This window comes from Quercus robur, chromosome 3, assembly GCF_932294415.1.
Source record: "Quercus robur chromosome 3, dhQueRobu3.1, whole genome shotgun sequence".
In the NCBI taxonomy this organism is placed as follows: Eukaryota; Viridiplantae; Streptophyta; class Magnoliopsida; order Fagales; family Fagaceae; genus Quercus; species Quercus robur.
In genome coordinates this window covers 168,127-312,305 of record NC_065536.1, presented here as the reverse complement: position 1 = coordinate 312,305, position 144,179 = coordinate 168,127, and the positions used below count along the sequence as shown (strand labels likewise).

Sequence of the window (144,179 nt, the reverse complement as noted above, 5' to 3'; positions counted from 1 at the left end):
TTTGATTTTTCGCATATGTTTGTGATTTAGAAATGGGTTTGTATTTCGGATTTTGCTCCTTGTTCATGCTTAGCTTGCGAATGCTGCTGCTAGAATTTGATTTGATCTTAGTTGTTTCCTTATTGCTCTTCATCCTGTGCTTAGCTAAGTGATTCTTTTATTTTATCTGAACTTTGAGCTGTTGAGTTGTTTCAAATTGTTCCTTTTGAGGCTGTGAGTTTTACTGTGCTAAATATGCATGCTCTATTGTGTAAATCTTTTGGGAGCATATGTGAGCTTCACAATGCTGTTTATGAGCCATATCATTTTTCATTATCTGTCTCATTGACATATATCTGCCTTTAGGATAGTTTCTATATCTGTTGCTTTTATATGTGTTTCCTATCTTAGGCTTGTTTATCCATGTGTTTGATCTAAGTAGCTTGTGTTTAAATGTTCCAAGTTCATTTGTATGGATGAAATCTCATTGTTAATTACATGGTACTGACTAGTTCTACACATATATTGCTCTATACTGTTGTGGCCTCTTCTGATTGTTCACAGATGGCTCCCTCACCTCCTAAGAAGAAAACTCCTGCAAAGTAGGCTGACAAAAGATTGAAAATGGATTCTAAACTATTTAGGTCAGTTCATCATTTTGAGAGATACAGGGATAACTTCATGAAAGCAGGAATTATTCAAGAACGATTTGTAGATTTGGAGGATTTGAGACAAACCTTTATCCCCAGCTGTTTTGAAGGAAGAGGATGGGAAAAGCTTCTGAGTGATTTCCCTGTAGTGTGTGAACCCCTGATTAGGGAATTTTACTCAAATGCTGTGATAAAGGAGAATGAGTTAAGTTGCTGGGTTAGAGGTAAAGAATTCATTTTGGATGCACATGTCATAGATGATGCATTAGGGCTTGAAGGATTAGAAGATGAGGAATTTATCAACTACAAGGATAGGAGTGTCTCTATTGAAACAGTTCAACAAAGGATAGGTGGGCAGAGAGAAGGAAAATGTTTGAATACCACTGCCTTTCCAGTGGACATGAGGTGTCTAACAATCATCATGATGTTTAACCTCTATCCCATTAAGAAGTTGACTACAATCAATTGTGCTAGAACAATCTTTCTGATGGATCTCAAAGAAAAGAATTTCATAGACATAAGTTCCCACATATATGACACCATTGTGGATGAGACAAGAACAACCTCTAGGCCAAAATTGATCTTTCCCAGTTTGCTGATGAGGATCTTTAGAAGGAAGGGGGTTCCAATCCCTCAAGACATCAGTCCCATGTCCACACCTTCTGCAATTAACAAGCTTACCTGCAAAAGGATAAGTGTTAGGCTTCCAGGAGAAGAAGATGAAGGTGATGAAGGAAAAGGTGTCCCAATGGAGACTAAAGCAGAGGCAGCAGGGCATGCATCAACCTCAACACCCAGGAGGAGTGGCAAAAGACCCAGAGCATCAACTTCTTCAGATACACCTCCAGATGCTTTCCAAATCATTCTGGAAAGACTTGATGGGATCAGAGAAGTCCAGACTGAGCACTCTGAGAGGATGAGAGCCATGCAGGATCAGATTGATGTTTTGTCTGCAAAACTTGATAGCTTCACCACTCAGCCTGAACACTGACCCTTTGGCCATTCCTGTCAAAAAGGGGGAGAAGTTTTTGTCTGTTGATAATGTCATTGATGATTGAGAAGCAGAAAAGCAGCTCTTAAGGGGGAGTATTGTGTTGAGGGGGAGTTGTCAAAATCAGAGACTTTGTTTATATATGTTTATGTTTTGGGTACTTTTAGTGTTTTTATGGTTTTGATACACTGTGTTTTGGTGTATAGTTGTTTCTAACTCATTACTTATACTCTTGGTTTAAACTTTAATATATTTTGATGATGTTATTCAGGATGTTTTTGTGTTTGTACCCATGTGCTTTTGTAAGCTTTTAGGGTTATTGTTTTATGCATAGTTTGTAGGCTATATGGTTTGTACCTTGCTTAGTGCAGCCTTTATGCTATGTTGAAATCAGTACTTTAATCTAAATGTTCTGCATTTTGGTTTATGTACTGTCACTCTTGTGCCCTTGTAGGATTGTTCCTAGATGCATATGCCTTGTGTGTTATGCATTGGTTGAGTGTTGAGCATACAAGTGTCTTGCCTTGTGCTTGTTAACTTGTATGTCCTTGTGTTCATTCCAAGTGTGAATGAGCACTGTGATCACTACCTTGTGGTGTTCACTTGGTTGATCAAGCCATGGTTTGTTTCTTAACTCCATCTTTGCTTGATCACATATTGCCTGTTTCATATGCATTTATAATTTTCCGCTTACAATGATCATGGTGTATTGTTGTGTTTCAGGAGTATTATGTTCATATGATTCAAGTGCTTCACAGCTTCTAAAGTTAGGTGTGAGTGAGTTTTGTTCAACTGTTCCCAACTCACATGTTAAGTCTAGAGTCTGTTTTAGGGTTTTGTCACGGAATAGCCAAAGGGGGAGATTGTAAGGTTGAATTTATTCAACCATCTAATTGGCTTTATTCCATGCCAAATTTGCTTGTAATTCAGCATTTAGTAACCCTGTATTTAGGTGGGTTTGTTGTAAGGGTAGTGAGTGAGATAGAGTGAAGATTGCTCAAGAGTGTGCAAGAAAACAGAGACTCGCGGCTGGGACTCGCGGGTGACTCGCGGCTGCAAGCCGCCAGAAGCAGCACACATGCCAAGCATGCTGGAAGATGAACAGTCATGCTAGCTGGAGCACTACAGGACAAAACAGGACAACTGGCCATACAGTTAACTCGCGACTGGATCTCACGACTTAGTCAAGCCACGAGGTCAAGCCGCGAGCCACCCCTGTTTTTTAAAACCTGACGTTTCACATTCCTCTCCCACTCCAGTATAAATACCCCTTTTACCCATGATTGAAAGGGAGCTTCCAGAGAGAATTTTGAGAGAGAAACCCTAAAAAAAAACAAGATTGTTTCACCCACAATCTATACCTTAGAGTCTCTTCAAATTCCTCTACTCTCTTCCTCTCCATTGTCAAATCCTTGAGAGGCATTATACCAAACCTGGTTCTCACCATCATCATCACTGTGAGACAGTTGTTTGGATTTCTGGGAAGCAGTTAGGAAGGAACCAATCTTCATTGGTTGATGCTACGGTCTAGTAGCGGAATTCGGGAACCTAGAAAAGAAAAAGGTTCGGTGCAACCTCGTTGGAGCAAGAAGCTTGGAGGGCTTAGGTGCACTGGGTAGATTAGGCTTGGAGGGTCTATTGCTGTCCTTGTATCCCAACTGTATTTTCTAGTGGATTGTTTACCGCTTGGAGGGCGGCGGAGAGGTTTTTCGCCGAGGAGTTCGGTTTCCTCTTCGATAACACATCGCGTGTTGTCTTTGTGTTTGCATCTTCCTTCCTCTCTATCTTTGCCTTTTTATTATCTGCTGTGGTTTTATTTTGTTATGGCTTAGATAGTCTTTAACCAAATTCGTATTATAGCATGTGTTAAGTTTCCGCACACTAGTTGTTTGACATATTGCTTGTATTGGTTAAGTTGTAATTTGAGGGTCTAAACGTTCAAAGGTGTTTTGTACACGTTTTTGAACTTTCAGATTCCTAGGATTATATATAAATATGGCGAAATAATCAGTTTATGCAAGATTATAGAAGAGATAAGACAAATTAACACATAGACTTTAATAGGGAGAAGAATAGTGTTTTTTTTATAAAAAAAAAAAAAAAAAAAAAAAAAAAATAGAATATGGAGAAGAAAAGTTTAAAAAAAGAAGGAAGAGGTTGAAAATAGGCAAATGATGTGGCACAATAATAGAGTAGTACAATAATAGAGTAGTATATTTATTGCTGCATCTCCGTGTGTGTGTGTGTGTTATTAAATTTGATTTTTGTATTTGGGTTATTTTTGTTTCAATTGTTACCAAAACAACTAATTAAACACTAGGAAGAATGTTATAAATAGTGAAAAGTGATGGTTTCATCATGACTGGTAAGTTACAATTAGTTTTGAAAATGCGTAAAGGCATAACGCATTATTGCATATATTAATATTTATATAAATATATTTTTAAAATGATAGAAAGAAAATGATAATTACATGGCCGCTGATGAGGCTTAATAGAAGTATATCAACAATAAATGCTATTGTAGTAGACAAAAAATTAGTTAAGCCAATTACAATATGCCACAATAATTATCTACAAGTAACAAATCATAGTAGGACTTTTTGTTGATTATTATTTTTATCAAAATTTTTCTAAAGATAAAGATAATTATCAATAAGCAACAAGTCCTAGCAGGACTCTCTGACTTTAAGCCAATCAAAATCCACGACTTATCTTCAAGGATATCAAATTGAAGTGAAATTCATCATTTGAAACCATTATAAATAGAGGGCACCTCTCTCATTTTGCACCAACCTCAGGACGTCAAAAGAGAAATTGAAAGCTTTTGGGTGGAAGTTCTTAGGACTTTCCGAAGTTTATGGAGGCTAGCTTGAAGAACATCATTTTAAATGTCATTCGATTGATTCGTTGTAAATACCATTCGATCCATCTCCAAACCAAAGTGAAGAAGAATTTGTGTTCGAGTTAAAACTACAAGAAGATAGAATTAGAGGGTTACTTTTTTGTAAAGGTGAAAATCACATTTTCATCCCTACATTTTCACGCGATTCCACTTTGGTACCTAACTTTTTTTTCCACCGCTTTTAGTCCCTATCCTGGAAAATGCGTCTCGTTTTTGTCCCTACCATTACATCGAAGACGGAAATTGCACATGTAGCAAATGGAGTGCATTGTTGGCACACTAAAAATTGACGTGGCCATTAAAATAATAATAAAAATGTTATTTGGCATTAAAAAATGCCACGTCAGCATCTAAATTAAAAAAATTAATTTTAACTAAATAAAAAAATAAAAACAGAATGAAAAACTAAAAATCATATGGATTAAGATCTAAGTGTGTCTTGAACAAGAACAACAAAAACACAAACCCAGAAATTTATAAATAAACAAAAAATAATAATAACACTGTGAAAGCTGAATTTTCAGCACTCCCTCATCCTCACTCGCTCCCTCACAACAAAACCCTCACTTTCTCCTTTTCTCTCTTTTTCTCTCTCTCACGGTCCAACCACCGTCGCCACCGCCTAGCCTAGTCTAGCCATTGTCGCCACCCCTTCTCCCTCTGCCGTTGCCTCACTACCTCCCTCACTCCTTCACAATCATTTCCCCTTCTCTCTCTCTCTCTCTCTCTCTCATGATCTCCTTCACCCCGTTTTACCCTCCTCTCTCTTTCCCTCACTGTAAGTTTTGACTTTTGTGAAATTTGGGTTTGGAATTGGTGAAAGTTATATGGGTTTTGTGGCTTTTTTCTTCGAAGTGTAAATATGGGTTTATTATATTTAATGAATTGTTATGGTTTTTTGTGTGATTTTAGAATTATTTGTTCAATTTAGTAAATTTCAGTTCTTGATTGTTGATTTTGTCAGGTTTGGATGATGATGATGAGCGGTTTGTTGTTGGGGATTCTTTGATTCTAAAAGATCTTGGTCGGGTTCAGCAAAAGAAAATAAATTTTGGAGTTTTCCTCTTTATGAATTTTTCCGTTGTTTTTGTTTATTCGGATAGTAGAAAGGTTTCACCTAAACTTAAACAGAAACGATCCTTCACGGTTGTTTGGTCCTGAGAGTTTGGAGGTTTTATTTATTTATTTATTTTTAATTTTTTTATGGGTTTGTGTTCTTATATCTGAGTTTGTGTTTGTGTTCATATTATTCTTGTTCAAGACACACTTAAATCTCAATTCATATGATTTTTGGTTTTTAATTCTATTTTTATTTTTTATTTTTAATTTAGATGCTGATGTGACATTTTTTAATACCAAATAACATTTTTTATTATTATTTTAATGGTCACGCCAACTTTTAGTGTGCCAATAGTATACTCCTTCTCTGATGTAACGGTAAGGACAAAAACGAGACGCATTTTTCAGGATATGGACTAAAAGTGGTGGAAAAAAAAGTTAGGGACCAAAGTGGAAATCGCGTGAAAATGTAGGGATGAAAATGTGGTTTTCGCTTTTTGTAAAATGATTAAAAAAAAAAAAAACAAAGAATTGCACTCATTATTCAATTAATACAAATTTATTACTTTTGTGAAACTATCTCAAATTTTTTATATTTACAGCTATGCTTTAGCATTTAAATTTTATATAAATGAAGAATATTTATATTCTTCTCAAGAAATGCATCACTTGGCACAGTAGTCTTAAACAAATTCCCGTTTATAACGCAATCTTTCTTCGGATAACAAATTGTTAGTTTAGTTTAGCAAATGGCCAATTAGTCAAAAATATATTACTGCCCACAGTGGTTAACAAAGTAACAATCCATTGATACTGATCTGTAAGTGAAAATGACGTAGAAACTACGTAGATGACACGTTACAGTATGGAGTATTGAGAAGGAGAGTGGACTCCTAGCTAGCTAGCTTTAAATTTGCAGTGTTAATACTATTGGATAATGATTAATGTTAGATTAGAGAAACATTAAAAGTATGTATAAATAAGAGCAGCCATGTGGGTCAGATCTGGAAGGCATGCAAGGTACGCAATATTATGGGGTCAAGAAGCCCAAAATAAAGGCAAGCATTGGGCCTTGTGAGTTGTAAGCGATGACTTTGCTTTTAATTGGTGGAATAAGAAGAATAAGGCATGTTTCGTGTTTTGCAATTGCATTCACAGCCTCTCTCTGTCTCTCTCTCTCTCTCAACCAACGTCTCTTCAGTCTTTTTGACTTAATTAGTGTCTGCTTTAAGTACAACCACCCACCGCTTCTCTCTTCTTACTCTTACTCTTACTCTTACTCTTCTCCAGCAAACTTTTTCTTCTATACATATATACAATATATATATATATATATCCCATCTAGCTAGCATATTTTTCCACACGCCCGGTTTTTCTTATCTATTAATTCCGATTCCAATAGTTAGTTGTATTGGGAGCTATGGCGGCTATTCTCGCACTGTTTGTCATGACTTTTGCTGTAGTCTTGGGCCCTGCTGCCGCAGATCCTGACTTGCTTCAAGATGTTTGTGTTGCTGATCTCACTTCCGGTACACCCATCATCCTTTTTCTTTTTAAAGTACTATCATTATTTTCTCCTACTGTCAATAGGGAACATTCTAGTTTCTTCTTATAAGAGAAAGCAACAGGGCCACTTTCCTTATACTCAAGAGGTTTACTTCCCCTACCCCTCTTCCCTACCTTCTCTTCTTCTTCTTTTCTTGGGAGGATTTTAGTTCCATATTTGTGATTACATTTCTTCAACTTCAATTGATTTTAAGGAGATCGATTAAAGTTTTTATTCTTTTTTATTTTTTATTTTTGCTTTTTATTAACTTCAGTTCTAGTTATAGCAAAAGAAAAACTTGATAACTTTAATGTCAACTGTATTAATGCTTATTGGTTGCCGAAAAAGAAGATGTCAATCATATAGGCCCACAATATTCTTGGCTTGAATGATTAAGGGGTTTTTTTTTATTTTTTTGGTTTCTTAATTTGCTGTAGATATCTGCTCAACAGGACTTTTGTTTTTTTTTTTTCTTCACATGTTGGGGTTCCTTATTAAGTATTGTAATCATGATAACTTCTTAATCAGTCAAGTGTGAAGTAGACGGAACAACTAAAAACTTTATATTAGACGATTAAGACAAAAGTAAATGATTTCTAGGAAAACAATAGTGTAGGTGAGATGGGTTCATGACAAAGTTATTTTTGAGATGTACAAAATTGGTAGCAATATCAAGTATTCATGAATACAAGTTGTGATGAACAGGTGTGAAAGTCAATGGGTTCACCTGCAAGGCCATAGCAAACATTTCTGCTGCAGACTTCTCCTTTAATGGCTTGGCCAAACCAGGCCTCACCAACAACACTTTTGGTTCTCTAGTCACTGCAGCCAATGTTGAAAAAATTCCAGGCCTTAACACCCTTGGTGTCTCACTGTCACGCATTGACTATGCTGTCGGTGGCCTTAACCCACCTCACACGCATCCACGTGCCACAGAGATGGTGTTTGTGCTGGAAGGTGAATTGGATGTGGGGTTCATAACCACTGCAAATGTGCTCATTTCCAAGTCCATCAAGAAGGGTGAGATATTTGTGTTTCCAAAAGGGTTGGTGCATTTTCAGAAGAATAATGGTAAGGTGCCTGCAGCTGTGATTTCCGCATTTAACAGCCAGTTGCCAGGCACACAGTCCATTGCTACCACATTGTTTGCAGCCACACCACCTGTGCCAGACCATGTATTGACTAAGGCATTCCAGGTGGGTACTAAGGAGGTTGAGAAAATCAAGTCTAGGTTTGCTTCCAAGAAGAAGTAGATGTTTGAAAGCACACGTGTACTGGGACCTCTTTTTTGTTGTTATTTAACTGAACAAATTGTTGGGATTTGTCCTTGTGATTCATAAAGAACTGTGGGGGGGCATTTTAATTTCCTTTCTTTTCCTTGAGAACCAAAATTGATTTGTGTCTGTTAGGCAAAGACGCTTTAGTGTCATAGTTCTTCCACTAAATAAAAGTAAAATAAAATAATAAAAACTTCTCAAATACAAAGTACCAACAAAAACAGAATTTCTTGGTTTAGAGCTCTTTCATTTTCTAATTCTATAGTTGGGGAGGGGGAAATTAAACCATGGATGTTTCCATTGCAAACACCGAAAGCTACCAAGGCTGTTGGGCTAGAGCTCTTCATTTTCTAACCAAGGAAGTACATGAAAATGCAATTGAGTAACATCTTCTATTTTTAGAAGCCCGTCGGTGGCTAGATTTTTTCAAATGTAGAAGACTAGTCCACGCGTAGGTGACTTTTCTTTTACGTCACCAATTCAATCAAGTGCCCCATATGTCTATTAGGTAGCTGGGTATAGCTTTTTGCTATAAATCATTGCTCACTTTGTGGTTCAATCAGTTATTAATGGATGGATGGAACACCAATCTTTGCTGGCCCAGTTAATCATTTCAATTCAAACTTTCTACATACGTTAGCAGCAATTTTCGTATGTGTTTTTAAGGTCATTTTGACAATCATCAATAACATGTGCATGTTGCAAAGAGTAGGGAATTGAAGCACTTGCAGCGAAAGTTGACATAGACCAGGTTAAGGTTACCAAATGGATATTCAGCACACAAAAATACAGGTTACCATATGGATGATGTTAAATCCTTAATTAGCATGGATGGTACTTTCGTATTTTATCATATCCTTACCATATGGATAATGTTAAATCCTTAGATTGGATGACTTCATTTATACAAAGCTTAGGATATGATAAAATACGAAAAGTATCATCGTTAATGTTCCTTATAAAGCTGTCTTATGCCATTTTTAATGTATGTGACAAAAGATCAGTTAGAAGCCGTCTATAAAATTAACACACACAAAGCTGGTAAGCATGGGCCTTACATTTTATAATAGTCCCCAAGTTATGTCATGTGATCAGCAATTAACAAAAAATCCTTTATGCTATATTTTTTCTATTTGGTACTAGCATGCCCACGAGGCTGCCTTGGCCTTGGATGCGTGCCCACGGGGACTGCTTCCCAATTGAAACATCTAAACCACAAAGCTGATACCCAATATTTAAGCTGATAGTGGCATCCCAATGTGGCCAATAAATGAAAATTATATTATTTTTCTCATAAACAACAGAATGAAAAATAATTTAAGCAGGCAGAATGTTATGGGCAGAATGGAAGATTCAGTATGACCACTGAGTGTATAATTATGATTTACTCCCATATTCTTCCACAATCTAGCAAATGCAAGTTAAACAAGTCTATAATCTATATGACAAGTAATTGCCAATTATAACAAATACGAGAATACCACAGCAACTCAAAGACAAAAAAGCACGCTTTGTTTTATAAAGATTAAAGAAAAATACAAAGATGTAAAGGAAAAAAGATTTACAAAGTAAAAGAAAGATGCATCAGTATTTCCTATAAATGAGAGAGAGATCCAATCAAAAAAAAAAAAAAATGAGAGAGAGAGAGAGAGAGAGAGAGAGTAATTCTCATCTGATAAAAGCATATCAAGTCAACAATGATGTTTGATAAAGGTAGACAAATCTTAGAACACTGATTAAATTATTCAAATGGAGAGGTTTTTACTTCAAAGAGGTCTGCTGCCTGCCATCTGGGATTGCATATAAAACTATAGGCTTTGAAGGCCTAATAAAGGGAACATCACATCTAAAGTATCCTTTTCTCTCCAGTTGCAATACCTCTCCCCGCTGCAAATTCCGCATGTTGGAATCCCCTATGGCTGCAGTCTCCCTTTTTGTACATGGGTTAAGCACATCAAGGAAATCCTCTCCTTCCTCAAGCTGCAATCAAAAGTTACAAACACAATTATTTTAAAATCACACACCAACCTTCAAGCAGCAATCACAACTTACAGACTAAAATGTGGCATTCTTTTCCATATGTTAATCAATACACTTAGACAAGGCAGCCATGTCAAAAGTCTGTAACTGTTTGAAAACCACACAAACCCATATCCAATTTCTAAGAAATGAGAGCATGTGTATATTTATGGAACCTATTTATATGTTCACGATCTACAATGCACCTCCACTCAAGATGCATGTTATCATATCATATCGATGATCATTAAAAACAAGCCTATCATTTTTGCCACAAGTGCCTAACTAGGTTCCAGTCAAATAGTCTACAGGTTTATAAATGAAGGCCCTCATGTTAAGCTTTTCAAAACTTTGAATACAAATATGTCATACTGTGACATCTATGTTGTCCACGTCAGCAGATTATAACCAATAAATCTCTTAGTGCAAGATAATTCCCAGAAGAGAATAACAACAACAAATAGTCCATCTTGTTGTTAACTGATTGATATTTTATGGAAGATAAAGCACGGAAGTGATAATCTAGAATTAAGCACTATATGAAATTTACATTTTTTTCATAGAAAAAGCTGATCTTATCAGTTGACTAGCACGTACCTTCTTCTTTGTAATCAGATAGTCAAAATCCACCAGAGTAAGGTTAACTAGCTCACTTGTTTCAGGAAGCCAAGTAAGCTTCAACTTTGTGGTCTTGACAGATCCTTCAAGATGCAACATCCCACTCAGCTGGGTGATGTTTCCATCATGGTCCTTCTCTATGTGCTTCACAATAGCATTGCCCCAATCCATCAAAGTTATCTCCTCATCCGCTGAGATAGATTCTGCATCAGCCTTGTCAATCCATATCCTCCTCGTGAAAGTAGTACACTTATCCCCAGCTCCTTCGTATTTCTTATGCCTTGGTATGATGCGGGCAAATGGTTTCTCAGGACCATTTGTCAGGGTAATTAGCACACGTCCTTCCTCAATGACAGCAGTATGCCTGGGGCACACAGGATCAATGATCTTCTTATTAATGGTCCATAGTTTATCCCATTCCATTAGATTGAGATTTTTTGATGCCCCCTGAAACAGAATAACACTAAGATAATTGATAACCTTTTCATGAAGACCAATCTAAGAATAACTGTCTTGTACAATAAGAGTGCAAATCAATAAACAAAAAGTTTCATGATCAGGAACTAATGACAATTTCAAGTAGCTAGAGACCATTATGCAAGGTTTTGAATCTGAATTTGACACAAACATTTTTTTTTTTTTTTCATATCAGTAGTGAAATTGTACCAATAAATTACCTGTTCAAGAATAAACTGTATCAATGCTTCAACCTTTAGTCCTCTACGAATGATTCCTTGTACTGTTGGAAATCGAGCATCATCCCACCCATCCACCTTTCCCTTCTCAACAAACCATAGAAGTTTGCGCTTGCTGAGAAGTGTATAAACCATATTCAGACGGCTAAATTCATAAAGGTGGACCTTTCTCAATCCCATATCCATTTGAATCCGGTGATACTGAGCATTTCGATCATGGTATTCACTAGATCTTAAAGCATGTGTTATACCTTCTATGGCATCAACAAATGGACATGCAAAATCATAAGTTGGGTATATCTTATACTTGGAGCCAATCCGATGATGGGGAATTGGATTGCAACGGTAATATACTGGATCTCGAAGTGATTTATTTGGGTCTTGCATATCCAGCTTCCCACGGAGACAGCACTGCAAACCCCTTTCAGATCCTGAAATCATTTCCTTCCATAATTTCAGATTCTCCTCCACACTGTTGTTTCTACATCTTGATTCAATCCCATCCATTCTTTCTTTCTGCATTTGCTCACGTGGTGTATCATCAACATACGCTTGACCCTGGCGAATCAAATTCTCAGCCATTTCCATCATCTGAGGAAAGTAATCTGAGGTGTATGTAACAGCAACATACTTGATACCCAAAGTCTCTATATCCTTCAGAAGATTTTCCACAAACTCATTGCTCTCTTTGGCAGGATTTGTGTCATCAAACCGCACAATAACTACGCCTTGGTACCGTTGAGCAAAATACTGGTTCAACAGGGCTGCTTTTGCGTGCCCAATGTGAAGATAACCGCTGGGTTCTGGTGCAAACCGTAAACGTACCTTTCCGACCTCAGCTTCTGGAAGATCTATTTCATATGAACTCTTCGATTGATTACTGGCACCCTGTTGCTCCTTCAATTTGGAAGCAATTGGCTTTCCTGATCCTCTTTTGCCAACATATAGAGCTGTGACTTCATTCAAGGCATCATTATATTCTGCCAATATAGAATTGAACCACCGAGCGAGATTTTGGTACTTTGTTGACTTCCTCAAACTTTCCCATCTCTGTCCACTTCCTGCAAAGCAAAGACTATTAAGAATCCATAGAACACACTCATTTGATCATCTAATAGGGAACATTTTAATTGTCATCTACCCAAAAAAAAAAGATCTTGTTACACCATGGCAAGGAACTGGATCCATCATGCTGAAAGAAATTCCCTGGTATGAGGGTATATATTATGAAAATGCCAAAAGCATCATTATAATCCATCTAATCTGCCATAACTATCAGAAAGAATGCAATAAAACATGTGACTTTAATATATATATATATATATATATATATAAAGTGGTAATTTATGGATGAAATGTCATAACCCTATCCACGAAAATGGGTTATGGAGAAGTAATCAGATGATCCCTCCAATGGTATGTGAAGGAAATTTTTGGTAAGGATATCTTTAGATGATAAAACACGAAAATTCATGTATAATAAGGGGAATATAGACATTGATTATTCACCATGAGGTGGCTTAAAAATGTCTGAATAAAAAAGATATAAATAGGCAGTCTCCGAAGGTTGTACCTGCAAGAGCAGACCAGATTGCAACATCTGCAATTGAGAAGCAGGAACCAACCAGAAAGGTACGACTCTGCAAAAAATCATCAACGTACTTGCACGCATTCTCAAATGCAGGACCCAATGAAAAGACGGGGGCATATTCCAGCCACTCATCAATCTGAGAAGAAGCAACAGCAGGATTAGAATGAAGTAAAACATTAACAGAAAACAACTTAAGAAAAGATTCCAATGAAAATAACCTGGCCAGATTCATATGCATTCTGTCCATAGAAATTGGGAAGGCTAGCAACACGAGCAATATAGCGAAGAAGCACATATGTTCCATGTAATTTAAGCCTACAATGCAGAGGTTGAGTATGAGTACTGTAGAATCTCTAAAATCTCTCACAGTGATTACATATGGATAAAAGACAACATCTTTGGGTTTTAACTTGAGAACCCATAAAAGGGGTACACTGATTGAATAAAGAACATAGATAGATGGAAGTGGAATCCCTATAAGTCGTGGAAGCAGCAGAAACATATAATTACATCAAAGACGACAAAAAAGAGAGAAACAAAACCCAATACTAAAAAGTCCCATATAAGTAAATATAAAAACAGATACACAAAATCTAAGCTTTAGGAAGAAAAAACAAATCTTTATCGAAAAAGAAGAAGAACGAATACCCATTAGAGAAGAGAAGCGTGGGAGCAGAATTAGGAGGTAGGGATGTATCGATTGGAAGAGCAAGGCCGGCAAGCTTGGCAGCCACAATCACCGGTAGAGGCGGCGGACTATCGGCAGGGAAAGACAATGTCCGAATCTCATTCTCCATAGTAGCGTTGTTTTGCTTTGCAGCTGTGTCTGTGTGTCTGTCTATTAGACTACTCTCTCTCTCTCTCTCTCTTATTATAAAACCGGGTGCGGCTTGTGTCCAGGGTTTCTTTCTAATTTCTACTTTCTCTATTTATGCTTAAACCCTGCTTCTTTTCCCATTTACATACAATTACCCTCGTATCTTACTACTATTATATTACCCTTTTTTTTTTAATTGCTAATTACATCCATATATTTTATTTTTCGTGGGTATTTATAATGAACTAATGAAATTGAATTATACTGGCTCTAATCAAGGGCCATGTTTAATATACATCAATAAATTTTGACATTTTTTTCTGCTTCAAATTAATAAAATTTTCTCAAAAAATTAATAGATAAATTTTAACATTAATCTTATTTTCATGTGGAATAATAAGTATTTAGTCTTTTTTTTTTTTTTTTAGGGAAATGTAAAACCTGTGACATGATTAGCATGTTTAGCAAGGTTATGAGTTATAGATTTATCCTGACTACAAGTATGTGAAAAATTAATAGAATGGAAAGACCTTGCAAACACTTTTGCATCAAAAATTAAATGACCATAAGCAACTAAAGATCCTTCATTGCTCTTTAACGAGTTAGTAATCAACTCTAAGAGCATATTTGGTATACTGTAATCACTAGCCACATTTTTGGTTATGCAGCAGCCGCCAAGCTTGTTGGGCTAGGAGAGTTTCATTGAAAAGGGCAAGATCTTTGAACCCCATCTCACCATCAAACTTTGGTTTACACATATCTTTCTAGATTACCCAATGAATCTTTCGACGATCACCCCATTGTCTCCACTAAATTTTTCGAATAAAACTTTCAATCTTATTACATAGACCCACTGGGAGCTTAAAGCAACATATATCATATGTAAGGATGGCCTATGCTACAGCTTTTATTAGAATCTCTCTGCCTACTTGTGATAGTAACTTGGTCTCCCACCCTTGTAATTTCCGCCACACCCTCTCTTTAATATAGTTAAAGCTTGCTTTCTTTTGCCTCCCCGCAAGAGAAGGCAGCCCCAAGTACTTCTCAAATTGCTGAATCTCGACCACACCTAAGGTATCTTTGATTACTTGTCGCAAGGTTGACGAGGTGGACTTACTAAAAAAGACATTTGTTTTCTCTCTATTAATCTTTTGGCCTGAAATTTTCTTACAAGTGGACAACAACTCCAAGACTGTATTACATTCATCACAAGTAGCTTTACAAAAAAGAAGGCTGTCATTCACAAAGAGTAGATGGGATAGTCTTGGGTTTCGCCTGCATAGAGAGTAACCTCTAATAGCTTCATCGGTAGCTGCTTGTGAAATAATGTTATGGAATCCTTCAGTACATAAAAGGAAGGGGAAAGGCAAGAGGAGGTCTCCTTGATGGATTCCCCTAGTTGGAGAAATCATACCTTTGGATTTACCATTGACAAGGAAGGAATTAAAAAACAGAGTGAACACACACCAGCATAAAAGCAATCCATTTTCTTGGAAATCGAGCTTCCTCATCATAACCTCCAAGAAAGTTCATCCTACTCTATTAAACGCCTTACTCATGTTGAGTTTGAGAGCCATGTACCCTTCTTTTTCAGACTTGTGATTCTACATACCACAAAGAGTTTCAAAAGTTATCAATATATTATCTGAAATTAACCTATTTTTGGTGAAAGCACTCTGATGTTCTGAAATAATATTTACAAAACTCTTTTTAATCTTTGTAAGGAACCAATCATTTAAAGCTAACACTTGATCAAGCCTTTCCCATATAGAATGACCCGATTTGAAATGTTTTTGCCAAGTAATTGGGGAACCCGAAAAGCCAAGGTCCAAGAATTCCACACTCATCAATAGCATCTTGGAAGAGCTACATTTGACCATTACCTATATTACTTCCACCAAGTTTTTCAGTAGATCATGAAATTTCATGTTTAGCTTGCAATGAGAGTTAAAACTTGATCCATGGTGTTTTATTTTAGTTTTATTATTTTTATACAATATGATTTAAATTTATGACATCCATTCTAAGATAATTAATTTTTACCCTAAGACCAAGACATTCATTGGTTTTTACTTGGAGCTTTTTTTTTCTTCCTGTGGTATTGTTAAAGGAGAAAATCCATTGCCTAACTTGACAATGTTACTCGTCCTATGAAGAATTTAAGAGCCAAATAAGGGCCAAGCACAACGATTTCAAGAATGGGACCAAAAAACTTCCTACCTTAGATTGGAGAAATGTGATGTTTTTTTTTGGATAGATATAATAGTATTTCAAACTATGACCACTATTCTGTGATGATTGCTTTTTATTATTAAGTCAAAAAAGCCAATTGATTTTCAGTGTAGATAGGTTTAAACCCTAGATCTCTTATTCGATGATGAGAGACTACACAGGTTGAGCCAACTAGAAACTATGACAAATGGGGTTTTTGTTTAATAAAAAAAAGTAATAAACCCCTTCACTCCACAAGTTGAGCTAATTAGAAAGAGTAAGTAATGAACAAAGGTTCTCTCCAAACTAGTTTGGAGAAAAACCTTACAAATTTCTCATATATATTTATATTGAATGTGAATTTTGAAAATCTAACCGTTGAATTGCATGTTCCTTATACTTGCAAAATTTCAAAAAGATCAAAGATCAATTGCTATGTCATCAAACAAATGTTAAAATTTCAAGTTTTTGTGATCTAAAATTATATATAAAAAATAATTTATTAATTGAATATTAAATAACATCTAATTTGAACAAAATTGGATATGCACGTTAAGAACATTAAGAATATAAAATTCAACGGATAGATTTTCAAAATTCACAAAAAATAAGAAATATATAAGAAGTTTGAAGAGTTTCTCTCCAAACTAGTTCAGAAAATTTGTTAATGAGAAATGGGGTTTTCGTTTAATAAAATAAAATAGAAAAAACCCCTTCACCCCATTGTTATCCGAGCTTAATCTAATGAGCTTCAAATGAACCAAAAGAAATATAGGAACCAAGAAATTATGTGAAAGGTTATTCTCGAAAGGGCTAAAATAGAAGTTTAATGTATGTTGATTATAGTCCTCATGATAAAAGTTTCATTAAAAAGAAAAGAGGGTGAAATCCAAGTATAAGGAGAATATAAGAAACAGCGCAAAAAACTTGTGAAATCCAAAAATACAGAGATCTAAAAGTTCCAACAACACAGATCTAAAAATTACTGATCAAAAAGCAATCTAAACAGAATACCAACAAGGAAAAAGGCATATGTTCACTTGGGAAGCTTGCTTTCCAAGATGGATTATTAGGCACATGAGTCTTTGTAACGTTTTTGCCATCATCATTTGAGAAACCCCAGCCAAAATCATTCTCAGCTGAATAGCCAGAACAGAAAGGACAAACAATCTCTGGTAATTGTTGTCCTTTTTGAGTTAGCTGCAAGCTTTTTCTTTCAATAGTCAGCCAAATGACTATAATCATCTATCTAGTCTATACCTCAATTCACTATCTGAAACCTTACGAAGAAGGTTTCCTTACCAGCTCCTTCAACCTTACACTACAATTGAAGCAACTAAAGGAGAGTTCTATCAGCTGTCCTCACTGCAAGATTGCTCGAGAGGGAACCATTATGGCATTCATCATAAAACAAATGCCACAAATCTAAGAGTTTCCTAGCAATGGGAAACTTGATTAGAAAACATTGCAAACTTGCTTATTTACAGGTTAAACCAACACAAAAATGTCAACAAGAGACATAAATAAAGGAAAATTACATTGCAAGTGAAATACAGCTTTGAGCTTCTGTTCCTCTCAAACGGTAATAAATAGATTGCGCAACATTTTTCTTTGAAAATCTTTTAGGCCTGCTACTTATGTGTGGCAGCAAGTTCAACAGATATGATGAAGGTTGATTTTCCTGCTTCCCTTAGATACCGTACATCTCCATTCATGAGCTTTAATAGCTTTCTGCTAATGAACAGGCTGATTCCCTCCTCAGATGGATCTCCATCAGTTCCAAACATCTGGTTCAGCAATGCTTCTGGCACCCCTCCACCTGAATGTGAAATCCTGATCCAAGAAATAAATTTAAAAGGTTAGGACTTTGGATGAAGATAAGTACTCCGTATGCTCGTAGAAGTCAGGAGCAAGTACAAGTTCCTTCTATTCACAAGGTCATGTATTTGTCTGAATAAATGGCTATATGCATCAGGTCCAAGAATTTTTTGTTCTTTTATGCACTCAAATTCATGTTAGGAGCAGACTCCACACAGCAGAAACAGATGTACTAATATTTTATATGGACTTGTGTGTCAATTTGTGCCCGAGTAGTTTGTACCTGAGCTCAAGACGTGCAAGATGAACAGATTGCCCCAGTTGATCCTTGGTCAAACTGGCTGCAACATTAAGCTGGCCTCCAGTTGCTGCATAATTTACTGATATCAACAAGAAATCAGCTAAGACCTGTTGAAGCCTAATACTATCACCATATAAGGTTTCATTCACAATCTCCTCTGCCACATCATTGACCATTAGGATTCCCTTGTCACTGCTCTTTGTCATGACTTGACTTATAGAGGCAACCAATATTTCATGCAGTGTAAATTCAACCATTTCGAGATCCAAGTAGCTGTAGAGAATTCATACAACAAAGGGAAAAGAAATTATTAGGTTATAATAAATCATGGTCAGAATTAAAACTGGAAAAATAGATTTACTCCCTTTGTTATCCTTATGTAATCCTGGTATTCTTAACACTTCATCATGTAAATTGACGCTACCATGTGCAATAGCAAATACCTCTTCTAAAAAATAGTATGGGCATTAAAATCAATAACCTTCTTATAGTTGTGTATAAAGATTACTATAGTGGATCAATTTTGACGAAAGTATTTTACCAGAAACTTCTTCACTATAGGCTTCATAATACTACTTAAGTAATGAATCAAAATGATCTGGTAGACTCTAAAAACCTAGGCCTGATCATCTTTTTCTACTCATCTAATTATTCCATCTATAGTCATGAAACCACATAGGATGAAGTGCAGCAGAGTATGGAAATTTCTTTTGATAAATGCATGGATTTGTAATAACATAAAAGGATAGGAAAGTCACTCGTTAGAGTTTGAATATATCATACCCATCAATGATGCTATCAAGATCTGAGTCATCAATAACCTTGCTGATCTGGTGCTGGCACTGGACACTAGTATGCAGAAGCTGTTTTTGTTCAACTCCTAACTCAGTACCTTCCATCATTTTCCGAGAAAATATAATCCCAGATAAAGGATTTCGTATCTGCCTTTTTATATAAGCCAATGCTTTCAATCTCTTCATGGCAGTTTGCTCAGATAAACGCTGTATATGAAGTGCTTGTTGCAGCTCCTGGCTAGCAAGCTGCAAGAAGCAAAAGACCCCAGTGACTGCACCCTCTCTGTCCAATTTCTTACTCACACATAGCAGGCACTCCACATACTTTCCACTCCGAGCAAAGAAACCGAAAGTGACCTTCTCAGATTCCTGACCAGTCATTACATTATTAAGTACAACTCCAAGATTTACAAAAGCTTCCTGATTCTTGAGACGACAGCAAGATGTGTGTGTCCCAAAAACCTCCCCCAAGAGCATTTTATCTATCACTTCCTCTCGTGTCCACCCACTTACCACTGTCATTGCTGGATTCCACTCACAGCACCACCCAAATTCATCCGTACCAAATATTGGAGGAATCAATGGATTTGGATTTTGTACAATAGCTTTGTAATCGCCTTCAATCCTGGTGAACTTATCCATGACTATCTTCTGACCAGTGATGTCCTGGGCCACAAAACAAACCCCCACAACATTATCTCGAAGATCCCTACTTGCACATGCATTCACAACTAAGCTGATGGGACCAGAATCACTCTTAGACCCATGTGTTTTGATCTCAAATTGGATGTTCTGCTCTTCTTTTCCTGATCAAACGAGAAGGTAAAAGAACATAAACAAATTATTATAAATTCTTAAAAAGCAAAAGAAAAAAAAGCACAAAAAAAAAATCAAATCCCTTTGTTTCAGGCATGGTGAACACATCCCAAGCCATTAACTCCAATCTCTCTTGTGCTTTCTCACACTTCTCAATTAATTTGATGCACAAGCATGGTATTGGATAAAATAATTTGGATACGCCTAAGTGTCACACACACTAACTCATGCTTATGCATATCTACATTACTAGTGTGAGTTAATAATTTTATGAAGTTAAAATAGAAAATTTGGATAACCAAAAGCCTTGTAGCTCAACTAACACCTCTTGGTGTTTCTAACAAAGATGTCTAGGGTTCAAATCCCCCAACCCCAGCTATCAAATTATAGGGGAAAAAAAAAAAAAAAAAAATTCTGGATGGAGCATACCCTGCAGTGCCAAGGACAACATCCTTTTGACCATATCAGTTGAAGAATCTTCTACAAGTGTGAGAAAAAGATTTCCAATTGCCTTATCAACAGCAAGACCAGTTAATTCTGCAATCTTTGTATTCCACCCATTTATCAGCCCATCAACATCTACTGCCAGAATTGGCACTGTGGCTGTTTCAATTAAACGGACCATCTCACTTGTCACTGCTTCCAGTTCTTGCATCCCTTCAATTTTGAGGTCACTAAGCTTCATGTTAATTGCATTGTTACTTGTACCCGTTGCTTCAACATCTTTAAATGCATTCCTCAAGATAAGCTGCAAAGAATGGATTGCATCCATTTCATAGTCCTTCCAGGGTAAACTCCTTGTCTTGACAACATCAAGGAAAGCCTTGAATGAAGATCTCGGGTGCATCCTCCTACCGTCATCCTTCTCACCAGGTTCATGCTTTGCACCACCCCATTGAATTTCAGCAGCAGTGTGGGAGCGAAACCAGAATATCATGTCCTTGGAAGTTATCCTCACAGCTGCCATTCCACATACTTCATCACCAAGCGCAAGAGCCCCTGGGAACCCCGCATCATACAGACTATCTGTACTCAAACCTGTAGAATCCATATGGTACTTCTCGAGCCATGATGCTATGTCATGCAGCTGGAAATCACTTGGAGTAACTCCCAGTCTCCATATCTTATTCTTGTATAATAGGACAGCACCATTACACTTCACGAGATCCATTATATTTGGGCTTTGTGAAACAATTCCCAAGGGTGCATCTCGCATCAGCAAATCGCACAAGAGTGTTTGGGTACGTAATATGTTCTTCTCAACAATTTGATTTTCCAACTCTAATTCCTTATTCACATGAATGGCAAATACTTGGGCTAGGAACTCACAAGCATACCTAAGAGGGAATGGAACAAACCTTGGAGTTGTGTTATGGCATACTACTAAACCCCAAAGTCTCTTTCTCTTTTGTGGCTGCACAGAGTTAGAGTTGTCCCCTTCTTCATCCCCCTCATTGACTACAACTGCCATAACCAGAGAAGCAATGGAATTCATATTCTCCATGTACTGTAAATGGCAACTGTGTGGAGCCCTTAAGGTTGAACCACACAATGTCAGATCAAATGGAAGCTTCTCATCTTGAAGCACCTTCACATTTCTGGCGTGACAATCAACAATCAGACGGACCTTATTCTTCATAAATAAGAAACGAGCAGCCTGAGGGATATCAGTGGCTGGATAATGCAAACCCAGATATGGCTCTAGTCCTGGCTTTGTAATCTCAGAGACCACTTCACCATGATCATCATCATGAAATTTATATGCCATCACCCTGTCATAACCTGTGAGCTCAAAAACCTCCTGAACCATTGTATCACAAAGCCTTTCCATGCTACCACTAGGCAAAGACTGCAATCGGGTAATTGCTTTGGCTGCAAGCTTGTATGATTGCAGGGCACCAGCAGCCGTCATGGGGACTTCATAAGGCTTCACTGGCTCAAAATCAATGATCAAGCCACCTGTTACCCGATGCACAATTGCGTAAAAGGGCTTCCCAGATGTCTTGCAATGGACTAAAATGGGATTCAAAAGAGAAACATCTGCAAACCCTAGGGCCTTCTGCAATGCAGAGGCACTGGGTGCAGTGAAAATAGTCCTTACATCTGTTCCAATGCCAAGAACTGGGTGGTCTCCAACACTTGGGACTGCATGACTGACCATGGTCAGCATTTCAGGGGCATTCTCACTGTATGCAATGACCTTGAAAGTTTTGTCATCTAAGGCTAGCAAGCAACCAAATGGCTGGATCAGCTTGCCTTTCTGTATGTGATGGAGGTAAGCTGTGGTTACTTTGTCAGACCTGGGTTGTTGATCCCCAGTAACTGCACTGGTAACACGCACTGAGCTAGAGTAATCAAAAGAATCACCTGATGACTCAAAATCTGCGTGAAGCTTTGCATCAACAGTGGTCTGAGCAATAATCCTGGCACTGTGTCTTGAGCGCCCTGAATTGCTGGATGAATGGCTAGGCCTTGAAGAAGACATTCTCACCCCAACTGAATTCCAAAAAAAAAAAAAAAAGAAAAAAAAAAAAAGAACCCATGAATGAGAACATATCAAAAGGGCTGCCAAAATTGATTCTAGTAAATAATTATATAGTTATTATTGTGATCATTGTCATTGTCATGATATCCATCATCATCATCGTCACAATAGTATTAGTATTACCAGTAAGAATAACAATAGTGTCTCACTAGCACAGGAAGTATTATGAATATGCTCTAAAAACATCAAAATTTTCTAAATATCTCCCTCAATCATTCAATATAAGGAAACTGTGTATACAGAGAAGGGAAAAATCTGTTCACAACTAAATCAATAGTACAAGTCTTTTTCCTTAAGATTAGTAAAACAAGGATGCCTTTTGATTGTATGAAGTATATTTCCATTAGTAACAGCAACATAATAAAGAGTAGAAACAACAAAGATTCCTTGTGATTATCTTTGATTCTTTTAAGCATATTTGCATCAGTGACAGCAACACAGTTAACACTTTACAGTATCAACAGATAACAATAGAATGTAATATTGCTTTTGTAAAGCACACCATATATTGATCAAGTATAAAGCCACATATATAAAACGTTAACAGACACTAATTTTTAAACCACACACTAAAGAGTAGTTGCAGTTCAGCAAAAACAAAAGCCAAGAAAGATAAGGGGTACTAGTACAACAACTGATAAATTAAATTGACAAAACGAAAACTTTAACTCATACATGGGCTATGACTGACAACAATTTCCAAAGTAGATGTTCAATCCGAGTAAAGAAGTAAGTTTTTACAGAAGATGTAAAAGAAAGAAATGGAAAAAACTCTTAACCTCGTTTTTTAAAGCTTCAGGAAACAAAACCCAGATGTCTGAGAATCAGTCTGGCTCAAACTGAGATACAAAGCAGGTTGGAGAAAGTTTTATTAGAGAATCCAAAGTGTGTCCAGTAAATCCCAACCCCATTTCATGGAAAAAACCACATCATCTCGATCACCACCTCCACTGTCTGTGCTTTGCCTTCAATCCCAGCACTTAGCAGGGACCACCTGTACTAATAGTAGTAGTATTTTTTTCATAGATAAACAAACTCACAGACAAACTTTCTTGATGGGTTCAGAATAATTTTTATGTAACACATCTCCAAGACATGGATCCAAAGGGAGTGAGAGAGTCACAAGCTGTGCCTGTGATACATATATTAAAATATTATAATAAGGAGGGCGGTTTGGTTTCCAAAGAAGGATTATAGAGGTCGTTGATGACACCCATAAATAGCATGATCTTGAATTTCTATTCGTCCCTGCCTCTTAACAGTGCTGAAATCACTTTCTATTTCAGCTAAGTGCTAAGTCGGTTCCCATTAAAAAATAGGAATAAATCCAACAAAAAGATGTACTATAAACATAAATATAGTAAGTGGGATCACACAGCCTTGGTGATTGTCAATTAGTCATATATGAGAAATTGATGTTAATAATAAACAAATGGAAAGGAGGGTGGGAGACAGAAAAAGAATTTGCTTTATGAGAAAGTTCCAAATTTGATATAATTTTGATGGAGATAATTAATTGTGAGTAGTGAATTCATATAAAAGGGTTTTTATTATTCATAATCGATCACTTCGTAAGTGTTTATTGATCACTTAAACAAATATAATGTGATTCAATTTGCTGTGTTTGTGTGAGGTTGAGTGGACAGTAACTCCACAAGGAGGGACTTCAGTTGTACAAGAACAAGTTACAAGTTGGGAATGGGGATGGGGATAACCCATACTCTTTGGACACATTCTACTAGAGTGGCAACAAAGTGAGTTATGGGGGAGTCACGTGTAGGCCTCAGTCCCCTGTGTCAGATTTAATAAACAGGATTATGGGTTTGTGTTTTGCCAATCACAATGTACTACGCTGTTGCTCTTGCTCTTGCTCTTGGCCTTGGTGGAGGTGGTGGGTCAGTTTTCCGGATCTACAGGGAATCTCACTCACAATCACATTACAGGATTTTTTGTTTTGATTTGCTTTGCTTTCCTTTCCTTTTCTCACTTATATTATATTATATTATATATACATACATATATATATATATATATATATATATTTTTTTTTTAATAGGTGGCAAATATTGTCCTGCACGTGCACGTGCTCACTTTTTATTCTTTCCCTTATCCGATGGGACTTAAGTACATCTCAAAAAATATGTTCTTGAAAAGGCTTGAAGATAAGGACTCCTTTTATGTTATCCCATTTTCGTATCTCAAACTGAAAACAAGTAGGACATGTTATGCATTCTTAAGAAAAACTGCCTCTTGTCTTTGTGGGTTGAATCAGGAGAAAGTGATTCAACAATGGCACCACCCATACGTCTTTGGATTTCCATCTTAAACTTAATTTGCAAGTGGTGTTTGACATTTCCATCATAATCCTGTTTTTGGTGTCACCACCTTGAAGAATTCTAGGAGTGACAGACCAATTAGCACAGCTGCACAACATTTTTTCATGCTATTGTTGCAAGATTATTTACAAAAATGAGGTTTTAAAAAGCTAAAAAGTTAAAAGAAAAAGATGATGTCAAACATAATAGGAATGTTTGATAAGACCATAAAATTGGTTTACAATTGTAATACAAAAACTATTCATATAATGATATACACACAAACTATTCATATACATATTTATAAAATTTGACAAACACAAAAACCTTGTTATACTATTCATAGTTATTCAATCTTGTGGTTTGATGTTATCTGTTTAAATACCCCATAATAAGGTTTGTCTGAATAACAATTGAACTAATTAAACTGTTTCAAATGGATGCATTTTACTACAAGAAATCTGCCCCCAGATACCCAGCAAGAAAACTATTTGCATGCTACATAATTTTTATTTTTATTTTTGGCTGAAGTACATGCTACATAATTAATATGTAGCTCTTACTTCTTGCTTAGATAGTACTGTTGAGATTAAATATATCTTTTCATGTGCTTTAAAATATTCCGAGCAGAAGTTCTTTGTGCTCCAATCACCGCTGCTTGCATAAAAGAATCAAATATGTACTTAACTCTCTAATATTTTCTTTTGCTCAAGGGTGTCCCAGGTTACAGTGGTCCATTCATTTGTGGTAGAAGACTTTTAAGATAAAGCTTCTAGCAAACATTTCCAAGCGAATAAATCTATCTATGGCAAAGCAAAAAGAAAAGAGAATATAAAAACACCTTTTCAAATAGGAGATGTCCAAAAATCGTCCATATATCATCTAGAATCTGTAACATGTGAACTTGTACGTGAATTATGCTTCAAAGTTTCCTTATGTGAACAGAAGACAAAGATACAACACAACAGTATATGTACACGACTTAAAAAGTTTGGGATCCTTTAAACCATTTATCAGTCATAATAGAGCATTTCCATTGGCAATTGTAAATGGTATATGTAGGAAAAATTTAGCATAAACGCACAAAAAGAGCCCAACAATCAGACTTGTAAAATCTTACAATTGTAAACTTTTTTGCAATTGTGCTACAATGCCATCCTAAATGTAGGATGACACTATAGCACTTTAGTAAAAATTATAGTATATTTTAATTGATAAAGTGGAAGAGAGATGAGGGAGAAGAAAGAGAGAGAGTTGTATTGGAATATATTATATTATTTTAGTGGGTAATATATATTATTTTAATAAGTAGAATAGGAAAATAAAAATTGGGATATTGGTTGTGTTGTAAAATGGTATGGTATAATTGACAAAGTAGCTTTTTGAGATAGTAAAATAGAATAGGATGGAAGTTGCGGATACGAATGCTCTAAGCTTTTTAATTTTTTTTTCTTAGGTAGTCATAAGCTACTTCTGCTGAAGAAACAAATTCATTATTTACCATGTGAACCTTTTCCCAACTAGCTTCCAAAATTTGGGGCCAAATGATAAGTTACATAATGTTTTCCCAAAATTTTAACTCACCTCCACATCCCCATTGATAAAAATCCTATCTTCCACAAATTCTACTGGTAAAAAAAATCTATTTAAGCTCAGGAATGATGTGGTTTTTTCTCTTTATCAGCTAGACAGCTAATGATCTGTACATGTAATTGGCTTAAAATAAATTTCGTTAACCACAAGCCATGGTCAGTTATTTTATAAGCCCCCAACTTATCTTAAACATCAGTCACAGTGAATTAAACCAGTTTGTGTTTCTAACCAAAGATAGCTTAAATTGCAAATTCAAGAATCTTCAATTCTTATGGAGCTTTTGTAGATTTGTAGCAATCCAGTCAATCTTGTGCTCAAAAAGTGCTATGGAAGGAAATGTTGTCCTTATATAAATTTTAAGATGGTCCCCCAAACTAGGAAGGTAGCTATCAGGACAGGGAAGAAGGTAGGTGCTTTAATTGATTCCAACATCATACTGATGTTCAAAGGTTTATAAAAGTATAAAGAGAAGGGAGAAGAATGGTATCTTCATTAAATAATCATGGTAGTCTAATTAGTAAAATGGGTCAACTGATTACTTAACTATTAAGTTGCAAGCTGAAACCATAGAGTTTTTGACAAAAACTAGTTATCAGAATATGCAAGGATTCCAAGAAACTAGCTAGACAAGGTCAGGGGAAAGAAACTATATGATTCTTAAAGGCCAGACTACAAAGATATTCATTTCTCATAAGGCTCTTCTAGAAATTTGAGAAATGCAAATCATATCATGCTTTAAACTAGATTATAGAAGAATTTCTGAATGAATCTTGTTGTTGCTTACTATAAATTAAGTTTACCAGCCTATAGGAAGATCCAAGTTCAATTCTTACCACTTAACTTACTTTGGGTTTAGGGATAATCAGACTTGCATGACAAGGTGATACTCTACCTCTGAGTTATATCGCTTATCCCCTTCTCCCAACCACAAAAAAATCGAAAAATAGCACTAAGGAATCCTAAAGTCAATGGGTTGAGAAACTCAAAGCTACTATTCCACTATTCTTGAACATTATTCATCCTATAGAAACTTTTATGTTTCTTTTTTTTACTTGGCATTAAAATTTCATTGCCATATGCTAGGAATAAAACTTCAGGAAGCAAAAAGAATATATACATTTCTTGGTTTCCAATATCAAACTGATGATCAAGTATAGGCAACAGGTAGAAATATGGTTTCTTCACCAAAAAATTATATTAAAACAATACGAAATAACTCAGCTGCTTGGTAAAATATTAGTAAGTTGTGCAGCTGAATACCACTGGGGTGCTAATAGATGCAAGCATATCAGAAGAATGAAAAATCCAGTAAACTACCAAGACTCTTTAAACAATACTGATTACAAAGACTCTATTGGAAGTTTAGAAAAGATCCCCTAGAAGCAAAGCCTAAGAGTTAAGACATTGTAATCATTATTGATTACCATTCCCCAATTTCCTCAACATGTAGTCTGACATAGAATGTCAACACCAAACTGGCAGCCTATTATCCATGGACTAGACATTCAAACACAGTGTATAATCAGAACTCTTCTAGCAGGAAATAAAAAAAATAAAAAAAATAAAATAAAAAGAAGAAGAAGGCATAATCAGAATTTATGCTATCTGACCCAAAATGCTATAGAATATTTCTGAAGAAAAATTTTTCCCCCAATTACAAACCAAGATACAATGACAGAAAAATCAGGGAAGAAAAGATAAAACACACGCATGTTGGATTTTAAAATGTATGCCAGAAGCCTATGTTAATAATAGTGGCATTCTTGAACAAATAATGAATAGATATAGGAAATTCTGCTAAAGCCAAAAGCCACAGCAGAGACACCAATGTAAGTAAAACTATAAAGAAGTGTGTGTTACCAGACCAACTCTCTCAAATATTAACTGATCTGAATTTGTTCTCATTAATTTGCAATCCATCTCCACATCCCCATCAAAAAGAATGATATACAAATTATAAGAATTCAATGGTTTCAACAACCTGTTCCACTCCGGCAATGGATCAATGTACTCTTCCTCAAAAAAAACATATTGATTCTTACTATACAGCATCTACTTACACCTTTACTTTGCACTGAATGTAACAACTTACTAACATGTTCAATAAAGAATTAAATTTCTTCAAGGAGCAATAAGGGATGATATGAGTTGACTAATGACTCGTAGGATAACAAAAATTGCATCCAAATTTCTAAACCAAAATGACAATTGGATGGATATAATCCCGGTTCTCACAATTCGTGCAAATGCATCCCCAGCTTATAGTTGCATACTTTTGGAAGCTAACATGGAAAATGACTGAAACATCTAGGACATACTGTCATACTTCCTCATTCTCACACAGAACATGAGAAAGTGCCCCAAACTCTTCCATAGGCAATTCATAATTTCATATGAAAATGCCTAGAATTGCATTATAACCCAGCCATCCTTGTCCTTAATCTGTATGTTCTGTAACCCCTTCAATTATTGATAACATTCTCAGCGATCACTACCAAACAACAGGAACATAATGATAAAGGAGGAATCAATTTCACACAAGTCCTTCACTCAGTAGCATGTGAGAAGAGATCAAAATCAAAGTGGGGATTGCATTCTTTGGAATAGAAATCATTATTCTCTATGAAAGCTTTCAGCATGTCATAGGTGAAATTTGGGTCATTTGGGTCACTTGTACGAGACCCAGAATTTGATTCCAAAGTCTGAGGTTGCCTTAAACAAAAGCAACAACCTTTACCACCATTATTAAGACAACCAAACCTCTTACCTGAAATCCTGGCACCAGTAGACCCAGAAGATGAAGAAGAAGTCCTTTTGTTCTTTCTTCTGAGGAATTGTTTCTTGGCTTTTGTAAATGGATTAAGGACCGCTTGCCTTGCTTTAGCAAAACTTCTCGTACACCCAATACCACATCCATATCCATACCCTCTTTGCTTCTTTCCATTGTCATCATCGTCAACAACATCACTGGCGTGGACCCCACCACCAACTCTGTTGTTGTCATCATCATCATCAGCAGCAGCACCACCACTGCCACCAACATTGGCGATCTCTTTATCAGACAAAGACATCAACTTTTGTTTGTCCAAATATACAGCAAAACTTCAAGAAACGACCACACAGTTGAAAGGAGTACTACTTACTAGTATAAATTTGATGAAGGAAAATGGGATTAGAGAAGAAAAAGGAGAAAACCCAGTTGAAAAGATTGGGACTTGGATTTGAATTTGAAGTTTCTGAGAGAAATAGTTTGAAATATTTGATTTCTTCGCCTCAGGATCAGGATTCAGGAGCCGGGGGGAACACATAGCAGCAACCGTAACGCTAATTATTTATTTATTTTGAAAGGAAGTTATGTACCAGAAGATCAAGATGTTTAGTTTAAATTTAATCAATCATACAAGCAGTGGTTACGTGTTTGATATCAGATGGGTAAGATGGTTTGCCAGTTATAATACGTGTTATATTTTCGAACTCAGTGTTGACCAGATTGTCTATTCTGTGTTCCTTGTAACCTTAAGAGTGGTTTTTTTTTTTTTTTTTTTTAATTTATTTATGAGAATGACCTTAAGAGTAGTTAATACAGTACATCTAGGCTCTAGCCTAGTAAGGTACTTTTAGTGGGACAATTTTTAGAATACATCATATTCATATTCATATTCTATGGTATTAGGTAGGTGGACAGGACAGCCCCCAGGCGAGTAGCGTAAGGTAAACTAGCCTATGGGTACGCCTGTGTTCAGATATTTTTCTAATTTTTAGAAAAAATTTAATAACTTACCTTTATTATAATTTAAGATTATTATATTTTTTAATCAAAAAATTTAAGAGTATGATGAGTTTCATCACACTTCTAGGTTTTTTTATGATTGAAAAATGGAATAATCTTAAATTATAATTGTAGGGACACGATTCCCAAGCGGCCCAACAGCGACGTTGAGCTCGCGCGTGAAAGATCCCCCACAATAATATTTGTAGAGAGTGGACTTGAAAGGCTAGCGTTGGGTCACGGGGCGTTAGTACAGGCCGGACCTTAGATAAACCTAGACTAGAAAAGGCTTTAGTCCGGATATCCAAGCCCAATAGCTTTATAAATTGAGGGATTGGACTCCCCGGATCATATCCGAGGAGCACTAGTGTTTTTCTCCGGTTACCCGTCGATGGGTTTTCCATGGTGGAGCGCATATATTATCCGGGCATTCTCATTCCTGGAGTTTTTTCCAGGAAGTGAGATGGGGGCCTTTCCGAATTAGTTTACCTTTCCTTTTATACTAGCCTACGTTTGTTGTCCCTCGTCCACGTGTAGGGTCAGTTTTTCCAGGACTGATATTTGTCCCGTCAATCCCATCCCAGCATTGTTGGGCATGGTTAATAAAGCCTAAGAATCCGGTTCTGTTAGGTGCAATGTCATATCAATGAGGGGTATTAAGGACAATTTCCCCGAGATATTTTCTGATCTTTTAAGTTTGCTTGTATGCCACTTTCATCAATGAGACTTTGGGTCTGCCGAGGACTAAGCTGTCCTTGGCCATATCTTCGGGCCCCTTTGGGCTTAATATTTTTGGGCTTGGGCCCCGGCCTCCTTCAGTTTGGGGTCTGTGGACTCCCCATAAGCGAGCGGGCCGAACCCACAAACTATTGGGCCCCACATTAGCCCCTCAAAACCCTGCTGTCCAACGTCTTGGTTGGAAAGGTGGGTTTTGATAATACCAAGCCTTTACTGCGGTTCATTTAATTCAGTCCTTGACCAACGTTGGCGACTCTTCACCTCCCCGAGGAATGCGCCGGTCTACAAGACGTTTCCCTCAATTTACGCGTGATGCGTTTATGCCGTTTGGTTATTCGAAGCACGCCTTTAATGTCTTCCTTTTACGAGACCTCCCAGATCTAACGGTTACTGACAGCGTGAGGAACGAAACGGATGTACATTTATCTGCAGATTTCCTTGGGGATTAGAACGTGTTACGTACCCTTGCCTTCCTCCCCTATATAAAGAGAGAAGACAAAAGGTGATTCTCTCATATTCGAACCCCTCAGGCTCTTCCCCAAGTTCACTTCTTTCCCCTGGTTATATCCTATCCAATAATATGTCCATCATAGCAGTCAGCCATGAATAAGCCCTTCCTTCCCCAGAAACGCCATGTCCTAACAAAACTTGAGATGGCTCGGTCGGGGCAAGGGTGGCGGAGACTCAAGATTTGCCTCCCCACTCTTTTAGCCAAAATCCGAAGCAGGGACTCGTCACATCTCACTTCCGGTGTGACTGAGTCAAAAACCTCTCTTATCATCTCCATCCGCTCTCTCATGAGCATACCTAATATGGCTCCAGTGTGCTAAGAGTTAGGATTGAGGCAGGGACTAAATGCCCTTGCTTCTTCTTCTCTTTGTTCACTGGCGCCATCCTTTGATTCCCCTTCTCTCTCTTTTGCTCCTTTCTATTTTCTTCATCTCTTCCCTCTTCTTCTCCTCCTTCCTGCTCATGTCCTCCATCTTCTTTTCCCTTTGCTCTCCTCAGCGACAAGAGCTTGCTGAAGTGTTTCCATGTGTTCCAATTCTTCTTCCTTCTCCTTCTCCTTTTCTATATAAGGCTCTTCTTCTGATATGAGCAGTACTGAGGCAGAGATTTTAGAGAGACTTTGAAGGCGAGTTTAAAGGACACCTGACGGTTTACTTATCTGTATTACGGATGTTATTACTGCTTCGGCAGTTCATTTTTTGTATAGGCTTGCTTAAGCCATTCCTTGTACGTTGTAATAATTTTTTATATTAATAAAAGTTACTGTTATTCTATTTCGCATATTCTGTTTATATGTTTTAATAAATTTGCAAGCTCTGCTCGGCACAGTAGTATAGCATTTGAACCAATGACAACTAAGGCCAAAATACTCGCTAATAAAAAGACGCCATAATAACTTTAACAAAATTATTATTCGACATAACAATCCGATCAGTGAAGAACGAGACTTACCTTAAAATTAGTCGAGGTGGGGACTAAGTGTTCGATAAGGTGTAAGAAGTAGTTATCCGAGGACATGTCACCTTCCCAATGAACAATTTCCTTAGGCTAACGATCATCAGTTCGTTTCGCCGTCTTCTTAACACACTGGCCTTAACTTTTTCCCGTATTTGAGCCGAGAAACTTCTCCATCCGAACAGTTGATTTCCCAAAAGGCCTGAGTCCGAGGACTTCGCAAAGCCTGGGTTTTATTTAAAACTTACGTTTTTTCTTTTATGTACTTGGCTTCCCTATAGACTTGAGTCCGAGGACCATGCAAGCCCTAAGTTCTGTCCAAAACTTTTATGTCCTTGGTTTCCCCATAGGCTTGAGTCCAAGGATCATACAAGTCCTATGTTCTTTCCAAGACTTATGTTTTTTCTTTTATGTACTTGGTTTTCCCATAGACTTGAGTCCGAGGACCATACAAGTCCTAGGTTCTGTCCAAAACTCTTCGAGTTCAGATTCTCCCTTTCATCAGGCATTTCATAAGGCGCCGAGCAGGGGTTGTCCTCGGCAACGGCTATTTCTCGGCGTGGGCCGCAGTCCCTGGGCCCTCACGCAGAGCGGGCCTGGGCCGCGAATCCACTTAACCCCTGAATTAAGAGATATTTCTGCAACCTCTGGCCACGCGGTACTCTCTGATGTCACAATGATCGAGGTGCGCCTTTACGAGGCTTCTTTAATCTTGTGGTTGCAGTTGATGTTGGAAGTTGAGCCAAAACTGTTTTGTCTGTAGCGTACCTTGGGATGCTGCGTGAGTTGACTGCCACCACCTTATCTTTTCAAATAAACAGGAGGGAGAGAAAGTTGCCTTATATACGCACAAATCCTTCAGTTTTCTCCCATATCATAACTCCCACATCCGGAGCTCTCCTCCCTTAGCACAACACGTTTAAGGCAAGGGTTGGGAAGAAAGAACTCTCTCCGCCGCAGAAGCACCGTGTCCTCATGAGACTCAAAGTAGTAAGGTATGGGCACAGGAAGCATAAGTTTAGGAGAACACTCCATTTCGTCCGAGGGGGAAGGGGATCTCTCCCTCTTTTAGTCAAAACCCGAAGCAGGTTCTGTTCATGCCAGAATTTTGGTATGTCAGAAGAAAGCTTTTCCGCCATCAGCGCCTCTGCTTTGTGGCAGGCGAATATTTAGAGAAAGCCCCTCAACTTCCAACTCCCTGCACGTTTCCTTCAGCGGTGTCAGGCTCAAGTTGGGTCTCTTTTGCTGTTTGAGTTGTGGGCATGTGAAAGCATTGAGGGAGAACAAGGTCGTGGAGCTGTAGCCAACCTCTCCTCTGATCTACTTCCTCAGCTTTATTTTATTCTCTTGTATCTTCCTTTCTTTTTGGTTATGTAGTGAGATTTGACACAAACTGATTCCAGCTTTTCATTGTATGCTGTACTATTTCTTTGTTTTAGTGAAAATTGAAATTTCTTTACTCGTTTTGGATACTGTTCCTTTGACAACACTACTTAGTGAATGGGTGTGCCCTATGTGTGTGTTTCCTCAGGAATATTTAGAGCAAAGTAGCTTGAAACATAATCTAACTAACTCCAATTTATCAATACTACCAGGCATTATATCGATAATTCAGAGTAAATCAAACTTAGGAAACTAACCGGGATAACAGTTGAATATTCTGTGATACGCGCGTGAACACCGTCCAAGGCTGATAATCTCTAAATGATCCATCCGAGCAATCGACTGGGAAGTAGGGTACTCCGATGATGCTTGTGTACTTGGTTTCCCCATAGGCTTGAGTCCGAGGACCATACAAGGCCTTGGTTCTGTCCAAAACTTGTAAGATTTCTTTTTTGTACTTGGTTTCCCCATAGGCTTGGGTCCGAGGACCATACAAGGCCTTGGTTCTGTCCAAAACTTGTAAGATCTCTTGTTTGTACTTGGTTTCCCCATAGGCTTGGGTCCGAGGACCATACAAGGCCTTGGTTTTGTCCAAAACTTGTAAGATATCTTGTTTGTACTTGGTTTCCCCATAGGCTTGGGTCCGAGGACCATACAAGGCCTTGGTTCTGTCCAAAACTTGTAAGATTTCTTGTTTGTACTTGGTTTCCCCATAGGCTTGGGTCCGAGGACCATACAAGGCCTTGGTTCTGTCCAAAACTTGTAAGATCTCTTTTTTGTACTTGGTTTCCCCATAGGCTTGGGTCCGAGGACCATACAAGGCCTTGGTTCTGTCCAAAACTTGTAAGATTTCTTGTTTGTACTTGGTTTCCCCATAGGCTTGAGTCCGAGGACCATACAAGGCCTTGGTTCTGTCCAAAACTTGTAAGATCTCTTTTTTGTACTTGGTTTCCTCATAGGCTTGGGTTCAAGGACCATACAAGGCCTTGGTTCTGTCCAAAACTTGTAAGATCTCTTGTTTGTACTTGGTTTCCCCATAGGCTTGGGTCCGAGGACCATACAAGGCCTTGGTTCTGTCCAAAACTTGTAAGATCTCTTGTTTGTACTTGGTTTCCCCATAGGCTTGGGTCCGAGGACCATACAAGGCCTTGGTTCTGTCCAAAACTTGTAAGATTTCTTGTTTGTACTTGGTTTCCCCATAGGCTTGGGTCCGAGGACCATACAAGGCCTTGGTTCTGTCCAAAACTTGTAAGATTTCTTGTTTGTACTTGGTTTCCCCATAGGCTTGGGTTCGAGGACCATACAAGGCCTTGGTTCTGTCCAAAACTTGTAAGATCTCTTTTTTGTACTTGGTTTCCCCATAGGCTTGGGTCCGAGGACCATACAAGGCCTTGGTTCTGTCCAAAACTTGTAAGATCTTTTTTTTTTTTTTTTTTTTTTTTTTTTTTTTTTTTTTTAATCATTTATTTTTCGCAGGTTAACCCCTAGGCCAGGGAGGGGAGAGTTGGCTCGAGGCCGGAAGCCCCTAAAGCTTCCCGCGCCGTTAGCAGTGCAAGGCGTAGCCCCTAGCAGAAGCTTATGGCGGAGCAACGACTGCACGTCGCCGGAGATGGGAAAAACTCGTGAATCTCTGCTTGCTAGAGAACTGACTCATGCGCCACCCGTGCCAACGCGCAAGCCTTCCCACAGACGGCGCCAATTGTAGGGACACGATTCCCAAGCGGCCCAACAGCGACGTTGAGCTCGCGCGTGAAAGATCCCCCACAATAATATTTGTAGAGAGTGGACTTGAAAGGCTAGCGTTGGGTCACGGGGCGTTAGTACAGGCCGAACCTTAGATAAACCTAGACTAGAAAAGGCTTTAGTCCGGATATCCATGCCCAATAGCTTTATAAATTGAGGGATTGGACTCCTCGGATCATGTCCGAGGAGCACTAGTGTTTTTCTCCGGTTACCCGTCGATGGGTTTTCCATGGTGGAGCGCATATATTATCCGGACATTCTCATTCCTGGAGTTTTTTCCAGGAATTGAGATGGGGGCCTTTCCGAATTAGTTTACCTTTCCTTTTATACTAGCCTACGTTTGTTGTCCCTCGTCCACGTGTAGGGTCAGTTTTTCCATGACTGATATTTGTCCCGTCAATCCCATCCCAGCATTGTTGGGCATGGTTAATAAAGCCTAAGAATCCGGTTCTGTTAGGTGCAATGTCATATCAATGAGGGGTATTAAGGACAATTTTCCCGAGATATTTTCTAATCTTTTAAGTTTGCTTGTATGCCACTTTCATCAATGAGACTTTGGGTCTGCCGAGGACTAAGCTGTCCTCGGCCATATCTTCGGGCCCCTTTGGGCTTAATATTTTTGGGCTTGGGCCCTGGCCTCCTTCAGTTTGGGATCTGTGGACTCCCCATAAGCGAGCGGGCCGAACCCACAAACTATTGGGCCCCACAATAATGGATGCAAATTATTAACTTTTTTTTTTTTCAAAAAATAGAAAAGTTTTTTAGCATTGTTTGGAGGCTAGTGTATTATAATTTAGGATTATTATATTTCTCAATCACCAAAAAAAAAAAAAAAATTAAGGGTGTGATGAGTCCTATAATGTAGTCACTAAATACACATCCATAACAAAAATTTTAATGCCTAAAAACATTTAAATAGGAAAATCTCTCACGTTATTTTGTTTTGCCATCAAGTTGTTCTTTTTTAATTTTTACTTAATGAGAGTTATCAAGTTTTTGTTTTGTTTTTTTTTTTTTTTTTTTTTTTTTTTTTTTAAGATAACCACTTAGTCCTATAATGTAGCCACTAAGTACATATTCATAACAAAAAAAAATTCAAATACGTAAAAATCAAAATAAATAAATAAAATAGAAAAGGCTTTCACAGTCCTGTTTTGTTTTTTTGTTTTTTTTTTAATGGGAGTTGTGAAGTTATATTTAATCCTTAAAAGAAAAAATTATAAGTAAGGAGAAATAGTCTCTTTTGCCTATTTTCAAGCACAAAAAACATGTCCACACTAAAGCCCAATGATCCAATCAGTTTTTTTATTTTTTTTATTTTTATTTTTATTATTAGTAATATGGTCGTCAATCACTCTTTTACGTATATATTTTATGTTTCGAAATAGAGTTAAATGCAATATAATTAATTAATGCGTGATTGGTATTTTTGCTGTGTTTCTATAATATCTAAGTTTCAAAATTTTTTTTGTCTCTCTCATGATTACCGAATTACATAAGAAGGAAATTTTTTTTTTTGATATCTTGTTATTTAAATTTAATATACCCTCTTAAAACAAAAAAATTAAGAAAATAAGAAGAATTTGCAAATTGCACGTGTTGAGCACCTCCTTCTAGATCGCGTGAAAGGAGGACCCTCACAAATTTGTTTACGGCAAAAACAGCCTCAGGGAAAAAGTGATGCTTTCGCAATTTTCAATTTACGATTTGATTTGAATATATTATTTTAAATTGAGTTCACAAACAGAGTTTGATTTTTTTTTTTTCTTTTTTCAAATTCAAAACAAAGATATTTGAAGAAAAAAAAAAACCAACGTAATTTGAGATTAAGGAGCAAAAAAACACTCATCAAACTGACCAAATAAAATATAAGATAAAATAATGATATAGAAAAGATAATGATAACAAAGTAAGGAAACCAAATATAGAAAAGTAAATATTGAATGGCAACTCATAAAAAGAAACGTAATTTATTGTAATAGAAAACCCAACACACATGAGACATTTAAATAGAGGTCATAAAAAATACTTACATTTTTGCCATTTACTGCACCTCAAGTCCAAAGTCCAAACAGTTAGCTGGAGTTGACAGAGCACACGGAAATCTTGAAGATCCGCACCCCAGTGCATGTTCCTTGAAGTTTAGATACAAAAATCTTGAAGATGGACATCCTAGTATGTGTTCCTTGAAGAAATATACCCCCGTGTGTGTTCCTTAAAGGAATATGTGAAAGAAATCACCCAATGCATGTTACTTGAAGAAATATGTGAAAGAAATTAAAGGTGAGGTTGAAATAGAAGGAATATTTTACACAAATATTTGATTTGTTTCTAGAATATAAGAAGTTGTTCATGAATTAGAAAACCAAAATAGAAAAGAAGAAAAGACCAATGTACATTGTCATGCACATACCGTTGAGCAGGAGCAAATTTCAGCTAAGCAAATAGAAAAAATGATGAAAAGAAGATTAACACAGAATTAAGAGAATGAGAGAATTGGAGAACGGAAGAAGAAGCAGTTTGATTTTGAAAACCAATGTGAGTGTACTAGGAGTGTGGTCCTATTTTGTAAATAGTGTTTTACGTGGGAGTTAACGAACCATTTTTACTAAGTTTTGCTCCTACTTAAATGTAGGCTATAAGGATATTTTGGAATCCAAAAAATGTCCAATTTAAACAGGAAAAACTCCTTAAATAGTAGTATAGATACTACTCTTCTTCTTCTTCTCCTCTCTCTCTCTCTCTCTCTCTCTCTCTCTCTCTCTCTCTCTCTCTCTCTCTCTCTAGAATAATTTTGAAGACCTTTTTGGTACACCATTTCAAGACTTTGGGATATGCTTTTTTAAGAGTGACTAAGAGATGATAAACCACAACCTTCTTTTTCTTCTTTTATTTATTTATTATTCTTTTAGAGAAGACTGTGAATATTTTATTAAAGCAAAACAACTATATCAGCTTGAAAAATGAGGCAAACTTATGGTGGAACATCCTCCATCTACACAATACTATGTGCTCGTTTGGGTAGCACTTATTAGTGCTGCGTCTGCATATCCTCAGTTTTTTTTTTTTTTTTCTTTTCAGCCGCAATGATTGACTCGTTCTTCTGTGAACAGTGCACTTGTGCACTGTTTACGGGTCGTACAAACTCCACTTTTTATCAACTTTTTCATTAAAAATAAGTCTCATAGCACTATTCACACATTTAAAAATTATTTTGCTACAGTGTTTTCAGTTTTTAGTTTTTAGTTTCAGCAAAATAAGTTTTATCCAAACAGACCCTATATTAACTACCAACCTAATCAAACTATGAACAATTTTATTACCTTCCCTCTTAGTGTGAGAGTAAAGCAACTTAGAATAAAACCCAGAAAAAACCTTCGCATCTTGAATCAAAACACCATACGATGTCATATTCCTTGACTTGTTAGCCAAAGCTTTCATAACCACAACCGAATCTCCTTCCACAATAGCTCGATCTATGCCAATTTCTAAGCCAAACTGAAGCGCTTGAGTTGCTACCAAAGCTACAATCTCCACGGGTTTGTAAGCTTGAGGAAACCATAGGGATACAGACATGATGAGTAAGCCATAATGATTGCATATAACCACTCCAATACTAGATTTATTAACTTCATCAAAGATGCCTCCATCAAAATTAATCTTCATCAAATCAGGTGGGGGGATGCCAGGAAGCACATGTTTGGTATGATCGATGTCTTAGGGGAGGCAGCACTACTTGATATTGCTCATATCGATCCTAGGAGACCTGGGAAATTTGGTCAATATTATAGCTCGGTAAGTGTAAGCAAGTTTGATTTCTTTGAGTCCATATCAACCAAACCATCGTAGAAAATAGTTTTTGATTTTTATTGTGTTGCATAATCCACGACACCAAGTCCTTTCTCTACAACTTTGAATCCATGAGAGGAAAAAAACAACAACAGTAATTGTTGGTGCAAACACAATAATAATGGAAATGGTGCAATCACAATAATAATGGAAATAATACAAAGAGAAATTGAATAATACTAAATAACATAAAGAGAAATGGAATAATACTTCTGAATATTATTAATTTGAGATTATAAAATACACACTGAGGCGCGTCACTTGCTATCTTTAAGGAGATTCGAGCTTTTGGTTGGCTAAACTTTGTAAATTTATTTTTGACACCTCCTCCCTTCACCTCCTCTTTGCGCACGTATTTAGCACAATATCTGAATCAATACATATTAGCCCCATTAATTATCACAATTAAAAAGTATAAAATAGTCTCTCTTTTTTTCAATGTGAAATTAAACATTTTCACTAACTCTTCATCTTCCATGTTAACTCCCACATCTTTACATTTATCTTGTAATATAAAACCATTTTAATTATATAATATTAAAATGTTCCAACAACAACAACTCAGAACCCAGCTAAAAAACCTCCCCGTCACAACTAACTTCGCAAGTCCTTTCTCTACTACTTTGGATGCATAGGATAAAAATGTTGAAAGTTGTCATAAGCAGGATTAAAACTTGCACTTAGTAGTGTTGATTTGCATGTCTTGAGTGGCAAACATTGGGTCACACACCTTTCATTGGTAAGTTATGAAAAAATATTATATATAACAACTTCTTATGAATTAAATTACTTAAAAAATTAAATGAAACAACACAATTGGACCCTAGTCCAATCTCAAAAATCTTTAACCCCTTCCTTTTCCAATTTTTTGAAAAGTTTGGGTTTCAAAACTATGAGCATTTGGCTATCAAATTTGCTCAATTTCTCTCAACCTTCATATTGGAAGTTAGGGTTTTAATTTTGTGAAAAATGGGGTATATAGATAAGGTGGGAACAACAAGAGATTTCATAACTGAATTCTCTCCAGTTTCGTCAATTTTGCTCTAGCCAACGTCCTACAAGTTTCTCGCAACTTGCTGCCCTAACAACTTTTCGAAGTGTAATCACGTGTCATTCTGCTAGACAACAACCAATTTTGCTTGACTGCAATGATGACTTGTATAGCTTCGATTTCAGCTTTTGAAACCATGGTTTTTAAACCTCAGTAAAATTAAAGAACCGAAAAAGGGTATGATTCCCCATTTTTATGGTTAAACCACCAATTTTTATAGTTTATACCGGACCAATTGAGGTCTAGTTTTAGGTTGAACCGGCCGGTCCGATATGGTTTTAAAGACCATGCTTGAAACCTCATCCCAATTAGAATTAGACCCACAAAATAAAAATTACATATTTTCACGGAATATGCTAATATACTAAGATCCTAACAAAAATTGTACCCTTTTTATTCTTCCCTTTCAATCAAACTAATGAATAGTGATGTGGGTGGAATTGTCATTTGTGATGATTATAAACTTAGAATTGGCTACTAGTAAATGAAGCATGAGAATCGAGAGAGAATCCTGCAGCATCTTGGTGAAAACTGAAAAGCAACCATCTAAGAGAAAAATGGTGAACCTTGCAATCTGCAAACTAATTAGTGGTAGCGGCAAGTAATTGCCCCTTTGCAACAGCCATCATAAATATAGAGATGTGCATTAGTCTGCAAATAGCAACAGGTAAAAGCCTTAAAAGACTGGTAATGGTCTAACACATAACCCTCAGAACTTGTGGCGGTTGTGCAGCACTCGATCCATATTTGGCAGCTCAGACATTTTGTGCCAAGTTTCACCCTGAATCCAGTATTAGTCCTCCCTCAAACCAGCCATTACATCTTTTTTTTGGGCTGAATCAAACCTACTATTATGTCCTAGAACTTCATGATGCTTAATCCTAAAGGAACAGACCTTAAAGCAAAGTCTAAGAACATTCTCACCAAATTATAGGATCAAGAGAAAGGGTTGTCTTTAAAGGTTGATTTGCGTTACTTAGTAGAATTTGATGCAAAATGGTTTCTTGGCTGAGGATTAGGCTATAATGTCTACCTTTGCCATTGATGCACTTCCGCACACAAAGATTCAAAATCAACCTTAGCCCTTCCTCACCACAGGAAAGAATAATTTCTTGTTATATTTCAGAAAGTCAAAACTGTCGGGGAGAGAGCAAAAAAATCGGTTAGAAGGGTCCGATGGTGTTCTATTGGTATAAGTGAATGGGACAATGTAAAACTAAACTGGATTCATGCACGCTCGTAACTGGATTCATGGGACAACGTAAGACAAGAAGTGTGTATGTGATATAGCTAAGGTTCAAGCTCCAAACCAGGTCGTGTAGCTAAATTAGCAAAGGAAGTCCATGATAGTTTATTAAGCCAAAGTGGAGTACACTCCTAACCAATGTAGGACTAAATGAAAAGGTCAAGTATTTGGAATACACACTAACATCAAGTATACGAGTCAAGTGTGGACCTGATTTCAATTTTCTAAACTACTCGTTCTCTATCCCCATGATATGCCTTAATTCAAATCTCCATGATTACCTCTTTCCATAAAGCTACATATTTTCAATCTTCCTTTTATACTTCCACAAAATAGAGTGGGAACCATAAAATTTGTAGCAGACATTTCTTAAATGCTTTCATTAAAAAGAAAAAACAAAAAATTGTGCTAGGGAAGGGAATCTGAGAAAGCTTATGAACTCGTGATTCCAAAGAGGAAAAAAAAAAAAAGAAAGAAGATTCCTGTAGACCTTATTCATGATGTCTTCTAATGAATATAGCTTTGGTTGGTGGATATAAAGGTCATCAAACAAGCTCAAGTATGAATGAAACATCGCTGTAAAGTAGGGAAGGCACTAGCTTTTATCAAGTCAGTCTCAGCCTCTCTGGCCCCCTGCTCCAGCTACTACTTTTCCAACTAACACAAACATATATCTATTTTCATGAATCCTTCCTCTCCCCTCTATAAATATATAAGGAGAAGAACGTTGGGAATGGTCCTAGTCCTACCCATTTACACTAGACTCCATCATTGCCAATAAGTCAAGTGTATTACACTAGATATAGTTGTGCAAATGTGTACTTGAGTTGAAGGCCAAGTTAATTATAGGGACATAAGTGTATAGTTTTCTCAGCAAAGATGAGGAGAGCATATCGCAAAATGTGGCGGGTGGTGCCTTGTGCGAGCAGGAAAAGTTTGCGGACAGACTCCCGGAAGGACATAGAGGAAATACTCAAAACCAAGCTTGCAACAATCAGGGAAGAGCCAGAGAACGAGCAGAACCTAACACCACCAAGACATCGTCGCATGGCTAAGAAGGGAAAGAAGATTCGATTCAAGGATAAGATGGGAGGTTCTTTCATGCCCCAGTTCAGCCTCAAAGATTCCTATGCCCTATTCATGACTGGCTTTGCATCTAAAGGTAGCTTTGGTGGACTTCTTCAATACTGACCTTCTTAAGCTTATGTATAAGCCTGTTTAAAATGCATTCACCTAGAAATATGTTTATTAGGACTACAATAAAGAGAATGCATGAGGGGCCAATTTGGTACTTGTAATTTAACATTTTTAATCTATTAAGCATATTGTATAAATTCCTGCAAGATCATAGTCCACTGGGCCTTCAACGTGTAATTGTTATATTGGCTCCTGTTTTCATTTCCCCAATTACTGCTGGAAAATATAGAGTGAAAAACTTGAAATATCTCTATGAAAGCGTGTGTGACATGTGATTGATTCAATTGAAGTATGTTCTCTCAGTTTTCATGGATTAAATTCCGCCTTTTGACGGAAGCATAGGTTAATTTTTGCACAATATATGCTTTTGAATTTTTACTGTTTATGCAATATATGTTTTTGATTTTTTACAAATTCATGTAGCTACATGTTGTGCTAAGGGAGGCGTTTACTTGCTTACATGGTGATTGTACAAATTTTGCAGCTAGATACGTTTCATGGTTTCATTTTTTCCATAATGCTTCTACTGGAAGTTATGAGGTTTGCTAGAGTTCTGATTCGGTGGTTGTATCAATATACCTGCCTAAGAGAAAATCACACCTTCTAAACAACTAGACAATAGGAATTTTTTTTTTAATACTTTTTCAAAATGATTAACCTGAGGACATGTGAGACAGTGATAACAGGAACCATATGCATTGGGTTACCTTCACACAAGGGTACACATCATTTCAAAAATAAGAAAATTGACAGTTTAGTTCATAAAAATAAATAATAAAAAAATAAAAAAGAGGAAATTTGCACTTTGGTAAATCACCTTTTTAAAGTCGTTAGGGACTGATGATCTAAGAAGATAGGAACATGAATCTAAGAAGATAGGAACTAAGGGAAATTGCACTGTCAATGAACGTATATTTCATTTTGCTTGCTATTTATGAAGAGTATTTCTCCACAAAGACAGATTTTTTTTTTTTTTTTTTTCTTTTTCCGGCTATATATGGAGAGAACTGCTCATTTTACAGAGTGGTGTATCTTCTATGGGGGCATTCTGTCTTTTTTGTTAAAATTAAATGATTAAATGATGATTAAACTATAAGATTAATGAGCAGAAAAATAATTATAAAATTAAATTAAATTAATGAGCTGCAAAATAGGGCCCAAGATCCTAGCTAGAAATACCAGCAATTTCTTAAATGTGGTGCGCTGAATGCACAATTTGGAAGTCCCAATTACTCTTGCTTATTGAAACTCGGGGAAGTATTGAGGCTTGGTGAACTTCAAATTATGTTCATAGATGAATAACATGTCACCCAAGTTGAAAATTTGGGAGAATAATTGAGGAAACCTCAGAGAAATATGCAATTTCTCAATGGTCCACTCACATGTTGCTAAAATGTTAGTGGATTAATTGGCTGATGCACAGGGTTGATTGGTTAGGCTCAAGTTCAATGCTAATATTACTCACCAAAACTGTTGGAGGATTGGTAAAATATTAAGTATTTTTACTTATTTTGGTTGCAAATGTTAATTGTAGGGAAAAAAAAAATATAAGACAAGCAATTACATGTTTCTAAAGAAAAAGATATGATATGGTAAATCGTTCAACATGATATGGAATACACTCTCTTTTCTATAAATGAAAACCTATTTGGTCCTGCAGTTCCTAAAATTTCAACTTAATCTATGTAGCCATAATGTGAAACTAAGACTGGTGTAGTGGAGAATGGGTAGTGTTTATTTTATTTTTGCCAAAAAAAAAAAAAGTGTGCAGTGAGGAGAGCTGGAATAGTTAGTGAATAGACACCAAAATTATTAGTTTCTGTCATAACAGAAGGATGCTACTGAATGTAGGTCAAATCTCTATTAAGAGAAATGACACTCTTTCTACATACAGAGGGATGAGATAGAACTGGAAACCCCCACTGAGTGGGGTAGATGATAGCTGGGCACACACCATCAATGTTAATTCTTTTTGAAATATCAGCATACATCTTTGCAATCCTGGCAGGCAATACCATCGTAGAAAACGCCTTCAGAGTAAGCTTCCTAGACCGGGATAAGCGAAGACCCTTTAGCCTTCCATTCATTTTCTTCACCCAATGCCTTCTAGGCCTTGCCACCTTTTCATCAGCATTGGTTAGCTTTTTGTACCGACATTTCAAGCGTCCACCAACTAAGTCTTGGAAACCCATCAGCAGAAATGAGGACTAATGGGTGGCAAGAGATGAAAATTGAGTTAATTCAAGGGAGCTTTCTGTGTGGCTATGATTCAATGAATGCCGTCAGTCATATGAAAATTTATGTGTATATAAAGAGGAAGAGCAAGTTAAGAATGGGAGGCAATGAATGTGCATAATACACATGGAGAATCTGGTTTTAATGAACCTTCAAACACAAACTAGTAACAGGAAGAGATGGAGAGCACCTACATTTGGATTCTTTATAACACATGGCTGCCATTATATTTTAACCCAATATACTCTGCTGAAAGAGATGGAGATGCCATTAATTTCTACTTTTTAACACATGGCTAGCATCATTTAACATAACCAGCTCGGTGGTTGGCTGATTGCAAGCGCCTCTCTCTCATTTCCTTAAATGTAAGAGTGTAGTTAGTTAATCATGAAAGGAATATAGGAGGCATGTGCAATGATTGAAATCCATATTAGAATACAAATAGAGGCCAATCATTTGGTAAAGAAAGGAATGTATGTGGTTGTGATCTTTAATCAAAAGCAGATCTACTTGTTTGTTTATTTAAATGACAGAGATTAGTCGCAGTCAAGTCAAGCGAATGAACTGTTGGTCTAATTTGTCCCGTACAGAGAGGCTTATATTTATTTACTTTGTCTATCTTTGTGCCTTGACTGGTTGAACAAATGCTCATGTTCATAGTGCACACTTCAGGTCCCATTATTGGATGGGCCCTGCTCTTTTATAAGGCTATGGTTTAAAAGGCCGCCATTATTAACTGGCAGTGTCTGTTGCAAAGGAGTCCAAGAACAATGTAAGTTGGATTTTCAAGAGGAAAAAAATGCTTCAGGAAGTTGTGGTTTTCCCCAGGGAAATTAAACTTAAAATTTTAATAAGCACTAACTGAGGCCTGAGGGGGCTTCTTTCCACCCAAGAAGGAAGCATAATCAACTTGATCAATGACTAGGCTAAACTGCTAGAGCCACTCTTTGTAGAATTCTTAGTTCAATAGGACTCACATACACGTGGTACTCAATTGGTCATGTTTTTGTTCTCATGCACCCTTCATAAAAATTTTCAGCCCTTCTCAAGACTCAAGATAAAGTGTCAAGCTCTCACTTCTCAACCTATAAGTATATGGTAATTGGTCAATCCATGTCTGCATATATTATTGCACTTCAATAAAACAGGCGTAGGCGTGACCACCACCCTACTTTTGAGCATGAATCGTAAGCCATGAAAAGGATCAAGAAATATGGCAGATGAGCAAAAAAACTAATGCTTGATCTTTGAATCTCAAGCATGGTTTTAAGAATTCAATTTAAGATTATTGGTTTGATATTTTTGGTTGTATTGTATGCCCTTGTAGTTGTATGATATTAAACCTACTTTGTCATTTTATGAGAAGTTATGCTTGTCAGGGATGGTGACTATTATGCTTTATTACTTTTCATTCCTTTATAATTTATTTATTCTAGTGCATTTCATTTATATCCATATATATTACTAAAAGCTGAACATAGCAATTAATGTTGCTACACTTCCGTTGAGCTACATCAGCAATTATGTCATTACTAAATTTTTTTTCCTGAATTTCTCCTATAATTTTAAAATACTTTCACTAAAATTTTCCTTTAATTTTAAAATACTATTAAAATGAAAATGATTTCCAGCCTTATCTCTACCATAAAACTCAAATCTTTATAGCTTTAATTATGTCCACCATAAAGCCCAAATCTATATGGGTGTATATTACATTAATGTTGTCCATAAAGCCCAAACCCAACTCTTTCTCTTCCGTAGATAGTTACAAAACTTCAGACCTTCGGTTTTCTAACGCCAACCTCTCTCTCTCTTCCCTCCTTTGTCTCTTCCTCTCCTTATTTAAGTGAATCACTCCTTCATACCTCATATTTGTCTCCCCTCCTTTTTTGACTAATGATTTGAACTCTCAAAAGCAAGTCCCCCAAATCTGACCATGGTGACCAAAATTTGTATTGCAATTCACGACTGTTGGTATGTTGATGTTAAGTTTAGTAGTTTGATGGTTATGTTGGTGTGATATTTTGAGTGTTGTGTGGAACTTTGTGGAGCTTAGAAACCCTATATTTATGTAAGATTTTGGGTACAAAACTTTATGCTCTGTTTATATTAATATGAGACCCTTTTTTTTTTTTGTGTTTGGATTTAATTTAAGTTTCTAGGTTATGTCAAGCTTGGTTTTTATATTTAGTTTAATTGTTCCATATCTTGGTATATATTAGTGGAGAGAAAATCCATCTGGGATTTTAGAGTTGTTATTTTTTTTTGGGGGTGGGGGAGTCCAATAATAGTGGCATGTTTCATTGTTAATAACTTTGTTATGTGTTGTGTAAGGAGTTTTGCACCAAAGAAAAAGGCGATGGCTGGAATGAATAATACAAGTTAAGGTTTCTACTGTACTTGACACTCTTCTTAGGGACAGTAATATTTCTTGTCCTTTTATTAGACGAGCATCCTTAGCATGCAGTTGATGTGTTTGTGAGATTTCCTGGATGTTGTTTCAAAAAAAAAAAAAAAAAAAAAGGACCTGATCATGTTGCTCAATAGTGTTATAACTTAACAGCCAAAAACACTATTTTTTTTATTTTTTAATTTTTTACCTTGGTTTATTTGGAAATATCTCATGTCTCATTTTTTTAATGTGTTGTGGCTTATTAGAGAAGAGGCAGGAGAAGTTTGTTGATTCTATGTTGAAGAAAGCTAAGGTAATAATTCCTTAATGATTGTCTTCAGCATAATTTGTCATACTGATTGGTTATCAATCATAGAGTTCAACTACTACCACCTGAGTTGTTATTAGGTTTTCATTTTTCGGGTTTTGTTTTATAGTTCTCAAGTTTCCTTTGTGGCAAGAGGAAAAGGTGGCTTAACATCAAAGAGATTTTTGGTATTCTTTCATGGACTAACAAATTGATTGGTTTTGATAACAAACCAGATTCCAAAATCCTATGTTTTTTCGGGATCACATGCATTTCATAGATTTTGACCTAACTTTTGGCCTTTTTGAAAAATTTTTGGGGTTTTTCAAAATTAATGAAGTTTTTGTGAAATTTTTGGGATGGGTGTTACTTCAATGAGTTTAAAACTTCATGCATTACATCACACTTGCATTATAACTATATTTCATGCATTTTAGATGTGTGCTATATATGTTGAACTGTTTGTGTGCCGTTAGGATTGGATTGGGTTGAGCTCATGATGCGTTTAAATTTGCATGTCACATGTTCATGCATTTTCATGCATACGTACCTTACTGTTTTTATCTTTTGATATTAAATATGTTTGGTGCTTTTCCCTCTCTCTCTCTCTCTCTTTTTTACGTTAGTTGCATCATGGCACCTAAATATAAATCCATTCAGTCCCAGAACCCTCTTCATTCTGGGGCATCTTCTTCTTCTTCTCCTTCTGACCCCATTCCATCTCATGTACAGTTCTGTGATGAGAAGGCCAAATCGAACTTCTCGAAGAACTTTTCACGACGAGGCATTCATTCGGAATGTCAAGTCGTTCTATCAGATTTTTCTAACATTGACCTACCCACTGTCATCTACAGTAGGAGTTAGGAGTCACTATGTGGCGTCCCGGTCACGTGCCCTTCCGTGATCATACAAGAGTTCTACTCCAATATGCATGGATTTGATTATTCTATACCCCAGTTTGTCACTCGCGTTCAGGGAATACGTATGGTAGTTACTTCGGATATTGTATCCAAGGTACCATACATTCCTAGGGTAGCGCATCTTGACTACCCTGGCTGTAAGTGTCCGAGGATAGTGCCCAAATATAAACTCGCGTCTCTCTTTTGTGAGACACCATCATCTTAGGGTGAGCGTCAAAACACCCTTTGCTCAGCCTTTGCAAAAGGTTTAAGATTCCTTAATATGGTGATGACATTTATTTTTCATCCTTTGTCACACTATAACACTATCACAAAGCCTCGTGCTCGCTTTTTGTTATCCCTCATTGAGGATCTTTCAATTGACTTCTCACTTTATACCCTCCCTTATAGATGTCTATAAGGATACAACGACCCGTGATAAGCTCATTTTTCCTTCACCTATCACGCGACTCCTTCGCCATTTTTCTGTCTCCTATCCTGAGTCTCCTCACTTCATTTTCATGTGTGCCATTGATGTAGCTATCGTTCGACGGAGTGTAGCACAGCTTCGACTGAGGCAACCCCGGACAAAGACGGCAGCTCCTTTAGCTTCTACCGCTCCATCCACCTTTGCTCCTTCGTCTTCAGCGGGTGGAGTGACACTTGAGGCCATCATGGCACAGCTTGTGCACATGGATGCTTGCCTTGACACTCTCAACGATGAATTGTGTCAACACCCGTGTTGGTCGTATCGCGTGACGACAGGCTGTCATGGGTGATTTCACTGTGACTTCCTCTCCTTCTTTCGAGGCATCTAAGGATGAGAGTGACGATGGCTCTGTAGTGATGATGCTGATGAGGATGATGATGATGACTCGCCTAGTGATGATGAGATGTCTACTTGATATACTTGCCATTTGTCACTTGTGACAAAAAGAAGGAGTAGTTTTGAGATGAGAGTAGTCATACTCATAGGAGGAGGGTTAGTATAGGAGATAAGGGGAGTGTGCATGAGGGATGTAGTGAGGATTTTTGTATCTTTTCTTTTTTTCTATTTTAGATACATTATCTCTTGTACATTGATCTTGTGACCATTTGACATACATTGTAGTTATATTTGGTTTATATATATATATATATATATATATTGATGTAAGTTATTTCACCTATCTCTCCATGTGTTGTTTCTTTTCTCTCTTTATACACATGTTTCTTATTTATTGTATGCAATCTATTATTTTTGTTTCACATTAAGATACTATGATGAGTTTTGTTTAAAGTGTTTCAGAAATACAAGTTGTCAAAATCTACTTGTCATAAACTCTTTTCTTACAAAGTTTTTCAAGAGTTTGTGTTAAGATAGATTTGATTGTATTCAACAAGTGAGTATGAGTTGAGTGATTTATGATTTCTCTCATATCTCATTTGTTTGTTGTGGTTTTATCACAGATTGCCAAAGGGGGAGATTGTTAGGAACATATGTTACTATTTTATGTAATTGGCTAATCCTTTGACAAAACGCACTTTATTTGTAATTAGGTAGATGTAAGATGTGTTTAATACTTCAAGGAACAAAGTTTTAAGTTCAAGTGTTAAAACCATGCAAGTTTGTCCAAGAATCAAGTGAGAAAGTGTTGGATTTTAAAACTCGATAGCTAGCTCGACAACTAGGATCTATCGAGGTTTAAAAACTGTTGAAGCCCGTGGCTTGACAGCTAGCTCGATAGATAGCTATCTATTGAGATTTATGAAACTCAGTTTTTCAAGAGCTAATTTTCAACCAATCTGTGAGTAGGTGTTTAGGCTTTCTTTTCTCATAACTTAAACATATATAAGGATTGTTTTAAGGACTGTCACAGTTGATGCAACTCAATGAAAAAGTTTTTCACAGGCATATTGTGAACTGGAGACATATGCCCTAGTTCATCTTTCTCTTGAAAAAGCTGCTGTGTTTGTACACCGTAGGGTTTTGTGACCAAGGAGCTTCTTAATCTTCATCGTGTGATGAACTGAAGAACTTTATTGCCAACATCCTTCTCAAGTTGGTGATTAAGTCGCGTACTAGGATCCACGCATCTATTGGTTAAAAAACTGCGGAAGCCCGTGGCTTAACAACTAGCTCGATAGATAGCTATCTATCGAGGTTTATGAAACTCAGTTTTTCAAGAGCTAATTTTCATCCAATCCGTGAGTATGTGTTTAGGTTTTCTTTTCTCACAACCCTAAACATATATAAGGATTTTTTTAAGGGCTGTCACAGTTGATGCAACTCAATGAAAAAGTTTTTCACAGGCATATTGTGAACTTGAGACATATGCCCTAGTTCATCTTTCTCTTGAAAAAGCTGCTGTGTTTGTACACCATAGGATTTTGTGACCAAGGAGCTTCTTGATCTTCATCGTGTGATGAACTGAAGAACTTTGTAGCCAACATCCTTATCAAGTTGGTGATTAAGTCGCGTACTGGGATCCACACATCTATTGGTTAGTCACGTACTGAAAGCTATGCATTGAAAAGAGAGATTGTCACTACAGAACAAATCCAATTGAGTATTGGGGTAAGGGTTTAACTGTAGGTTGGTATAAGATACTTGGATTCCTTTATTTGTAATCGCTTGTTTTGATAATAGTGGATTATTAGGAGTGGTAACCTTAAAATCACCCAGTGGGGTTTTTGCCATGTAGGTTTTCCCTATTCGAAAACAAATCACCGTGTCAATTCAATTTCTACTGCATATTTAGTTTAATTGGTGATTTGTTTGTGCTGCCACGCATATTGTATGTTAATCTGATTAATTAATCAACTTGGCTAATTAATTGGTTAATCTATCACAATGGGTCAATACATTCTTGGTCTATCATTTATTATTACTATACTTTTGTTGAGCCATATCATCCATAGTCTAGCTCATCTCAACCCAAAAAAAAGAAAAAAACTCTTCCTCTCTATTAGTCCATACGTTACACTTCCTTCAACATTTCCCCTCCATTTTTATCTATCTCCTTCACTACTCTATGCTTTACCATTACACTTCTTTTTTCTCCTTCTTATATTTTGATTATTCTTCTTCCCATTTTATTATGTATAAATTTGACATCATTTCTCTCATCTAATCCATATTTTTTCCACACAAAAACTGTGAGTTCTTTTCCCATTTTATTATGTATAAATTTGATATCATTTCTCCCATCTAATCCATATTTTTCCCACACAAAAACTGTGAGTTCTCTCTCTCTCTATGTTTGCTCTTTCTTATAGAACTTTAATTAAGATTCAACGTGTTTTTATTTATTTATTTATTTAATTTCCCATTACAAAGTTTTCTCTCTCCCTTTTATAACTTCACTTGAATTTTGGTTTAAGTTAATGCTTAATTTTTTTTAAAAATAGGAATTTGAGTTTATATGAAAACAGAATCGACATGCCAATGAATTTGGATATGTGTATTAATTGTTTGAGTATTGACTCATAAGTTTTTGAGTTAATATCCTAAGGATCCCTTTGCATGGCCATCTGGATCTACTTAAACAAATAATATCCCCCACGTTCCAATTTGCTTAGCAAGTGTGTTACCGTTACAGCAGGTCACTGCTCAAACGTGGTTGACTTTTAACACCTAGGAAATCATTAATGTTCTTGTAAATATACTTCCATGGCTTGAAGAGCTCATGGTCGCTTCCTTTTCTTATCTTTCTCGATTGTTAAGGAAAATCACACATTTTCCCCCCTAATCTCCTCTACTAACAGTAAGTTCCTAGCAATATTTGTTGAAATATTCCAAAACTATCACCAATTTTACCATAAGAAAAACTATAAATTTGACATGGTAATAAATGTGATTGGAGTTACATCAACAATATAATAATAAAGAAATTTGTTAATTTTAGTTTCAATATATAAAAGTTGACAGCACCATTTTGTAATACTTAAATGGTAAAGTCAAATTTTCTGGAACAGTGGGTTTCAAAATCTGAGGAGATTTGTTTTGTCTCCTCCAATGCCTATATGGTTGTATAAATTAACTACAGTACAATTTAAATAGAATCATGCATGCTTAGTTGCTTACATGGATCAACTTCCTTTTCTTGCGCATGTTTTAACTTACTTATCACATAAGGAAGGTCAACTAAGATGATGAGTTATCAATAGAAGAGAAATATTATTCATTTGCATTTTGAAGTTTTATCCAAAGGATCTGTCGGCATCTGATATGGAGGATGCTTCCTTAGTTAAGTCATATCGGTAATGAAATCAAAGAACTTATTAATCAAGATGACTCAGCTACACTCAATACAACCTGTGCCTGACGTTAGATTTCCAATGAGTTCATGCCGCGTTAACATGAATGAATGAAATGAAATGACTCAAAGGTAAGACAAGTCAATGGAGACAAGGGGGGAAAAAAAAGAACAAACAAGCTTTATTTGATGGTTGTGGTATAAAATTATAGGACATTAAAAAATGGTTTTAACTAGGATAATTGTAGAAACACTAAATAGTGAATTCTTAAACCATTTTATTTCTCCACTTTATGTGGTATGAGAACCTTATAGACCTTATCATTAATTATTGACTTTACAATTACTTACATTTACATACAAGATTCGGAGAACATACAACCTAACATTAAAAATTGGGCAATCTTTTTGAGGTATATACCCTATCATTAAAGAGCACCCGATATGTGTGGCACTCATAATATATAGAGTCACGCAGTCGGCTTGAAAATTTGAAAGATGGGCGAGGATTGGATAAGGTCTTAAAGTGGTTCTCATCTCATGCATTTTAATTTTCACAGAATAAAGCAAGAGACAGAACTTAGAAGGCTATTTTATCAAATAAAAAAAAAAAGAAAAAGAAAAAGAAAAAAAGGTAGAGGGCTAGCAACAGCAACTACCAAACCCAAAATGCCCGTGAATAAGAAGTGCATGAAACCACAAAAAATGTGGGGCAAACTGGCTAAAGACGGCATTGACAAAGGTACAAGAAAAGAGCAAGCGAATAGCCACCAAATCTAGAAAGAAACACTGAAACAGGTAGCATGGTCAAATATATCCGTGTGTATGTGTATGTGTATCCAAATTCAACAGCAAATACATGTGTTAAAGTGCACAAAGTTTAAAAAATAAATAAAAGTCCCGACTTCCCCAATGACTTTCTAATTTGTCTCTCTTTCGTTCAAACTTGGATCTTTGAAATGCTTGACTTTTTTTGGGGCCTCCCCCTCCTAGAGGAGGAAGTATAGAGTTCAAACATGAACCAACAATTGCATGAACAATTGAAGTCCCCACAAGGCCTTAACCAGAGTCCCCACAACTGCTTTCCAATCGCTAAAAACCGAATAAAACCCCCTCAAATTCTGTGCAAAGTGCTGGTTTTGTAAAACCATAAATCCAAAATTAAAACCTCAACCGAAATTAGTGGGAAGTATTTGGTTAAAATCTTGGGATTCTCACTGGAATTACATACATGTTAAAAATTAGTATTTTTTTTGCTGAATTAATTGCTAATTATACATGTTAAAACTGTGACTAAAAATAAATCCCAGTACTCGATGAAAAGTAAAGAAACAAGTAATTTCCAACCCTTCTAGAGGAACCCTTTTCCAGAAACACAAACTAGAGTTTGTGACTAAAATCACTAATAAAAACTGAATCATGAAATAGATTTAGAACAATTTCTTAATACCATAGAATTCAGAAGGGTAAACCTGATAAGACATTCTAAAATGTAAAACATAGTAATTATCAACCTCAAATCATCACCAGATTGAGAAAGAGATGAGAGAAACTGAAAAGAGTTAAAAAGAAAGAAAGAAAGAAAGAAAACTAATAACTACCAGAAGCAGTTGGAGGAGGAGTAGTTTTTTTTGCTGTTGACGAGTCTTAGGAATTTTCTTCTGCGGTAATAGAAACCGTATCTAAGCCCGGAACAGACCAACTTCCTGAATCTACGAGCGGATCGAAGCCTAAAACATATGACCCTCTTGACACGGATGAAGGACCCCTTGAGTCTCTCAGATAAGCTCCTTTTTCTGCAGAACTGATAGCTTCTAAGGAAAAGTTGCCTCTTCTCCATCATTGTGTAGTTCTGCTCTGAGTAGTACCCAAATGACTCGCTCCTCGGTTTTGGGTTTAGACCCAAAACATGGTTTTGATTCTGATTCATGATGTATGCTTCTTGAACAAAGTTCGTCAAAGAAAGAGGCAGAGAGAGAGAGAGAGAGAGAGAGAGAGGGAGAGTCAAAAGTGCTACTTAAATGCTTCTCCTACCTGTGAGTTCTGCAATCAACACCAATAGTAATAAATACAAAAAACGAGAAGGGCTTCGTGCAAAATAAATATAAAGTTTTGGGCTGTGGGGTCTGAAGTCTGAACTATTATAAATAAATATATGTATGAACTGTTGAAATTCTCCGCACCTGTCTTTTGCTTTGCTTCTTATCTTACTACGAGTACTTATTATTGTTTGTTGTCTATTCACTATTTGTATTGCTTTGCTTTGCATAACAAGCGACCACTGCGCCGCCGCAGAAGCTAACCCAAAGCGCCCACCTTTGTAATTTTTACTGAATTCTTTTTTCCACTATAATACTTTTTTCATCCCTCTAATTTTTGGGTTTGCGTCAAAATTTATAACTAAAAAGTCCCATAAACCTAAACTCTACGTCATTTACTCATTTTTCAATTATTTATTTATTTTTTTGAATAAAAAACATAAATTGATATAGTTTTGACTTTTTTATTCAAGCCTGCATGTGGAAGTGAATGAGAATAGACTTTGAGGCAACTTCTCAATTTTTCTTTGTTTTCTTAATTTGCCTTATTTTTAAAACATTTTTAATCATGAAATAGGTTATTTTAGGAAGTATAGACAAATGGATATCAAAGAGTTTTATTTCAATTACATATATAATAAAAATAATAGTTTGACTATTTATTGACTTCTTTTTATGTTGTTACATAACTTTCTTAAAATTTATATTATTTAATGTTAGAGAAAATTACAATTAACTTATTCGTGGTTTGACCCGATACTTTACCTACTCGTGATTTGAAAGTTGGAACTTTGTCCATTTAAGATTAGCTTCATAACCTAACGTTGTTTTTGCTGTTAGCAAAACATATTTTTATATGAAAATAGAACATAACACAAATCAAACAGACTCCTCAAAACTTTTTCGTGTGAACGTCCTCCTTCCAATTTGTCACCCTAATGAGCTGAATTAATGGTTTCAGGCTTGATTTTATAAATATTTTCAACTTTGTACTAAATCCATGCTAGAGTTTGCACATCCAATAGGTAAAGCAAAACCAAGTATGTTCTTGTGCAAGGTTTTGAACTTTTAGCAAAATGGATAAGATAGTAAGGTCTAAAATTCGTGCATTTGTTGATAACCTATTGAAATCCTCAAGGAATAATTATTGAAGTTTTCGTTGATCAATTTATGTAATATCTTCATCAAGTGGCAATTATTCGGGTTCAAGTGGGCATATGTGAACTCATTACACTTGTATTTTGAGAACAAGTTTGATGATTGATAATTTTAGGAAGAGACTTTTGGGCTGTAGCCAATATAAGGTAAACTAAAATTTTGAAAATTAACTTAATTGATTTTGTGTCATTATGACATAGTGAATTTAAGTCTTCGGAAAATTATGCTCAGGTTGGTCCAAAATGGACCTTCTTTGATTGGGTAGATAACCCAACTTGTAGGTGTGGAAGTGAAGTTGCTCCCCTAGTCCTTCAAAAGATCTTTGGGCTTTAGTATGAGTTGTGACTTGCAAATGATAGGGTAATGATAGCTTGGCAAATTGCAGAAAAAGTTAAAGAAATGGAAGCGAAAGCCAAAGCCAATGAGAGGGAGAGAAAGGTTCATGCTATCTGTGCAAATGCTAAGGAGAAAGTGATGAGAGCTCGTGAGAAAGAGAGATTGTTTAGGTTTGCACTAATACTATCATGGGTCTTTTTTGCTAATGTTATGCTATTTTCATGTGGCTCAATTGAGCAATTTAGAGTGAAGAGATTGAGTTCACCATGAGTTTGTTAATTTATTTTTGTTGTCGGACTGTGTGCCTTACCAATCCATCCAACGACCAATTAGTGAAGGATGAGGGGGTACAAATCTTTTATAGCATTTGATCGCAGACCAAGCCCATTGGTATTGGAGTGAATTGTGAAAATCCCTCACAATCCCTCTCTCACAATGTGGCTCCAACGACTCGAACTTATGATCGAGCTCTGATATCTCTTGTCGGACCGTGTGCCTTACTGATCCATCCAATGACCAACTGGTGAAGGATGAGGGGGCACAAATCTTTTATAGCATTCGATCGTAGACCAAGCCCATTGGTATTGGAGCGAATTGTGAAAATCCCTCACAGTTGTTTTGTGGCTCAATTGGTAGAGATATCTACAAGCTTTGATTTAGCCAAGCTGCTTGTTGTTAGTAGAATTAGGTTGCGGCAATGGTGCTTATCAAGATTTTGTAAGAGGATTTCCTAATTGCCTAAGGTTGGCTTGAAGACATGTTGTATTGTAATAGCACTTCTCTATTTTAGTGTTGGTACTAGGAGTGTTTTCAAATTGTGTGTTATGTTGAAATTGGTATTTGTATTTCATACACGGTACACCCTATAAATTGTGAGATGTGTCTTGCGTTGACACTTAATTAGCACGATCTCTTTCTCAAAAAAAAAAAAAAAAAAAAAAAAAAATTGCACGATCACAGTGTTAAAATTGATTAATGTCAAAACTTGCCAACATTACAATAATACAAATTTAGAGCAAACTTGGTATATTAAATGAGAATTACAACATGAATGTTAATCTTTATTACTAGGAGTAAAATGTGTTGTAATACAACAACTAAACATATTCATAAGTTTGGTTGTAAGTTATAATATTAGAATAAAACTTAAGATTTATTCTAGGGGATATCTTATTCATATAATTATGTTTCCTTAAAAATAATATTTTTTAAATTTGAGAGAGATGAATTATTTTTTATGATTATTTTATTTATATAATTGTTATGTGTATATAGAAATTTTTTTTATTTGAAAATATATTAATTTTAGAAATTATTACACCTCATAAGAAATAACTATTTTATTTTTCTCATAACTGTAATAAAAACATAGCCAAATTAAATAATAGCTAAATCATATGAATAGCTATTACATTACAGTGTTTATTACAACAATATTACTTTTTTTTTTTTTTTTGTGTGATTGATGACCATTAATTTGTAAGATTTATGTAATAAGATTTGTAATATTCTAATATCACTCTTTAATATTAAGGACGAGCATACAACTCAATTGATGCTTCTAGAACAGACAATCTCGTGGCTTTCGTGTTTCCCTATTCCCTAATCTGTTTGTCTTTTGGTATGTCTTGATGGTAGGCTAGAAACTATGGCGTCATCTACTGGGTTTAGGCCCACAAAAAGGGTGGTCCCACCAACCTTGTTCATGGCAAATTATATGTCCTCTCTATCGGAGTCTCAAGTCTCAACACGTTACTTGATTATGATTGATTACATTATTATTATATTATTGTAGCAATAGAGTTCAAAGTGACTTAAGCGAGAAAAAAGAGAGAGAAAGTAGAGTTCAAAGTAGGTATATGGGAGTGCTTTTCTTTGTTTAGGGGTAAGAAGAATGCATGACGTAATTGGCGTAACGTGGGGAAACTTCCTACAAAGAGTCAGATATACTGAGTTCTGTTACCAATAAGAGAAAGGATTTTTCTTTTTTGATAATTGCAATAAGAGAAAGGATTATGTGCAGGTGTAACCACCTACTACATTGTGCATAGATGTTTAACCTCGCAAGTTAACCATTTCTACGCGGTTCATGCCCTTCTTTCTTCTGAATTGAAAAGTCTTGACTTTTGTTTGATTTATATTTTGTATTGTTGTCAACATCAGAAAATTTAAATAAACACCGAGAGAGAGAGAGAGAGAGAGAGAGAGCCACATGTCATCCTAAGGCTACCCACGATTTACTTCTACACTAAGAATCATGAAGGCACAATCTGGAGCCAGACTACACACTTCAGTTTATTTCTGCTCCAGCTAAGTAACTTCGAAAAAAGGAAATTCTGACCTAACTCTAAGATGTTGGGAGGCACCGCTGGAGCAGACCATTTGAGAATTCTCTTCATAACACCATCATTTCAACAAAATCTAGAGTAAGAATATAAGATAATCAGATAAAAATATGGAAAACAGAATGTGATCGCTTCCAATACCCATGCAAATACTACAATTTTAAGCTTTGAACATCATTGAACGCTCAACTCAAACAATTCATATTGAATATAAGCCTGTCTATGAACAGAAGATCTTACTTCTAGGGACATTGTTGGGGATGATGCACGTGTAAATAATTGCTGTTGTATATAAGCAGAGTTTTCCAACTTTGTACATCGAGCCAAGCTATCAGCAAACAGACTGCACAATACACGCGGTTGTTTTCTAAAAGCTACTCCTTTACCAGGTACAATATCTCCTTGGTTGCCCCAGAAAAGGTGGGAGAGCCCACCCGAGAGAGAGAGAGAGAGAGAGAGAGAGAGCACAATCCTTGCATACTACAACAATGCAAATTATAATTGAAAATACCAACAGTTGTAAGCCAATAATGAAAACACTAAAAAAAATGAATGCAATGACAGAGGCAGTGTATGACATCCAATGGGAAACAGTAACTTTGAATTTTTAATTTCATGTTAAAAAATGTAATGTTGCGAGTTTTGTATCTACAATCTACACACTGAAAAGGCTATATTCCATTTAAGTGGGAAGCCTAATATCGGTGGGTATAGTGCTTCAAACCAACAGAGAGAGGGAGAACTGCAAGCTTCAAAACTCTAAAAGTACTTGACACCAATATCAGCACACAATAGGCCAATCAGCCTTTCCCAATTCAGAAACAACATTTGCAATTCTTCTTAACCCCTTTCTTTCCTTTAAAAGCATGGTCTTCTTACCTGTCCCTCACAGTTTCTTAACGCTCTTGTCACCTGGTCCCAGTTTCATTTGCTGCAGGAACTTTGGAAGGATAATTGGACACATCCAACTCAATAAGTGACATATCATACGGCTCAGAAAAAGAATTTGAGGTATCCACAAGCAGAGAAGATTTCATCACATCAGATTGTGTAGAATCAGTTACAGTGTCAGGATTTTTGGGAGTACTGGTACTAGAAGATGAGAGACTGGAAAGCTGTATGTCATCCAACTTGTTTCCAAACATATGTTTGTTTCTTCTTACAGATTCCATCTCAGGACCAGTTGGCACAAAGGTGCGTGACCGATACTTCCGTGTTCCCTCATCACCCTCATTGTGATTGTAAAGAACATAATCATGGTATGTTGGTGCAAACTGCAAAAAGGTAATGAGTGATCATCAGCAAGAGTACAGCAAAGCCCAAAAAGAGAATTCAGAAGCCTTATTAAGGCCTGTGTGTAAGCAAACCTTAAGGGAAAGCATGTCGAATGCATTTAAAGCATGAGAGAGAGAGAGAGAGAGAGAGAGAGAGATAGAGATGGAATTGTACAGTTCACCTGGTGGACCGTGTCATGGTAAAAGTCATTTAACTTTAAAGCGTGTGCAAGGCTTCCTGTCAAACCACGGGAGACACCAATATTTGCACCAGCATACTCTTTGTATGGAAATGCATAGAGATGGCCCACAGCAGCAATAAGCATCTCAACACATATGATGAAATTTTGAAATTCAGCAGCTTCCTCTGCATCCTTAATGAATCCAGACTTTGCAGCAAGGAAAACCAAAACACCCTAAAATACAAACAAGAAAATCAGAAAGACGGTGGAAGAGGCTACAATTTCAACTTACAGAAAATTTTCTAAAAAATAAAATGCATTCAGCAACTCCCATTCAGTAATAAACTAGGCGCGTGTGTTCGTGTGTGTGTGTGTGTGTGAGAGAGAGAGAGAGAGAGAAAGAGAGAGAGAGAGAGAGAGAGAACAAGTATCAATGCTGTACCTGCCAATAAGTCAGGAAAACAACGGATTTGATTAAAATAAACTTTGGGACTGGATTAAATGGCTGAAGCAGATCTTTGCATGCCAGATAAAACAATGCCAAAGCATAAAGAGCCATTGTATATGAGATTGTATAGATAATTGTGAGATACAAGTATGATTGATTTGGACTGAAATTTCCATCTTCATATTTTCCTTTTGCGTAAAGTATGAGTGTAACAGCAACTAAAATAGGCTTCAAAATGACAAACTGCAAACACCCCTGCTTGCACCTACGTATGAAACGCCTGCATAAACAATTTCAGAAATGAGAGCTAATCAAACAAATCTAAGGATGCAGTATTCAGATAAATCATTGTTATTGAAAGACTAAAATAACTGATTATAATATCCCAGCAAGTTTTGACTTATAGACAGGCTTTTAAAAGGTGCAGAGAAACTAAATCCATACATGTAAATCAGTATGCCAACTAATTCATACATATCAAGATCAAGAGTGCTGCTACAGTTATATATTAAAAAAAAAAAAAAAAACCTTCAAGGACTTAGATAGTGGACAGAAGCAATCCCCAAGTATAACAAATTTGTGAGTTTTGCAAGAGGAGAGAGAAGGGGGTTGGGGGGGGGGGGGGGGGAACTCTTCTTCCACAGACGTGCATAAGTATGAGTGAAAAATCATAGACTTTTGTTATTAGAAACTCACCCATCCAGAGGTATGGGAGGAAAGCAACATGTCATCAGACACCATGATGGCTTCAGAACCCGACCACTTAAACTTAGTACAACAGCTCCTGGTCCACCAACCCATCCCAGGCACAATGACAGGAAATTATAGATGACCCATGCTTCATAACTGAAACAGTAAAAACATAGATATAATGATTATTATAATAATTAACTATAAAATGATATTTGTGAATAAGTCAATAAACACAGCTTCTTATAATCCCCTAATTTTTTTTTTCCCCAAAAAGCAGCTCATAAAAACCCAGGCAGCTATAGGCATATTCCTTTTTTTGTTTTTTAAATAATAATAAAGCAATTTTTATTCACTGTTGTGGAGAAAGCAAGACAATGAAAAAGAAAAATTATCAAATAACAAGCTTCTGCAACAGATTTTTAATAAGTTAAACACTTCATTCAAGTACAAAACACGTAACATGGATGATCATAATACATCCTCACTTCAAGTTACATTCAAAAAATCATAAAGCAGTAAAATCTTCTCACAAAGATAGCCATGGGAAAACAATCAGAAGACTGGATTCAACTCTTGTTGCTTAGAAGGACAAGTTACGTGGGTGGGAAGGGACTTAAGTTTTCTAAGTTGAAAGTTATAATGTTAAGTTCAATAAGATAAGGATCTGCAAAATCCTAATGTGGCAGCAATTGGTTCAAAGCATATTTCAAAGTCATTGGGAGAAGAGTTCCTAGGAATTCCTTTGTTTTGTTGCAAATAGCCTTTGTTTTTTTTAATTTCAATTTTATGAGTGAAGATTTCTATTGAAAAACAGTGTTACAAAAGGATCAGAGGGACAATGGTAGAATACTAGCTATTTACTCAACTATGTTTTGGCACAAATAGTGAAAATGAATTCAAACATCTAGATTCTCCCTAAACCTCAGTTTAGTGATACACAGAGAACCATGAAGATAGTTGGGTATCTACATTCTCAATGCTTGGTAAACTTCTCTTTTATTAAAGAAATGAAAAGAATGCCCACATTCAATATCCTCTAACCAACAAAAATGTAACCCTCTTCTCACTTAGCCAATCCTTCTACTATCTCTCCTTTCTAAAAAGTTGTTTTGAAATATAGGGATTTCATATACTCATGAATCTCAGACTTGAATCATATCAAATTTATAATCAATCCAAACATTGAAATTAAATTTCAGGGAATTCAGATATTCAGGCATCACGTTTTTGGGAATTTGGATGCTAGGGGGCATATTCTATTTCCTGAACCAAATGGCATGTAAAGGGCATTATTATAGGAGGAATCCAAGGGCTCACATTCCAACTAAAATAGCACAAAAAAGGTGTCATTTTGATAAGTAAAATAATGCTAATTAATATTTGTCCAAAAAATGTGTCATTTTAATAATGCTCAATTGATTGTATTGCCATTGATGGCAATGGCACTGCTGCTTTTGCAAAATAACCACAGCCTTTGCCATTAATAATATCACTGCCACCATCATCACAATCCCTATCATCATAAGCACCTCTTCCACCATTCCAACACCATTCATTCATAGATGGCTTGTGGTGAACTTCTTGCCACAAAAATGGTTGCTTTCTAGAGCAATCTAATGCATGAGTTAATTTGGGTGAAATTCTATTGACATTTGTAACCCAATACCATTTGCTCTCTAGAGTCAAGCAAAACAAGGGGAGACGAAAAGCATAAATATAAGATAAGACAGAAATCAAAGTGAACAATAAAATAAAATTTTTTTCATGTAAAAATTGCAGAGATCAACATTATATACAAACACAGAAGAACTTACACTTCCCGAAATGAATTGAAATAGATTGAGGCAGCTGGTAAAACCAGGGACAAGAAAGACATTAGTGCATAAACCTGTTAGAAAAAACAAAAAATCAACACATTGCTGAAAATACTGCAATGCAAGTTAGCATTTTTAAAGTGCAGCCTTTTGCAGATGTCAAGACCAATGGAGGTTAACTATTGAAAGAAGATATAAAGTTCAAAATCATCAAATCATAACCAACACTTTTGTATGCATGCCGCATAGCATAGATTTGAATGGCCACATTTGACCATATTCCTTCAAATTGAAATAAAGCTGTGACCCATTTCAGATTTTTTTTGATACATTTTAAGTGTCGAACCCTAGATGTCTTTTATTGGAACCCCGTTTTCGAGAAGATGGGGCGGCGTTTAGCTAGGTGGAAGAGGTTGTATTTATCTAAGGGGGGGGGGGGGGGAGGGGGGGAAGTAACTCTTATTAAGAGTACTCTGTCCACTTCACCTACTTATTTCCTTTCTCTCCTTCCTATTCTAGTAAAGGTCGCTAATCGTATGGAGAAAATACAGAGAGACTTTCTTTGGAGTGGTATTGATGTTCCTAAGGTTCCTTTGGTGGAATGGTCTAAGGTTTGTATGCCAGTGCAGAATGGTGGTTTAGGGATTTGACAGCTGAGAAGATTTAATTTTGCTTTGTTAGGCAAATGGTTGTGGAGATATGGAATAGAGAGAGATGCCCCTTGGAGGAAGGTCATTGAGGTGAAATATAAGGTTGAAGGGGGTGGTTGATGTACCAAACCGGTGTTAGGGACCTATGGTGTTAGTGTGTGGAAATCCATTAGACGTGGTTGGCTGGACTTTTCTAAATTTCTTTGGTTTGATGTGGGTGATGGTACTAGGATAAAGTTTTGGGCGGATGTATAGTGTAGGGATTGTTCTCTTAAGAAAGCATATCAAGAATTGTATAGTATTAGTTGGACAGGGGAGTCTTTTGTGTCGGAGGTGATGCATTTCTCTGATGGGAGGCTTCAATGGGACATTCGGTTCTGTCGTCCACCACAAGATTGGGAGTTAGAATCATTGGATCTGTTTTGGGTTGTGCTTTATTCCACAAATGTGCGGGGTGTTGGTGATGACAAACTTTGCTGGAAGCTAGCAATGAGGAGAGGTTTTGAGGTTCAAGGCTTCTATCACTCTTTATCTCCTTCTTTTGTCATTGATTTTCCTTGGAAAATGGTGTGGCAATCAAAGGTTCTTCCTAGAGTAGCATTCTTTTCTTGGACTGCTGCCTTAGGTAAGATCTTAATTACGGATAATCTTTGAAAGAGGCATGTCGCAGTGTTAGAGCGGTGCTTTATGTGTATTTATTAAAAAATAAAAAAAGTGGTGCTTTATGTGTAAAAGGTGTGGGGAATCGGTGGATCATCTTCTTCTTCATTGTCCTATAGCATATGAGTTGTGATCTATGGTATTTTGTTTGTTTGGTATACATTGTGTTATGCCGAATAAAGTTAGTGAGTTGTTAGCTTCTTGACAGGGGAAGTTTGGTAGACATCGAAATATAGGTTTATGGAGGTTTGTGCTGCATTGTTTGTTTTGGTGCTTATGGTGGGAGCAGAATGCTAGATGTTTTGAGGATTGTGAACGGTCTATTCTTGACATTAAGTTTTTCTTTTTCCGTACTCTCCTTGAGTAGAGTTTAGTTTTGTCTTCTTATTCTTGTTTTTATCTCCCTGATCTTATTGATCGTTGTAATCTAGGTTCTTGATTTGTGCAACTGTAGTACACTTCCGGTGTACTTGTTTTTATTTTTAATAAAAAAGAAGAAGGCTTTAGATGTTAAAAGACACAGACACTAGTTAAACTTGTAAGAAAATGAGTAGCAAGAAGAAGGCGTGGTATTGATAGATTTGCACATTTGAAATCATTAGATTCAGTGGTAGGCACATTATTCACAAAAACATAATCCCTAGGCTAGGTTAGCAGCATATGAATTCATTACACATTAAATACTACTAGGACAGGAAAGCATGTGAAGTGAAAGCAGAAGCAGCACTCACCGGAACCATGAAGATGATGCGGACAATAAAGCGCTGATAAGTAGGTTCGGTGTAATTCATAAGGTGCCTGTAGATGTGCCTAACAGCAAGAACAATGGCTCCCACTGTGCAAATAAATGCAACTATGCTAAGATAGATTGGCACTGCTTCCCCCATTCCTGACCACCCACAAATCAATAACAAAAATTAGTTTTTTAAATAAATACATAAATAAATAAAATAAAACAGTGGGTTTTATTTTTTAAAAACTAAATATAGAGAAGTAGCAAATCAAACCTGAGTAGAGTATTATAGTATAGGGCTAATGTTATTGGTAGGAAATAGGAATTGTTGGATTTGAATTACAGCGCGAAATTGTAGAAACCCTAATTCATATAATATATATATATAATAATTGGCTGCGGACAAACAAAAAAACAAAAAGGGGGGGGGGGGGCTAAGTGTTTGGTAATGAAGCAATAAGATTAAGTGTGATTGAAAACTAGTAATGAATACTAGAAGTGTGATTTAATTACCTGATTGGAGATCGGAACAAGGAAGGGAGGGCGGATCTGAGTCTGAAAATGTAATATGTAAAAGAGGAAAGAGGAAAGAGCAGAGCAGAGCAGAGAATAGAAGAAAGGTCCGGGGTTTCAGTGGCAGTGGCAGACAATAATGGCGGCTATTTCTAATTCACTTAACACTGTAGATCTTCTCATCTGTAATCCCGTTTTCTATAATTCTATTCTAACCTCCCCAAAACCAACCAACAAAAAGAAAAAAATAAAGACAACCGACTTTAAATAATATAAAATTCAAGAGAGAGAGAGAGAGATAAAAAAATGGTGTAACTAAATACTGATTACAGGGTGTACATATTCATATTCCAGAATCCAGATATGTCTGTCCTCTCCTAAGCGACCTTTTAATCCATAACTCCCTCTGTCTTCAAATATTCCAATACTCCCAACCCAAGGATATTTTGGTTTTCACTCAAAAACAAAAAAAAAAAAAAAAAGGGAAAGAAAAGAGAAACTGTTTCCAATACTAAACTTATTATACGCGTTTATTTGAGAAGTATAGGGTTTATTTTACGCACTTTGCAAAAGTTTTCTATTCTTAGTGTCATAATTTTTTATTTATCTCAATTTGAGGTTTATTTGAGAAGTATAGGGTTTATTTTATGCACTTTGTAAAAGTTTTCTATTTTTAGTGTCATAATTTTTATTTATCTCAATTTGAGGTTTACGTTTATATAATGAGAGTATAATGAGGCTAATCAGAGTAGTATAAGAAAAATAACATAATTTGAGAAGTATGAAGTTTGACTACAAACTTGATTGAAATTTAAAGTTACAACTCTCACTAAAAAAATAATTTAAAATTTTAAAAATTTTATATTTATTAGATTGATTTTTTTTTTTTTTTTGAGAATAAATAGTATATTGATAAATCGGAAGAACCGAAATGTAGAAGAGGTGGTTGGAGTTTGAAGGAGAGGTAAATGTTGAGGAATTGAGCAGGGCCTTGGTATATGGGTTAAGCAAGCCCAATCCAACAAGTAACGGGGAGACAGGCCCTGTAGTCATAGATATTTTATAGGTGAGGTGCATAGGGCAGAGAATTGAAGGTATGGGTTTTGGGTGGGCCAAGTGGAGAAGAAATATCCACAGGAGGGGAGGAAAAATGTTAGTAATTAGAAGCAGCCAAAGCACAAAGTAATAAGCAAGCAGTGAGTGATTAGTGAGTAGTGAAAGTGGAGTTTGTAATTAGGCTTATAAAAAGGAGGTGGAGGTAGGAAAGGCCATACATTTTCAGTAGGTTGTGGAGAACCCTTATCTTTGTTTCCCCTCTTTCTCTCTATTTTTTGGTGTCAGGATTTCTCTGTTTCTCTCACCTTATCTATCTATCTATCTATCTATCCCTCTTCTTCAAGAAACAAAGCCGCCTCTACCTCTGTCTCTCTCACTCTCTACTGTTTTCTTCTAATAGTTTGCTTGGAGCAAACATATTCACCTCACACTACTAGTCACAACCCATTTACCAAAATGACGTCTTTTATAGGCGTCTCATCCATTTACCAAACTCCCACTCTGGAACTCTATAGAAGAACAACCCCAACAACAGCAGCCACTAAAGACAACAAGTCCCTTCTTCACTTCAACTATGTTCTCAAAGCCTATTACAACACCAACACCAACCAAACCCATAAGCCTCACCACTCTCTCAGTTTGGTTCCCTCCGCTATTGCCACTTCTAATTCCTCAGTCCTCAGTGAAGAGGCTTTCAAAGGCCTCGGTGCTCTCGATGCTTATTACGATGATGATGACGATGACAACATTAATTCTTCCGGCGCTGCTGCTACTTCTACTTCTCCTGAGGACGACCATGAGCTCGCCGTTTCCGAACTGGGCTTGCCTCAACGCCTTGTTCAATCCCTTCACACACGTGGCATTACTCACCTCTTCCCCATTCAAGTATTTTATCCTCTCTCTCTCTCTCTCTCTTTTTGGTTCTCTATGCTTAATTCGTTGGCTAATTGGAAAACTCAATACCATGAATATTTTTTTTTTTTTTTTTTTTTAATTTTATTTTGTACTAGTAATTATGCTGCTGCTTATAATATCACCATATTAGGTATTTGTTTGGATAAGTTCTCAAATTGGTCTTCACTTAAGTTACAATGTTATGGGGTTTTGTTAAGGAATATGCCTTTAGGATAAGATTTATCAATATTAAGTATTCAATCATGAGCTGCAATACCACAAATTTCAATAACATAAATACTCTTGCTAACAATTCATTGTGGTTGTGTTTGTTTTTCTTCATATTTGTTCATAGTTTGATTTAATTTAATTTTTTTTTAAATGCATAAAAATATCATTCAATATGCCTTATTTTTGGGCTCTTAGGGCACTCTTTAATTAGTACGTTATAGTGGCTCTTAAACCCATTACCTCACCCTCCATTTTTCCTCTTCTTTATTGGTAAGCTATACATGCATAGAATGGGTTTTGAACCCATAATCTCACTTTCCATCAGTTCTTATGTGAGGAGGAAGTGCCATTTCAACTCATTGGCTTCTCTGACACCACTAAGGCAATTTCTTATTGGTTTGTAATATTTTTTGTATGCATATTTATTAATTTAACTTGCATATGAGCCGTTTGAGTGCCGTCCTTGGTTATCTAAACAGTTCAATTAGTTGCTGTAAAATATTTCTTTCATTCCATGCTACCATTATTTGAAGTGCACTTGTGATTCTCTCATGATGTTGAACCGCTGAATATTCAATAGTCTCTCTTTCCTTTTTCCTGTTTACAACTTTATATGATATTTTGTGACTACTATAGTGCACTTGACATAATAACCCACCACTTCTTATTTCATTTCCAAGATTCTAAAATTTCCAGTTTTTCTCTTTTTCGGAAGTGAAGTTTTAGAATTTTCATGCTCAGCTGCTGTTTCCAAATGTTTGTTTGCTTTATTCGCAATGTCTATCTTTTATGCTGGATTAATTATTTCTCTTCTTCTGATAATAATTTTCTGTGCGTGTGAGTTTGTGGGTGTGTATTAAAACCAATATGATAAATACTAATTTGTTTTTTCTTCAATCATGTAGAGAGCTGTTTTAGTCCCTGCGCTAGAAGGTCGAGATATCATTGCTCGTGCAAAGACTGGGACTGGGAAGACATTAGCCTTTGGGATCCCAATTATTAAACAACTTACTGAAGAGGATGAACAAAGAGGCTCTCATAGGTATTCGCATATATCATTTCTATTAAACATTACCATTTTGAAATCTGTTTTATCATTTGGTGTATTTCTTGATTTGTTTGCAGGCGGTCTGGTTCTCTTCCTAGAGTTCTGGTTCTTGCACCTACACGTGAGCTAGCAAAGCAAGTCGAAAAGGAGATTAAAGAGTCTGCACCTTATTTAAATTCTGTTTGTGTTTATGGAGGGGTTTCTTATGTGACACAGCAGAATGCACTTTCCCGTGGAGTTGATGTGGTTGTTGGAACTCCTGGTCGAATCATTGACCTGATAAATGGTGGCAGCCTCAAACTAGGGGAAGTTCAATTTTTGGTCCTTGATGAAGCTGATCAGATGCTTGCGGTTGGTTTTGAGGAGGATGTGGAAGTTATTTTAGAAAAGCTTCCATCTAAGCGCCAGAGCATGCTTTTCTCCGCCACTATGCCTGGTTGGGTGAAGAAACTGGCACGGAAATATTTGGACAATCCATTGACCATTGATTTGGTAATTTTATTTATTTTGGTTTTCTTTTCTTTTCTTTCTTAGAGAATCTCATGGGATTCTTCTTATTAGTATCTCTCTACAATGCCACCTTTTAAGGGGTGTTCACTTCATGTTGTTTACAGAAACTTGCATTTACAGTGTTACCTATTTCATGTAAAGTTCATACCGGCTTCATTATAGTGCCAGAAAGGATGAGCACTTTATGATTATTTTATATTAGAGAAAAAAAAAAGTGACCAGCCTCATTGTATATAATCTGATCTGGCTCATTCAGTTTACTCAGCTAGTCAATTTGAGAAAACAAATAAAATATGATGTGGTTTATTGTGCTCTCACTCTATGAAATTCATTTCTTTTTCTTTTTTTGAGGAAGGGGGGAGAGGGTTTTTTTTTTTTTTTTTTTTTGGGGGGGGAGGGTGGGGCCGCTAATATTTCAAACATAATGCCTACTCTAACACTAACATTTCACAATTTAGAGTTAAAGATATGTCAATGTTGTACAGCTTATTTTGGAGTGTGAAATTGTTGGGACAAGTATATTGTTTTGTGCAATGACTACTTCATGCAAGTTTCAAGTTGTGAGATAGCAATGTCACTTTTTCAACTTCCATTCTCTCTATGGATACATTTAGGTGCTAGTTGAAAACTTTTACTAATAGCATGTGTGACTTTTTACTTCTGGGATTTATGTCTAGTGGCACAAGTTCCTCATCATGTATTAACTAGTTTAATGTGACATACCTCTGGTGATGCTCTAAGGTAAAAATGTTTTTAGTTTATTTTGGATTTTACTCTCGTATACATCCTGTGTACTAGGGTTATGCCCCTTTTTTGCGCTTTGATAATAGATTTCATTATTGTTTATATATGAAGAAAAAGGGTATAGAAAATCTCCATGTTTAATGTCAATATTAAAGTTGTATGGAAGTAAATTTCTAATCTTGTTTTTGTTATTTTCTTTTCTCAATAGGTTGGTGATCGAGAAGAAAAGCTTGCAGAAGGGATCAAGCTCTTTGCTCTATCAGCCACTGCAACTTCAAAGCGGACCATTCTTAGTGATCTTATAACAGTAAGAGTTGGCTGTCATATGTTAGTCTTGTTTTTCTCAGTGAGGGACAAGTCTGTGTTACATTCACTATTCTGAGGACCCCTCTTTATACTTTTTGTAAATCATTAGGCTTCTATTATCTTGTACTTTATGATTGGCAGTCATTAATAGATTTGTTTTGACTATTTGAGGCAAAACCTTCACACCTTATCATAATTTTTATCAAATTGAAGAAACAGTGAGGAACAAGAGACTGGCTAGTGACATATACCAATGCTTTGAGAGACATGATCATACACTCATACTTATGTGTAGATTTGAATCTGTATTTCCATTATTCTTATCTGGTGTATTGATACCCAATAACCTAAAATATTTATGTTACTTTTGTGTAAACTTTTAATAGATAGTATTGATTCTTTTACTTGAGGGTATTCTTTTATTTATAGGTTCACTTAAATATATGTGCAAATTTTGCAACTCATTTTGTTGTTTATACTAATATCGTCTTTAGCTTTTTAGTGTATTACAAAATATTGTTAATTTATCTTGGTGCATCATGACTATATTTCTGTGGGTTACTTTCTTCATTACAAATCTAAAGGGATCATATCGTTTATAAAAACTCTGAGTGATATTTTAATTTTCAGGTTTATGCTAAAGGTGGGAAGACCATTGTTTTCACACAGACGAAACGTGATGCCGATGAAGTCTCAATGTCATTAACAAATAGCATAGCTTCTGAGGCATTGCATGGAGATATATCTCAGCATCAGAGGGAGAGAACATTAAATGGTTTTCGACAAGGGAAATTTACGGTGCTTGTTGCCACTGATGTTGCAGCTCGTGGACTCGATATCCCCAACGTTGATCTAGTGAGTTGATGGAATTGCTTTATCATCCATAATTAAATTCTTGTATTAATGTTGTGGATTCTGATACCATGTCCATCCTAGTATTTTAAATACCTTAAAAATAATAAATTTTTATTTATTTTTTAAAAGAAAAATAAGATATGTAATATTATATTTCTATAAAAATTAATAGTAAATGATGTTCCTTCCATTGCACCTGAGATTGAAATCAAACTTCAGATTAATCAAATATGAGGTTTCACTGCATTTAGATTTTCTATCTTTGTAATTTGTATTCTTTGAAAAGGACTATGGAATTTTTTTTCTGTGTCTATCCCTTTTCCCTTTTTTCAATAATTTTATTTTATTTTATTTTATATTTTTACTTATATAAAAAAATTTCACTGCATTTGTTCCTGAGCTTCAACTTAAGGGAATGCAACCATTGGAGATCAACTTGCTTTTCATGTTGCAATTCTTCATGCCTAATTCTAATTTGATGTTGCACCTACACTTTTTAAGAGTTTGCCTTTCATTAGAAGTTCTTTGCAACACTTTACACCTCTCCCCAATATTAAGGTCCATATTGCTCTGATGATGAATTGTAAAATCTGTTTTCACTTTTTACCCTTTCTCCAGGTTATTCACTATGAACTTCCCAATGATCCAGAGACTTTTGTGCATCGCTCTGGTCGTACCGGACGAGCAGGAAAGGAAGGTAATGCCATTCTGATGTTTACTAGCAGCCAGAGGAGAACGGTCAGATCCCTTGAGCGTGATGTGGGCTGTAAGTTTGAGTTTGTTAGTGCACCAGCTGTTGAAGAAGTTTTGGAGTCATCTGCTGAGCATGTAGTTGCTACTCTTAGTGGAGTTCATCCTGAATCTGTAGAGTTTTTCACCCCAACTGCACAAAAATTGATTGAAGAAAAGGGAATAGGCGCTCTTGCTGCTGCACTAGCACAATTGAGTGGATTCTCCCGACCTCCTTCAGCCCGATCTCTCATCAATCATGAGCAGGTAAATGATGAGATTTCTATTTTCAGATTGAAGTTAACAAGTTGTAAATGGTCTCTCATCAATAATAATCACTTAAATCATGAGCCTTTTTTCAGTTGGAAGCTTTCAAGTCCTCATAGTTTGTTGTCAGCAGTTTGTCCTCTAGAAAATTAAAAGTACTTGAGAATTGGAATGTAGATGGTTCATTCTGCCATCAGATAATGATTTACTCAACCAACTGTATGCAAAGGAAATAGTGCCTTTTTGTTTGGTTGCAAAGACATCCTTGCAAAGAAAGTACAAAAAATTTATTTTTAGTGCAATCAGCTCAATCCTTTAATGCCGATAACCCTTGTCTCATGGCCATTGCAAGCAATATTAGAAGTTTCATAATGCCAGCATCTATGGAAATTCTGAACTTATAAATTTTATCTTTGAAAACATGTATGATGCAAAAGCTTAATCATATCCTTGTGTATTCTTCTTTTTATTGGCCTTAAAAATTTTATGTTGTTATTTGCAGCCTTCTATTGGGTTCTGATTATTTCATTTGAACTCGATCCTTGTATTGTAGGGATGGGTTACATTGCAACTGACTCGAGATCCAGCTTATTCTAGTAGATACCTGTCTGCTAGATCCGTCACTGGCTTTCTTTCGGATGTTTATCCAGCAGCTGCTGATGAAGTTGGAAAGATTTATATAATTGCAGATGAAAGGGTTTGTGTCTACAATGTGCTTTGCCTTTTTTGTTATAGTTTCTCTTTGTTGATGCTTTGCCTTTTGCAGTATGGGTCATTGTCTCATTACTGATGTTGCTAATGTCAGGTTCAAGGAGCAGTTTTTGATCTTCCAGAGGAAATTGCAAAGGAGTTACTGAATAGGCAAACACCACTTGGAAACACACTCTCCAAGATCACCAAGGTTGATTATTGATTTGGTCCTTTTGTCATTATAGTTGCGTTTGCCTGGTGACATATGTTGCTTCTGCTGTCTATTATTTGATTCATTTGAAGTTGTCCTATGTATTTATGTTTTCTGGTCTGTCTCTATCTTTGGGTATGAATCCCTGCATTGAACTACTGACACAGAAATGATTATTTTTTGGGACAGTTGCCTGCTCTGCAAGATGATGGGCCTGCAAGTGATTCCTATGGCAGGTTTTCTAGTAGGGATCGGAATAATAGACGAGGATCTCGAGATAGGGGAGGTTTTAGAACATCACGGGGACGGGGCAGTGGCCGAGGCTCTGATAGTGATGATGGTTTATTTAAGAGTAGTAGTCGGAGTTTTAGATCTGACAACAGCTGGTCACGAAATTCAAAAAGCAGTGGGGATGATTGGCTAATTGGAGGTAGACGATCAAACACTAACAGGTCATCATCCCGGGACAGGTATATCTCTTTTAAAATTTCTCTCTTTTTGTGAATTCCTAAAAGAACATATTTTTAGTTTTTGAAACTCACAAGTAATTGGCATTAAAAGTGCTAAGAAGAAACTTTTTTTTAAGTAATTTGCAATTGATTTCTGTAGTGGTGGGAGGGATGGTTGGGGTTGGAAGGAAACAGAAGGAACATTTAGTGAAGGTCCTATTGTTTGAATAAAATAATATATAGGACAGAAGATTTCTTGTTTTTTTTTTTTTTTTCCCCAAGTATACAAGTTACTGTTGCATGTTTACATCCTCTACATATCTGAGGCAGCAAAATAATGCCTGCATTTTTGTCTTTTGTTGACCAGTTTGGTGTTCTGTTTATTTCTGAAGGACCTTCTTTCTCAAAAGTATTCTTCCCACCTCTTAACTGTTTTGGACTTATTTCTCCAAAAACGTGGGTGATACAAATATTTAAATCAGAAATTTTCACCTAAATGAAAGCGCCATTGACTCAAATGGGGTGACAGTCTACAGTTATTGAGTTAGCTATTGATTATCTTATTTCCTGCTAAGACCCAATATTGCCTCTTCGACTTTGTTTTTGGGTTTTGTTTTTACCATCGAATTTTTGCATTTAAGTTATGGTCATACAAGGTCATAGTTGTTTCATTGTTTGTCCATCCTTGAGCGTTCAAATCTCTCTAAAACTCACTACACATTGGAATGCACATTGCAGAAGCTTTGGAGGTTCGTGTTTTAATTGTGGCCGGTCTGGGCACAGGGCATCAGAATGCCCAAGCAAGCAAGACTATTAGTTTTGCCCAAGCCTACATCGGGTTTTTTTCCTTAAGTGGGCCGGAACTCAGAAGCTGCTGCTGCTGCTTGGAATTGTTTTGGATAATTTCTTTACATGGTATGTTCGATAGGTCCTTAGAGATTGATAGATGCTACTAAAAGTTATAGGAATCGACTTTGTACTGCTCTCTCTCTCTCTCTCTCTCATGTAGTGTTTTCGGTCATTCTGTTTTAAGATTTTGTTCCTTTTTAAATTTTTGCTAGATATGTGTAAAACTTATATCTTTATTCAATCTCTTGGCACTGATGACATTTACCAAGAATAGAGATTTCTTTTGTTGTGTTCTGCATTATTTGAATATCACCTGTGTTTAAAAGTTGACAAAGAAGGATGCTAAAGATATTACAAATTTTATTATATCACTTTTACTAAATTAATGTGTCAACAATCACAAAAAAGTGATCATGACATTTATTTATTGTTTTTTTTTTAGCGGCTTTGCATTTTCCTTTAACAAATCATCTATGTGAGGAGTATGTGCTCTCTATAAGAAAATATTTATGTCAGTAACAGGAGTGGGAAAAGTAATACTAGCAAAAAGAAATAACATATCACAACAAATAATGGAAGATGCTCTCCCCTTTTTTTACATCCAACCAAACATACCAAAAAGGTGAAACGGTGAAGGTGAATTTTTTTTTTTTTTTGGAGAACAAGCAAAGGCGAAAGTTGCTTATAGGCTTTACTAGGAGCGTTCGCTGTGTGGTGCGGTTTTGGATTATTTTTAGCATTACATTGCACCTCATTTTTGCAGCTACATGTGCGGTGCGGTGTAGTTTAGAGTTTAGCCAAACCATAACTGCATTGTACCTCATTTTTGCAGTTACATGTGTGATGCGGTGTATAAGATGCGATTGGAAGCCATAATATTTTTCAAATTTTGGGCTTTTCTTGTTTAGTTTAAAACTGATTTTTTCCTCTGGTTTGGGCTGAGTTTGAAATTATTGAGCTAATTTTTTTTTTTTTTTTGGCTGACTTTCCTATTTATTTATTTTTTGAAAACTAGGGTTATTAAACTATTAATAATATATTAATATATAGAGAGGGTGGGATGCGATTTGTGCAATTTTCTTATTATAAAATTGCAAACTATATTGCCTCATGCGGTGCGGTGTGGTTCACTGTTACTTGTGGTGCAGTACGATTATACCTTTTTGCGAGTAGTTTTAGTGCAGTTTAGTGAACACCCTTAAGCTTTACTGACTAATTCTAGGACTTAAAAAGAATTAACTAGTTGGGCTGATGATAAAATTTCAGTTATCTTTGAGAGATTTTTTGTAGTTAACTTATCAGAAAAAATTTGGCGGGGGGAAGAGAAAAGAAAAGAACAATTCTTGTAATTAAGAGAATTTGATTCTAGGAGCTTTGCAGCTCACTGATTGGCACCTCATAGTATTTTTAATGGAGGCATCTATTTTTAGATGTTATTGAAGCAACACGCAAATTATTTTGATTTTAAATCAATGGATGTGGTACTCTTTTTGTGGATTTGGCCATATCTAAAATTTGATAAAAATTCATTATAAGTTCACCATCCATCAAAACAGGGAAAGATTTCACAGGACAATCCGGTATACTCATTAACCAGTTATTTAATCATCGTTCCAAACAACTGGAAACCATAAAAGACAAACGTCCTTACTTGCAGTATCCCTCTCATGACTTCCTCTAGCCAACTGCTGGTTTCTATCCATATTTTGCCAACATTGTTTCCCCAGCAATTTCTATAATTATTGTTACAATTATTTATTACTTCTATCGGTATCATTGCTGCTGCTGCTGCTACTACTACTAGTACAAGAAGAGCAGAGGAAGAAGATGACTATAGGTAATTACTTATGAACCAACAAAAAAGAGCACAATAAGCTTTATCTAAGTTCTGGACTATTCTCCCTTCCTGAGAAGGGAGGTTTCTCAAAAAAAAAAAAAAAAAAAGTTCTGGACTGGAAAAAAACATAGCACCAGTTCTACTTCTACACCATCCCCACCAACCAAGACTTAATCAAAGGTGATGCGCAAACTACTTTCTCATGTCCAAAAACACAGGTTACAAGTACATGGTCCAAGAACGGGAAAAAGCAAAAGAAGAAAAAAAAAAAGAAATTTAGTTTCTAGTTTCTACTTGCCAAAGAGAACGTTGATGACAACCTGTCCCCGCTTGTTATTAAGAACCTCCCTCACAGCTGCCTCATTGGGTACGAATCCCTTACTCTTCATTTGCTCCACAAACTCCCTGGCCTCGTCCACCTTCTGCTCCTTAGCCAAAGCCTCAAAGACAGCGGTGTAGGTCCCGGCATTGGGTCTCATTCCTTTGCCCATCATTTCCATCACGTACTTCTTTGCATCCCCTATGTAGTTAGCATTCTTAGCAAGTCCTTTGATAAGAACGGTGTAAGTGTAGGCATTAGGGGCCACCCCAGAAGCGAGCATGCGCAAGTACACCTTCAGACACTCCTTGGGCTGGCCCGCATTGGCGTAAGCCTCGATGATGGCAGTGTGGGCCACCACGCCGGGCATGTGACCCTTGTCCTTGATTTGGGAGAAGAGTTCTAAGGCTTCGTGGGTGAGTCCGTCTTTGGACAAAGCGTCGAACATCTTGACTGCATTGTTGAAGAGACCGTCTTTGGTCCTCATGTTGTGGAAGATTTCTTGCAAGTCTTTAGGGTCATTTGGCTCCTCTATGATTGGTTTCTTGTTGAAAGGGTCGTAAGGTGGTGGAGGCTTGCTGTTTTTGTCGATGATTTCTTCCTTGCTGTTGTCCTCATCATCATCTGAATCGGGCAAAGAGAAGTTAACCTTGGTGTTGATCTTGCTGCTGGTACTGGTGGGTTCGGAGGTAAACAACCTTATATGTCTGTCAATGGAAGAAGAAAATGTTATAGATATTGGGTTTGGATTTGGAAGCGTTGCTCTTAGAAAAATGCTTGTGTTGTTACGAGCTTGCGGTAGGCGTGGAGCCAAGGAATGGATAAAAGATAAGAGGAGAGAGGCGACCTGAGAATGAGAATGAGATGATCTCAATTTGAATGCTAGTGACAATGCCATTTGAGTTTCAGTTTGATGTTTGAAGGCTTCTATTGATATTGATTATGAGCATACACGCGCACGCATCTTCGGGAAAGGTCTAATAAACAAGGGTAGGCCATTATGCTTTTGGGAAAAATACCATTTGAGTTCTACGTTTTGGGTCACTAATTTGGTCCCTTTAAAATATTTTGTTTGCAGTTAATTTGATTTATGTTATTTTTAACTTGTAGTCAATTTTCATTAGTAAGTCTATAATAGAAACCAAATTGACAATATCGGTAAAATATAGTGGTTGAAATACTATACTTTCTCGTCCGTCTCTTTGTGTGCCACCCTTTTATGCAATTTAGGAGTTATTTGGCTTGATAATTTTGGAGAGAAATTAGGTGAGAGAAAAATCGGTATAAAAAGAGCCGAATTCAAAAGAAATTTAATAAACATAATTTGGTTTTGTAAAAACTGAATTTGGGGGAGATAAATGGTTTTGTAAAACAACTATTTGGTTGCAACATTTAATTTATATATATATTTTTTCTAAAGTAAAATTCAATTAACATCCTTGAGATTTGGGCTAATGCCATAAAGGACCAAGACATTTCAAAACTGACAAACTTGGTCCCTAATCACCATGACAGAGAGAAGAAAAATGAGTAATGGTTTAGGGACCAAGTTGGTTAGTTTTGAAATGTCTTGGACCTGACTAGTATTAGCCTAAACCTCAAGGGTATTGACCAAGGTTTTCAAACTCGGATCGTTTATTGAACCGTAAAAGGGAGAGGTTCAAAGTTTTTGAGGTCAAACCGAGGTCGAACTGGAGTCGAATCGTGATGACGTCATATTTAATTTAATAATTATTTAATAAATAAATAAATAAATAAATAAATATTTAAATTAGAAATAATAGAAAATTTGACTAAAATAAGAAAAGATTTAGGTACCAAAAACGTAATTTTATATAAATAAATTATATATATATATATATATATTTTATGAAACCTACGTCTAAATTAAGCCCATGCCTTAGGCACAAATTAAACCAAGCCCATTTGAACGGTCAACTTTCCAATGAAATTTAAAAGTGGAAAACAAAAAAGATAAAGCTATAGTTGTCAAAACGTGAATCGTATCACGAATCGATTTTTAATTTTTTCGTAACATGTATCGTATCGTATCGTGTATCGTAAGATACATAAACACTTAATAAAATCTATAAAAAATCATAAATATACATATATAAAGGTATATTCATTATAAATTTTGAATATATTCAACTAATGACTAATATTTTCATCACTTATGTAATAATATTTAATAAGCTAACTAAATAAATCAAACTAGCATGTGTTTATAACATACACATTCAAATTACTTAAATTCAAAAGTGATAATATATCACAAATAACCCAAAAATAATAATTTATTTTCATCATATTGCCTAATCAACCTCATCTAAGTCAATTCTATCATCATGTTTATAATTTTGCAAACTTATTTCTTCATTAAAATTTTCTTCATCATAATTCGTCATTAACATCTACTATCTTTTCTTGTTCTTTTTATTTTATAAAAATTTTATAAAATTTTTTTTTGGCATTCTAGTTTCTTGGACTTATAAGAATAACGATAAAAATAAAAATTTATGTTGTCAATTAATATTTTATTCATAGTATATAAAATAAATTTATAAATATTAAAGTGAAGGGTAAGTGTGTAATGTGTAGTCCAATTGTAGGAGAGAGAGGAAAAAAAACTTATGAATATGTTATTTTAGTTGGCTAAATTAAGTAAACTAATAATTTTATGTTAAAAACAAGCCAAACAACTTGTTAGATTCAAATAAAAGTACAAATTTTAACAAAAAATCTTATTTTAAAGTATTTGTCTATGTATCGTACGATACGATACGATTCATACGATATACACACTGTATCGTATGATTCATGAACACTTACGATACGCCAATACGATACGAAACTTTTTATACATGATACGATACGTATCGTACGATACGTATCGCGTATCGTACGATACTGACAACTATGGATAAAGCACTTAAAAAGAAGAAGCTAGAAGTCTACTCATTAAATAATAGCCTTACAAAACAGAGCCCAAGAATAAAGTGGTTGGTCAGTAAGTAGATGACAGCCAAGCATTATTACTTCATCGTCTCCATCGTTTGCAAAGCAACTCTAAAGTTCTCAGTCCAGACATAGAAACTGAAACGGCAAAAAGGCAAAAAAACACAGAAAATTAGAGTGAAAGCACGAGTGAGATAGAAAAGAAGAAGAGAGGCGATGCAATTTAAAAGTTTAATAGCATCACATGGCAGTTTGAAGCATCAACAATGGTGATAAGTTCCAAAAATAAAATTCAGATCTGAACCGCAAGAACCGTCAACGGTTTTCAAACTTGGGAGGTTTGACTGCGGTTTGTATGGTTCACTGCTTTTCTTATATAGGCCGATTCTTGAGAGTTAAAAACCTGTATTGATGAACGGTTTTTGGTTAATCTGGTCGGACTGTACGGTCCGGTTGGGTTTCACAACCTTGGTATTGACCGTATTTTACCATTTTATTTTTTATTTTGCCATCGAAAAAGGGTAGGCTATTAGCCTATTACAATATACACCACTTGCAATTTGCAACACTCACATTACTCATCCCCACTTCAATGCTTGCGAATTGCAGCATGTATGACTTAATATATTGCTTTCCAAAACAAGTACAAATACATGCCCAAAGACCTTACAAATAAGTGATGATAATTCAAAGAGGGCAAGATTTAGGTATAGTTCTTTAGGTTATTCGAGAGAAAATGTAGAATTTGATTTTGAGCTATTTAGCTTTGATAAAACCGAATTTGGGGGGTGGGGGGGATGACTTTAATAAAACCAAATTAGGGGAGAGAATTTGGCTTCCATAAAGTCGAATTTGGGGAGAGAGATTTGGTAGTCAATAGCCAAATAAGGGAGAGAGAGTGAATTGGGTTTTAAATAGTTGAATTTGTTCCTTCCCAAGTGTTAGGTTCATATTTTATATGTAACTGGCTAATCCTTTGACAAGACGCACTTTACTTGTATTTGGATAGATCTAAGTTGGGTTTAATACATCAAGAAATATGTTATTCAAACATATCAAGTATTAGTATTAAAGACATGAAAATTGATTCAAGAAACAAGTGAAGAAAAGTTGTTTTATTAAAAATTGACAGATAGCTGCTATCGAGATTAAATGGGAAGCTCAACACATAGCTCGATACAAGCTCGATCTATTGAGAATTACGATTTCAGAATTTCCAAATCTGAAATTCGGCCCATGTTGATGTATTTGTTTAGGGTTTCTTTTCTCACAACCTTAGACATATATAAGGCTTATTTTTAAGAGCCGTCAGAGACGGATACAGAGACCAAGAGTTTAATTTTCTCTGTGAGAAGCTACTGCGTTTGTACGCCATAGGGTTTTGTAACCAAGTGCTTCCTGATTTTCATTGTTAATGAAATGAAGATCTTTGAGCCAACAAAAATCATTCAAGTTGCTAGAGTTAGTCACGCATTGGGATCCATGCAAAAGGGTTGGTCACATATTGGAGATTTTTGCATCAAAGGAAAGAATGCTACTACAAGATCAAGTCCAATTGGGTATTGGAGTGAAAGTTCAACTATAGGTTGGCATTTTAGGATAAGCCAGGGTAGTGATAAGATTCCTCATACTTGTAACCGCTTAATTATTGATTAGTGGATTCTTAGGAGTGGTGACCTTAAATTCATTCGATGGGGTTTTTTCCTTACAAAAGGTTTTCCACATTTGTTAACAAATCACTGTATTAATTTAATTTCTGTTGCATTTAGTTTATTTGGTGATTTGTTATTGCCTCCATGATTTGCATATAATTTGACCTAATTAATCAACTTGAGTAATTGAATTAATTAACCGGGGTCAATCTATCTTTACCCAACAAGTGGTATCCGAGTAGACACACTCTGATTAGGTTTTAATCTTTGCTATGTGATCCATTGACCCCTGTTGTTATGGATCGTTGACAATCTTTGATTATATCTCCTTTTTTTTTTTTTTTTTTTTTATGGTATTAATTATGCATACTGGAAAGTACGCATGAGAGCCTTTTTGCTGTCTTTAGATGAAAAGGTCTGGTTGGTTGTTGAGGTTGGATGGACTAAACCTACTGATCCACCTGTGTCTTGGGATGATGATAAGATCAAAGTTGCAAATTTCAATAGTAGAGCATTGAATGCCTTGTTTAGTGCTATGACTAACGAGGAGTTTAAGAAGATCTCATCCACTGAGAGTGCCAATGAAGCATGGACAATCCTTCAAAACACTTATGAAGGTACCAAAGCTGTGAAAGACTCTAAGCTTCAAAGGCTTACCACGAGCTTTGAAGAAATCAGGATGGATGATGATGAAGTGTTTGATGAATTCTATGTCAAGCTTAAGGACATAGTAAATTTTGCCTTCAATCTAGGTCAAAAGATTCTCAAGTCTAAAATTGTGAGAAAAATCCTTAGATCTCTCCCATAGTGGTTTCATGCTAAGATCACTACTATTGAAGAGTCAAAGGACATTGACACTATTCCTTTGACGGAATTGATTGGGAATCTGCAAACCTATGAATTAGGTTTAGTGAAGATTGGCAAGGGAAGCAAGAGTAAGAATATGGCTTTGAAAGCCAAGAATGACAAAGAAGATGAGTCATCTAAAGATGAGAACTCAAAGTTCAAATCTTACATTACCAAACAATTCAAGAAGTTCATCAAGAATGCGAATGTCAAAGCAAATGACAAGGATCGCAAACAGTCTAGATTTTCTCAATCTAAAACTCAAGAGAAATTCTAAAGAGAATCCAAAGAAGGTGGACAAAACAAGATTCCAATGGGTCCAAAATGCTATGGGTGTCAAGGGTACAGATACATGAAGCTAGAATGTCCTACCTATCTCAAGTCAATTGGAAAAAGTAAAGCTCTAGCTGCCACCTTGAGTGATACTGAACCAAAAGCAGACCCAGAGGATAGTGATCAAGAAGGGATAGTTAGTGCCTTCATAGCCACTGTTGATGTGTCCAAGGAGTCCAAAGAATTGGTTGATAAGGAAGAGGAATTGATAGAGTCCAAATTTGAAGAGATGGATGAAAAAGATGATATCCATACTGCCTACTTAAAGCTTTACAAGAATTCTGAGAAGCATGAAAAACTTTATAGGCTAGCCACAAGGAAGTTGAGTGAAGTGGAGTTGGAACGAGAAGAACTCTCCATTAAAGTTGATGAAGCAAATCAAACCATTGGAGCATTACGTTTTGAAAACAACTTCCTAGCAGAGAAGACCAATTTGGATGTTGAGCTGTTTCAAGTGAGAGCTCAATTGGAAAGGACTTCAAGTGTTAAGCTAGATGAAATGCTGAATTTCCAAAAGGCTGTATCTAATAAAACGGGTCTCAAGTATGATCACTCTCTTTCTTCTTGTAGTACTTCTAGTGCTTTGAATAATGTTGTGTTTGTTTCTCCTCCTTCTAATGCTAAACTTGAGAAAATTGAGTCCAAAATTGAAAATGTGAGTGAGGTTAAGCATGATAAGGGTAAATCCATTCTGGGAGCACCACCTAAGGTTGTAGAAACTAAGCAAAGCAATCATCGCTCCACTAATAAGAAGTCTTAACCTACCCCACTTCTGTCATCATTGTGGAGCATCGGGACACACTCATCCAAATTGTTATAAGTGGCTTGTCACTCAACAAAGCAATAGTGTGTTATCTTTTAGAGGCTAAAATCAACTTCAAAACTCTTTGGCTCCTCTTGGGAAACTCTTAAAGGCTGTGATGTTCTTGACAAACTTCAATGGATTTAACCCTCCTTCATATTCTCCTCATCAGAGGTCTCAGAACAGGAAAGTTTCATCTCCCTTCAAGTCTCCTGTTTGGAAGGAAAAAGTCTCCTTCAAGTGATTCCATCTCTATTCTTGCATCTCTTGTGTGTTTGGTTGGTTCTTTTTGAGTTAGACTAGTCTTTATTGCTTTTTAATATATTTGTTTGTGTGTTTGGTTTGTTGTTTGGTTTCTTTCTTTCAATAAAAAAAAGGGATTTAAAAAAAAAAAAAATATACGAAAACAGTGGGTGTTTGTGTATACTGGTATTTGTGTACCTTGGATGGCCTTTAAAACAAAGTTTCTTAACTTTGTATCATTTGTAGCTTAGATGAGCATCTTCATGCACAACTAAATAATGTAAGCTTTGTGGCTCGATTATGTGATTTGTATGATTTGGTTAATCTTTTATCATTCATATCTTTATCACTCTTTTGACGGGAAGGACTAAAAAATCCTAAGAGAAAGGCATAAATAACCATCTCACCACTAAAACTCGTCAATCATAAAACATCTGTGTGCAATTCATAAAAGCCGTGCTCAGTAAGGTGTAGCACTTGCACAACTAAAACAAGATGTTTGGCTTACATAATTGGGTAATTCTTTTCTTTCTTATATACACATGCATGATATGCTATTTTATGCTTTAAAGAAAAATATGCAAATAATATGAAAAGCAAAAAAAGATATGCCCTTAGCACATATAGCAAAAATGCCCTAGCCATCTAAGCACGGTCACCGAGAATTGCCTGAGAAAGAGGCTTGTAATCTCTCTCCAGATCGAAGTAGCGGACACGCTCGCTAGGGTAGGCACGCCCTAGCAAGTCTATAACTTCTTGAATGCTTGACTCACCCTCCAAGTCAATAATGGGCCGATGGGACCTCAAACTAGTCATCCAGTAGAAATCATGAGGAGTCACAGTGATTTCCCTCTCAGTAATGTGGAAAGTGTGGGTAGTGTCCCAAACAAGGAGAATACTTTTCTCCACGTTCACCTGCTATTTACATAGGAACATAATAAAAATTTAGTATGATGCTCATTTGTGTGTATGCTTTTTGCTGAAGTCAAATATTATATGAAAATTTGGCATTACCTTACACAGGAAAAGAATAAAAATACAGTATGATGCTCATATGAGTATGCTTTTTGGTGAAGTCAAATATTTTATGAAAATTTTGCATTACCTTCATTATTTGGACATTTGACATAAAGCTCCTTGAATCTTTACCATGCTCCAACAACTTCAAAGCTTCAAATATTTCCCAAAAGTAATTCACTCGCAGCCTACTTCCATTTATGTTGTTCAAGTCCCCCTGATCTACCACCAAAGAAAGGTTTGAAGGTACAGACTTACAATTACAACTATCTTGATCATAAGTGCCTAAAGAAAGCACTTCATTGCCAAAGTTAGTTGCTTCAACTTCATATGTCTCAGTTTGACCTTGTGATGCTTTCACCGTCTCTAGAAAAAAGACTTTTAACATGTCCTCCCTACACTACTTTACCCTCATGTCCACAAAAATGGCATCCAGACATAGAAACCTTGAACAATTTCCTCCCGACTCACAATTACAAGAGGATTGTGAATCTTTTTAAATGCTTCAGCTAGCGCATCCACATTTATCTGTTTCTGTCTTCTTTGAAGGACATCATAAAATTCCCATGGAAGTTGCTCAATAATATAGCTCCTACCAAGCAATGAAAAAAGAAATTCCAAAAATTCCCCAGAATTCAGATGAACTAAACATATAATAGAAACCAATCTCAATACCAGCAGTGGATAGTAGTCCTTCACAGTTATATTAGACCTTCTGATCCAATCCATCGTATCATTCTTATCATAAAGAAGCTGCTGAACAACATTGACAATAAACTCAAAGATAACATGGGGTGGTCTCACTTGAGCCACTAAAGTGGAATTTGGGTTGGTATCTGCGTCTTGATAGATAAACCATTCAGAAAAAGAAGACTTCGAAGTGATAAAGTATCCCTGGAAGTAAGATGCCAAGATTAGGAGGCGTCAATAAGATATAAGAAACAACCAGGTGAAATATAGTCAACTTCTCTCCAGTTTGCATTGTAAGTAATAACGGTTTGGTTTAAAACTCTCTACGTTGCTAAGTAGTAGTTAGTTTAAAACTCTTCAATTTGCTGAGTAGTAGTCAGTTTAAAACTCTCATTTTGACATAATAAATAAATTAATAAAAAAATGATGTGTAAAATTGTAGGACTAGTAAAGTTTATGTGGCAAAATATTAGAAGGTTAACTAATAGTCAAACTTGTTCTGCTACTATATATAGATATAGATAGGAGTATTTAAGCTGCCAATGTTTTAGAGACCAAACCATTGAGAGAACCAGAAAATTGAAAAGATTTAGTACAAAGATCTAATCAGGAGGTCAACTGAATTGGATAGTTTTTTTTTTATTTTTTTTTATTTTTTTATTTTAATTTTTTTATAGAAAAAAACAAAAGTAAAAAGAAGAACAAAGAAAGAAATTTTCTAATAAAGTTCTTGAATTCCGGCCAAATAGGTTGACAACACAAATCACCCTTTGCGTTAAGTGGTAGTACCTGACGTGATTGTCTAGTTTTAAATTAGTGTATTGAAGGAGAAAAAGGAAAAACCCTAGGAAACCACACTAAGATTTCCTAAGCAATCACACCTTTGAAGGAATAGGCAATTATAACAAAATACTTTAACAAAGCTAGAAAGATTTAATTGAACCCAATGCCCATGTTAACCTTGACAAATTATGCAAAAGTATTTATATAGACTGTTCCTAATCTTTTTCCAACAAAGATTAGGATTTGAATTTAATGTAGGGCTTAAACCTCCAACCCTAGTTGCAAAACAGATCTACTATATAAAATTGAAGTTTTTACAAATAGAATAACCATATCTATGTTGCTATCTCCGGTGGTACTGACTAACATGACCATATACAATTTCAAATCCACAGAATCTAATACAAGTGAACTTTGTTGAATGTGAACACCTGCTCACAACTTCAAGGACCCACTTGAAGATTCACTCCAATAACTCTTTATTAACCGGATTCAGCAACTTCACCTTGATCACCAAATCGTCAGAAACATGAACAATGATCCTTGGTTGATGCTTGGAGAGAACTTGGAAATCTCCTATAGTTTGTTTACACCACATGGCTCACAAAATTCTTGAAAAATGAGCCCTAGAATTGCTTTTATTTTTTATTTTTTTACCTTGGATTGAAAACCATGAAACCCTAACTTCATGATGGCTGATTGGAACATACTTAGAATCAATTCTACATGAATCTTGATAGATTGAGATTAGTGATTCTCGATCAAGCATATATCAAGATTACATAAACTTGTGAACTTATTGAGCTTCAATCTTGATCTTGTCTTGGACTTGAAATGGACTTCAAACACACAAAATACTCACTAAGACTCTTATAAATTGATTACATTTGATCATGGTTTGCCAACCTCGTCATGTGGACTCAACAGTTTTCGTTTCAAACAAAGCTTCAAATAGTTTTTGGTCTTTAAGTATTCTATTACAGGAACTTCTTTCTAATTGTGTTATTGTGGAGTACCTTTCCCCTCTTAAATATTTTCCTCAACTTATTCAAGAAGGGGTCATTCCAATGTTGGTCCAATTTAAGTGAGGTTTAGATAAGGATAACTTGAACAGTGTCCTACCTATCAATTCTATATATATATATATATATATATATATTCTATTACAGGAACTTCTTTTTGATTGCGTTAGTATGGAGTACCTTTCCCCTTGAAAGTTCAAAAACGTGTACAAAAACACTTTTGAACGTTTAGACCCCCAAAAACCAACTTAACCAACACAAGCAATATGTCAAACAACTAGTGTGCGGAAACTTAACACATGCTATAATATGGAATTGGTTAAACAACTATCTAAGCCATAACAAAATAAACCACAGCAGATAATGTAAAGGCAGAGATAGAGAGGAAGGAAGATGCAAACACAGAGATAACACCAGATGTGTTATCGAAGAGGAAACCGAAGACCTCGGCGAAAAACCTCTCCGCCGCCCTCCAAGCGGTAATCAATCCACTAGAAAATACAGTTGGGATACAAGGACAGCAATAGACCCTCCAAGCCTAATCTACCCAATGCACCTAAGCCCTCCAAGCTTCTTGCTCCAACGAGGTTGCGCCGAACCTTTTTCTTTTCTAGCTTTCCGGATTCCGCTACTACACCGTAGCATCAACCAATGAAGATTGGCTCCTTCCTAACTGCTTCCCAGAACTCCAAACGACTGTCTCACAGAGATGATGATGGTGAGAACCAGGTTTGGTATAATGCCTCTCAAGGATTTGACAATGGAGAGGAAGAGAGTGAGGGAATTTGATGAGACTCTAAGGTAGAGATTGTGGGTGAAACAATCTGGTTTTTCTTTAGGGTTTCTCTCTCAAAATTCTCTCTGGAAGCTCACTTTCAATCGTGGGTTAAAGGGGTATTTATACTGGAGTGAAGAGGAATGTGAAACGTCAGGTTTTTCCAAAACAGGGGTGGCTCGCGGCTTGACCAAGTCGCGAGATCCAGTCGCGAGTTAACCGTATGGCCAGTTGTCCTGTTTTGTCCTGTAGTGCTCCAGCTAGCATGACTGTTCATCTTCCAGCATGCTTGGCACGTGTGCAGCTTCTGGCGGCTTGCAGCCGCGAGTCCACCCGCGAGTCCCAGCCGCGACACTCTGTTTTCTTGCACACTCTTGAGCAATCTTCACTCTATCTCACTCACTACCCTTACAACAATCCCACCTAAATACAGGGTTACTAAATGCTGAATTACAAGCAAATTTGGCACGGAATAAAGCCAATTAGATGGTTGAATAAATTCAACCTTACACCCCTCTTAAATATTTTCCTCAGCTTATTCAAGAAGGGGTCATTCCAATGTTGGTCCCATTTACGTGAGGTTTAGATAAGGATAACTTGAACAGTGTAGAAGTTTTTCCTACCATTAAAGAGGTGCAGCCGTGTAGAAAAAATGCCCATCTAAAATTCTGCCACATAAAAATTAAAAAGCGATAAATTATATTGTTTGGCAATACCACAACACTGTTTAAAAACCTCACATTATAAATAACAAAAAAATAACTGGTTAAAATCAAGGAGTACACATAAATAGAAATGGAGAGAGGCAAGAGGCCTGGGACACAGAGAAAGAAACAGAGAAAGAGGCTGGGACATGGAGAAAGAAACAGAGAGAGGCAGAACGGTAAAGACTACATCGATTGGGCAAAAGAAATCAAAAAATCTCAAAACACGATTTTGCAGATGACGTCTTTCAAATTCCTTTCTCTTAGTTTCCGCTAGATATAAGATCAGAATTCAGAGACGTTTTTCATTCTACTTTTTTTTTTTTGAAATAAGGAGGAAGGAAGATGAAGATGCCTTCAGCATAAGCATGAAAAAAGCCTTTCCCAGGAACTCTCGATACCAGAACATTCTTTCTTGGTAATTTTCAACTAATCTCTTACCCTATTGTCTTCAATTATGTTTGCTATTAATTTAGGGATTTTTGTTGAAATTAGGGAAACAACTTGATGGGATAGCAAAAATTGTTCTCTAGTTCGTCCATAGGGGTCGTCCATGAGCCAAAGGCCAAACATTCAGGAAGGTCGTCTATGGACAAAGGAGTCGTCCATAGTCAAAGCTCACGAACGACAACATGACACTTAGGGAATTCTCAAGGATGGATTTACTCACATGTCTTGAGGATTTGAACCACGAAATTCTGGAGTGGGAACCAAACCCGTAATCATCGCCACAAATTCCTCACAAATGCTTAACTTCCCTCAGCGGTTGTAACTTCTATAGCTATTGAGGAAGTTATGTCAGAATTTACTAATTTCCTTAAATCCGAGGGAAGTTACAAAATCAATAACCGTTCTAAGGTTCTCTACATAAAGACCATCCGGTATCAAATAAAGGCAAGTTTTTCCTAACATTACTCCCTAGAAGTTGGAACTTGATTTTCGAGAGAGAAACTAACTTAGTCATCGGAGAGGACTTGGCCGGTCAACCTCGATCGCCTTTTTGATAAGTGTGTTCATCCTTGTAGGCCTTCACAACAACCATTAGCCCATCGAAGCCAGAGCATTCAGCCTACTGATTCTATCCAGCATCACAACCTAGAAGATCAAATTAGGAATTTTATATTTCTAGGTTTTGTATCAAATTCTAACTAAATTGTTATTAGGAATTTTCAGTTTCTAGGTTGTTCCTTTGCTTTCATGAATTTCAGTTTCATATTTTGTTTTTTTTTTAATTTTTTTTTGGCTTGCTATCTGGGTCATTAGAGAAGAAGAAGGGTTATTAGATAAATTGTAGTGTATTTCCATGGAATTGGAGTGTTTTTTTAAATCTAAACGTGGGAGTGTAGAATTGTGGCAGAAACTGGAGAGTGAACGAGAAAGAGAAATCTGGTTAGAAATAGAAAGTGGAGTGTGGAAAAAACTGAGGTGACAATCTCGCATCTACTTCTATCAGACCCGTACTCTCCATTGGTATGGTTTTTGTTTTCTTGTTATTTAAATTTGGGGTCAAATATGATTTAGGTCTAGGTATTTTCATTAGATTGGATTGAATTTAGGTTTTGACTTAGATTCGATTTTGAGTTAGGAATTTGGTTTATAATGGTTTTTAATATCTATTATCCATCTTAGATTTGGTTTTTTTTTTTTTTTTTTTTTTTGGATATTTGGGTTCAATTCGTTTTGGGTGTATGTCTTTACTCTTTAGGTCTTCATGGATCAATTTGGTGTTGTATCTCAACAAAAAGGTTATCATCCTCTGTTGCCATTTGTTCAACAAAAATGGGCAAAAGAAAAGGAAACTCTTCCCCTTTTCATGCCTTGTTCATTTCGTTTCTGCAACTTCATACACAAAAGGTCAGCATAATGTTGTTAGTTTTCTTGTTTTAGATACTATTTCTGTGTTTAGTTGTTTGCTGTTGTATCTATGATGTTACTAAATTGAACCCGATTTGAATTTTTGGGTTTCTTTGACTGCAGATAAAAATTTGCACTGTTCTACATATTTGTTTTTATTGCATTCGACATGTTCGATGAAATCCCTAAGTTTTTTTTTTTTTTTCATAGCTGACAGTCCTCCAAGAACTTCTCAGGCATTTTCTATCCAAACATCAACCCAACTTCATGTAATTAATGGTCTTTACGTTAAAAATATTGTTCTAATGGTAATGGTAACTACATTTTTGTTACACCCCAAAGTGTACTTACCCAACCCATTGTTAAAATCTTGACTCAATAAGGAATACACCAGATAAGATTATGTGGATAATAAATTCTCAAGGGAGGTTTATAGTGAGGTCAGAATATTTTTTGCAACAGAGGGTGATGTCAAGCACAAAGATCAGTCTAGAAGAAGTGATGGAATTTGAAAATACTATGGAAATCAACTCAGAAAATTTTACCTACTAAATGCAGGTTATAAGAGTTGGGATAGTAGCTTGATGCCAGATTAGCAAGCGAGGGAGATAGAGGAGATTGAAGGGGAGAGAGAGAGAGAGAGAGTAAGAAAGATAAGAAAAAGTTTTAGATTACTACACCAACACTGCCCAATATATATATTTCTAAAATCTATGTGTTTTGAGTAGTTGATAGACTAAATCTAGAAAATTTAGACTACATTTTATGGAATTTCTCATAGAAGCTTTATTGTTTTCTAAATTAAATTTGTTGTTTGGTGTTTATTTCCCTATTTGATGTAGAAAGCTAAATATTATAAACAATTATTCTTTTTTTCCTTCTATAATGATTTTAATTAGATAAGAATGATCTTATTTTGTAGTTAATATTTTCATTTGTAGATTAGGAGCTGTATTCTAAAGAATTATGTTCAACCATCCTTTATAAAGACACACCATGTCATTATTTATGACATTAGTAATAAAAACGATCGATTGATATTGATATTAATTCAAACGTTATAAATACTGCCTTACCTTATGACAATAGTAAGCTAGAAGTTTAGTTTTTATTTTATTTGTAAATTCTTACATTCATGGACTAACAAAATTAGTGATCTGCTATTTGCTCCAAAGTTAAGATTGATAGTATTATTGATGTGTACGTGTAGAAAAAAGTTTTAAACACCCAAAAGTGGATATGGTAGGCAAGATTACCATCATGCAATTGTTGCTGAAAAGCCGCCAAACTTAAATCTTTTTGTAAGTTTTTGCTTCCTTTTAATTTGCTTCTTCTATTTGATTTGTAAAAAAAAGTTGGGATTGTCAAATGATCATCGTCCCATTTTTGTTATATCTGTGGCCTTTGGTAATTTCCTGTCATTGAATTTTTTAAAAACAAAGTTTTGAATGTGTTTATATCTATAATTATTAATAGCTATGAATTTATTTTCTTATGCTCAACCTTTACCATTCCAATGTAAAGAGTTATTATAGTTTTTTGTTTGAATAGATCATATTGTTTGAGTTTTGTATTTTGGTTTATTATCATTTACTGCTTTCGTAATTTTCTACTATGGTTTGTACCTATGAAAAACTTTTTGAACAATTTGATGGGTCATTCCTATGAAAAGCATGATAACTAGGAATTTTGAACTACTTATTGCTTATCCAAAAAACACAATTGGATATGTACAGATAAGGAAGCATTTCTTAGAAAAGAAAATTAGAGTTTAAATGAGAACCCATATCCAAAAAAATTACTACTACCAGTAAAGGTTTTTTTTTTTTTTTTTTTTTTTTTAATGGGTTGCAAGGCTAAGAAAACTATGAGTTATGACACAAACATGAGTTATGAAAACAAGTTTGAGTGATTGTTTACATGTGAAGAGTATTAAAATAAAACAATGCTTCAGTGGGTTACCTAAGAAATCTTAGAATTTAGTAAGAATAAGAGTGCTAATTTTGAAAAAAATTGAGCATATGAGCAAAAATGATGTGGTGTTTGGCTCAGTTATTGTGGCTGTGATTTACTTATTTGTTCACAGTTGGGATTGTGCAATATATTTTTGAAGAAAGAAAGTATAGAAAAGACAAACATAGGCTGAATGTCAGAGGGTTCAAGCGAGGTTTAACATGCATTGTAAAACAGGTGGTGAAGATTAGCCCTTTTTTAGTAGGATTTCTAGATGTTTCTTGCATGTTTATAAAGCTTGCCAAGGTGGTGAAGGAAAATTTTTAATTATTCAATTAGGAAGTAGTTTTTGTTCTCTTTAACACTCCTTCCATCAAGGAGTTTAATTGGAAGTTACTTCAAAGTGTTATTCACCAAATGACATTCTAGGTGGCTTTCACAAATAGATCCTCCCTACCCTTCATAGTGACAGCTACACCCCTCCCTCACTACCACTCAGCCAACACCTTTCCCTCGACTGCTCCCCTCTCTTCCACTGCCTTTCAACCAGCCACCTCCTCCACTCATTGGTTTCTTTCCATCTCCGTTCCCATTCCCCTCATCTTTTGGTTTTTTTTTTTTCCTTTTCATTCCTTTTGTACACCTCATTCTTCTACTCTGTTCAACCCACCTCCTTCAGACCTGCCTTTACAACCACCGCTATGGCCTAAACCAACCACCACAACATCACCCACACCTCTTACTATAAAATTGCCTCCCCCTATTTCAGCCCTTAAACTTTCTCCTTAGGGCAAAGAGGGCAGTAATGGTTCTTTTCACATAGACTCCAAAACCTTTTCTTTCTCGTTTGATGGCGAGTGGGTTGATTCTTATGCTATTCATGAATGTCGTCAGAATATTAAAAGTTCCGTGTGGATGGGTCGTAAGGGTTTGGAATGGATTCTTTCTTGTTTTGCTGATATTTGTGATTGGGTTCTAGGAAAGGAGTTCTTGTGCAAAAGATATAGAGTTCATAATAAGTTTTTTGAATTCCGGGGAAGGTTGAATAAGGTAGATATTTTTGTGGAGATAGCAGTGTATTATGGTGGAGCTCGTCGTGGTTGGGTTATGGTACCTGCGAGCACAAACTAGTCTAGCTGGCGCTTGTTTTCTAAAAAATTAGATAGTTTCCTAGCTGGTTCAAACACCATTTGGGTGAAAGGGAGGACCTTTGATGAAGCTGGTGGTGGTGGTCCGTTGGATGGTGGTGGACAAGTTGGGAAAAAATCTGTCAAGATCAGTAATCAGCGAAAGTTAAGGAAATTTGAATTTTCTAGAGCTAATTCGGGACTTAATGTGTTGAAGAGTGATACTGTGGTTGCTGTTTCTTCTATAAATAGCAGACCCATGTGTGAGTTTAAGTTTGAGTTGACTTCTGCTAAGTTGGTGCTGAGGGTGTCTAAATCAGTTGGGGGAAAACGTGTGGCTACTTGGATGAACCCAGATGCTCATCAGAAGTCCAATTATAGTGGGTCTGGTTTGTTAAAAAGTGTATCTGGGCTTGATAAAGCCCATGTAGTTGACCAAAGAGGTAAAGCCCAAGGGGAGATCTCTTATCCTCTTGACTTGGGTGAGTGTGACATGTTTTCAAAACGAGAGAGTGGTGGGCAAGAGATCTAAGCCACTGATGAAGTCAACAGTGATGCTTGAGGTTCCAACGGCAGTCTTCTTGCCGATATTCAGCTTTGATCAAGCTTCGGAGCTTCACACTTCCTTCCCGATGAGAGCCTTAGCAGATCCAGTGACCGAAAAAGCCCCGGCGTTAAGTAGGAGCTCTGCCGCTGTGGTTCTCGGCGCCAATACGGCTGTTTTTGCTCTGGGCTCAAACTTCGATGACCCTGGGTCCACTGGTGTTAGGGTGGTTAGCTCGGCGATGGCGGTGTTTGAGGCCCCAGGTCGAAATGTAGTGTCGTAGATCATTGATCGGAATCCTTGGGTGGTTCAAAATCGATTTTCTCCTCTCTCCGACTTGGGAAATGGGGTTGAAGATGAGTTAGTGGAAAAGGAAGTTCATGAAGTAGTACAGAGGAGTAATCACCATGATGAAACGACGCTACAAAGATCAGTGGATTTTGTGGGGGAATTTCAGACTTGTGAAGAGAGTAATTATTTAGTTGATTTACCTTTAGAGAAAGAATTTTAGACTTGTGGTTGTGAAGAGAAAGATTTTTGTGTGTTGGAGTGTGACCCTCTGTCTCGGTGGGAACCCAATGATCTCAGAGAATTGGTGCTGGTTCAAGACTCTCCAGAAGGAACTCAGGTGTTAGAGTCAAGGCCACCTTTGAACTGGGTGTCCCAGTTGATGAAAAATTTCTGTAAATTGGTGGGTTTCCCTATTGTGAAACACGAAGCTCAATGCTTGGCTCTGTTTTGCCTTTTGGAACAGGAGTGTCTTAAGGTGATTGAAGTTGGGGTGCCAAGCATCCTGCAAATTCAGGATCACGAGGTCTGAGGGAGCTTAATTAAGGGGCTTATCTCTAATGTTAATTACAACGGTGTCTCATCTAAGAGTAGGAGCAAAGTTTCTTCGACTGTTGTGGGGGTTGTTGGTAGTTGTAAATGACTTTATGACTACTTTCATGGAATGTAAGAGGGCTTAACAATCCCCGAAAGAGAGAGGTATGTAAGAATCTTTTAAAAGATTGGAAGTACGATATTGTATGTTTTCAAGAAACGAAAGTATCTTCTACTGATGTTACTTTCGTTCGGAGTTTATGGGGGATTCCTTTCACTGATTGGGCTGTTTTGAACGCTAAGCAGACCTTGGGAGGGGTCTTGCTAATTTGGGAATAGAGGGTTTTTGAAAAATTGGTTGTAATTGCTAGACAGTTTTTTGCCAGTGTCTTATTGAGAGGAGTGGTGGATGACTTTGTTTGGGCTTGTACAGCTGTGTATGTCCCCAATGATGATGGTTAGCGGGCTTCTTTGTGGGAGGAGTTGTCTTAGGTGCGTAGTAGATGATTTCAATATCATTACGTACCTTAGTGAAAGGCTTGGCTGCGAGTCGTTTGGCCCGGCTATATTTGCTTTCTCGGACTTTATAGAGAGTAATTCTTTAGTTGATCAATAAAAAATTTCTAGATTTTTCGTGTCTGGCTTTTGTTGATTAGAATACCAGGAAGCTAGACATGAAAAATCTACGCAAACGGTTTGGCCAGTATTCTAATTTTTCTATAAAGTCCTGGATCATTGTACTGAAGAATCAATTCCACGCATGTTGGAGTAAAACTCTTGGATCAGCATGGAAGGACATGTGACCGGGATGTCACACAGTGACTCCCAACCTCGACTGTGAATGAATCGGGTAGGTCAGTGTCGGCAAAGTCCGTCAAAATGACTCGACATTCCGAATGAACACCTCGTCGAGAAAAGTTCTCCAAGAAGTCATTTCGGGCATCCTCATCATGGAACCGAATAGAAGAGGGAGTAGGATCAGATGAAGACGATGACCCGAAATGAAGAGGGTTCTGGGACAGAGCAGACTTACGTTTATGTGCCATAGACACAACTAACGTAAACAGAAAAGAGAGGGCGAGAGAGAGACAATAAGAAAAAGTCCCAACACATTTCAAATATAGCAAGTATATTGAAAATAGAGTACGTATGCATGGGAAATGCATGAACATGTGACATGCAAAAGAAATTGCATCATAGGCTCAGCCTAATCCAATCCTACCAGCACACAATCAATTTGCACACATCTAAATGCATGATAATACTGTTATAATACTTATGTGATGTAAAGCATGAGATTTTAAACTCATTTAAGCAAAAACCCATCCCAAAATTTCAACAATAACTCATCAATTTTGAAAAACCCTAAAATTTTTCAAAAACCCCAAAACCTAGGTTTCACAACATGAAATGCATGTAAATAAGAGAAAAGAGGCATACCAACTGAAGAGAAAACCTTGAAAATGCTTAAAAATCATTTAGGAAAGAGGTTTGGAGTGAGAGAGTGATTTGGGAGGTGAAGAGACAAAGCTATCGAGAGAGAGATCAAGAGAAATGAGAGTTGGATCGCATAGAACCTATATATAGAGGTTTAGTAAATCTCGACAGATAGAGGTGTCGAGAGGTGTCGAGACATCTGTCAAGCCAGGTGTCAAGAAAACAAAGCGTCGACAAATGCAATTGTCGAGGATCTATCGTGGGACAAATCAACAAAAGGCTAAAGAAGCTCGATCGATCCACCAGTTGTCGAAAAGCTATCGAGGATCTAGGAACTTTCTCGATCGATCCACATAGATATTGAGAAGGTGTTGAGATTGTGATAAGAAACAACTTAAGATCTCGACAGATACCCAGGTGTTGAGTTTGCTTAAAAACAGTTTTTCAAGAAGGGAAAAACATGAATGCAATCAAGCATGCAACTCAACCATGGATCCAATCAACATTTTAAGCTTTCAAAATAATCTCTCAACAACAATTTGAAGCGCACACACACACACACTAAACAAGTCTAACCAATTTTATATTTCAAAAACAAGTCAAGACAGTTTAGTAAGCATACATTAACACATGTAAAACCTTGTGATGGCCAAATCACATTTTACTTGCACATGTATCAAGAGTAGCAAAGAGTGTTACGTATTGTGTGTGAAAAACATCACAAGATTGCATAAGTGTATACATGTTATGACGATTTGAGATATGAGAAAATCACTTTAACTCACACACAATCATACCTGTTTGATAGGGACTATCACCTTCGAGGTACATCCTATAACTCCTACATTTCCTAGAATACATGCTTGCAATCATATTTAAAGCATTTTGATTTTTTTGCTTTTTATTTTTATTTGCATATTTTTCTTTTTAAGCAAAGCATGCATGGGCATATAAGAGAGAGAAAAGAAATACTCGATTATGTTAAGCATTTGACATTCCATTTTCACTATGCCGAAGCACACAAATGTCATTTATGATTGGCGGGCAATAGTGGTGAGATGGTTATTTATGCCTTTCTCTTAGGATTTTCTAGTACTTCCTTTCAAAAAGTGTGATATGAGTGTTAAGTACAAGAGATCACTAACCTTACTTATCACAAACACAAGCCATAAAGCTTACTTGCTTAGTTGTGCATAGAGATGTTCATTTAAGTTACAAAAGATACAAAATTTAGAAAACTTTATTTTAATGGTCATCCAAGGTACACAAGTACCAATGTACACAAAAACACACACTGTTTTTGTATTTTTCTGATTTTTCAATTTTTTTTAATTTTATGTGAAAAACAAACAAAATTGAAAAAAAAAAAAAAAACAAACAAAAACATGTTAAACAAAGCAAAGCATAAAACTAGACTGACTCAAAACAAAAATAAAACAAACAATTTATGCAAACACAAAAACACAAAGGGAGAGAAGAAAGTGATAGAATCACTTGGAGCCCTTTTCCTTTCACACCTTGGAAGAACCTTTCCTTTGATTAAACCCTTGAATCGGTGGTGAGGGGAAAGAATTGAAATTGTTCAAGTTCGAAAGGAACATGAGGGTTTTGAGAAGATCTCCAAGGGGAGCAAGAGAGGATTGACGCGGATTCTGACTTCTAGATGCTATCATGCCATTGCTCTGTTGAGTGGTTAGCCACTTATAGCAATTTGGTCGAGTATGATCGGCAACTCCACAATGATGATAGAGATGTTGCTTCTTTTGTTTAGGCTTTTGAGAGTTAGCCTTCATAGCTTTAGGGTTTTTAACATCTTTCTTATCCTGTTTAGGGGGTGCTTATAGGATAGATTTACCCTTGTCTAAGTTCTCACTAACTAATTCATTTTTAACTACATTGTTCTCAATTTCAACATTATTAGTAGGAGGAACAAAAACAGTAGTACTAGCAGAAACAATACTAGGAGAAGAGAAATCATACCCTAAACCGGTTCGATCCGAAGTAGATTTCTGCTGACTAAGCATGGAATCTCTTGGGTAGAGATCTGAGCACCTTTCTCACAATCTTGGGTTTAGTAATGGTTTCCCCAAGATTGAAAGCTGAGTTCACTATGTCCTTGAGTTTGGCATAGAACTCATCGAACAACTCATCTTCCTCCATCTTAATCTCTTCGAAACTTGTATTAAGCCTCTAAAACTTCGAATCCTAGACAGCCTTAGTTCCTTCATAGGTTGTCTAGAGAATAGTCCATGATTCCTTAGCAGTTTCGGTAGAGGATATCTTCTTGAATTCCTCATTAGTGACTGCGCTGAACAAAGCATTTAATGTTTTGCTGTTGAAGTATGCTGCCTTGATCTTAGCTTTTTCCCAATCGGCCGATGCTTCCTTTGGCTTGGTCCAACCTATCTTAACAACTTGCCACACCTTCTCATCTAGAGACTGCAAGACAGCTCTCATGCGTACTTTCCAATATGCATAGTTAGTGCCATCAAATAAAGGAGGTATGATTAAAGACTGTCCTCTATCTATGACAAACAGGTGTCAATGGATCAACACATCAAAGATTAAAACCTAATTAGAGTGTGCCTGCTCTGATACCACTTGATTGGCCAAAAACGAATTGACCCCTTGTGATGAATTAATTGATTAATTAGCCAAGTTTATTAATTAATCAAATTAACATGCAAACGTGTGGTAGCACAAACAAATCACCAATAAACTAAATATGCCGTGGAAAATAAATTGACACGGTGATTTGTTTACGAATGGGTAAAACTAACATGGCAAAACCCCACTAAGTGATTTTAAGGTCACTACTCTCGAAATTCCACTATTATCACTACAAGCGGTTACAAGTAAAGGAATTTCAGTACCTTTTACCAACCTACAGTTGAACCCTTCCATAATACCTAATTGGACTTGTTTTGTAGTGACAATTTCTCCTTTTAATGCACGGCTCCCAGTACGTGATTAACCAATTGCGCGGATCCCAGTACGCGACTTCAAACACCAACAAGAGAAGGTTGTTGGCTGCAAAGTTTTTCAGTTCATCCCAACGATAAAGATCAAGAAGATGTTTTGTCACAAAACCCTATGGTGCACAAACGCAGCAACTTCTACAAGAACAATGAACTAGGGCAAATTCTGTTTCTAGTCACAATTTGCTTAAACAAACTTTGCTCAACACTTGTGCAACTTATGTCCACTTTGACGGCTCTTAAAATAATCATTTTATATATTTAGGATTATGAGAAAAGAAAACTCAAACACATAATCATAGATTAGAATCAAAATAGAACTGAAATTCTGTTTTTCATAAACCTCGACAGATGCCTATCTGTTGAGCTGCTGTCGAGCAGCTATCGAGCCATGGGGCTGGAACAGTTTCTTTAGCTCGATAGATGGCTAGCTATCGAGCTTTAATGACAAGCACTTCTTCAGCTTGTTTCATGGACATACTTACATGTCTTCAACACTTGATCTTGAAACATAGTTTCTTAAAGTATTAAACACATCCTAGATTTACCCAAATACAAATAAAGTGCATTTTTTCAAAGGATTAGCTAATTACATAAAATAGTGACATATGTTCCTAACAAGTGAATCACATATGTCCTAATAGCATGTGACTTCAAAATCAAGATCATGTGATCAAAAACTATAAACAACTCCCACATAACATGCACTACATAGCTAAAACCAGCAAAGTGTAGAAAAATAAGCTCATCCAAGCTAAACAAGGTACACAGGCATTTTATGTAAAGATAATATGGCCAACTCTAACTACATATTCATGATGTGCAATACAAAAGAAATAAAAATCATTTTGGTTTCAAAAAATTTTATGACCAAAACTAAAAGCACACATTATGCTAAGTGATTAAAAATGCAAATGCAATCCATGATAGTGCTTAACTAAGCTATAGAGGGTACACAAACAAGAAACATCAATTTCTTAATTAACCATTGAGTACATGTACAAACTAGTGCATACTTACTCACACAAAATCAAAAATAGCTTAGCACTTATATAACACATACTATTCAAGTTTCTCTACAATGTCAAGCATGTTCTAAATCAAGAGAGAGATATTATAATTCATGTCATCCAAAAAAAAAAAAAAAAAAAAAGAAACAAAATAAAATATTTTTGTATTTTTTTTTTTAAATTTCAATGTTTTTGGATTCTTGAGTAATCAAAACAATCTAAGAAAATAAAACAACCAAAAACTAAAAGAAAACATGTCCACAAATAATTGAAAGAATTAAATCAGGGACAAGTAAGTAACACTCACCAGAGCAAGTCTATTCTCACCCATATAGCACGAGTCTTCAACTTTGTAGGAGAAAATCCATGTGAAGCAAAGTGTATTTGAAGGATTGCACCAATCTTCTGAGAATGACTGAAATCCTGCAAATTCCTTTCATAAGCCTCAAAAAAATCAACTGAAACAATAGTGTCCTTTTTATTCAAACATTACAATCAAAAATAGTAAGACACTTAAAATTATCCATGATAACAAGGATCAAGGATCAACTCTAGGTATAATAACCTAAATCAAGTGCTAACCCGCTCTGATACCACTAGTTAGGTTTTTAGACCCCTGTAAACTAGATTGTTTAACCTCATTAATTAATCAAGTGAATATTTAGGTTTATTATTCAGATTTAGGTTAAAAGAGTAAAGTCATATCATGTAAAGCAGCAGAAAATAAATAACATAATGAAATGATTACCAAGGAAAATCAATCCGGTAAAAAACCTAAGGAGGATTTAACCTAACTATCCTCAAGATAAAAAGCAAATCCACTATAGAGAATCGAAGTTTATAATAAGACTTAGACTACTAACATCATATTGTTACCACATGTAAAACTTACTGAAACGACCACGTGCAAGCTCTGAATCCACGGACTCTTTCTCTATTAGGCTTTTGCAACACAAACACCCACACTTGTGATAAAAAACACAAACTCTCCTGTTTGTGACTCCAAGACCACCCTTGAAGGTTTAGATCATCAATACCTTTAATGACTAGAGAAGGCAGCAACTTCTACAACATCGGATCTTGAGATTCTTCAATGAATAACACTGGTAAAAGACACGATGGAGCATTTTGGGTACAAAACCCTAAATACAAAGGAGGCACACTCTTCTCTCTTTGAAAGCCTTATAAAAACCTGCTTAGGTTTTCCTTTATATACTAGAAGAAGTAGATCTGAAACTCTAATCCTTAATAGGCTTGAATTGCTGTTTGGGCTTAATTAAAATTCTGCAAATATGACCCTCGATCGGTTGAACTAGGCAAATTCTGAAATCTTCTTTCTATAGCTTACTTGTTCTTGAATCTTGACTTGAATCACCTTGAACATTGTCTAATAATACCTATAGACTCTAGGATCTATATCTAGACAAGTTTGTGTTCACGATTTGCCAATTGTTTTAAACTTTTAGAGCCTAACAATTTGCGAAACTCTTTGTCTGAATTTGTGAAGAAATTGAAATTTCCTCAAATCACTTCGTGACTTGGATAGGAGTGCATCCACTTGTGAAGTGAGTCACGAAACTGCCAGACACCAAGTTTTTCAACACAAAAATTTTGACAATTTAAGAAAAACTTTCAAAACAAGAGCAACAAAGATCACTTCCAAAAAAAAGAAAACACTAAAAATTCTTTTTGAGTTTGATTAACAAGCAATTGAGTATACACACATCACATTTAAACACGTACAATCACACAAATGAAATAGATATTCATTGAACATTAGACTTGTGTGTTGTGTGTGAGTATCAAGTATGAATTAGTCCATAGTCTAGCATGAAGCTTCAATAATCAATTCAATCAAGTCATACACATATAACACGAAGTCAAATGACTTATCTTACTTGTAGAAATGAATGTATATGACTCCCCACTAAAGTGTTTACATTGATTGAAAGCTTTTCATTTGGCTTTCATTTTTCATACTTTGATCAACACAACTCAATTTTTGAGCATCGATGCCATGAAGTTTTTTATGTTTCTTTGAAAAATAAGCCTTTGGTTTTAGCATTATACAATTTGAATACAATTTGCTCCACTTTCCTTAGTCTAACTAGTTTTTGAAGCAAGACTTTTTCAGCTCTTTCTCCTTTTAGAGATTGATGTTTAAAGAGCTTTTTGACAAAAATTAAATGTGAGGAGATATATAAGATCAAGTCTACGCATATATCAAGATCAATCAAGACCATTGGCTAGACATTCATGACAAGCTTGAAAATCTATTTACAACAATCAAACAGAGATTTCTAGATTTCACTCACATTCAATATATGTGCATAAATAACAAGCTAAGCTCATAAATATACTATGCCATTAAACTCTCATGTGATATGACACAACACAAGCGATCAAACATTTTGGATTTTTACTCACACAAAACAAAGGCAATAAAGTAAGATCAACATTAAAACAAGCTTTTAAATAAAAGGAAATAAAAGAAACATGCTAGAGAAATAAAATGATAGTAAGAAGAATGCACAAGATATTATGCATGATACTATGTCCTAAAACATTGGAAATATTAATGCATGGACATGGTAGATGAATCATGCATGAGTACCATTCTTCACCCACACTGTACGGGTGTTTTGGTGAGGTCTTTAGAAGGAGGGGTACAAGCAACATAATTCTCAAGCCACGGGGTGAAGCTAGCTAGGCATGATAAAATGTTCTTAAGAGTGGATTTGTGATCTTCTTCAATTCTCTGCATTTTCTTGACCGCACTCTTTGCTACCTTAGCATACTTGCCACAATCCTCAAGCAATGCATCATAAATCACTTGAAGCTTCCTATCACCTTCATCAAGGTATTCTTGAAGGATGAAAATTTCCTTTTGTCAAATGACTTCCCATTATTCTTCATCTTTAGAAATTTACGGAAATTCTTTGCAAGGTAAGCCACCTCTTTCTCAACATCATCCTCATTCGAGGATTCACCGGCTCTCCTTTGATAGTCTGAAGAGCAAGAGATTTGCTAGACTTGTGAGAAGGCAAGCCGAGCTCATAAGTTTGAAGAGAACCGACAAGTTCTTGAATCTTGATCTCATCTAAGTCTTTGCTCTCCTTAATGGCGGCGACTTTGGCCCCAAAACTTTCAGGCAAAGATCATAGAACTTTCCTCACTACCTTGGCGTCCTCTATCTTTTCTCTGAGATTAAGCTTGGCAATAACAATCTCATTAAGTCTACCATAGAATGAGTCAAACACTTGTCTTCACTCATCTTCACTTCCTCAAAACGGGTAGTGAGCATTTGCAATTTGGTGTCCTTGACCTTCTTAATTCCCTTATAGGTGGCCTTAATAATTTTCCATGCCTCTTGGGTGGTCTTCACATGAGAGATCTTGTGAAATTCGTCAGTTTAAACACTAGAGAAAATTGCATTAATAGTTTTGTTATTGGCATTTGCCATAGCAATGGCAACCTTGTCCCACTCAGCTTTAGGTGTTGCCGGTCTCACCCAACCATTCTCAATGGAGTCCCAAATGGTCTCATTAATGGCACATAGAAAAGCACACATGCGTACTTTCCAAAACAAGCAATTACTCCCATCAAAGAAAGGAGGTGCGTTGAAGGATTGAGATCTATCCATCTCAAAAAGGGTCTAGGATTACACAAGGATAATAAAATCCAAAAAGTGTACTCTCTCTGATACCAATTGAAAGCTTAAATAGTGTAAAACACTATAACTTGTTTAGACCCCAAATTTTTTAAAAAATAGCTTAGTTGCTTTTACTTTAACTTATCTAAGTGCGGAACAAGAGTAAATGATACGCAATAACTAGAGCTACTCTCTAAGCCATAATCACAAGCAAGCAAAAACAAATATGATGCTTAAAGAGTAAGGGAAGAGAGATGCAAATACAAGATAACACCGAGACGTATTATCGAAGAGGAAACTGAAGTACTGGATGAAAAACCTTTTTGCGGCCCTCCAAGCTGAAATCGATCCACTAGTGAATAAAATTGGAATACATGAATATCAAAGAGACGTTCTAAGCCTAATCTACCTGATGTACTTGAACCCTCCAAGTTCCAGCTACCAACGGGCTTTATTGAGCCATGTCTTCACTAGTTATCCGGATCCCGCAGTTAGCTCCAAATTGCATCCACCAATCGATGTCTTCTTCCAATGCTTCCCATATGCACAAAACTTCTCTCAGTACTCAGATTGGGTGAGGTAAGTGTTTGGGTTAAGAACCACTCAAGAATTTGTAATTGGGAAGGTAGGAGTAAAGGAAAACTATGATAAATTGTGTAAATGATTGTGGGTTTACAATCACTAACTCTCAAGTGTATTTCTAGGATTTTCTCTCACAAAGGCTCCTTGGAAAAACTCCTTACAATTTCGTGGGTAATGTGGCTTATATAGTGTAGGTAAAGAGATGAGGAAAACACACTTTAAAAATCTCCAAGCAGAGAGTTTCGCAGGTCACTCGTGTCTTGGTCTAAGTCGCAAAGTGATTTGTGAAATCCAACCTAGCATGAGACTGTTCAGATTCTAGTATGTGCTTCTCATGTATCCTTTTGCAGATTGTCCACTCGTGAGCCAATTGTGAATTCACTTTCTTCACAGATCTTTACCAAACTCTCACACTCAACCCTTACATTAAATCCCACAAAAAATATAAGGAAATGATTGAACAAAATACAATCAAATTTGGCATAGAATAAAAGCCAACATAAAATATAGTTGTAAGTCACAACTTTATAATTGGCCTCAGTGTGGTGTGAGCACTAAATAAGAACCCTTGATCAAAACACCATATATAATCCATACAGAATAATAAAGGCCAGGATTTGCTGCAACCCTTTATAATAGTGGACATGGCAATATGTTAGAATGACACCTGTCCAGTGTCAATTTAAAGAAATTTTCTGACAGAATAATAAAGGCCAGGATTTGCTGCAACCCTTTATAATAGTGGACGTGGCAATATGTTAGAATGACACCTGTCCAGTGCCAATTTAAAGAAATTGTCTGTTAACCATCTTAGCGTTTCTCACCCCTCTCTCTCACACATTCACACGTTATGCAGGATTTGCTGCAACCAAGTTTGCAGCAAATCGTTGCCCTAATAATAAACATTACATTGCAACTCCCAAGGGTCCATATTATTCAAGTCCACCTCTCTAATGGTAATTGATGTGAAATTTTTGACGGCCGATGACTACGCCGGTGGGAGTGGATAAAGCTATCGTAAAATGCAAGTCTATGGAATGAGAATAGAACGTAAATTTTGGCTGTAGTCTACCATTGAGGAAATGCTTCTCCTACATGCTTATATGGAGCGTGTTGTAGACTCTCCATGACAATATTTGAGCTCCATGTTTTTTTTAAGTCATATGAGCTCCATGTATGATACATAAATATCGACTATTCTTTCTAATTCAAAAATAAATAAATAAATTGAATACACTTCATTGTTTGAGCTATTTTTATTGTTATTATTTTGGTCTTTTTTTTTTTTTTTTTTTTTTTTTTTTTTTTTTTTAAAGGTTAAAGATTATGTTTTGAAGGCCAACATTATTTTTTTGTTAAACCCAAATTCTTAGAATTTCGGGTTTTCCTAAAAAAGAAAATGATGCCATTCCGGAAAATAAATCCTAATGTTTCACAATCTCAATACATGTTATAATTCATCAAAAATACATGTTATAATTAGGGGTGTAACTAAAACTTCATCTTTGGTGGACCATAGTAAGAAGTTTTTTTTTTTTTTTTTTTTCCCAAAATTAAGAATGGTAATAAAGCTAGCATATATCTATTTAGTGCTGACAATAAAATTCAAATAAAAAGAAGATGCATAATAATTATTCTTAACGCATTCAACTTAGTCATCTATGAAAAAGCAACTCAATATTCTTTAAAATTATAAAAATGATTTACGATTGATTTCATAATAAGTTTCAGTAATTTTCAATGGTTCTAATGCTAGGGCTACTCCAAATTTTCTTATATAAACAAAATTATGTTGTCATATCCTGTATAAAACCTAATTCCAAACCCAAATTAAAAAAAAAAAAATGATGAATTGATAACTATTACGAATCTACAATGAGAGAAAATATAGTTTAGAGAATATATAAAAATCAAATAATTGAAACGAAAATAGCATTTTTAATTCAACTATATTGAAAATACTCGATATTAGATTTCACCCATGGTTGAGTAAAAGTTCTACTATGTGCATCCTAGTGATTCTAGTTGTGCAAGGAAGACTTCCATATTCGCTACACCTATGATTGAGTAAAGAGCACCCTATCGATGATGGTAATGCATAATACTTGGATTGTAAGAAAATGAATTTTTTTAAAGGGGCAGACTAACTAGAGTGTAACACAATTGTGCCAACTTCAAACTACTATATCCCACACATTTTTAATCCAAGTTCAAATTTATATTCGTTTTAAATCTTAGATGCCTATTTTCTAGTGAAACAATTTTACTTAGAAAATCATTATGGTGCAAAAGATATGAGTAATGGACCATCAATATATTATCTTTGAGTGTATGAAAATCTTGCTACCTTTGAGCAACTTCCAACCAAGCTTCAACCTTAACAAAATTTATTGATACAACTTAATTTTAGCCTTTTTTGTTCTAGAATTTGCCAAAAAAACTATAAATCCTAATAAAACTGAGATTGTACAACACATTTAAGCTTTAATTAGCACTACTAATAGTGTATGCCTTTCTCTACAAAACATATATCTAATAGGAAAAAAAAAAAAAAACCTTATTAATTATAACTAGAAAGTGTTTGAAGTTGAGTAAAATCATCAAAATATGTCTCATCAATTCATATAAACCGACACACAAGAAAATTGAAAAAATGTCTCTCATGGTTTCCATCAATACCGGTTAAGCTATTTTGTTGGATAATCTTCTTTCAAACCCACCCCCTCTCCCTCTATACTTAATATCAGTAGTTATATGTGTCCACCTTCTTTTTTTTTGAGAAAGATGTGTCCACCTTCTGGTTGTACATGCTAATCCCAAAAATCAAAGTGAGTTCATTGTATGATGATTGGATTTAAAGAAAAGAAAAAAGCTATAATACGGATGGAGAGAAAATCTTACATCGAATCAATCAAATTTACTATTAAAATGTTCTGTAAACAATTAATGTGATAATGTTCGAATAAATGAGTAAAAAAACATAATGAAAAAGCAATATATTTCAATCACACTAGTATCGACTTAGATATTCTTTAATTTTTTTTTTTTTTTTCAGATTTGTTTGCGGTTAATTAGAGACATAATAATGTACGGCAGCTCTAATGCATCCATATTGATTTACCCTATTTGCCATAGCCCCAAAGGTCCATCTCTCCGCGCAATGAGAGCTGATTAATTTGGTGCGTAGACGATGCGTTTGCATCCTCAAACCTCACCCCTTTGGACGATTCTTCATTTCCAAGATGAGAAGTGACAAGGCGATCGAGCATAGTCCATTCATTAATGCCCTCATGATCATCTCTCCCAGCTGTTACAATTTGTTGATGAGTTGGCTCACACGTACCCACCTCTAAACCAGGCTCACAAGTTTGGTACCGGAGGCTCTCACTGCCACTCTCACAGTCTCTAGGGTTTGACATGAGTTGCTTGACCATGACAGGTGTGTCAGAAGGGATGGTGGAGTAGTCATAGCCGCTGCCGAGGGGCTTGAGGGATGGAATAAGGGGGTGGGATTGGAAAAGTGAGTATTGAGAAGAAGCTGCTGCTGGAATGTGGGTGTAGTGGAGTGCTAGTTCAGGCTCAAAGCTTGGTTGGTTACCGTTGTTGTGTTGTTGTCGAGTACTTAGGTATTGGTTGTCTCTGTGCATGAATGTGCGAGGTTGATTGGTGCTTAATGTGTTAATGTTGAGCTGTTGATCAGAGTTTGTGATTGAGCCTCCTTCATTCCCAACTTTGAATAGATTCTTTTTCTTGAACACTCTGCATACCACCCAGCCATCTTCCTACACAAATTAATGCAATCAATTAAAATCTACAAAATCATGTAAAACTAAAAGAATCGGTTAAAGTGAGAGAGAGAGTTACATTGCAGTTTCCTTCAGGATCATCACTATCTTCAAGCCTGTACTCATGCATGATCCAGTCAGTCTTCTGTCCGTGGGGAGCTCTCCCCCTATAGAAAACAAGCGTTTTCCTCATACCAATCTTCTTGTAGCTGTTCCTAATGCATTTATCCCTCCCTGTTGCCTTCCAGAACCCAGCATTTGTCGCTCTATTTGTTCTTGATCCTGTTGGGTATTTTCTGTCCTTGTGACTGAAGAAGTACCACTCGTTTTGGGGTGTCGACCCAATCTTACATCTCTCTGAACGTACATGCACAGCCAAAATAAGCAATAGCACCAATATCTTGATGAGCAACTTGTACTTTATAATGGATATGTAAAAAGTAACCGAATTTGTTTAGTGTTTTATAGCTTAGTAGTATAGTAGGAGAACTCAGGTTCAAATATTCTTATCCATATTACTGTTACTATCGAAATATTAATATAAATATATATATATATATATATAAATTGTTTTAAAATCTTGAATGTTTCCTATTATTCTATTACATGACATGTATCATGTTACTTCTCCTTGCATCATGTGAACTTTCGGCTAATACTTTTTTCACTCTTATCATTATATATTTACATTGTAAGTTGTGACTTGTATATGTTCACCACACGAGAAAGCCAAAATCTTGGAGAAAGACCAACTGATAATTTTTTTTTACTCTATTAGTGTCCTTGCGAAGAAGATGAATTAATAAAGGCATGTTAAAATTGTTCTTCACGCCAGGTTTAAGAATAAAATTTCTTGAATATCGTGATCTTTTATGGCATTCATTCAGTAGATACATTTTTTGCTTTGGAATCTGATTAGATGTGCATCCCCGATCAAAAATAATATTTTCCCCATTGCGAATACCATTTAGTTACAAATTCTGCAGCACAAGACACATAGTGGGTTTGATTCCTACATAATCACAAACTTCTTTAAAATGCGCATAAATAAGCACCCAGGATATATCATTGTATAATACTTTATAATCCTTAATAAACATCAAGAAAAAAAGTGAAAAAACATTCATTTCAATGTTTTAGTAAGAAGCAGTTTATACTTTTGATTCCTACTTGATAATAGATTAAGCTATAGCAAGATTAAATATAGTCAACTAGGTCACAATAGGCATTGAAATTATTTCATGGTATTTACACCAAACTAATCATTAGACCATGTTTGAATAATCATTGGACGAATATTTTTTAACTCACTATGTGGAAAATAATTAGACTATAATTATTTTTTTTAACAAGTTATGTAACTCATTAAATAGATGATGTGACTAAAAATATAAGTGTATAGTCTCTTTAAATACCATGTAGTGGATTGAAAGAAGTTTTCTCCATCTAATTTGGAGGTAAACCTTTTATATCATTATTACAGTGCACTAAATATGCTCCACATTATCTCAATACATGTTATAATTATGGATAGAATTAAAATTTCATCTTGGTAGGCCTAAGTAGAAAACAAAATTAAAATTAATAATCTAAATAAAACTCGCATCTATTCAGTGCTAACAACAAAATTTAAATTAAAAAATGCACAATAATTGATTAATTCTTAACTCATTTAAATTTAATCATCTATAAACATGTAGGTCAAGTTTTTAAGCTGTATTGCGTTTTGCTTTTGTTAATAAGATTGCACAAAAGAGAAAATGTGGGTCAACATTCTTTAAGATCCTAAAATGGTTTATGATTGATTTTATAGTAAATTTTATGGTAATTCTCAGTGACTCTAAAGCAAGAGGATACCCTAAATTTTCTTCTATAAACAAAATTATATTGCCATATCCTAAATGGCACCTAATTCCAAACCCAAATTATAAATAGTTGATAAATTGAAGACTGACAATGAGAGAAACAATAATTTTGAGAAAATGTAAAAACCATCAACTGGCACGAAAATACCGCTTTCACTTGGACTTTATTACTCAATATTATATTTTACCGACAAAAACTAAAAAAGATAAAAATATTTTCAGTATTATTTGTTTCCCTTTTTTCATTTCATAATATCGACAGTTAAACTTACACACATAGTTAGCCTCTACTTTCTTTATTATTATTTTTTTGAAATTAATAATATAATTAGGAAAATAAGTTATATATTTTGCAATCACAAATTTTCAGCATTTTGTAGTCACAATAATTGCGGATTTTTTTTAAGCATATTTAAATTTTTTTTTTTAAAGATTAGGTATGTATTCTTATATGTCCAAAGTAGATAGGTTTATGGCACCCTAAAAGTTAAAAAGGGAAGATAACACTTTTGATTCCTACTTGATACTAAATTAGGCTAGCAAGAATTAACAATAATTAATTAAGTCACCGCAAGTCATAAAATTAATTTCGCCAATGAGTAGACACATTATGTCATTTCCAATAATAACGTTTAAGATTTGAATTTCTCTTCCCACACATAGGATGTATACAAAAAATAAATTCATAAGATAAATATCAAATGTAATATTAGTGCTAGGTACATATAGACCCATGTTAAGAGATGCAAAGGCCTCAAAATCGTTGTATTCATATTATTGCTGCTTTTGGCATTTCCATTCATATTATTGATAGGTTTTTTTTTTTTTTTTTTTTTTTTTTTTTTTTTTTTTTTTTTGAGAATGTATCGATAGGGGTTTTGGTGTATTTGGAAGCATGAACTTTTAATTTAAACCATGGCCCGCTTTTCTTCCCTAATTACAATTAGTTGACTAACAGTTACACAGTTGGTATATTTTTTCTAAAATTACATGTATGTATTTAATGGCTGATTGAGAAGGGAAGCCATCCCCTAAATTTTAAAAAATTATGCAATAAATTATTTTAAAAAATCTTAAGTATGTATAAATTAAAAAAAATAAAATTATTATGTATTCTTATACATATGAAAGAGCAAATTAGGTAGGTTTATGACACCCTAGTTAGAATTCAGGCTAATGACAAAGCTCTAGCTAATTTGATTTTCAGAAAAAACTTCTTTCTGAAATCATTAGAGTGTGGTGATATATATATATATATATATATAACACCCCATGATCTAAACACCATGCAGATATATAAAAGCAAGACTAATAAAAGGTTTTTACCTTGCAACTCCCAAGGTTCCATCTTATTCAAGTCCACCTCTCTAATGACCTCCATATCAAACTTCTGAAACGATACCTTCTTCTTCAAGTAGTAGTGAAGCAGCTCTTCGTCTGTTGGATGGAATCGGAACCCTGGAGGCACACCACCGCTGGATGAAGCCATTACACCACAGTTAAGGATGGATCGAGAATATGTCAATTAATTTAAGTCTCTCTCTAAAGTCTAAAACTTCTTCTTTAAGTTGAGCAATCAATTTAATTCTACGTGGGGATACCGTCATGCATTGCGACTTATATATTACAATTGGTGTCAACGGAGAGTATGGTATTGGTAAGTGATGTGAAATTTTTGACGGCCGGTGACTACGCCGGCGGGAGTGGATAAAGCTATCGTAAAAACTAAGTCATTTTTTTTTTCTTTCCTTTTTTAATTTAAGAAAACGTAAAAAGTAAGTCTAAGGAATGAATGAATGATATAATGAGACTAGAAGAACCAAATTTTTAGCTGGAGTCTGTCTAACATTGAGGAAATGGTACCGCCCACGGTACCACGCTCTCTGCTGATTACCATACAAATGTTTCACCTATGTATTTAATTGATAAAATAACTGTTTTAAATCTTTAGATGATCCCAAGAAAATAAAAAAATATATAATTATGGGATATTTGATTGCTCCGAAAGCAAGGTTTGGAAAAATAGCTACTGAACTTTCTTGGGATTTTCATAATTGATTGGATGGCAGGAATTTTATATGGATATTTATATAATTTTTGTTGACCCTAATAATATAATGCTAGAGATGCAGTCGCCATAGTTTGGGCTTGCACATGTGAATATGACCTTGAGAGCATTCAGAATAATCACTTGATTAAAATGCACTCCTTTTTCTTCTTCTTTAATCTTCAAAAATATTATTCTTTTTTGTCATGGGTTCATACATATATAACTGTAATAAGATATGTTTTAAGGATATGTAGGTCTATTTGAGCTAATTTTCTTAATTTTTTCTACTCACGATTTTAGAGAATTGAACCAACCACCTTTACACAGGAAGAAGAGAGACTCATCTGAAGAGTTAGGATTTGTTTGATACATGAGTTTAAACAACAGTTTTCAATTTTTTTGGAAATACATGTGGGTGAAAAAGTGTGTAGAATTACGTGTAATGTTGTTTAAAAAATGAAAATATGTGTTTAAACACATGTACCAAATGGGCCCTTAATTTTTTACTACAAAGACTAAATTGAAAACACCCTGGGCCCCTAAACTTATTGTTGAGGGCTCTTTTTTCACGCTACATGACATTATTTCATTGGCAACCCATGCCACATCAATATATTATTGAATTTTGGGTAAATCTCCTTTAAAGCCCAAAATTTAAAGCCCAAAATAAGCTTATATCTTATCTAACTACATAGATTGAGCTCACATGGCCCACAACATCCTTACTTCAAGAGGCGGATTCATGGTCCATATTTCCTTTTCATTAATTGGGATCATAACCCCCGACATCATCAACATCAACATATAAATCGAGTTCAAGTAATGAATCAAAACTCATGGCCCATATTACCTCTCTCATATTCATGGAAAGCGACTTCTTTAACAAAAGCCCATATTTACACAAAATGACAACAAAGCCCAATGTACATCATCTCATCTTTGGCTCATGAGTCTCTTTGGGGAAGCTTTGGGAGTTGTGGTTTGGAGGGCAAAGAGGTATGTTCAGTAAAACTCCAGTAGTTTAAAGTTTATAAAAGAAACTTGTTGCTTGATGAGTCTTCTCCAACTCCCTGAACTCTGACGAGTCAGTATGTAGCGGGTAACATATGGTAAGCTTCTCTTATTACATAGCACTTAAAATAATAAAACAACCCATTGCTTTTTTCCTTAAACATATGGCTAAATCTGATTAGCTATCTTTAATCTTCAAATATAAAATATTCATAATATCTTTAATAACCAACTATCATCTATCATAATCAAACCAAATATTCTCCTACCAGTTGCCAGAGCAGAGCATTAAATGCTCTTCTCTTGCTCACCAAGACTAAGTCACAACACAATGTGATCTTGACTAGATCTCTAAAGCTTCATTAACTATCAATCAATCATTTTATTACTTACTAAAAATGTATTGTAATAGAATCATGGACCAAAAATATAAATACCCAAAAGAAGAAACCTTTCCAGCAAAATACCAATAGTGTGTTCATCACTTGACACCTGGCTGAAAGTGACATCACTAGCCATTTAATGCTCAATCCTAACAACTAGTTGTTATACCCAAAACAATAAAATATCATTGTGGACTAAATGAAGTCGCCACCTAGATTAAGTCTAGGAACCATAAATATAGCGCCCTTACGTGGAAGGACTAGTCTTACTACCAGAGTATGAGTTCAGAGTTTAGGTATAGGGATAGTAAGGTGTTAGGCACCTAACCCCACCCGATCCATGGGTCAGCTTTCAATTATTGTGTCTTACGTCTTAATCTCATTAAAAGCTCATTCAATATTGTTATCTATACTCACACACACACTAACATACATCTAACAATCAACATGGCATCAATCATCCCAGAAACCCTAACATACATCTATCATGGCAACTAACATCAAGCCTAGCATACATCTATCATGCATATCATATCATCTCACCGAAGGCAACAAACAACAAGATATCACAAGGGTAGAAACATAGACATGGCAACATCAAAGAAACATGTGATTTCATTCTAGACATCAAGAACACATCACCCAACAAAATATGTTCAACTCATCTTTAAATATATGTCCAATGCATGTTCATGTGGATGCATGACTTACCTTACTGCATCTCAGCACCTATGCATTAATGAATGGACATGTGAATGCATGTTCATGGTATTAAAGCGAGAAAAGAAAAGAAAGAAAAGAAAAGAAAACCCTAATATAGCATGTTAAAGGAAAGCAAACAATTAAACAGAGGACTAGAGACTCAAAAAACATAAAAAAAAGAGCCAAAACAGAGGCATATGACACAAGAAAATAAAGAAAAAGAAGCACAAAAACTCGAATTAAGGTTTTTGGGCTGAAGTATGCATGCGCATACATAAGCCTGCGTACACAGGCCAGTTGCATGCGTACGCATACTGCAAGCCTACGTGTGCATATAAAATTATGCGTGCGTAGACATGCCCCCAGAAACTGTAGTAAAAATACACAGAAACTAAGCATAAACAAAAACTAAAGAAACTAACAACCTAACATGCTTCTAATATTTTTTTAAAAAAAACAACCTAAACTAACAACAAAAATATCCAAAATAAACAAAAAAAAAAAAAAAAAATCTATTCCTAAACATGCATTGGATCTAACAACAAACAAGAACACACTTAACACATCAACACATGTTCAACAAAATATCCAAATATTTAACTCTCTAATCAAAATATGGTGAGACACAACAAATCAAAACTAAATAGAATCAAATCATATTTCTATAGAATATACAACATATAAATCAATTAAGTACAACAAGAACAAGTTATAAAAGATCCAATTCAAGGAAAAGCCATGAAGGGAGAGTCACCTTGCCTATGAAAACACACTTGATTGATATTTAATCGGCCCTTCGGTGCCTACAACACAAAGATAAAGTTGAGAGAACAAGAGAATTAAAGAATACAATAGTTTTTGATAATCACAACTCAAGAACAAGATTAGTTTTGAAAAAGGTTTTGAGAAATCAAATTGGAAAAATAGTTTCTGCCTTAGAACTAACTAAACAGAGATTTTTAATTTGTAAAAGACATGCAAAGGTGCTATGTGGGAGTTTTGGAAAAGAGAATTAGGGTTTTAGAGAAGATGGAGGCCAAAAGATCACTCTCTCTAGCTAGGGTTTTGATTGAAGGCATAAGATGAGTAATTATAAGTTAAAATTAGGGTTTTTGGGGATTTTTTATGTCTTTGAATGCTCCAAGGGTCTATGAGCTGGCCCACATCAAAGCATGATGTTTTTGACCCTTAAAATGAAGTTTTAAAACCCAGAAAATTGGACTACCCAGTTGTCCCAACTTCAAATGGTCATAACTACTTAATATAAGTCCAAATTAGGCAACATTTGTGTTCAAATTGAAGTCCAGGATGTCTACTTTCCAATGGAATAAGCAGCACTCAAAATTTCTTTGTGGATCAAAAGTTATGGTCAAAACAGTGAGCAAAGGTCATTTTTCAGTATTGATTTCAAAGCGATTTGAGTACTTTGAATTGTGATTACTTCCAAACTATTGTGAACCACTTTAATTACCCTTGGTTGATATATATCAAGCTAATCATTGGGGCCGGGGACCAAATTTATTAACGGGTACAAAATGCAGTGTCTATGATCCTTAACAGTGATCTTACCATTTTCAACTAAATCCATGAAATAAATGCTAAATATTCTCTCTAGTAGCCTGACATTATCTAATTGACCTCAACTACTTTAGCCCCAAGCAACAACTGTCTTATGATGGTTGTGATATCTTTTTCAAACAACTGGGACAGTTTTTTTAGAATAGTTATAACAACTGACTGTGGGTGCAATCCAGGGGGAGTACAACTTGGTTAAGTGGGCCGTGGTGGAGAAAAACATGGAGTTGCTACCTAGATTAGGTCTAGGAACCATAATATAATGCTTTTTCAGGAAATGACTGATCTTACTACCAGAACACGTGTCCAAAGTTTAGATATAGGGATGGGAAGGTGTTAGGCACCCAACCCCACCTGACCTGTGGGTCAGCTTCCACTTATTGTGTCTTACTTCTTAATCTCATTAAAGGAAAATTCAATATTTATCATTCTAGACTCACACACATGCTAACATGCATCTAGCAAATAACATGGTATCATATCATCCCCAAATCCTAACATACATTTATCATGCATATCACATCTCAAATCTAGCGTACATCTATCATGCATCTATCAGCACCAAACAAATATGTAATAGGTATCTAAACATCAAGAACCCATCATCCAACCAAGCATGTTCATACTCATTAACAAAATCATATTCCAAACAAATGCATGTTCATATAAATGCATAACTTACCTTACTACACCATAGTACCTATGTATCAATGCATGTTCATAGCATAACAAAGAAAGAAAAGAAAAGAAACCCTAATCTAGCATGTGAAGAACAAACAACAAGCAAAACATGGAGGTAGAGACTCATAAGTATAAAGAGGATCAAGACAAAAGCATATAAAATAAAGAAATGGAAGCAAAAAAGGTTGGATTAGGGTTTCTGGGCACAAATATGCATGCGGATACATAGGGCCTACACGCACAACCTAGTTGTATGTGTATGTGTACTTCGAGTATGTGTGTGCATGCGTATGCATACACGCCCTAAAAGCCTAACCCAGAAAGCAAGAACACATTAACATAGAAACTAAAATCTAGCAACCTAACATGCTTAAAATATTAAAAGGAAGAAAACCTAGGCTTAACGAACATGTTATAATATAAACAAAGAAGAAAAACACAGGAAAAAAAGAATTAAAACAAAGAAAAGGGACTAGAACATTATACCTCAAAACACAAAGCTTATTAGCTTGATTTTGGCCGTTCCCCTTAGTTTATCTATTCATAATCAAATAAAAAATGATTAGCAAACTTTGAAACTCGAAGATCAGGACCAGAAAATGTGTCAATCAGAAAAATATGGACTTGATGATGTTTTATGAAAAACTCCGTCTCTGATTCACCATTTTTAGTGAATCTTGTGTTTTCCCTTAAGATTTTCTATGTGTTTTGAAAATGTATCTTGTATAGCCCTTTATAATTGAAAATTGGGGTTTAGAACAGCTCCTAGATGATGTAGGATTCATTCCAAACATCTCCTTTAATGTAGAAAAACTTGTCTTTCATAGTTTCTGGAACCCTAACATGCACATGCATGCTCGTGTATGCTCACGCATGCATGAAGCATGCGTACATAAGCCTTGAGGGTGCGCACCCTAAGGCTTCCGTGACCTTTCTTTTCCAAAAAAAGAAGAAGCTTATTTTAGTTCAAAAAAGAGTTATATTTTTCCAAAAACACTTTCCACTAGTTAATTTCAATCTGATTAAGCCCTAAACCAACCTAGGGCTTTAGAATTCCAATATCATTAGGGAACGGGGGCCCAAGTTGTAAGGGGTACAAAATGCGGCATCTACAAATTCCCCTCTTTAGATTCATGAGCCCCACTAACGAAATCAAAAGAATAAGAGACAAAACATTTTATTTCGATGTACGACTGTTGTGAAATTTTAAAATACTCGCAAGTGTACGAATCGTACCGAAGTATAGTTGGACAAGAACGAGGTCGAACCCACAGGGACTTGTATGAATGTAGGAAAATTAATTAAACCTTAACCAAATTAATCCTAATCTAGTTTAATAAAAATTGGTTTTTTTTTTTTTTTTTTTTTTTTTTTTTTTTTTTGCAATTAAATATACTAAACAAATAATAAAATTAAACAAATAGTTAAACTAACCAAAAAGATATAAAGCAATAAAAAGATGTAAACAATCAAGAGAAAGGAATTAAGGTTTTGGAATCCACCTTGTAAGTCATATCAATATATATTTATGATCATTAATTTTTCCCAACTCACTACATGATAATCTAGAAATCAATCTTGCTATCATGGAAAATCTAAAGCATGTTCTTCTTCGCTTCTTAAGTATAAAACCGAACTATCAATTGTGTCCGTAGCCAAACAAATCACAAGATATATCCAATTCTAAAAATCAAATCATAAATTGTATCCATTGACAGACAAATCACAAGAGATATCTAATTTTATAATCAAGAATTAATTAACCAAGCATTCAATTAATTAAGACAAATCCTAAATCATGAGAAAAACATGATTGAACTCATATCTAGAATCTCATCTTAGTCAATTGATATAAAGCAAGAACAATTTAAATCATTAAAGAACATTTATTGTGGGAAAAATCAAATCACATAAATATTACTGATAATCCTTAACAAGGTTTCATCCTCAACCTTAATTATAAATTTAGCTACTCATAGTAATTGAAAGAAAACATAAAAATAAAATACTAACCATTAAACTAAACAAATAAAATAGAGAAAAAAATAGTCAAAGTGCTAGAGAAAAGCCACAGACAAAAAGAATACGTTCTGCTCCTACGCACCAGTCCTACTAGCTGCAGCCTCTATATGTTCAGTCCCCATATTATTCTGTTTTGCTCTCTATTTATATACTTGCTTACACCGCCTGATACTATGCCTCATCCTAATGCAAGTGGAACTAGGATTTCATATTCCAAGCCATGCACTAAGACTTCAGGTACATGCTTTGGTGAAGTAATACGGAGGCCCACAACAACAATTCAATTAGTGGTTGATTTCCAAAGCCCACCACGTTGACTTATTTTCTATTGTGACACCTGTGCTTGATTGTAGTTTCTTTCCTAGCAAACTTCATCCATGTTGAATTGCACCTTGGGCTTCTTCTTGAATTCACGCTTGGACTGGATGCTCTACTTCTTCGGGCTGAATCTTTACTTCATGGCAAGCTCTTTCTCTAGAGTTGGCTTTATAATTGGCCTAGCCCCACTTTGCATTCAACTTGTGACTTGTTCAGCTTCTCAATTGTGAATAGCCTTTATTTTCCACAAAACAAATATAATATATAATTAGTCACAAAATAATATAAAAATAAGGCTAACTATGCAAGTTTGATGGTAATTTATTGTATATATTTCATGCACATCAATGACTCAGGCCCAACCCATGCACATGGCAAACAATATGCATACATGGGGCGGGGAGCAACTCTGCAGAGTTGCATGGGATTCGTATGTCCGAAGTCCCACCTTTATTTTTTAGGAAATGAGCAATGACAGGTTCATTATCCTAGAACCTGTTTTGCCAATTGCAAAAAAAAGGCAAGTGACTCACTATCCTAGAGTCATTGAAAAGAAAAAATAAACATGACCAATGGCCACAACCATCAACCAAACAAATAAGGTGCTCTTACGAGCTTAAAAGGATATATATATATATATATATATATATTTATATCTGTGGTATCCATCTGGGGCCTTAGCCTTAAACTTCTCTGAGTGGCTTGCGCCTCTAGGTAAAACTTGTCGTCTTTCTCTATCTCTACCTCTTCTATTTTGGTGATGCTTTTGCCTCTGGATGGCTTTCATCTCTATCTCTATCTCTTTTATTCTGACTTGTATGGGGTTTATGCCTACATATTCAGATCTCGCAAGATATATGCACAAGTGACCATGGTAGTTCTAACTTACGAGGAAACCCTTGATGATTTATGATATACTAGGGAGGATAACTCGCTGAGGAGTGTGCTGGTGACTCACAAGGAAGTTTTCTTGGTGATTTTGACCTATTTCTTGCTTACAAATTCATTCAAATTTCACAATCACATTACAAAGAAAAATTTAAATTTAAAGAGCTTCTTTGAAATTAACTTGGGAAGTGATACAAAAAATGAACAAAAAGTTTATTAATATGTGCATTTTGATTAAATAACCATGAATCCATGATAACAAGAGTTCAATTAAAGCCATAATAAAAAGGGGCCTGTTTGGTTATGTTGTTTAAAGTTTTCGTTGTTTAAAGAATATAATATATTTCCACAACACTTTTTCATCCACACATATTTCCACAACACTTAAATAATGTTACTAAAACAATATTACCAAACAGACCTATCATTGACAAAAACTTTTTTGACCATTATAACACATGATTCTAAGAAAGTGGAGCAAAAATAAAAGTCTTACCTCCTTGAATATCTACTTTTTGAAGCCCTCAACTCCCTGGCAAGGGTTTGCACATATAGAAACACACTTTAACCAAAAAGGCTTAAACCCAATAGGTATGTGCGCTCAATTATGTTATATAAACTACTCATTCTTCTTATTATTATTTAATGTCGGACATCACTCACATGTGTAGCCCAACATTTACATGTGCAGCCCAACATTTACATGTGCCAAAAGGTACAAAATAATCAATAACGCCGGAAAGTAGTGACATCAACTTACTGCCCTTTTTGTAAATCTGATGGTGAAGATACGATCCACACTTTGTGGAGCTATAGAAGGCTGCTAGTGATTTGGGAAGATGATAGAGAACTACGGAAGTGCGGTGAGCAGAAGTTCATTCATTTTGCTAACCTCTTAGCAGATTTGTTCATGAGGAAGAATAGTTTGGATATTGACTTGCTGGCTGTGATTATGTGGTTAATTTAGGGCAGAAGAAATGCAGCACATATGGATGAATCTATCCTTGAATATCACCAAATTCGGACCAAAGCTGAAGTGTATTTGATGGACTTTAAAACAGCACAGAAAGATGATCGAAGAGTTCCAGCAGCTGCTACGAGAGCCCTAGATGGATTCCTTCCATTCCAAATCACTTCAAAATCAATTTTGATGGGGCTATCTTCTCGAAGTTGAATGCAGCAGGACTAGGAGTGGTCATTCGTGATTCCTGTGGAAGGGTGATTGGTGCCTTGGCTGAGCGAATTCCAATTCCAATCTCAGCAGCTATTGTTGAAGCTTTAGCCTGTCGTAGAGCCTTGATCTTTGCTAAGGAGCTGAACTTAATGGATACTGTTTTTGAAGGAGATGCATAGCAAATTATTAAAGCTTTGCTGGCCAAAAAGGTGCATCAGCCTGAGTATGGACATGTTTTACAAGACTCTCTGGTCCTAGCTTCTGGCTTTCGGGCTTGTAGTTTTACCCATGTTAAGCGTGTAAGCAACTTCGTTGCTCATTTCCTTGCTAGACGTTCTAAAACAGGTAATGAGTTACAGGTTTGGCTAGACTCTATTCCTGACGATCTAGCACCCCTTGTCTCAAGGGATGTTTTGTAATTTGCTATGTCTTGAATATTATTTGGCCCCTAGGTCTGGTTTCTCAAAAAAAAAAAAAAAAAAAAAAAAAAACGCCAGATAATGTTTCTTGCAATAGTTCAGTAGTACAAAGGTTTCTCCAAAAGATAATTACATGTACTGTAGACTCTTCATAGCCAGTGGTTCCATTTATCTGACCAAAGGAGAAAATTCCATCAATTTTCATTGTCATAAGAGGCCTAGAACATTGATGAGCAAGCAAAAATCATACTCTACAGCAATACTAGGTCTCAACAATGAACGGTTTTCAAGTCCTAGCAAAATTCTTAGGAGTGATAAGTGTAGTTTCTCTAGTAAACTAGTGCCAAAGTCAACAGAGGAATGGGTACGAAAACTGCCAAAACCAATAGACTACTCATATACTATGAAAACAAAAATAAAGATTTTAGCTCAAGAATTGATAACTCAGTGCCATTAATTGTGTGAACCTATGGTTACTTATCTCTCTCCAGATTGTCCATGCAAACAAAGTGGAGTTAGCTATCCTAGTTAGGGATGACAATTTTTTCCCGTCCTGCTTAACCCGCCCCTCCCCACTTCACCCCATGCGGGTTTTCCCCGCCCCAAAAGGTGGTGGGGCGGGTATGGAGTAAGATTTTAGCCCCACACCACTGGGTGGTGCGAGAATGAGTTTAGACTTTTTAGACCCACTCCGCCCCGCCTCGCATTGTTAAGGGTTATAATTATAAATTTTTCATACCCTAAAACCCTACTATTTAAACAAACATATCAATATTAGCGTACTTTATTTCCCTAATGTGGTTCTTTGACTTTATTTTGTCACGTGTTATACTATGAGATTTATTTATTTATTTATTTTTTTAATGATTGTCTTGTTAAACACTTGGATATATTATTCAATTATTTCTAAAAATTAATTTGATTTGATGGGATAAATTTAGTTGTAATTTCAAGAATATTTTTATTAATGAAATAGGTTTCATTAAAAAAATTGTATTAGTTGTAGAGCAAGAAAATTTTCCCCGTCATGCGGGGCGGGGATGGGGCAAGACAAAATCTTGCAGGGCGAGAACAAGGACCCCATCCTCCGGATCCACCCCACCCCATTGCCATCCCTAATCCTTGAAGAGTATTCAAATTAGCAAGATGTACTGGAACTATAATTAAAACTAGTCTTGGAGAAAATTTTTTGGACAATTTGCAAATAGTCCTATAGATGGATTTTGAGTTTCATGTTCTATTGTTTGGTTTGAAACTTACACAGATAAAAGTTAAATTCATTTTGTTATAAGTTGGGTGTTTAACAATTCATTTCATTATAAGGGTAATATACACTTTGAAAAAGGAAGACTCGTATTTCATACGTTCCAATTCAAAATGACATCAAAATGAAGAATTTGAATTTTAGCAAGCCTCATCAATATGTATAAACTTCTCCACTTGACTATAAGCGGGCACCCCATTAGATCTTTCTCTTCACAAGAAATTTACAAGAGTAGTCTAGCATCCTTTTCCAACAAACAATGCATAAGATCACTTGGACAATTAAACATCTTGTCAAGAAGATTATCACATTACAATCTAATAAAAGACACAACAAAATTAGTTCTTTGGAGAATCTAACATTCCTCACAAAGACTAACCAAAAGATGTTATGATAAAAAGCCAACTCTTTTCGATAAATCTACATTGCTCAAAGCAACTTGCTTTCTTAAGAGAGAAATCATAAGCATAATGTCTATAAAGTTGGTAGAACAAATAAAGTTTTTAAAGTTTCAAGGTTGTCAGCAAACTTGTAATTTGCCAAGACATAACTAATATTCCATTTTATTCCAAACATTTTTGCTGCTGAATAATAATTAATTGCATTCACAAGTTCAGACTTAAAATTAAACAATTAAAAAGTCTTTATGATGGGTTTCATTTCTCTGTCAAGACACATAAAGCATCACATTTAAAATGTGCATTTCCCTGTTTTCATATGATGGAAGAATGTATCATCCTTTCTCTCTCACTAATGTTATCTGACTTAAGGTTTCCTTAGGGAATCTCCAATAGATAAGGCAAAACCTACTTTTAATTTATATTTTTTTCTCCCGAATTTGCAGAGCTAGCCAAATATGTTGCTCCAACAGACTTGCTATCCACTAGGAAAATTTTGTAATTGCTAGTGTCTCTCCAAATGTGGAGGGTCAATGTAGCTCTCTATCCCCATTTTCATTCGTTATTTTAGGGTAAATTGCACTAAGACCCCCTTAACTTTTATGATGTTGCAATTAGAACCCCCTTAATTTTTTCTTTTCACCAATATGGTTTGGCAACTTTGACACTGTACCAAATAAACCCCTTCTGTCAACTCTTTGTCAATGTCCTAACAAAAAGATGATGTAGCAGCACAGGAAGTAGAAAAAAAAAAAAACCTCAATTTTCTTATATTCTTTCTCTTATCCTACATTCTCTTAGCAACCAAACATAAACTTGATAAAAAAAAAAATGCTATTAAGAAAAAAGCAACAATGTACTTCCCAATCCCACCTCCAAAACAACAAGTCAAGCTCAAAATTCCTGATAAAATAAATCCCAGAAATTGTAAAAATTGAAAATTGAGCTAGGAACCCCACCACGACCACCTCTGGCAACACCACCAGCACAACAGTTGCCACACACAAACTTGTCATGAAATGAATCATAAAAAATCAAAACACAGTTTGCAATTTCCAATTTCCACTAAATTCTCAAATCTACAATCTCAAAGATCAATGTGATTCAATCTGAAAAACAAAAAACAAGAAAAAACCCTACCAATGGAAAGGTGGCTAGCTAAAATAGAAAAGTTACTTTTTAGCTAAAATATGGTTCACTCACTGGAGATGCTGTTCTATGCAATAAACTTCGCAAATGGTGTAACAAATTTATCAAGATTTTTTAATTATTTTGTGCATCCAATTTAGAACGATTTTTAGTAGTTCATGCTTTGGTACTGAAAATTTTCTTAATTTTGTCCCTTGCAGGTTTGTGTTAGATACGTGTAGGCGTTTGAAAGAGAGAAAACCATACATGGTATATACAGCTGTAGGTTGTTTGGGAGTTTCCACATTAAATGATCTTGATCTTGTCAAAGAGGTAATATACCCTTTCATGCAATTTAGTGTTGTATTCTCAGGAAAAGCATAATAGATCAACTACGGTAAGCAGCAAAATGGTTTCTTCGAGTAATTGAAATTATTTGTCTTCAAGGTTAATTACATAAGAGAAACTACATTCTATAACTTAACCCTGATTTTATTGTTTGTATTATTTTCCTTGTTATAGGCAATATGGAATTATTTCAGCTGCTTTCATTGTCTTCTGCAAATCTTGAGTATGGTCCCCATTTGATTATTTGCCTTTGCTAGGTTCTCATTCCTTTCAACCTTCCTGTATAATTTTTACATCCATCCTTCCCTTGGTTATATGCCTTATTTGGGGTTCTCGTTCCTTGCAACCTTCCTCACTCATCTGTATAATTTTTATATCCATTCTCTTTTGACTCCTTGAATACTGCTGGGCTTGTGGCTTTTGCATCCCTGACCTCGTAATTGTTATTGGGTAAATGGTCTTTGCACTTGAGGTGCTTTGTGGATACCCTAAAGTTCATTTTACTTCTTGAGCCATCTGCCTCTTCTTCTGGTGCCTCTTTAGATTGTAATAATAAGGGGAAAATAAATCCTTCGGTTTGGAGTCGACGAATATGATATGCTTGCTTCTTGTGAGGAAAGGCGAGAATTTTGGTTGTGCTTGAATTTGGACTGGCCTAGGGCTGAAAATGCTTGCTAGCCAATCTATTTAAGACCATACAGCCTTTCGTAGTTTCTGATGCTCAATATTGTTTCCCTACCCTTGCAGATTTCTCTTGCAGAAGCCATTTTGCTCATTTCAGTCATGTGCTATGAGCTGTGATGTCCTCTGGCTGAAACACTTCGTGATTTGCTGCTTGTGTAGGTCGATGTCTTTTTTTCCCCCTTGTTTTATCAGTCGGTATGCATGTAAAAATTAATTTCTCACAATAGGATTAAATATATTTGATATTCGGTTTTTGATTGAGAAAATGTGTCAACCGTGTTTGTAAATCAGAAATTTCTCAAGTGAACCCAAACTTTTTTTAATAAATATTTTAGACTGTTAATTTGGAAGATCACCATTTATTGATTGAAAACACGTGTCAATCATGTTTTATGGGCAGAGATTCATAAATTTCTCAAGTGAAACCACGGATTTGTTTCATAAATATATTATATACTGTTCATTTGGAAGATTTGTTCTGTTTTTTTTTTTTGGCTGATCATGTGGGCATACTAATACATATTGTGTTATTATCCTTTAGGCTGGTAATTTCTTTGTGTGCTAACTATTTTCTTCTTTTTTCTTTTTCCCTTCTCATTTTTTCATTATGTACATTCCATTGCATCTTCTACAATGTGATTGTACCAACTGTTTAGAAGAAGAAAGGACTAGATAGACCATTGACTTAGAGAAAAAGATCCTTACAAATCAATAGATTTAGGGTTTTTCAGAAGTCGTTGTGTGTGTGTGTTTTAAGGCTGGTAGTGTATATAAGTTGGAATAGGCGTATGAATTGACATTATGCACGTTACACGTTATGCTGTGCTTAGGCAATGGACTATATTGAAACATTGCCTAGCCTTGCTCAATAGCTTTTAGGCAATCATGATTGAGCGCTATGCAGGGACAGCTGACTGAAATTCTCTATCGTTAACATGCATTGTAGGAAGAGGGCATATCTTTATTGAAGTAATTAAATCTCATAACTAGTTTCTATGTATTTGTGATCTTGATTGCTTGTAGGTATCTGATACTTGAGGAAAGGGTCTGCTGACTCTTTATATTGTTACAGTTGTTCTCTTTTACTTTCCCCCAGTAAATACCCCTGTGCAGCTCAGTTATCTTTTACTGATTGTGAGAGTTTCAGGTGGATGCAATTCAGGCTTGTGGAGGTCAGATGACTGCTGATGGCAGCCGCTGTCGAAATGGTGGTGGCATACTATGGAATATCATCAAAGCACAAGAACCAAAAGCCTACAAAGAGATAATGAAAAAAGTGCAGGAATTTGAGGTAAAAATTCTTCCTTTATGTCATAACTTTCTTGCATTGGCTGCATTTCATAATTCCTGAACATAAAATTACAATATCATAACAGCATTCATGATGATTTTTGAAGTGAATATAAAGTGCTGACTAATTTTTTTTAATCATTATGCAGAAGCAATTCAAGCCACCAAATAATAGACGTGGAGGGGAGCCAAAGAAGGAAGGGGTTTCACCAGGAACCACCCATTCATTTGTGGAAGGTACTCCTGCCACTTTTTTCAGATAATTCCCAGCCAATATCTCAGATGCAAAATGAGTAGGCAAATACTGGTATTGAATGAGCGTCTGTTCATGATAGCCTAAGGATCCCAGTCTCTTATGATGATGACCTTCTTGGAGAGGATACAAAGGGTGATGCAGCTTGATTTTTGGATCATAGGAACTTTATATGGCTTGGTATTGTAGGTTTCATTCGCAGATGAGGTGCCAAATTATTGGTGATATTTATGATGCCATAGATGGAGTCATGGAGCAAAATGTTGAACCCATTTCTATAAGGTTGAATTTAATCAACCATCTTGTTGGCTTTATTTCGTGCCAAATTTGCTTGTATTTCAGCATTTAGTAACCCTGTATTTAGGTGGGATTGTTGTAAGGGTAGTAAGTGAGATAGAGTGTTGAAATGCTCAAGAGTGTGCAAGAAAACAAAGACTCGCGGTTTCAAGCCGCCAAAAGCAGCACACGTGCCAAGCATACTAGAAGTTGAAGCGTCATGCTAGCTGGAGCACTATAGGACAAAATAGGACAACTGGCCGTTCTGTTATCGCGCGGCTGGATCTCTCGACTTAGTCAAGCCACGAGGTCAAGCCGCGAGCCATCTATGTTTTGAAAAATTTGACTCTTCACATTCCATTCTCACCTCAGTATATATACCCCTTATTCCCACATAAGAAAGAGAATTTTGAGAGAAACCCTAGAGTATTACAAGATTGATTTATCTACAATCTTTACATAAGAGTCTTTTTAAATTCCTCAACTCTCTTCCTCTCCATTGTTAAACCCTTGAGAGGTCTTTTACCAAAACCTGTTCTCACCATATCCATTACTATGAGAGGGTTGTTTTGTGTTCTGGGAAGCAGTTAGGAAGAAACCAATCTACATTGGTTGATGCTATGGTCAAGTTGCGGAATCCGGGAAGTTAGAAAAGAAATAGGTTCGGTGCAACCTCGTTGGAGTAAGAAACTTGAAGGGCTTAGGTACACTTGGTAGATTAGGCTTGGAGGGTCTATTGCTGTTCATGTATCCCAATTACATTTTCTAGTGGATTACTTACCGCTTGAAGGGCGGCGGAGAGGTTTTACGCCAAGGGCTTCGGTTTCCTCTTCGATAGCACATCGAGTGTTGTCCTTGTGTTTGCATCTTCCTTCCCTTTTATCTTTGCCTTTTATTATCTGCTGTGATTGTGATTTTAATTGGTTTAGATTGTTTACCAATTCTGTTTATAGCTTATGTTCATTTTCCGCACACTAGTTGTTTGTCATAAAGTTTGAATTGGTTATTTTGTAATTGAGGGTCTAAACATTCAAGGGTGTTTTATACACTATTTGAATTTTCAATTTCCATTTGGGTGGGGATGGGGGATATTCCTTTGTTTTGTATAAGAGAGGCTGCCGTAGTATTGATGATATTGGATTTTGTTTTAAAAGAAAATTTCCAATAGAATCTCAATTGAAGAATGATTCCTAATCACCATTTTTGTGATGTATTCATTGTTTGTTATATCCCTACCGAGCCTTTTTAATGGTGGATTTATTCAATTGCTATGAATTATTTTTTTCGCATTTAACATTATTTTTGAAATATTTTAATTAGCTGTTGTTGAGGTCCAAAATTTCACAAAAAAAAAAAAGCCCATTCTATGAAAAGTAAAGAAGGCCCAATTCGTGGAACAAGAAGAATCAACATTAAGGCTCTATTTATGTTCAGATTTCTAGCAAAAAAAGCCATTAAAAATTCAGCAAAATCCAGTGTAAGAACTAGGTTGGGATACCTAGAGGCTCGGGATCTTCGGGACGTGCAGCACAGCGTGGGATTGAGACAACTCAAGAGGGGTACCACGAAATACAAGAAACTAAGAACAGATATGTCCTTCTCAAGCACCCAGTGGTACAGCACAGAACCAGAGAGCTTGGAGAATGACAATTCATGAACAAAGGCTGGTACCTCGGGGAACCCAGAATGAAGAACTATAAAGGGAAGTGGCTGGAAAAACCTTCAACCCAACAGAAATGGATTCCTCTCACCTGGGAAAAATGACAGCAAGGAAAGACAACCAAAAGCTGAGTCTGAAAAGTGAGAAACCTTGAAAAAAGAAAGATTGAAGGTTAGCTACCTAAGGACGCCCCAGAATGGAAAGTCAGCAAGTGACTTTTAGAGAAATAGCACTAAAAGATGAAAAATATCATAAACAAATAAAGAATCAGCCGTTAAAGTGGCTGACATAATAGTGGCTTTGGTACCCAGAGAGCCAAATGGGGAGAATCAACGGTGTCCTGAACTCTAAAATGACACTATAAAAGGGGAAGACAACCAACATTGAAAGGGAATCCAGTAAGAGAAAATTACAACAGAATCGTTGAGAAAACTCTGTCAAAAACTCAAAGAAAGTAGTGAAATATCTCCCGATATCCCTGAAATAGCTACTATAGCACATATTTGGATCCAAAAGGATTCAAACTTTGCAAGTTTTAGAGGCTTGGATAGCCATCAAAGTTTGTAATTTTTGAGCTTATTTGAACCTTATATCACGTCTAAAATGACACTATAAAAGGGGAAGACAACCAACATTGAAAGGGAATCCAGTAAGAGAAAATTACAACAGAATCGTTGAGAAAACTCTGTCAAAAACTCAAAGAAAGTAGTGAAATATCTCCCGATATCCCTGAAATAGCTACTATAGCACATATTTGGATCCAAAAGGATTCAAACTTTGCAAGTTTTAGAGGCTTGGATAGCCATCAAAGTTTGTAATTTTTGAGCTTATTTGAACCTTATATCACGTCTTAGTGAGCACATTTGTAATCCACAATTAAGAAAAACTAATGAAGTATTTCTTATTAATTTGAGGATTCCTAACAATCTTTTTTGTGTATTTCCTGATTACTTTGCATTCCTTTTGCTGTTTTTATTATTATTCAATACAAATATTCTCGTTTGCTAGTTCATGTGTATTGTAGGAAGCTTGCCTTGTGCACCACTTGATTTTTAAACAGCCCATTTAGCTGCGGTGAACCAAGTCCAGTCCATGAAACTACAACTATTTGGCCCAGGATCCTTGGGCCTGTGTGCTAAAGAAAAAAGCACTCTCACATTTTGGCGACTCCGCAGGAGACTGGGAAAAAGGAGAGGGAAGAAGCTGTCCCTTCGCAAGCATGGCTCCAAAGCTAGGAAACACAAAAAGGAAAGAAAGTTCTTTTTTAAAGTGCGGGTTCATCCAAAGAACGTCCCACCAAGAGACTCTATATGGAATTTTGGGGAACCTCCCAACACAAGATAAGTTTTAGGCGTCATTATTTTCTCTACTTTACAATTTGAATATAATGGATCATTGCCCTGGTTTTTTTTTAAAAAAAAAAAAACAGGGGGTCATGTAGTATTATTTAAACAATTATAATATTGTCTCATTGCTTTAAAGAAAAATGGAGAAGTGAACAAATAAAATATATTGATGAAATGAAGATTGTATGAGCTACATAGTAAAGCAATTGCCTCACGCTTAGGGGCTGATTTATTTTCTTTTTTTCTTTTATAAAAGAAAAAGAAGAAAGAGAAGTAAGCGAATCAAAGAGGCTTGATAAAATGTAAATTAAATAGCAAAGCAATCGTCTCACGTTGTGGGGCTAAATAATTTTGCAGCAACTTAATAATAATATCATATGGCGTAGGTTAACAAAATGGATAAGTTCCTTGGCTTCACCTATGGATTTAGCAAAATGGAGTAGTTTCATGATCCAAGCAAAACTTGGGAGATCCTTGATCTCAATAAAGCTGAGGAGATCGTTTATTCCAACAAGGCTGAGTACATCCTTAATTCCAGCAAAGTCTAGGAGATCCTTGACTCCAGGAAAGTAAAGTCTGGGAGATCCTTGATCTAAACAAAGCTGTGGAGATCCTTTATTCCAACAAGGCTGAGTACATCCTTAATTCCAGCAAAGTCTAAGAGATCCTTGACTCCAGGAAAGTAAAGCCTAGGAGATCCTTGATCCCAACAAAGCTGAGGAGATCCTTAATTCCAACAAGGATAAGTACACCCTTAATTCCAACAAAGCCTAAAAGATCGTTGGTTCCAGCAAAGACGAAGTATTTCCACAGCTCCAGTAAAGTAAAATGGTTAAAAAAAAAAAGAATGAAGGCATCAGGAAAATGGATAGAAGTTCCACAATAGCATCAAGAGAAGGTGAATCAAGCATGATTCAACAACCTCCTCATGTCTTGGGGGCTAAAGCTTATTATGTGGTGGACCTTGAATATATTTTGAAGAAAAATCAATAGAAACACTATATTGCACGTCAGCAGCAAAATCAACATTATTGAAAGCTCAACAACTATGCAATGCATCTATCATTTCTTACAGCTCAATAATTGGGCTCACCTATGGAAATAACAGAATTTGGAGGAGATACAGAGACCACTGGAGGGCACCTACAACTAGCTCTAAAGGCCAACCATGACATCACAAGTATTGCCTAATCCTCTCAATGTACCACTAATACGTGAAAGAAGGATTGAATGGGAAGCCCACAAAAGTCACTGTCAATCTTAGTCCTTTCATCTAGCACAAAGTAAATTTTGTGGAAAATATACTTTATGGTGAATTGGCTCCAGTTGGAGAATATCCCATTGTTAGGATCCTGGGGGGGGGGGGGGGCTCCCATCTCTAGGATCCCGAGGGGCTCCCATCCCAGAAGAAGGAAGCAATACCCATGGTTTGAGAGGTCCCTTGGACAGAAAAAGACAGAAGGAAGAAGGTTAATATACTGTGTGAGAGTGTCTTTTTCGGGATACTCAGGCCCAAGGATCCCGAGCCTGAATGAAAAAGGAAAGGATTTGGTGGACCGGGCCTTGACTCACCGCAGCTAACAAGCTGTTTAAGAATCAAGTGAATGCAGAGAATACTCCTGACAACATACAGAAAGAAAATGACAAACAAGGATATCGAAGAGTGTCAAAAATTAACAACGTAAGTTCAGAAAGAAAGAAAAACAGGATTAGCAAGACGATAAAAAAAGAGTGCTGTGGGGATCCTGGGAATTATGAAACAATATTTCATTAAGACATTATCTGTTTGATTACAGAAAGCTCACTAGGACGTGATACAAGGTCCAATCAAGCTCAAAAATTGCAGCATTGAATGGCTATTTCAGCCTTCAAAACCTGCGAAGTTTGATTCTCGTTGAATCCGAGTATGTGCCATAGTGGCCTTTACAGGATATCGGGAAGCAATATTTGTTTTCCCTTAGTATTTTCTTTCTGCACAGATTTTTCTGATAGTTTTTCCTAGAGAATTTCTTCTTTCTTGTGTTTCTTTCCTTTTTTCTCGCTGCCTTCTTCACAACCCATCCCCTCCTTTTATAGTGGAGTTTTCTGGCCGTCCCGGGGAACCGTTGGTTCCCCTGTTTTGTTCTTTTGCAAACAGAGCATGCTCTGTCTCCATCGCCTCGGTAAGTCCCTTTTCCGTTTTCTCTCATTCTTTCCTTCTCTTGGTTCTGATTCCTTCAAAAGCTTTTGGTTGGCCATCCTCTTTGGGACGTGCTGAGGTATGCCCTTCTCGGCATCCCCATTTCTGGCGTCTTCCTCTTTTCCCTTTCTTTCCTTTTTGGGCGGAATCCTGTTCTGCCATTTTTGAAAGTCATTTGTTACCATTCTTCTTCCCTGTCCTGGTTCCCCGAGGTCCTTTTCTGTCTGTGCCATTGAGAGGTCGCTCGTGTCTTTTATTTCTTGTTTTTCTTTTTCTGTCTTCTTTCTATCGATTTGTCCCAGTCTTCCTTTTTATTTGTGCTTGAAGGGATCTGCGCTTATTGAGGATCCTTGCTTCTTTACACTCTGCCGTGGTTTCTTTTTTGGACGCTTCTTTCTTTTCTGGGCTCCAGGATCCTCTGGGCCTTCCTTTTATTCCCCCATGAGTCATCCGTATCTATTGCTTTAGGCTTAGCCTGAATTTTTTCTTTTGGGCTTGACTTGTTCTTCTGTTTTGGGCTTATTTTATTATGGCCCTTTCTTTTTCAGACCTTAACATTTAGCCCCCCGAGCTCGTGGGTTGCCTGAAACCCACGCGTGAGTGATTTAGGTTTCCTAAGATTTTCGTGGTATCCCCCTTTTTTTCAACTTCTACTGGGTTCCCTTCCTCTTTACTTGGGATCCCAGCTCTTTTCTGCTGCTTTTAGTCACCTCCTTTTTGCGTGTTGTATTCCCTTACTTTTTTGCAGCTTCCTCTTTATACGGGACATGGCAGTTGGGTATTTGAGGTAAAACTCCTCTACCCACTTTTCTCGTTTCCCGCTATTTCTCATTAATAACTGCTGATTAATTCCTACTTCAAATTAAATTTCTTGGCAACTGGCGCGTCTTTCCATAAACTGTTTTCCCCAACTGCTATTTGCGCCTTTATTGTAGCCGTTTCATCTTATCACTTTGCTTCTCTGAGTTTTTCACTCTTTGTGTTTCTCTTTCTTTTTCTCTTCTTCTTTGTTACTCTGGTCTTCCTCCTTTTCGCACTTTCAATCTCTTTTCTTCTCATAGTGTGTGTTGTTTCCATGGCTTCTTCTTCTTCTCGAAAGAGGAGAGAGCGTACTCCCAGTCCTTTTGAGGGTGAAGGTTCTTCTGGTTCTGCTCCGAGCGATTCTCACGAGGTTGCTGAACGTCCGGCCTTCCCTTTACGGGATCCTTGGTATTCTCTCAGTTTATTTTTTCCTCATATATCTCATGGTGAGGCTCCTCCATCCCCTCACGTTTGGATGTTTTCTGGCCAAGCGGGTTTCGCTGGTTCCTCCCAGGTTCCTGACCCTAGAGAGATTTTCGATCTCCAGATCAGACAAGGAATCCGAGAGGCAGTTCCTATTTTCTTTGATTTTGTTCCGGGAAAGATTCAGGGTTAGCCCATATGGGTAGACAAGGAACTGTCTGATGCTGAGTTTGTGGGTCGTTTGGAGCGCGCCGGCATCCTAAAGGCAGTGGCTATTTCCAGAAACCTTGAGGGTTTCAGAGACGCCAAAGGGCTCAGGCATCTGGTACGTCGTTGGTATCCTTCCCTTCATACTTTTTTCTTTTCTACTGGTGAATTGACGATCACCTTGGAGGATGTGGTTAATAACTTCCTCCTCCCGGTGTTTGGTGAAGAGAATCCCTTTGATATTAACCTTTCTGGTGAGGATCTCGTGGTAGAAGAGAAATTATTTGGTCATTTTGGTGGTCGCTCCGCCTCTCCTGGTGGTAAGCCGGCTAGGATGGAGAGATGGGTGATGACCCTCTCTCGTGAAAAGGATAAGGAAGTGAGGTGGGCCGGTTTCCTGGCCTTTTGGCTTAGTAAGTTTTTGTTTAGTGAGTTCCCTGGGTACGGAGTTAAGTCTTCGTTTTTTCCGTTGGCAATCAAGTTGGCTCGAGGTACCCAGTATCCTTTGGCCCCTCTATTTTTGGGTCATGTTTATTCTCAACTGGACCAGCTTCATGGAGATGAGGCTGAGGGTGATTCTTGTTATGTGATCACTTCATCTCTTCACTGTGCCATTCTTCAGATTTTCATGTGGGACCGTTCTGCAGCTACTTTGGCTAAGTGCAGGAATTTGAAATTTGTGAAGGACAAGTTCCAAGGATCCCCCGACATAGTGAAGGGTCTTTGTGGCAATTCTACTGATGCCTTTCCCATTATTTTTCGCTGGATTAGCTTGAAAGGTGGTGGCCTCAATCTTGTGGAGTTGTTTGACCAAGCAGGGAGCTTATATTGGAGATCCCCTCGTGAGTTTGGTCCTGGCTTTGCATGTGATTCTGTGTTGTCTTCTTTTTTATCTTCTACAGGTAATACCTTTGACTTGCGCCGTGGTGATGAGGGCAGTCTGGCTTATCTTGCCTGCATTAGCCCCTCCTGGGTTCCTGTGCCTTCTTCAAGTGGCCCAAAATATACTCATTATTCAGCACACCGGGTGCTCCGACAGTTTGGTTTTGATCAGGACATTCCGCCAGTTTTTAAGGATGTGGTGCCATCCCTTCCTTCCTTGGATCCTTTCTTGAGGCTGCAGGCCTTTTCTTATTAGTCACGGAGGAGCCCCCAATTTGTAGTGCCTAACTCCCAGAGAGGAGTCTTTGCTTCTAGTGGCTATACCAGTTATTGGAGAAGAGTACAAAAATCTTTTGTTGACTATGTTGGCACTGGTACAGTTCGGGAAGTCCCGAATTCTAGCATTGTTTCTGCTCCGACAGCCAATAGACGTTTACCCCTTCCTACTGCTGGGATTGTTTCTGCTGCTGCAAGCAGCAAGACTAGGTTTGCAGAGTGGCATGCCTCCAGGGGAGGTTGGGTGGCTTATGGACAGGATTTTCCTGAGACCTGGCTGGGTGATAGTCTCATCATTGGTGCTTCCTCTGGGGTGCCCATCAAAAAGGGTGCAACAGAGACAATAAGTGCTGCCACTGCTCCGAGTAAAGGTAAGGATGTCAAGTCGAAGAAAATGAAAGCTGCTGATGTTGGTGAAAGTACAGGGGGTGTGGAGACAGGCTCTGAGGTGAAAAGAAGGAAAACGGGGAAATCTCAAGCACACTTGGCATCTCAGGAAGGCAAGGATGTCAGGGAACCTTTAGTTTTGTGAGAGAGTCTTTTTCGGGATACTCAGGCCTAGGGATCCCGAGCCTGAATGAAAAAGAAAGGATTTGGTGGACCGGGCCTTGACTCACCGTAGCTAACAAACTGTTTAAGAATCAAGTGAATGCAGAGAATACTCCTGACAACATACAGAAAAAATGACAAACAAGGATATAGAAGAGTGCCAAAAATTAACAACGTAAGTTCGGAAAGAAAGAAAAACAGGATTAGCAAGACGATAAAAGAGTGCTGTGGGGATCCTGGGAATTATGAAACAGTATTTCATTAAAACATTATCTGTTTGATTACAGAAAGCTCACTAGGACGTGATACAAGGTCCAATCGAGCTCAAAAATTGCAGCCTTGAATGGCTATTTCAGCCTTCAAAACTTGCGAAGTTTGATTCTCGTTGAATCCGAGTATGTACCATAGTGGCCTTTACAGGATATCGGGAAGCAGTATTTTCTTTCCCTTAGTATTTTCTTTCTGCACAGATTTTCTGATAGTTTTTCCTAGAGAATCTCTTCTTTCTTGTGTTTCTTTCCTTTTTTCTCGCTGCCTTCTTCACAACCCACCCCCTCCTTTTATAGTGGAGTTTTCTGGGCGTCCCGGGGAACCATTGGTTCCCCTGTTTTGCTTTCCTGCGAACAGAGCACGTCTTGTCCCTGTTGTCTTGGTAAGTCCTTTTTCCGTTTCTTCTCATTCTTTCCTTCTCTCAGTTCTGATCCTTTTGAAAGCTTCTGGTTGGCTATCTTCTTTGGGAGTGCTGAGGTATGCCCTTCTCGGCATCCCCACTTCTGGCGCCTTCTGCTTTTCCTTTTCTTTCCTATTTGGGCGGAATCCCGTCCTGCCTTTTTAAAGATCGTTTGTTGTCATCCTTCTTCCTTGTCTTGGTTCCCCGAGGACTCTTCTGTCTGTGCCGTGAGAAGTCGCTCGCGCTTTTTGTTTTCTTGTTTTCTTCTTCTCTTTTTTTTTTTTTTTTTTTCTGTCTTCTTTCTATCGAGCTGTCCCAATCTTCCTTCTTCTTCGTGCCTGAAAGGATCCGCGCCTATTGATGGTGCCTGAGGATCCTTGCTTCTTATATTTTGCCGTGATCTCTTTTTTTCTGGATGCTTTTCTTTTCTGGGCTTCGGGATCCTCTGGGCCTTTCGTATAATCCCTTTGGACTTAGCTTGGGTTTTCCTTCTGGGCTTAACTCATTCTTTTTGGGCTTAGCTTATTCTTTCTTGGGCTTATTTTACTATGATCTCTTTTTTTTTTAGACCTCAACATTTAGCCCCCCGAGCTCGTGGGTTGCCTGAAGCCCACGCGTGAGTGATTTAGGTTTCCTAAGATTTTTGTGGTATCCCCCTTTTTCTCAACTTCTACTGGGTTCCGTTCCTATTTACTTGGGATCCCGACTCTTTTCTGCTGCTTTTAGTCACCTCCTTTTTGCGTGTTGTATTCCCTTATTCTTTTGCAGCTTCCTCTTTATACGGGACGTGGCAGTTGGGTATTTGAGGTAAAACTCCTCTACCCACTTTTCTCGTTTCCCGTTACTTCTCATTAATAACTGCTGATTAATCCCTTCTTCAAATTAAATTTCTTGGCAACTGGCGCGTCTTTCCATAAACTGTTTTCCCCAACTGCTATTTGCGCCTTTATTGTAGCCGTTTCATCTTATCACTTTGCTTCTCTGAGTTTTTCACTCTTTGTGTTTCTCTTTCTCTTTCTCTTCTTCTCTGCTACTCTGGTCTTCCTCCCTTTCGCACTTTCAATCTCTTTTCTTCTCATAGTGTGTGTTGTTTCCATGGCTTCTTCTTCTTCTCGAAAGAGGAGAGAGCGTACTCCCAATCCTTCTGAGGGTGAAGGTTCCTCTGGTTCTGCTCCGAGTGATTCTCATGAGGTTGCTGAACGTCCGGCCTTCCCTTTACGGGATCCTTGGTATTCTCTCAGTTTATTTTTTCCTCATATATCTCATGGTGAGGCTCCTCCATCCCCTCACGTTTGGCTATTTTCTGGCCAAGCGGGTTCCGCTGGTTCCGCCCAGGTTCCTTACCCTAGAGAGATTTTCGATCTCCAGATCAGACAAGGAATCCGAGAGGCGGTTCCTATTTTCTTTGATTTTGTTTCGGGAAAGATTCAGGGTTGGCCCATATGGGTAGACAAGGAACTGTCTGATGCTGAGTTTGTGAGTCGTTTGGAGCGCGCCGGCATCCTAAAGGCAGTGGCTATTTCCAGAAATCTCGAGGGTTTCAGAGACGCCAAAGGGCTCAGGCATCTGGTACGTCGTTGGTGTCCTTCCCTTCATACTTTTTTCTTTTCTACTGGTGAATTGACGATCACCTTGGAGGATGTGGTTAATAACTTCCTCCTCCCGGTGTTTGGTGAAGAGAATCCTTTTGATATTAACCTTTCTGGTGAGGATCTCGTGGTAGAAGAGAAATTATTTGGTCATTTTGGTGGTCGCTCCGCCTCTCCTGGTGGTAAGCCGGCTAGGATGGGGAGATGGGTGATGACCCTCTCTTGTGAAAAGGATAAGGAAGTGAGGTGGGCCGGTTTCCTGGCCTTTTGGCTTAGTAAATTTTTGTTTAGTGAATTCCCTGGGTACGGAGTCAAGTCTTCGTTTTTTCCGTTGGCAATCAAGTTGGCTCGAGGTACCCAGTATCCTTTGGCCCCTCTGTTTTTGGGTCATGTTTATTCTCAACTGGACCAGCTTCATGGAGATAAGGCTGAGGGTGATTCTTGTTATGTGATCACTTCATCTCTTCACTGTGCCATTCTTCAGATTTTCATGTGGGACCGTTCTGCAGCTACTTTGGCTAAGTGCAGGAATTTGAAATTTGTGAAGGACAAGTTCCAAGGATCCCCCGACATAGTGAGGGGTCTTTGTGGCAACTCTACTGATGCCTTTCCTATTATTTTTCGTTGAATTAGCTTGAAAGGTGGTGACCTCAATCTTGTGGAATTGTTTGACCAAGCAGGGAGCTTATATTGGAGATCCCCTCGTGAGTTTGGTCCTGGCTTTGCATGTGATTCTGTGTTGTCTTCTTTTTTATCTTCCATAGGTAATACCTTTGACTTGCGCCGTGGTGATGAGGGCAGTCTGGCTTCTCTTGCCTGCATTAGCCCCTCCTGGGTTCCTGTGCCTTCTTCAAGTGGCCCAAAATATACTCATTATTCAGCACACCGGGTGCTCCGACAGTTTGGTTTTGATCAGGACATTCCGCCAGTTTTTAAGGATGTGGTGCCATCCCTTCCTTCCTTGGATCCTTTCTTGAGGCTGCAGGCCTTTTCTTATTAGTCACGGAGGAGCCCCCAATTTGTAGTGCCTAACTCCCAGAGAGGAGTCTTTGCTTCTAGTGGCTATACCAGTTATTGGAGAAGAGTACAAAAATCTTTTGTTGACTATGTTGGCACTGGTACAGTTCGGGAAGTCCCGAATTCTAGCATTGTTTCTGCTCCGACAGCCAATAGACGTTTATCCCTTCCTACTGCTGGGATTGTTTCTGCTGCTGCAAGCAGCAAGACTGGGTTTGTAGAGTGGCATGCCTCCAGGGGAGGTTGGGTGGCTTATGGACAGGATTTTCCTGAGACCTGGCTGGGTGATAGTCTCATCATTGGTGCTTCCTCTGGGGTGCCCATCAAAAAGGGTGCAACAGAGACAATAAGTGCTGCCACTGCTAAAGGTAAGGATGTCAAGTCGAAGAAAATGAAAGCTGCTGATATTGATGAAAGTACAGGGGGTGTGGAGATAGGCTCTAAGGCGAAAAGAAGGAAAACGGGGAAATCTCAAGCACACTTGGCATCTCAGGAAGGCAAGGATGTCAGGGAACCTTTAGTTTCAAGGACCCGGAAGAAGACCAAGGTAGAGTCTTCTTTTCCCCAGGTTCCTGTGACTGCTTCAGTCCATGGTTCTTTAGGATCCTCTGGTTTGGTATCCCAGCCTCCTTTAGGACCCTCTGGGCGTACTCGTAGTAAGGAAAAGACTTCCAGAGAATCTGTAGAGAGAGAGAGAAGGGCAAGACTTCTTTCCTTCTTCTCTCTTTTTTTTTTGTTGCACTCATTTCTATTTTGCTGACGAGTGGTGATTTCCTTTGCAGTCCAAGCGCAAGTCTGATCACAAGAAGGGTAAGAGCCAATCTTCTGGAGATGACGTGGTACGTATGTTCCCCCTTCTTTTGTTCTTTCCCTTTTGTTCTGACATTGTGTTGTTAGCATTTCCTGCTGTTGCGTTTTTTTCTTTTTTTTTTTACTTGGTATTGCCTTCTCCGCTGCTTCTTCCTTTAGGTGGAGGTATCCCCTCCTATGACTGACAAGGCCCTGGGGGAGGAAACTATCACAGCTCTTTCTGTCGTTTTTGCTGTTATGGGGGAGGAGCCCCCTACTGATGATCCCGCTGAGGAAACCGGGCAACCGATGTAAGGTTCCCAGGATTTTCAGGATCCCAAAACTTCTAGGATCCCGTCATCTCAAAGTCCCCATCTTGAACGCACTCCTAGTCCTATCAGGACTGTGTTTCCTCAATCCTTGTCAGATAAAGGTGCTTTGGGAGACACTCCTCTATCCAAACAAACAGGTAAACCTTGTTTCCTTGAAATAGCGTTATATTTTTTACTTTCTTTTCCAGTTTTTCTTGAATTCCTCCTTTTCCTTTTCCTTTAGGTCAAGCCAGTGAGAAATCTGCTCCCAGTGTTGCCTCTTCTTTAGAATCAGAGAGCTCAGAAGGTGAGTGCAAGCTGCTCCCATCGTGTTTCCTCTTTCTTCCCCCCCCCCCTTTTTTTTTATATGGCGAAGCCCCCTGCATCTATCCCTTCCTTTAGCCACTTTGCCATTGGTCCTTCACCTTTTCTTCAACTTGCTTTATGTTCCTTCCCAAAATCTTCGGGGAAGTCAGGAGATCAGGAAGAAGAGGCTCTGCCCCAGGAAACTGGAACCGGTTTGTTCTTCTTTTTCTCTCTAAAAAACTAAATCTGTTCTTCCTTTTCTTTTTCTTCTTTCTTCTTTTTTTTCTTTGAATACTGATACAGGCTTTGCAGGTTCTGAACCTGTTATCCCTGAAGGAATTGTGAGACCTGTTGAAGTTGCTGACCTTCATCCAGAGCAAAAGGCTGCAAGTCCTCCTGCCTCTGCAAGTGGTGACACGGCGATGGGGGATGCCTCGAAGATGGCTGCCTCAGATCTTGACTCAAGGCTTTCCTCTTTCCTGGCTCGCTTTGATCTCTTGGAATTCAACAGTCTTCCTGCCAGCCACTTTCATGTTTTTGGGTCTTCTTATGGTAGCTTCCTGCGCTTTTCTGTTCCTGTGGAAGGCCTGCCGCTGCTAGAGAGCCTGCTCAAGAGTCACGGGGATTTTACCAGCGGCTTCAGGGGAGGCGTTTTTCTAGGCAATATTTTGATGGAGTTGTTGTGTGCTGTGTTGATTTCCCTAAGGAATTCCTCTGTAGATTCCTTGTCTGAAGAAAAGCTTCTGGAGTGGAGAGGGGTGGTGCAGGACCTTCTAGAGGCCAAGTTTAATTTGTTTTTTCTGCTGGATCACTTGCGTCTGCTGGCTCATATGCTGTTTCAAAGGCAGTCATTCAAGAGTATAGACACTGAGATAGCTGTTGCTGAGGAAGCTTTGGCTCACGCTCACAAGGTTTTACAAGACTTGAAAGTCAAGCGGCAGAGGATCCTTTCTACTTTGGCTGTTCCTGTTGTTTCTCCGGATGCCTCTCTATTGGCTGGCCTCATTCCTTAGCTTTTTTTTTTCAGATTTACATAAACAATTTGGGGTTGTATAAGTTTTTTTTTTTGAACATTGCTCTGCCCTTTGCTTTCTCATTTGTGTTTCAAAACTGCTTCTTATTTCTTAGTATGTGAAACTGCCTTTTTCCTTGGATACATATATTGTCTTTACTTTCTTGTGACTCTTTTCTTTCCTGAGTCCTGGACCATGGTTTCCACAGGCTTCACTGTAAGTTCTGGTCCAGGTACCTGGTAATTTATTGTGCAAGTACTGAACTGGGTACACTGGTATCCTTCTCTATGTATGTATATTTTTTTTTTGAGATACGGTCCCAGTTCATGAACTTTGACAGGTTCCCCTTTTGCCAAGTGCTAGGCTAGGTATCCTAGATATTTTACTTTTATTCTGTGATCCTAGACCTATGCACTTGGGACTGTTTGTGGGATATCTAAAATTATTTGTGAGGTGGATCCTGGGCCATATGTAAAAGGGTATTACATATTCTCCCCCTTTTTTTTTTTGACTCAGGTATCCTTTCTTAAATTTATCCTCATTTGGTCTTTGCAGTATTTAAAGAAAAACTTAAATGTTGAAGAAACAGGAATTTCATTAAAACATGGTCATTTTTTTTTTAAGGAACAAAGAAAAGTCTTTTGGCGCAGCATTGACCATAAAGTGTCAATCTATCATATGTTCCCGAACAAAATTATCTTAGACCAGAATTCTTGATAAAGGCTGAAAAATAAAAAGACAAAATAAAAAGAACTTAGCAGATAGTGAAGCTGGTGAAAGGACCCTGAGGTACTGGGATCCCCTTGTCCTTATGCATAGTATTGCTTCAGCCACTTCCCGTTTATGGGCTCTGTCAGGACTGTTCCATCTTCTTTGGCAAGGTAATAATATCCACTTTCATGGGCTGCATTGATGATGTAGGGTCCTTCCCATTTTGGGGTGAACTTGGAAGGCCCTGGCAGGTTCCTCCTCACGTGCTCCGCCATCCTTAGCACTAATTGCCCTTTGGTGAACACTCTTAGGCGTACTGCTTGTGCATATGCTCTGGTCATTCTTTACTGGTATCTTTGGCTCCTTTTCTTGGCCAGTTCTCTTTCTTCTTCTACTCCTTCCAGATCTACTAGCCTCTTTTCATTGCCTGCGTCCTCACTTTCTCCCTGATTTTCCTCGAGAACTACCCTTGGTGTAGGAATGATTAACTCCACAGGGCTGATGGCTTCTGTTCCATAAACCAGGGAGAATGGGGAGAATCCTGTGGCTGTCTTTACAGAGCTCCTACATGCCCAAAGCACATCTGCCAGATGGTCACTCCATTTTCCTCCATACTCATGCTTCATTTTCTTAAGGATTTTTAATATTACCCTATTAGTAGCTTCAGCTTGGCCGTTTCTTTGTGGGTAGTATGGGGTAGATCTTCCATGCTTGATGTGGTATGTTTCAGTTAATCCCTTCACATCTTTGTTTATGAATGGGGTTCCATTGTCGCTGATCAATCTTCTGGGGATCCCGAACCTTGTAATGATGTGGTCTCGAATGAAATTTGCTACAGCTGCGCCCGTAGCTTTTTTCGAAGGGATGGCCTCTACCCATTTTGTAAAGTACTCCGTGGCTGTCAGGATCCATATATAACCATTGGATGGAGGATTTATGGGCCCTATGAGATCGAGCCCCCAAGTATGAAAAGGCCATGGCGTCGTCATATCCTGTAGGACATTTGGGTGAGTGTGAATTGCATCTCCTAGGACTTGGCAAGCATGACATGTTTTGACCAGTTCCTCAGAGTCTCTTTTCATCGTTGGCCAGTAATACCCCAACAACAGTAACTGCTTGTACAGCCTTCTCTTCCCTGGGTGACTTCCGCAATCTCCAGAGTGCACCTCTCTGACTACTTCTCTAGCTTCCTTTGGTCCCAGGCACTTGAGGGGATCCCCATGGTATCCTTTTTTGAACAAAATGTCGTTCTGCAAGAAATACCTGCACGCTAGTTTTTTGAGCTTGTGGGCCAGTTCCTTGTCGGTTGGCAGGATCCCCCGAGCCAGGTATCCTATGAAAGGAACCCGCCAATCTTCTGCAATAAACATCGCGTAGCTTTCTTCTTTATCAATTGTCAAACGACATTCCTTGCATTTCCCCAGTATGATTGCTGCTTCCTTGTCCATATCTGGCCAGTAATACCCCATGCATTGCATCCTTCTGTATAGGCTGACTTTTTCTGCAACTCCACATGCTTGGGCGTGTAATTCTTCTAGTTTCAACTTTCCTTCCTTCTCGGTGATACATCTGGACAGTATTCCTCCTGGCAGTCTTCTATACAATTCTCCTTCTATCTGAGTGTAATCCATTAGTTCCTTGATGTTCCCTCTAGGGCTCGCCTCTTTCATCCTTTCTTTGACTTCGTCCCTCCAGTCCCACTGTTTGGATTCCCCGGGGTACATCCCTTGGAGGATCCTTACAATAGAATGTTCCTGCCTTCCTATTTTTATCAGCGTATCCCTCCCATTAAATGGTATTTGGGATCCCAGGGTGGCGAGAGCATCTGCAAACCTGTTTTCACATCTTTGAGTGTATTCTATGCTGAAGGTTTGAAATTCCATCTCCAGCCTTTGTGCCCAAGTCCTGTAGGCTGCTAAGCTTTGTTCCCGTAATGCAAAGCCACCTTTCACTTGGGAGACTACAAGATTAGAATCTCCCAGCACTCTCATATGTTTCACTCCTATGCTGATTGCTATAGTCAACCCAGTTAAGTATGCCTCATACTCAGCTGCATTATTAGAGCATGAGAAACCGAGCTTGAAAGACAGGGGCATGATATCCCCATTTTCACAGCTTAGTACAATTCCTACCCCATTTGAAGTTGCTGTAGCTGACCCGTCAAACCTCATGGTCCATTTCTTCCCTGGGATCTCCATCACTGCTACCTCACCAGGGATTTCTTCGCTCAGTAGGCCTTCTTCCTTTCCTGGGAATTGAGCT

General features: G+C 36.7%; 9 protein-coding genes and 1 long non-coding RNA gene across 12 annotated transcripts; 3 read left to right on the top strand and 7 right to left on the bottom strand.

Moving 5' to 3' along the window:
• Positions 1 to 6,725: 6,725 nt before the first annotated feature.
• Positions 6,726 to 8,496, top strand: LOC126716568 (germin-like protein subfamily 2 member 4). Its single transcript, XM_050417384.1, has 2 exons — positions 6,726 to 7,112; positions 7,835 to 8,496. The coding sequence occupies exons 1-2, from the start codon at positions 7,004 to 7,006 to the stop codon at positions 8,380 to 8,382; spliced, it is 657 nt and encodes a 218-aa protein (XP_050273341.1). The 5' UTR covers positions 6,726 to 7,003; the 3' UTR covers positions 8,383 to 8,496.
• Positions 8,497 to 9,896: 1,400 nt separating this feature from the next.
• LOC126716567 (glutamate--tRNA ligase, cytoplasmic) lies at positions 9,897 to 14,217 on the bottom strand. Its single transcript, XM_050417383.1, has 6 exons — positions 13,978 to 14,217; positions 13,548 to 13,644; positions 13,312 to 13,465; positions 11,721 to 12,799; positions 11,023 to 11,490; positions 9,897 to 10,386 (listed from the first exon to the last, which is right to left on the bottom strand). The coding sequence occupies exons 1-6, from the start codon at positions 14,124 to 14,126 to the stop codon at positions 10,168 to 10,170; spliced, it is 2,166 nt and encodes a 721-aa protein (XP_050273340.1). The 5' UTR covers positions 14,127 to 14,217; the 3' UTR covers positions 9,897 to 10,167.
• A 3,595-nt stretch (positions 14,218 to 17,812) lies between these two features.
• On the bottom strand, positions 17,813 to 23,948 carry LOC126716566 (phytochrome A-2). The gene is made up of 5 exons (XM_050417382.1): positions 23,411 to 23,948; positions 20,516 to 22,582; positions 19,260 to 20,076; positions 18,459 to 18,749; positions 17,813 to 18,190 (listed from the first exon to the last, which is right to left on the bottom strand). The coding sequence occupies exons 2-5, from the start codon at positions 22,569 to 22,571 to the stop codon at positions 17,989 to 17,991; spliced, it is 3,366 nt and encodes a 1,121-aa protein (XP_050273339.1). The 5' UTR covers positions 22,572 to 22,582; positions 23,411 to 23,948; the 3' UTR covers positions 17,813 to 17,988.
• A 4,464-nt stretch (positions 23,949 to 28,412) lies between these two features.
• LOC126716565 (uncharacterized) lies at positions 28,413 to 30,002 on the bottom strand. The gene has a single exon (XM_050417381.1). It carries the CDS (start codon positions 29,608 to 29,610, stop codon positions 29,086 to 29,088), a length of 525 nt encoding a protein of 174 aa, XP_050273338.1. The 5' UTR covers positions 29,611 to 30,002; the 3' UTR covers positions 28,413 to 29,085.
• Positions 30,003 to 54,469: 24,467 nt separating this feature from the next.
• On the bottom strand, positions 54,470 to 55,359 carry LOC126716564 (uncharacterized). The gene is made up of 2 exons (XM_050417380.1): positions 55,234 to 55,359; positions 54,470 to 55,093 (listed from the first exon to the last, which is right to left on the bottom strand). Exon 2 carries the CDS (start codon positions 54,978 to 54,980, stop codon positions 54,648 to 54,650), a length of 333 nt encoding a protein of 110 aa, XP_050273337.1. The 5' UTR covers positions 54,981 to 55,093; positions 55,234 to 55,359; the 3' UTR covers positions 54,470 to 54,647.
• Positions 55,360 to 59,502: 4,143 nt separating this feature from the next.
• On the bottom strand, positions 59,503 to 66,362 carry LOC126716563 (uncharacterized). 3 transcript variants are annotated; one of them, XM_050417377.1, is made up of 8 exons: positions 65,896 to 66,222; positions 65,657 to 65,778; positions 65,381 to 65,538; positions 63,340 to 63,413; positions 61,529 to 61,678; positions 60,827 to 61,112; positions 60,385 to 60,618; positions 59,503 to 60,202 (listed from the first exon to the last, which is right to left on the bottom strand). In XM_050417377.1, the coding sequence occupies exons 3-8, from the start codon at positions 65,534 to 65,536 to the stop codon at positions 59,837 to 59,839; spliced, it is 1,266 nt and encodes a 421-aa protein (XP_050273334.1). In that variant the 5' UTR covers positions 65,537 to 65,538; positions 65,657 to 65,778; positions 65,896 to 66,222; the 3' UTR covers positions 59,503 to 59,836. The 3 variants fall into 3 exon arrangements, with proteins under 3 accessions (XP_050273334.1, XP_050273336.1, XP_050273333.1); XM_050417379.1 differs by lacking the exons at positions 65,657 to 65,778; positions 65,896 to 66,222 and adding an exon at positions 66,235 to 66,362; XM_050417376.1 differs by lacking the exon at positions 65,657 to 65,778.
• Positions 66,363 to 67,093: 731 nt separating this feature from the next.
• LOC126716562 (DEAD-box ATP-dependent RNA helicase 3, chloroplastic) lies at positions 67,094 to 75,035 on the top strand. The gene is made up of 10 exons (XM_050417375.1): positions 67,094 to 67,836; positions 68,982 to 69,118; positions 69,202 to 69,616; positions 70,587 to 70,685; positions 71,315 to 71,539; positions 72,158 to 72,535; positions 73,089 to 73,232; positions 73,341 to 73,436; positions 73,626 to 73,906; positions 74,624 to 75,035. Exons 1-10 carry the CDS (start codon positions 67,408 to 67,410, stop codon positions 74,700 to 74,702), a joined length of 2,283 nt encoding a protein of 760 aa, XP_050273332.1. The 5' UTR covers positions 67,094 to 67,407; the 3' UTR covers positions 74,703 to 75,035.
• A 1,702-nt stretch (positions 75,036 to 76,737) lies between these two features.
• Positions 76,738 to 77,916, bottom strand: LOC126716561 (pentatricopeptide repeat-containing protein At4g38150-like). The gene has a single exon (XM_050417374.1). It carries the CDS (start codon positions 77,786 to 77,788, stop codon positions 76,862 to 76,864), a length of 927 nt encoding a protein of 308 aa, XP_050273331.1. The 5' UTR covers positions 77,789 to 77,916; the 3' UTR covers positions 76,738 to 76,861.
• A 29,685-nt stretch (positions 77,917 to 107,601) lies between these two features.
• Positions 107,602 to 111,899, bottom strand: LOC126716560 (protein BEARSKIN2). Its single transcript, XM_050417373.1, has 3 exons — positions 111,651 to 111,899; positions 108,539 to 108,816; positions 107,602 to 108,456 (listed from the first exon to the last, which is right to left on the bottom strand). Exons 1-3 carry the CDS (start codon positions 111,811 to 111,813, stop codon positions 107,797 to 107,799), a joined length of 1,101 nt encoding a protein of 366 aa, XP_050273330.1. The 5' UTR covers positions 111,814 to 111,899; the 3' UTR covers positions 107,602 to 107,796.
• A 12,923-nt stretch (positions 111,900 to 124,822) lies between these two features.
• On the top strand, positions 124,823 to 127,190 carry LOC126720012 (uncharacterized). Its single transcript, XR_007653201.1, has 3 exons — positions 124,823 to 125,528; positions 126,517 to 126,660; positions 126,809 to 127,190. It is a non-coding gene; the product is annotated as an uncharacterized LOC126720012 (long non-coding RNA).
• Positions 127,191 to 144,179: the final 16,989 nt, after the last annotated feature.

Bases quoted from the DNA above. Each gene is read 5' to 3' on its own strand.
- LOC126716568 (XM_050417384.1), top strand. From the start codon at position 7,004: ATGGCGGCTATTCTCGCACTGTTTGTCATGACTTTTGCTGTAGTCTTG. The intron at 7,113-7,834 runs GTACACCCATCA...TGTGATGAACAG, and splicing joins TGTTGCTGATCTCACTTCCG to GTGTGAAAGTCAATGGGTTC.
- LOC126716567 (XM_050417383.1), bottom strand. From the start codon at position 14,126: ATGGAGAATGAGATTCGGACATTGTCTTTCCCTGCCGATAGTCCGCCG. The intron at 13,466-13,547 runs GTTATTTTCATT...GCTTCTTCTCAG, and splicing joins ATGCATATGAATCTGGCCAG to ATTGATGAGTGGCTGGAATA. The intron at 11,491-11,720 runs GTAATTTATTGG...ATTCTGTTTCAG, and splicing joins TACAGTTTATTCTTGAACAG to GGGGCATCAAAAAATCTCAA.
- LOC126716566 (XM_050417382.1), bottom strand. From the start codon at position 22,571: ATGTCTTCTTCAAGGCCTAGCCATTCATCCAGCAATTCAGGGCGCTCA. The intron at 18,750-19,259 runs GTATGATATATT...AATTCTCTACAG, and splicing joins CTTGATAGCATCATTGATGG to CTACTTGGATCTCGAAATGG. The intron at 18,191-18,458 runs GTACAAACTACT...TTCTTGGATCAG, and splicing joins CTTGCACGTCTTGAGCTCAG to GATTTCACATTCAGGTGGAG.
- LOC126716565 (XM_050417381.1), bottom strand. From the start codon at position 29,610: ATGTCTTTGTCTGATAAAGAGATCGCCAATGTTGGTGGCAGTGGTGGT.
- LOC126716564 (XM_050417380.1), bottom strand. From the start codon at position 54,980: ATGAATCAGAATCAAAACCATGTTTTGGGTCTAAACCCAAAACCGAGG.
- LOC126716563 (XM_050417379.1), bottom strand. From the start codon at position 65,536: ATGGGGGAAGCAGTGCCAATCTATCTTAGCATAGTTGCATTTATTTGC. The intron at 63,414-65,380 runs GTGAGTGCTGCT...TTTTTCTAACAG, and splicing joins GCATCATCTTCATGGTTCCG to GTTTATGCACTAATGTCTTT. The intron at 60,203-60,384 runs GTGAACTGTACA...ACCTTTTTGCAG, and splicing joins ACCATGACACGGTCCACCAG to TTTGCACCAACATACCATGA.
- LOC126716562 (XM_050417375.1), top strand. From the start codon at position 67,408: ATGACGTCTTTTATAGGCGTCTCATCCATTTACCAAACTCCCACTCTG. The intron at 67,837-68,981 runs GTATTTTATCCT...TCAATCATGTAG, and splicing joins CTCACCTCTTCCCCATTCAA to AGAGCTGTTTTAGTCCCTGC. The intron at 69,119-69,201 runs GTATTCGCATAT...ATTTGTTTGCAG, and splicing joins GAACAAAGAGGCTCTCATAG to GCGGTCTGGTTCTCTTCCTA.
- LOC126716561 (XM_050417374.1), bottom strand. From the start codon at position 77,788: ATGGCATTGTCACTAGCATTCAAATTGAGATCATCTCATTCTCATTCT.
- LOC126716560 (XM_050417373.1), bottom strand. From the start codon at position 111,813: ATGGCTTCATCCAGCGGTGGTGTGCCTCCAGGGTTCCGATTCCATCCA. The intron at 108,817-111,650 runs GTAAAAACCTTT...ATGTACGTTCAG, and splicing joins GGAACCTTGGGAGTTGCAAG to AGAGATGTAAGATTGGGTCG. The intron at 108,457-108,538 runs GTAACTCTCTCT...TAATTTGTGTAG, and splicing joins ATCCTGAAGGAAACTGCAAT to GAAGATGGCTGGGTGGTATG.